This window comes from Calidris pugnax, unplaced genomic scaffold (genome assembly GCF_001431845.1).
Source record: "Calidris pugnax isolate Ruff unplaced genomic scaffold, ASM143184v1 scaffold24, whole genome shotgun sequence".
Taxonomy (NCBI): Eukaryota; Metazoa; Chordata; class Aves; order Charadriiformes; family Scolopacidae; genus Calidris; species Calidris pugnax.
Window position 1 is genome coordinate 32,849,550 of NW_015090922.1, and position 133,764 is coordinate 32,983,313.

General features: G+C 42.2%; 3 protein-coding genes across 6 annotated transcripts; 2 read left to right on the forward strand and 1 right to left on the reverse strand.

Annotated features, from left to right (window-relative positions):
- Positions 1 to 23,334: 23,334 nt before the first annotated feature.
- Positions 23,335 to 47,191, forward strand: LOC106893088 (plasminogen-like). 4 transcript variants are annotated; one of them, XM_014950702.1, is made up of 20 exons: positions 23,397 to 23,454; positions 24,076 to 24,121; positions 26,245 to 26,380; positions 27,004 to 27,110; positions 30,660 to 30,774; positions 31,837 to 32,000; positions 32,516 to 32,645; positions 32,769 to 32,887; positions 34,142 to 34,304; positions 35,005 to 35,147; positions 35,966 to 36,125; positions 37,734 to 37,924; positions 38,831 to 38,979; positions 39,695 to 39,788; positions 41,067 to 41,184; positions 42,213 to 42,287; positions 42,840 to 42,980; positions 43,755 to 43,861; positions 45,721 to 45,866; positions 46,873 to 47,191. In XM_014950702.1, the coding sequence occupies exons 2-20, from the start codon at positions 24,106 to 24,108 to the stop codon at positions 47,029 to 47,031; spliced, it is 2,433 nt and encodes an 810-aa protein (XP_014806188.1). In that variant the 5' UTR covers positions 23,397 to 23,454; positions 24,076 to 24,105; the 3' UTR covers positions 47,032 to 47,191. The 4 variants fall into 4 exon arrangements, with proteins under 4 accessions (XP_014806186.1, XP_014806189.1, XP_014806187.1 ...); XM_014950700.1 differs by lacking the exon at positions 24,076 to 24,121 and having other exon boundaries at positions 23,335 to 23,454; XM_014950703.1 differs by lacking the exon at positions 24,076 to 24,121 and having other exon boundaries at positions 23,335 to 23,454; positions 37,734 to 37,867.
- Positions 47,192 to 52,769: 5,578 nt separating this feature from the next.
- PLG (plasminogen) lies at positions 52,770 to 80,562 on the forward strand. The gene is made up of 19 exons (XM_014950704.1): positions 52,770 to 52,901; positions 55,520 to 55,655; positions 58,204 to 58,310; positions 62,694 to 62,808; positions 63,633 to 63,772; positions 64,669 to 64,789; positions 64,879 to 64,997; positions 65,887 to 66,049; positions 66,640 to 66,770; positions 67,985 to 68,150; positions 68,875 to 69,041; positions 69,938 to 70,086; positions 71,477 to 71,570; positions 73,102 to 73,222; positions 75,076 to 75,150; positions 75,524 to 75,664; positions 77,362 to 77,468; positions 78,342 to 78,487; positions 79,671 to 80,562. Exons 1-19 carry the CDS (start codon positions 52,853 to 52,855, stop codon positions 79,830 to 79,832), a joined length of 2,409 nt encoding a protein of 802 aa, XP_014806190.1. The 5' UTR covers positions 52,770 to 52,852; the 3' UTR covers positions 79,833 to 80,562.
- A 1,030-nt stretch (positions 80,563 to 81,592) lies between these two features.
- Positions 81,593 to 115,716, reverse strand: LOC106893090 (solute carrier family 22 member 3-like). Its single transcript, XM_014950705.1, has 11 exons — positions 115,027 to 115,716; positions 103,069 to 103,172; positions 100,916 to 101,070; positions 97,840 to 98,005; positions 96,693 to 96,810; positions 91,834 to 91,931; positions 91,483 to 91,697; positions 88,334 to 88,442; positions 87,951 to 88,063; positions 86,445 to 86,544; positions 81,593 to 85,681 (listed from the first exon to the last, which is right to left on the reverse strand). Exons 1-11 carry the CDS (start codon positions 115,441 to 115,443, stop codon positions 85,624 to 85,626), a joined length of 1,653 nt encoding a protein of 550 aa, XP_014806191.1. The 5' UTR covers positions 115,444 to 115,716; the 3' UTR covers positions 81,593 to 85,623.
- Between the last annotated feature and the right edge of the window lie 18,048 nt (positions 115,717 to 133,764).

Genomic DNA, 133,764 nt, shown 5'->3' on the forward strand with positions numbered 1-133,764 from the left:
GGAAAGAAATTTGACCCTTTTTTTGAAGTCAAATGCCAGGACTATAACGCATTTTACAGTGTTTTCAGTCCTTCTTTCTTGAAAACTGCAGTTGCATAACAACTGTACATTGTCAAGCCAACTGCTTTTTCTCCCTCTGCTCAGCTGTTTTTCCCCACCTCTGATGTGTCTGGCTTTCAGGTGGCACCTGCCTCCTTAGACTAAAGCATCTCTTCTCTGTCTCCAGAGCTAGGAACTTCCACAAGTTAAAATCAGCTTTAATAAGCCGCTGAGACTCCAGGCAGAGCCTTCCTCTAGGGAGACTGCATGTCTAGGCTTTGCCAAGTGCTTTCAAACAGTTTTCAGTGCAAACAAACTTCTGTTTGGAGATCCTATTAGAGAAATTTAAGTTAGAGAGAATTCACTCTAAATTCTGTGAAATTGTGTAGTCTTGTAAAGGATAGCTCATCTAACTCCTTCTCAATTTACATCAGTTCTTGCTTTCATTTTTTACATTATGTTTTACATTTACACTATATTTACATTTTACATGTATTTACTAGAGCTGTAGGAGTTAAGAACAGCCTTCCTGGTTGGAGTAGTATGTAGGAGATGATAAGCTTTAAACATACACAATTCTACAATGGACTTTGATAATTTTTTATGTGTAACGGCATGGTACAACTCTCCAATTGCAGGGAACTAGATTGAAGGTCCTTTTCAGTCCTCTATTCCTTATCTTGTAGATAACCCTTTCTTAGCACAGACTACTGGAGTAGAACAGGGTCCAGGATTCTGTTCAGAGACATCCTCCATGATTTTCAGCAACATTATCTACATCTTTTGTTAAACAAGATGAGGCACAGCAATTTCAGAATAACAGCATGTTTAGTAAGACAAGAGCAGCTTCACCTTTCCCAGCACCCAGTACAAACATTTAAATATTATTTTGTAACATCTTACATTCCAGGTCATGTTTGGAGATTAAAAAATAGAGATTGGAACTGAGGAAATTATTAACTTCATTTACCACATTTGTTTGCTGATGCGTAACTCCAGTGGGAATCAATAAAACTTTATGCACTCACATACGGAGCTTCCAGCCCCAGCCAGCTGTGCCAAAATGGAGATTAGCAAGGTTGTCTTTGTCTTGCATTTCTATGCTCCAATAAGATTTCTGTGCCTTACATTTGAGTTACTGAAGTTAAAACCAAAGATTTTCAAAATCAATTTTGTGAGGTCAGATGGTGATTTTCAGATTTGCTAAAGAACTGCCACAGTCACTGCAAGAACATCAGAGCCATAGTAGCTGAGGATTGCAAAAAATCAAGGACCTTTATTAAGGTGTCTGACTATCATCTGAAAATGGTGATATGCATATGTAAAACACAAATGTTAGTAACTTTGTTCCTCATTAAAGACCCGTATTGTATCAACAGCATCTGTAGCTCTCATCTTGTCTTTGGGAAAGATCTTTTGTAGGAGCTGGCACAGGCATGAAAGCGGGCGCCATACTCCTAACAAGCTGCTGCAAGATTCTGTTTGATTTAGGGATGGGCTTGAGAAACAGAACTCAAGTACCACACAGTATCAGGCTTCAGAAATTAAGCTGCAACCAAGCCGATATGAAAATGACTGGCTGGGAGAGTGCTAGAGAGACTGCTATATTTGGACACCCTGTTATCCAGGGTTACTTCCCTGGTTACCCCTTTATAATTATTATCTGGGGAAAGGATACGGTCTAGACAAGGATGTCTTTCAGATGTTCTTACAATTAAACTTTTAAAAGCCTACAAAAAAAAGCCCTATTTCATTTCAGATAAAATATCTATTAAACTACATTGGAATGTGGATCAGGTCCTGTATCTGCTTTTTACCTGTTACTATGAAATCTTCCAAAATCCCAACTTTTAAAAAGCAGCATAAGCAAAAGCACAGAATAGTCACTCTTTTCTGAGACTACATTTTCATGAGGCTTTCTTATTGCATATAAAAATAGGAGCAAAAAATAGGCTTTTAGCAGATTAAAATATAATTTTCAGTTGCCTAGATGTCACAGGATTTGTTTTTCAAGGAAAGGTAAGAGGCTTTACAAAATGCTAAGCAATATGGTAAACTTTTAAAAAGATATATATTGCTTTTTAGCTGATCTGTAAAAGCTTTGGGCATTTGGAGTAAATATTGCAGTGAACACAGTACAATCAGCTTTCATGTAACACCAAAAAATGATAGCACACTTTCATTTAGACATTATATAAGCCTATTTTACTGCTGTAGTTGCATTTTTAAGATCCATTAACAGGCATGTCAATACATTTTGTACAATTACGTTGTAATTCAGAAGTGCCATATGACAAATATATATAGAAAAATGATGAAATATAGCAGGAATGTGCTGTGTGTACACCAGGTTATTAAGAAAGAGTTACTTTATCTGATCATCCTTGTTACTTCCAGGTAATGTGTTACAGTGCGTCAGTCAAGCTGCCTTTAAATATTTTGGATTAATCCAAGTTTATTTCTAAGAGAAGTGTCTGTAAGGCAAATAGATCAGTTTATTTTTATGGTTGTCCTGATCAATTTTTCTGTTCTATTCCTGTGCTCATAACAGAAAAGGCTTCAAACCACAATGATGCTTATTGCTTTTCTTTTGATATCAGTTTTTAGATTTTTGTTTTCAAGGCCTTGTCAGAGAGCTTAAGCCACATTTTCCTTTACTTGCTGCTGCTTAGAGATTCAGTTAAGTCTCACTCCTACTTGAGTGTGCATCCTACCCAAATTCTCTTCTGTTCAGCTTGAACCAGCTAGAATGCACATTTCTTTATGAGCAAAAATGAGTAGCTGAACTGGAATAATTTTGAAGAACACAAGGAATTTGAGATTAGAGATGGAAAGAATCACAGATGGCTTTGTAATTCTGTAAGGGGGTGGTATCTGTGACACTGTCTATGTACTTCTAAGGTCCTCCTTGCTGTCACATTTGATTAATTCATAACTTTGGATATATTTATCCTTATGACTCCTCTGTAAACAAGGCCTTTAAAAGATAAGGAGATAACATGCAAGGAAACTACAAGTGAGATCTAAAATGGAAAAGTGCCTAGTCTCCGGGCATTGATTGGGAAACCTATCTGCCATGCACTAAAGTAATATTTGCCTTCAGAAGCAATAAATTGTACTGCTGAAGGCTCTGTCTCTGCCCTGCCTTCCTCTGTGTTCCTCACTACCTATTCCAGCAACAATGCCCTGTACCACTCCCAGGAGAATGAGCTTTATTCAGTTTGCCACCATTAACACAAATGAAAGAAATAAGATTTCAATGCAAATGCTACATGAGAAGCTGGAGATAAAATCACACACTGACAGAAACTGTAGCAGGAGAACAGCTTGAGGAAAATGCACTATTGCTCTTCATGTGCTGTCCCCTCTCAGTTTCAACAAGGCATTCCTGACGAGAACAGGACACCTTTAATGAGTTTTGTTGTACAAGTACTCTGTTAATACTTCTAATTTTCTTTTATTGATAATAGTGGAATAACACGCATGTTTTTGTAGGACTGAGGTTTGAAATTTGCTAAATATGTTATAACAAGTGCAGAACGTCAGTTAGGGTAAGACATATGTAAAGTGATATTGATTTATCAGCAGTGGATTTTGTTTCAGTTTATCTTCTAAAGTGCAAGAAAAGAAATGGGGACGATTACAGAGGAATAAAAGACAGAACGCAGAAGGGGGTGCTATGCCAGAAGTGGGAGGGTGGCACACTCCACATATTAAAGTTTGGTCTCATATTTGTCTAAATATTATGAATGATCCTTTCAGATCTATCCATTTATAGTATGCTTTAAGCAATTCTACACCATAGATTATGGAAGACAGTTACTTATTGCTGAGGTTAATTTATACTGAAAAGATTCCTCCACATATCTCTCACTGTGACTTTTATATTTTACCACAAAAACAAGCAAAACAGATATGCTTTTAAGACACTGTGTAATTTGTCCCATTTTGGTTAAAATAGCATCATAAGCTTCCAGTTTTTGTGGTCCTTGTTCAAGCAAAACACTCACTTGGAAAAAAATAACACTCACTTGGTAAAAAAAACCCAAAAACAACACAATGAAAATTTCATCCTTAACAGAAACAGGTCCAGGATTTTTTTGTTTAGGTAAGGGATAATGGGTGAAAATGAAACTGCAATAGTATAATTACATTGATGAGCCTTTTTGCTGCCCATATGTTATTGTTACTATGTGAGAAGCGTGCAAGAAGGTCTAGCTGCTCTTCAAGTAGATTCACACAAGTATGGCATTCCTGTCACTGGAAACCCTCTGTTGTTTAGTCAGTGGTCTCTCTCTGTATCTTCCAAAGAAAATGTCATAGTTCTTTATGTGAACTATTACTCTTTTAAACCTCGTAGCTTAGAAACAATAGATATGACAATAAGAGTCAACTAGATCAGCTGCATGAAAATAGAGGAGCACAGCTGCCCTTTGAGACTGTTGCGTTTCTGTAAACTATGGACTGGAGGGTGTTGGTTCTTTGGGCCATTCCAGTAGCGATGGAGAGATTTTTTCTGACAGTTTGTCTTATGGAAAATTGTTCAGGCAGAGGCATCAGTTCCTCAAGAGGAGTATCCATTTTCTTGGCTTTCAGGTTGCATGAACTGAGCCACAAACATTTGGAAAAATAATTTCACTTCAGTAATGGTGTTCTTCTTTCTATTACAACTTTACACCTGAAATTTTCATTCATGTGGGGTTTGAAGAAAACTGCTGCAGGAATCCTGATGGGAATGAAAATAGACCATGGTGTCTCACAACTAATCCTGCCACCAGATTAGATTACTGTGGCATCCCAGAATGTAAAGGCCAGAGTATGTAAATTTCTTCCTTCCATTCTCCTGTACATGTTCTCTACCATTTTTATTTTCTTCTGTAGGATATATTTAACTATGAAAGAATATTCACATTCTTCTGTGCTTGTTTTATTTTGAATCAGGTATTTGCTTTATGTGTGAATTTAGAGCATTTTTATTGATAAGGCTGAATTTGTTCATATAGACATGTTGCATAACCCAGACATGACTATGTTGTAGTTTGATGAAGTCCAGTTACTGTGCATAGCAGAATGGACTTTGGTTTGGCTTCTCCATAGGTAGGGTTCTTCCCCTTCTCTGTACCCTCCATTGCTTCTTCTCATACCTTATTCTTGTCTCTGACCCTCACTTTTTTCCTGCTCTCCAACTTTACTCTTCCAGCTGACTATCCACATTTTTCTTTCCAGTACTGCTGCTCATTCAACCTGTCAATGCAACACTCCTGAGCCTGCTGGAGTGGGATCATCTTCAGTTTGGTCATATTTCTGCCTGATTGCTATTAAAAGGAAGTGTTAGAAAGAAGTGCAGAACCCATTTTGGAAGTCCAATTATGTTTGAAAATGTATTATCAAGGTAAAATACTCCCAGCAAAAGTCAGAATTTGTCTCCCCGTACTTGATCCAGTGCAAAAGGCACATGATACTGGTCAGCATTTTGAATATGAGCCAGTCTTAGAGGTCAGCTACCAGTGCACATACCATACAGTAGGCATATTTTACTGAAAGCTTAAACAAGACAACTTGAAGCACGGTTTTTTGATCACTTCCAAAATAGTAGTTCATTGAAATAATGTGTCTCTGGCGTGAAGGAACAACAGCATGGAATGATGTTTTATCTGTGATGATGATTCTCCAGTAAATAAAACTAATATTAAACAGGTCAGGAAAACATTTTATACCTTCATGCAACAGATTCTGGTGACAGATTTCCAGAAAGCTGTTACTTTCACTCTGTATTTCTCTTTCAGGAGTTTAGATATAAATTATTGTAGGAACCCAGCTGATAAGAAGAGGACCTGGTGCTCCAACAACACAACGTGATGGGGGTATTATGGCATTTCGCAGTGTCCAGAGACAGCATAAAAAAATCCCTGGGAAGATGGAGGAGATACAGCTGTGCTACAGAAGCATAAAATAGAGTGGAAGGTGATCATTTGTGTGGTAAACATCTCTGCTAAAACTCTACCATTGACTGTTTATTGATCTTGTGTGCATGCTGCAAAGCATCCTCAGTCATGGGTAGAAAGTAGGGTTTTTTGATCGCAGGGGAACTGACACCAAGGGTTTTAAGTCTGCTGATTGACAAATTAGAGAGTTCTAGTTTTCCTTTTATATGCAAGTAAATATAAGAACATATCAGAAATAAACAAAAATAAATATATATGGTAAAAATAAAACACTGGGCACCACATCTCTTATTGCATTTGTTAGTGTGTTGGGGGGGAAGTGAAAATGAGGATAAAAGAAAAAAATATATAAAAGGATAGTGAACAATTTTTTTTAAATCCTGAGCATTGATGTCCTAAATCTAACTCATGAAAAATTACATTTGCAGACAATTTAGAACTGTATGTGAAGGTTTTGCTTCCCTAATACAAACAAATGCAGCACACAGAAATGTTGAAATTGAAAGAGAAATGCAAGTGCTCCTACCAAGTACCATCTGTTGCATGAAATCATTCCAAACACCCTTACGAATGCCTTCTGGTCTTTATTCTCAAACATTCCTGTGACTGCTTACTGATCCGTCTTATTTTTCTAACTCACTTTTACCTATTTCCTGAAGGCTAAGGACATAAATGAAATTAAGAGACTGATTTCTGCTGTTCATTAAGATGCTGATATGTCAATGCAGTCTTCAAGTCCAGAGGAGTGCTATTGAGACACAGTCTTGGATTACCATGGAACAGTTTCTTTTACTGTGGTAGGAAAGAAATGCCAAGCCTGGAGCTTGGTGATGCCACATTGTCACAACAGAACAGCAAGGAATTTCTCAAATGTATATGTTTGTTTTGCAGGTTTTGTGTTATGTTAGCCAGTTGCTCTTGCTTTCTGCACAGTTGCCTTACAGTACTTAAAAGTAGAAAGGAATGTGCTTGATAAAAAAAATCATGTGTCCAAACATTAAAAATGGCTCTCTAGTCATTTTTTCACAAAACTTAAATTGTGGACTAAATGTAAATGAAGAGGTTCCCTTTAAATTGACCTTAAAAAAATTAAGAGTTGTCATTACTCCCCAAGAACATGTTGAAGACCAGCCATTGAGACATATGGCAAAATAGCTGTCTGCTTTCCAAAACTGTCTCTTTATAAATATTTGAGAGAGCTGCAAGAGCCTTTAAAGTACATTAGAGAGTAATAGATGGAAGAACTGAACAGCTTGACATTTACCAGTGGCCTGGCCTCTGTTTTACATGGCAAAGCAATCACAATGGCTAGCAATCCTACTCATGGTTGTAAACTGGAATGGAAACAAAACTAATAAAATGAATTTAACTGACTCCTGTCCTTTTCAGCTTTCTCATCTGTCATTTTCCCCAAAATCCTTCCAGTGTATCATTACTTTTCCCCACATAAATCTCTGTTCAAACCTGCCAACAGCTCATCTCTTGTTTTCTGTTCCATCCCAAATCACACTTTCTTCATCAACAAATTTTTGTGTGTGTGAAAGGTTTCTGTTTGTGAAACTGTTGGAGATTTTGCCACTGTTCTGATTCAAGACAGAGAAATTAACTGAGCTCTTTAAAATTCTTGGGAAGAGGAAGACCATTCCATTCACTGTCCCATCACTTAAGTGGGGAAATGCTCACTGAATTCAGTAGAACTATTGCTAGATAGGAATCCCTATTCAAATTCACATGTTCATGCATTCATGGGTCCTTGGACCTAAAAATTATGAGGGACTCTCTGTTGTTTTCTCAATTTCTGACAATGAAAATCTTCTTAATTTTATGGTAAGCTCCCACTTAGGAAATATATGGTTCAGTTCAAATGTGAATTAAAAAAACAGTATATATTCTGCAGTTTCATATATGTTCTAACGCGTATCAGTAGAGAGGAATACTATGTCATTGGGCATTACTCAGCCACTCATAACATTTGTGCAGCCTGAGGTTAAGACTCTACAAACATTGTTAAGTTTTATCAAGACTGAAATGGACAGTTACACTGCTTGCTGGGAAAGTCCCTAGGCTCTGTCAGCCCCCAAACTATGTCTTGGCACTATGTGAGACCATGCTAGCCAGCATGGGCCAGAGCCATGCCAGGGAATGTGCTAACTATTGAACAGCTTGTACCATCACGGGACAGTGTGCAAGCCCAGGCTCTGGCCATGTTTAGTTTACTAGTATAGACGTAGTCCCTGTCCCCTCTTAAACAGACAAAGGACGTCCTGAAACTGAAATCATTACCTGGAAGGACTAGGATCACCGCAAGAACATTCCAGAGTTGGGATGAGCTGGGGACAAGGAGAAGACCATATGTATTTACCCAGGGAGTTAGTAGTAGATGCAGCTCTGGGCACGGACACAGATCACCCTCTGAGATGGGCTGTAGGTGTAGTTGCTGAGGTAAAGACAGTCTTTTGTGTGTACTTCTGAGTCAACAAGAGAAAGTATGATCCTGGCACCATGGCAGGTTGCACTAAAGGTGTGGCAAGAGTAGCAGATGATTTAGGATTGGGGAGTGCACCAGGGCAAGGGAGATGTCACAAGTCACAGCCACAGCTTAATAAAATGAAAGCAAATCCAGAGACAAACAGAAACCCTTGCCTTTCCTCAAGTTCACAGGAGCAAAACTCTCAATGAAGGGGAAGAGGAAGGTAAAATTATCTGGAAAAGGACAATGCACCTAACAAAACATTCCCTTTCAGTACTGCAATAGAAAGAAGTTCTCAAACTTAGCCTTTGTTATGCACAAGTATTTATGTCCACCCAGACAGTATATTGCACTGCTGAAAAGTGGGAGAGAACACAGACTGGGTTATGGTCATTGTTGCCCTTTGGAGGATGCACCCCACCTGCCTATCAAACACACTTATCTTCAGAACTTGTCTCAGACTCTGAGAACTTGTAGAAAGTGGATTTTACTGTAATGTGGGTAGATGGTGAGATAGCAAATGCACTAAAAATAATTTAGGAAAGATCTAGGTCCAATTTCCAGATAATAGAGTGAATTAGATTAAATCCAAAGTTTCATACCTATTTCTAACCTACTACTGCCTTCCTGATATAAACAGCCAGTATGGTTCCCTCACAATGAACCCCTCCGTCCTTCACCTCTGTTGTATGAAGTTCTTAATCCTAACCCACTGACTATGTTTATCTTTTTCTATCCTTTTTGCAATCTTGTAGAAAGTATATTGCTCTTAGAAGTTTACTTTTCTGGTTCTTTGGTCCTGTCAATATATTCACTGATTTTCTGTATTATCATTTATGACTGTATTTCAAGTTTCTGCTTGATTCTCGAAGCAAATCAAAATTCTCTGTTAGTCTTTGTAGTTCAGCTCTTAGATTATTACTCAGGTGATATATGCTCTATCCTCCCTCTAAAATACAAGAGCTGAAAGGTACGCACTGTGCCTTGCCTTTCCTTTTCTAGCACTTGAACTACATGACTGCACACCACATTATGGCATTTGTTTTTTTGCTAACTGATCAGGAAGACAGGCTGTAGAAAAGGTTCACCTTATTACAGCTCTTGACTCCTAAATGATCTAAAAGATCTGTCCAAAAACTAATTAGCTATTGTTAATCAAAAATAACCCCAGAGACATGATGAAGACTCAGAAACCAGCATCCCCTGTGCCTCACCAGTGATCCTGGGCAGACCACTTGCATGCATAGAGGTCAAGAGGTGCTTGAGTGCATGTGGGTGTAGGAGTTTGAGCAAATAAAGTTTATAAAAAGAATGAGTATGAATGGGTAAAATCAACTCCTTTAGACATTTTGTAAAATAAATCACCTTCTCCTTCCATGAGATTTGTTACATCGATCTCCTGCAGCGCAGATTGCAATGCAGGGAAACAAGAGCTGCAGATAAACTCGTGTCAGCACCTGAGCTGCTGCAGAGGACTCACTAACTCACACTAGTGCTGCTACACCACCTCGGGAGAGGAGCCAGTATCTTCTGTGGATTTCTGTAACCATGAAATATAATACATGAACATACTATCTCATGCAAGCTTGGGAGTGTCTGTGCCAGATGCTGTTAAGGCTAATTACTTTAGCTGCTGTATCTTGTTGATGTGGCTATCCTGCTTCTTACTCCAGAGCAGAGTTCAAAGCTCTCTGGGATGAATCACATACTTGGCAGAGACAGGTAAAGAGAGGACAGGGACGATTGGAAGTGAAGAAAAGCAGCCTGACTCATTATATGCTGTTTGCAGAAATAACCCCTCACATTCCTCCCTAAAAATATGAAATAAAAATATGAAATGAAATGAAGAATGAAATGAAGAATGAAATGAAGAATGAAATGAAGAATGAAATGACATGAAATAAAAGGCCAGTCTTAGCTCCTGGCTGCCTCTAGAGCTTTTATGCCTTTATAGCATACAGGTTTACGATAATGTTGTAATAGACAGGGAGAAGTCTTCCCTAGCCAAAGTTCAAGTTATGCTATTTATTTGCCCTTGTACAGTTGTGGTGACACTCTACTTCTGTGCCTCCTTTTTTGTACACTATTCATTAGAGATGTACTATCACTAGTATATTTACATTCTTTCTTCTTCAGCAGACAGTGGAGAACCTTTAGGTTGTCTTGTCTAAGACAGTTTTGTCTAATATGAACGCACCTCTTGGGGGCTTGGTTGTGTCCCACCAAAGAAACTTTCTGTCTTTGTCAGAGTTTCTAGCTACACTTGGGTTAAGAACGCGATGGGAGCCAACTGATCCTGGGAGTGTACTGCCCTCTCCTGGAAAGCAGGATGCACACACTCATATTTGAAAGGACATTCCAAGTGCTACATAAAGTTATATCACATTTTAAGAATAACAAGATAAATATCATCCATTGTAAATTACTGTGAACTTACACTCTGAGAAGTATCCAAACTGATAGCTTGTTCTCCTCTTTCAGTATGCTCTGTATTTCAGTGCATTCTACAATAAAAACAGGTGAAGCACCCATTCAAAACAACCCATTCTCTCTGTAGCTGAATCGTATACCTATTTCTAGCTCTCATAGAGGTTATAGTGTTCTAGGTGTTTTGTGTCCTCGACATTTTCACTGACCTCCTGCATTATAAATGGCCATACTTCCCATTTTCTCTCGGGGCCTCCCATAGGTCAGGAAGACATCAAACTGAATTGTGGGAGACAGAGATTCTCCGTAGGTGGGCTTTGGATTGTGAGTGCCTTTAAGACAGGGTTATGTGGCTCTGGTAGTCTCCATGCTTTGGAACTTACCTGGCAGCCATCATGGCCAAGTGTGAGAATTATTTTCTCCTCCAGGTGCTGTGCAGGCAGAAGAAAAGAGTCAGCAAAGAACCCTTCTGTTTTAGAGGTTTCTCATACTTGACGATAGGCATTTTGCAGGATTTTTGCAGGGTCTGGTTTGGTGGAAGTGGAAGAGACTTTTTCTTCATTTCTGTGTATGGCAAATTCAGAACTGTTACTGAGTCTCAGCACTGGAGTAGACATGGTGCAGTAACATATCAAACGGCCAGCTCAAAACCTTCCATTGGACAGGTTGGTACAAGTCTTCAGAACTCTTCAGCACTGTTGTTGACAATGGATTACGATGCAAAGTAAAAATGACATCAGATCCTCAGTACCCGCCTTGTCTCAGTGTGTAAACACCAGAGGTAGGATTTAACTGCCCCAAAATACATGGCTAGAGTCATTTAGAAATTTTCAGGTTTTTGAGACATGTGGATGGGGTTGGCAGAAATGTTACAGGGTATGAAGGAGATCAAGTCCTTTCTGAAGTGGCAGCTGTAGTCCCTACAGGATTCCCTAGGGAGTCTAAAATTGTATTAGATGCTTTGCTTAAACAAGTCCCAGCCTAGCTGTAATTCTTCTGCCCTATTTGGAAAGAACTTATATCACAGTGAGGCTACTGAAGGTTTTTCCCATTAGCTATTAAGATACATAAATAAGTTTTACTGCTCCATGATAATTTAAGACATGTAATGAAGGCAAAGAAAACAAAGAAGCTGTAATGCATTTCAGCCCTTGCCATGCCTTCTAATACTAAACTAAAGAACCATCAGATCTCAGTATAGCTATTTTAATGTTGGTTTTGCACTGGCGGACCCATTCTTCAGCAGCCCATTCCATCATGATCACCCCTGCATCCAAACAATACCATTTTTCCCAGAATAAGTCATAAATAGCATTGCTTTTCTTTCTGACAATATAACGAAGTTCCATCTTTAAGAAAAAGACTGATAAGCTGTCTAGAAATGTCAATACACCCAAAAAATAATCTGCATTCATAGCCCCAGGAATAATTTTCACCCTGTGCTTAAATAACAAGCACCCTGGACTAGATTCAAATATCCATTGCACAAGACTTTCATCATCCTGCTCTTCTACTTGGAGATCAGAGAAGAGATAGAAATAATTTTTCAGGACTTCAAACTCTCTGAACTGTGAATTTTGCTGCCTGTGGTTTGGTTACATTAATTTACTTTTTAAAAACATGCCCACTTTTTCATTTCCTTGCAGAGTCAACACAAATATCAAAGGTCAGCCTGAATCTTATTTTTCCTCTTTAGCATCTGTTTTGTAAATTCCAATGGTAAAGTCTTTACTGCTTAGAACAACATGTATGGCAGGAAGAGCACTGTTTCATCCCAATGCTAAAGCCAGTTTGGCTGTATAATATTATCAGTTAAAATGTTGCTGTCTTTTACCCTGCTCTCACTTGCTACTTTTGCTGTTTCAGTAGAGCTGAGAAAGCTTTTGAGCAATACCCCAGTTATTTCTGACGTTGAATATTCTTTAGAGATGAAAAAGAGCAATTGAATAACTATTCCCTAAAAATACGTGTAGAAGTTATTAGATTTATTATAATGAATGCACACTTGTACAGTAGAAAGAGAATAAAGGCATAGGACAAGTATTAATATCGAGTAAGTTTTCTAACAAAATAAAACCCTAACAGTTGCCATGCCCATTATATTGGCAAGAGCTAAGCAGATGATATACATCAGAAAAAAAATTATTGCAACAGATCATTTTAGTGTATCTACTTTATACATATATTTATATGCAATATGCATTAGTAGATATACACAGTAGATTCTGGTTATCTTATTTGACTGGATAATACTGTACTTTCATCACTCATATTATTAGAAGCGTAACAGTAGTCCAACATGAATTTTGCACATATTTTGACTTCATTGTCTCATAAAGACACAAGGCTGAAACTTCTCTATTACTTTACTTACAAAGCTTTCAAACCCAATGCATTAAAACATTGAAAAATTAACTGTCCATATCTCTCCCCTAAAAATATCACCCCTCTTTCATCTTAATCACTATGCTCTTATTGTCACATGCTTGCCTGTGAACTAAGTTTTCTGGTTTGTCATGGTTCTTAATATGAAATATGCAAATATTTTGATAAAGATTTTTTAAAGTTGTTGGTGGGTTTTAAAATGGTAAAACTTAAAAAAAATAATTACTGTACTGATTTCTTTAGAGCAGCTATTGTACATGTCATAAAATTCTTGAAAATACTGTGTTGCTCTTAAAGAGAAATTTTCTAGCATTAGCCTCTTTCAAGTAGATGTTCTTGTTTAGAAAAGTTTGAATTAAATCCAGTTGGCAGTTTGGTGTTCTGTGTGTGAGATGACTTCCATTAAGGAGAAAGTAATAATCTGATTCAAATTTCATTTTTCTTTGAAAATGAATGAAAAAATAATTAATTTAGACCAACACTGAAATATTTCTAGATGATGTGTAATTCCAGGATCATATCAGCAGTGCTCATCTCTGTATATGTATTATAAAATATTTATGTATTTGTATTTTATAATAAATATAAAATATTTATTATAAAATGGAATTGGTTAGCTAGATCAAATTTTAGTATTCGGAGTAAACTTATACAAAAAGACTTGCTTCAAAGCAAATAATATGCTCTTATAGTCTGTGAACCGACCCATTCTTGATTCTCTTTCTACCAACTTTATCAGCCTAACTGGCATGGCTGGAAAAAATAGGTGAGCTTTTAGGCACAAAGAAGCACTTCTGTGCACAAAAACTTGTCTAGTTTTTCCAACTATATTTGTTGACCTAACAGAAAATATTAACTCCACCTATAACTCTTTTCTTGCCCATGCTCTTAGACTGCCATCACAGCAAGAACAAGCAAACAAAAAGCCTTTTCCACCTTTATTTGCATGGAGTGGAAATCCGTTCCAAAGGATTCGCAGTCCACAAAATTATTTCCATCTCTTGAGAAGATAACTGAACTGATACACTTTTCCACTTCAATTTTTCCTATGCAGTTAAATGGACAAAAATACCCCGAAGTAGATGTAGTTATGGAAGAGTTCATACTAACGCAGATTCTGGCTGTGCCCTGCCCCGCATAAGACACACTTCTGTGTACATTTTATACTCATATATCCATATATTCATGAGGATTTTTACTGATGTGGCTTTGCTAGCTAAGCTTTCTAAAGATCTAGCCATAGATCACCTGCGACTTTTTGCTTAAGATGCACGTAGACAGATTGCTATTCTGACCACTTAAAGTGGGTCCCCTAAAAGTGGATGAAAAACCCCAGTCTCTGCTCAGTGGGAAGAACAATTTGTTGAACAAGCCACACAGCTGAGTTGCTGAATTTTAAATAGTTTTCCAATCCAGCTGCATGCTCTATTTGCCAAGCGTATTATCATAGCAATGCCAAATATCCTTGACTATGAACAAAAGTCTGGATGCTGCTTTAGTAGTAACCCTCTTTCCTCACTTCTTTTTAGCAGTAGGTAAGGTCATTGAAAGAAGAGATTTTTCAAACATAAACAATAATTTATCTCCCTGTGTAAAGGGTGATTAAAGCTAGTATACTTTCTGGAAGGATTCCTGAGATGGACTGCTAAATCCATTTCCAGCTCACTAGATCAAGTGTATTTGTTTTACTTTGATAATGTGAAGTTCAGGTGTGGAATCGGAATTGCATTTGAACAATGTCTCTGAACATCAAGGCTTCTTTCCCAGGGTACCTAAGTATGCATTTAATTTAGAAATGTGGAGGTAAACCTCAAAAAGGCTTTTGCAAGTCCCCAAATCTGCAAATTTTGCAGGTGATTAAGGGGCCACACTGTAGAGCTCTTGCTTTCTTCATCATTGCCTGAGTGCTTTGTCCCTGGGTTTGTTCCCACACATGGAGGCATGCTTGCGAGTGAAGAAGCAAGTGACATTTTCTGCAACTATCCTAAGGTACATTTTCTGCAACTGTGCTACCTTTAGGTAGACAGGTGCCTCCTCCTTCTTACCCCAGGCAGCCAATTTATATCCTTTTTTACACAAATACCTCCTCCTAGTGTCTCTAGCCAAGAAGCAGCAGAACTAAATACTGTATTGTTTCAGTCTCCTCTAGGAAAAAAGCATAATGTCTCAAGAAGGAAATCTGCATAACCGGACAGCCTGAAACTGCAGAAGCAGGGGAGAGGCCAGAGGAGAACCTGTGTGACTGCTGCACACGGGACAGAGGACTGTGGTGCTGAGAAGCTGTTCCCTAACTCACCAGGGAAGAACGTGGCATGACCTCACAACAGAAAAGGGAGGAGAATAAAAATAGTTCATTACAGCACGGGTTGGCCAGCATGTCCTAATAGCCAGTAGCTTCTGCCTGTACGAATGTAATGTCAAATTGTTTCCAAGGAAAATAAAACTGTTATTAAAAGGGACTTTATCCAAAAGCACATATTATAAAGTGGTTTTAGAAGTTGAGCAGTTTCAGCTCTTGTGATTTCCTAAAAACACATCCTTTATAGGAAAGAAAGTAATAAGCTTTTCTTTTTTCGTTATAAAGCCCAGTTGCCAACAACATGAGCTAAGTTTCAGATTTGCTGGAGAACGAGAGCTGAGGATGAGATCATCTTAGTTTTAATGTTACAACTAGACAAACGATATATTGCCTTCATTTCACTGGACAAAGTTAGCTTCTACCTGTGTTCAGAGCTGACTGCTGACAGTTCATTTAAATTAAATGTATGCAGTCATCACAATTGTTTGGCATTTATTTTATGCTAGTGAATAAGCTAGTCACTGAAAAGAGACCCATGACAGGACCTGCAGCTGATCACTGTCACGTCTATCAGAGGGAAATGAGAGGTTTGAGTGTGAAATACTCCCCTCAGATGAGAAGGAACGCGATTTCTTCTTTAAAAGGAGGCCCAACTTAGGAAAGAAAAATAAATTTCAACATAATACTGGTAGGAAGGTATGGGGCAAACAAAGTGAATGTAGGGCTAAATAGTCCATAAATTGTACGTGTAAGATGTTGTCCAGCATTGTAGCTTGCTGTGTTCTTGTGTACAATATTGACATTTACTTTAAACCCAATAAAAGATGTACTAATATATGCCATAGCAGATTATTATCTTTTTGCTCAGTGAAATGTCTCCGTGAAATGAGTAAGTTCTTCCCCAGGGCTGTAAGAGGCGATTGCGCCATTGCTCCCTGTGCCAGTCCAGCTCCCAGCCCTGCACCATGCAGGAAAAGTCACACTGGACGTAAGCATGGAAAAAAAAATCAGAAAATGAGGTCCTTGTTAGTGCTACGTTTGTGCATCTGTGGGTGCAAAGATAACAGGCAGTCATGTGTTCTGAATTTGCAGTTTTTCCACTGAAAGAAACTGCTTTTGCAAATTTTTCTCTACAGAAATGCCTCTGACCATGGACTCCTCCCCAGGGGGCTGGATGCCAGCTTGGTGTGGGGAGAGCAGGCAGGGATTTAAGACGTGAAACTAAATGAGCTTCTTCTGGACAGATGGCTTTTATAACAAAAGAAACTGCCTTGTGCAGAAGAGAAGGACTTCTTAATCACAGCATGGGTGCAAGATACAGAAATAATCTCTTGTTACCTCCATTCCCTGCCCTATAGTTGTCAGGACCTTGATGGCACCACCAGACCAAAATGTCCCTGCCCGACCGCCCGGGGGTCCCCACAGCCCGGGACCCCATGTCATCCCCTGGGGCCATCAGCCCCTGACCCAGAGACACCACAGCAGGGCTCGTCTCGAACTGCCCATAGCCCTGTCCAACCATGGGCCTCACTGAGCTGGGCCCACTTGCAGGCCCATGGTCAGCCCCGGCCTCGGCCTGTCCCCACCCCTGGGGAGGTGCTTGATGCTGGGGCTGGGCCTGCCCTGGTGTCTCAGCTGCCTGCTCTGGGATGGGGGTGGGATGGGCCCTGGCTGCCAGGCCCTGCCCCGATGGACCCTCATGGGGGAACCCCCAGTCCCCCCAGCCCCTGTTCCTTTGGTAGCAGAATGGTTTTCTCCGTGGTCCTTGCCCACAGGAATGGGTTTGCACCTTTCTGTTTGATCCCCTGCTCACCTCTTGGTTGTCTCCGTGGAGTGATTTCCCCAGTGGGGAGGGTTGAGAGACAGAGCCCATAGAGGAGCTGATGCCCGAGAAGTGACTGTCTCGTTCAGGTGGCACGGATGGGGTGACCGGCTCAGCTCTCCAGAGGAGCGTCCTCCCAGACGGCCCAGCACAGCCACTTGGCAGACCTCAGGAGCAGTCACACTCCACACTCAACCCAGTAGTACTTCTGTCTCCAGCCCTGTCTGAGCATGTTTCACAGCATGAGTAGCTTAGACCCTCTCATGCGAAGTTGTCATAGAATCGTAGGAGTTGGAAGGGGCCTCTAGAGATCATCTAGTCCGACTCCCCTGCTAAAGCAGAATTGCCTATGGCACATCACTCAGGACTGCATCCAGGCGGGTCTTGAAAATCTCCAAAGAAAATCTCCACAATCTCCCTGGGCAGCCTGTTCCAGGGCTCTGTCACCCTCACCGGAAAGAAGTTTTTTTCTCATATTTGAATGGAACTTCCTATGTTCCAGCTTGTGCCTGTTGCCCCTCAACCTGTCACTGGGAACCACTGAGAAGAGTCCGGCTCCATCGTCTTTCAACCCACCTTTTAGATAGTTGTAAGCATTAATAAGGTCTCCCCTCAGCCTTCTCTTCTCCAGGCTAAAGAGTCTCAGCTCTCTCAACCCTTCCTCATAAGGGAGATGCTCCAATCCCTTAATCATCTTAGTTGCCCTACACTGGACTCCCCAGTAGTTCCCTGTCTCTTTTGAACTGGGGAGCCCAGAACTGGACTCAGTATTCCAGACGTGGCTTTTCCAATGCAGAGTAGAGAGGGAGAATGACCTCCCTCGACCTACTGGCCATACTTCTCCCTATGCAGCCCAGGATTCCATTGGCCCTCTTGGCAACAAGGGCACATTGCTGGCTTATGGATAATTTGCTACCTACCAGGAGCCCCAGATCTCCCAAGCTAAAGAGAAGCCCTTAGCCCCCAGTTTACCATCTGCCAAGAGGTGTCAGTATCAGCAGGTCTAGCTTTGCGGCTACAATTAAGGTGATCTAGAACCACTTGTAGGAGAAGGATAAACATGAACAACATGGGAAACAACAGGGATGTAGCCTGTCTTGTGTTGCCTGTGTGCAAGCTTTGCTGGGATAAGGAGCAGCCTGGCTGGTACAATCGGAGCAAACTGGATGTGTAGAGTCTGCAGCTACATGGCACAGGAGTGGACATAAAATTGTGGCTCAATAGAGGGCTTGAGACCTATGAGACACGGTGCTTGTCTCAATAATTCCAGCTCAGATATTTGTTCTCAAACAGCTTTTTGAGCCACTACTGCCATACACCTAGTTACTCTAGCAATTCTAAAATTTATCATTAAATATGATGAATATGTATTAGCAATGTGAATATGAATTAATATGTATTAGCTATATGTGTTCTACTTGAGGTGTTCTGCATGCAGTTCAAACTTGTCTGAATGCATTTCAAAAAAGCCTGCCATTATATTTGTTATGTAAACGTAATCCATCCACACAGAGGAACTACTAGGATCTATTAGGCTTGTAGTATCCTGGGTTATTTTTCACAACTCTGCTATTCTATTTGATGCCTTGCTAATTTCTCACATAGTGTAAGATGTGAAAGAACTATACAACAGCAAAAAGCTTTAGGTTAGACACCAGGAAAGCCTTAGGTCTAAGGATAATTGTTTAGTCGCTTTCCTGAGAAGGGTGTGGGTTTTCTATCCTAGGAGTTTTTTAGTCTGTGGTTTTTCAAGCAGCAGTCAGGAATAACATGATAGAGTTGATTCTGTTTGAGGGAAGAGGTATGGACTAGGTGGTTTCTGGGGACCCATTTCCAGCCCTTCAGTTGCTATAGTAAAGGGGACAAATTCACTCTTTGGTTGTATGCAGTACCTTTCAAATTAAAGATCCAGTTTTTTGTATCCACGTGCAGGAGAAGAAAGTTTGGCACCAAACAACTGCAGGAGGAAGTGAGCTCTGGACCTGAGCCTCAAGCCTTCCTCAAAGACAGCAAGCTATAGAGACCTTCAATTTTGGAAGGAGTTAGGCCTAGACAACCAGCTTTAACAAGGACATCATTCCTCTGAGTATGCTCCATCAGAATGCTCTGTCCTTTATCTTGATCATACACCAATATGTGCAGGGTCATACAGACTAAAATGAACACCAGTCTCTTATTTAGCAAGATCATTTAGGTCAAGATGTTTTTCTGAAGCATTTTGTTATCCAATAATTCATTGTCTGTCTATTCCAAGTAAAAAGGTTTCAGTAGTGCTGTGAGTGTGCTGGTAGCACCCCTGGTGCTGATGCTGAGAGGCTGGGTGGATAAGAGCCTGGGGCAGGAGAGCACTGCTGGGTGGGAGCCAGAGCCCCAGTATGGTGGGTGCCAGGAGGACACAAACTCTCCCTCACCAGCTGCAGGAGAGCTAGCAGAGGCCAGGAGATCAGGCCTAAACAAGTCTGACTTGCGTGTATTCCTCGTCATAGCTGGGGGGCACTCCAGCTAAAAACGACTGAACTGTCAAGGTGGGGCAATTCCAGGAGCTGCAATTACATTGTGAAAAGTAGGGGCAAACGAGCTGTGCTCACTGTGCCCCTGGGCAGGGGGAGCTGTCACTTGAATTAAATGATGTTGCTTGTAGGCTTATGCTGGACATGTTTTGAGAAAGGAGATTTCTGAGTGTTCCCAGAGTGGTTTGGAAAAGAAGAGATTTTTCTTCTTTCTCTGACGAGAATTATTCTGCTCAGTCAGCCTTCCTGGGGCAATGATTCAGTGTGCTGTACTCTTCCCAAAGGAAACCAAAATACTCTAACAGATGCCATACAGCACTGAGCAGGGCATGCAGACAGGTGGTTATCAGGGATGGTGGCTGCAGGAATTTGAGTATGTAAAGCTATGGAGCCCTGGAAATGCAAGGTTTCCTCTTTTCATGTCATGAGAGGAAATCAGTGGAGAAGGCAGGCAGAAGGTGCAAAAGGCATCCTGCAGAGAAACGAGGAGGACTACTGCTGATGGCTAGTGGAGAGTTGCAGTACAGCTGTTTTGAGGAGTTGTTTAGGTGTCACAAATCTAATTCACAGAATTAGAAGAAAAATATAACAAAAGAGATTATCTACTTCTACTATCATGGTTGTGGGGAACACATAGATTCAAGATGTCTGTCAGATATTTATTGAACCTGTTCCTGAAACTTCCAGGAGTGAAGATCCCACAACCTCCCCAGGCAAAATTCCAGTGCTTCAGTCTCCTTTGTGTGAAAGAGATGTTTTTTCTCATCTTGCTTTTAAATCTTTTTAAATCCATACTGCTTGCCTTATCCTCCAAATTTATGGTGAATAGTGCAAAGTACTTTGGAAACCAGTTCTTCAGAACATATCTGCATCTGATGAGGAAACTATAACTATTGGTGGAGAAGGAGCTTTTTCCATATTTCATGGAGCTTATCACTCATATTATTTGATTCAGGAAAGTATAGAGAAATGGGTTTCAGAGGAATTTTTCTGTTATTATGTACTCGCAGAAGGAACTGTCCTTGATAAGGGATATTTGATTTCTCAGTCACTTGTTTAGAAATGCATTCATTTTCTCTTCTATTCCTATATTTTTTTCCTCCCAAGAACATTTAACTTGATTTTAAGAATTAACAATTATACAAGGCCTGTCTAGAAGCTCTCTAAAGTCATCAGAAATATTTATATTCCACTAACAGAATTTACCGAATCAGTGGCTGGAAGTATCTCCTGGATTAACTGACAAGTCTCCCATTCATCACTTAAAGAAAATACACACTCCAAGCCAGCGCAGCAGAGCTGCATAATGTTCCCTAGCGAAGGTCTAGAATAAGCAGGCATGTATAAACCTCTCTCTTTCTCCAAGCTGAAAACCTAATGAAAACATTTTATAATTTGACACTTGACATTCAAATTCTTTTTTGTTATCATTACTGTGCAGCTCTATATCTATGTTTTTCCAAATTAAGTTAAGAACATTAGTTTGAGCTCATAACTCATTTATTCATTTTATCTATATTTATTTTCCTTTTCAAGGGAGTTGAAATCTGTACCATGCTCTCAAAGAATTTGTGGGGTTTTTTTGTTATATATAGATGCCTCTATTTTACACTATGTCATAACCTTTATTATGTATTTCAGTATCTTACAGTGATAATGTTACATTTGGCTTTTTCCCTTGCTCTTTCTCATTGTATTTTTTCTCTGTATTTCATGCTTGCATGCTGTCTTTCCTACATGGAATATTGCTTTGAGAAAATAAAGCTTTTGAACCTATTAATGTTATATAAGTTCAAACCAATCAACTTTAAGCCTCTTGTGGCAGGAAGGAAAAGAGGGAACTGGGAAAGAAAAGAAAAGTGTATTTGCACAAGACAAATTTCCTTATAAGCTGGTGCTGTGATATGGGCAACAAAACAGTAAATCCCTTGGGATTTTTTTCAAGCTATGGACAAACATCTCCTGACAGCATACCGTTGGTGCTTAATGACACCTTTGCTTATGCTGTGGATTTAATGTCACTCACTCTGTCAAAAAAGTGTCATCTGCTGCACCCTTCTGGATGTTACCAGGACCACACATTCTCCAGAAAATCCCAAACAAAATCGGGTAGGATTACAGTGTAGTTTTCATAAGCAAATTTTTGGCTTCCATCATTTGTAATAGAAAATGGGCATAAAATCTGTCTGTCTTTGATTGGTCTAATATTTAAGATCTAGCATAGCTTCAGACTTCTGCATCTATACTCTATGGCATTTGCTCTCTGAGGGCGGAGCTGCTGGTGTCAAGCAAGGCTTGGCTCTCCATGGTTTATATCCCTGCTTGTCACGTCCCCCACATCTCTTGTTGACACCAATTCTCTTCTGAATCAAAAAGGAAAATCTTTAGGCCCTTCATAGCCTCCTCACTCCCAAATGGTCCCCTAATCCTACTTCTTTCCATTCATGTCCCCTTAAATTACCAAGACCAACCATCTGTTTTCTTACCGGTGTCACTTCTTCCCATCCTGGTTGCAGGCTACACACCTCCTGAGAATCCTCTGCAGTGTCTCAGAGCTGAGGCAGAAAGGCCACTTCCCCACATCCTCCCCTCCAGCCCAGGGAGCATTTCCCACCTGTGCCCTGGAGACATATACCTTCTGACCACTGCTTTTACCCCAGGTGACTCATCTAGTCATCAGTGCTCACAGGCATGTGGCTGCCACCTGTGGTCCTTCCAGAACCATCATTCTCCCAGCACAGAGCTGAATATGTGGGACTTCCACCTTGCTCCTAACTGTCGTTCTCCTCTCCCCTCCAACACTGCCTCCCAAGACATTAAAAACAAAAAACAACCCAGAAATGGGAAACTGCTGAGGGAAGGAAGCTGTTTTACCCCAGGAAGGACACTGGTGATTGTTTAAAGAAATTCTGATACAGAGTTAACATTATCAGGAGCTGGTTTTGGGGACTGGCTTATGCAAAAGGATAATCAGAAGTAATTCCAACCTAAGCAGTGCAAGTCTGAGACTGAAAATCCCATTGGGACCTAAAGCTGAACGTAGTGCTTAAAGATACAGTTTAGTGACAGTTTTAGTCAATGTTAGGTCGACGGTTGGACTAGATGATCTGAAAGGTGCCTTCCAACCTAGGCAATCCTATGATTCTATACAGGACTGTGTGGAATTAGATTGTGCCTGGGATCCCATACTTTCCCCACCACCATGGTGCCTATCTTTACCTTAGCAAAGTGAGGCCAAGCAATCTGAGAACAAAAACATGCCCCACAAAAGAGGAGAGTGCCTTCACATTTCCCAGCATCCAGCACAAATGATTGAGTCTGATTTGGTAATCCATGCAATTCAAGGTTGCTTGAATGGCCACACCACAGCAAGGGGGGCCACAGCATGGGAGAATGATTAACTCCACCTGCCTGCCTTGTTTGTTTGATGCCGCCTCATTCCAGTGCGAGTCAATAAAACTTTGTGCACCGACACACACAACTTCCAGCACCCGCCAGCTGGGCCAAAATGGGGATTAGCAAAGCCGCCTTTCTCTTTCTTTTCTTGCTCAGCTCAGGTAAGAGTCCTTTGCCTTCTGCTTGCCTAGGTGAGATGGGGGACAAACGCTTGCAAGCTCCGTTTGGTAAAGGTAAATCCTCAGATCCTTTCGTCACCACTTAACCAGGATGACGATGGATTTGGGGCTTGGTGGGCAGTGAGAGTTGCTGTCAGACAAAGCGAGAGCTGTGGTTGCTCCAGTGTTGTGTTCGTTAGAGTCGCCAGAAGAGCAACAGCCTTGGTGTCTGCATGGGGAACAAATGGTTCCCTGCAAACATGCCCCATGGACAGAAATGGGGGGCATTATTGGAAAACAGTCCCAAAACCTGCTACAAAATCCACAGCAGTCAGTGAGATAGCTATCTCTGGTTTTATCTATGCTTGGTTTTTTTTATCTCTGCTAAAGCTGTTTTTACTGCCAAGCACTGCTAAGCACAGTGATCTTGAGTTTCATCACTTACAATAGGAGTTGTAAAGTTTTAAAATGAAATATTTAAAATAAAATTAAAAATGAAAGAGCTCCTTTATACTCCAGCAATTTCACATTTTTAGTTGTCAAGCACAAGAAAATATTCTCCTTTGTTTTCCTGGGACAGTAGGTAGAAATTTAATCTTCAGTAAACTATATCAACTTTTTCAGGAAAGTTCTTTTTCCCAACTCCAAAAGAAGATGTGTTCCACTAATGGTAATGTATGAATGTCAAGCTCATCTACAAATTCTATAAATAAATATTCCACATGTAGTATATACTTCAATCAGATTTCAATCAGATATCATATTCTTTAGTACTTTAACATTGGATATCATTGTATGGCCCTTAAATGACTTTTTAAAAGTGCTGTAAAAAACATGTCAGTACAGTTTCTATGATTTTCTAGGAGCTCATGCATTTAATATGACAGAATAACAGGGATGTATCATTGTATGTGCTGGGTTATAAAGGACAGTTTTTTTTATTTGCTTATTGTTATCAGCTCTAACTCACTTTCGCCAAAGTGATGGTCCACAAAACTGCCTTAAAACTATTTTTTATTTCTTCTGGATTACTACTGGTCAAATCTGGAAAGATATATATGTACAAGGAGAAATTGGTTTGCTCACATATATTTGAATATTCTGTTCATGTATTGTGTTATGTTTGGGTTTACAAAGACTTGCATTTTTACATTTATTGTATTCTTTTTTAAGTTTACATTTTGCAGTGTTTTTCAGGCAACTAACATCACACTTTATTTTCTGTTATTTAAGCTTCTGCCAACCTGTGCTGCCTTTCAGTTTATGCATGTCATCCAAAATCCTGCGTGTTCATTCTTAAACCAATTGAAATAAATCTTTTTTTATGGTCACTGAAAAGGAATAGTATCCAAAGTAGAGCTCTTTGGACAAACATATAGTTTTAAGATGAGCCAATAAAGTTTGGAAAGTAATATTTTCCTATTTTGGTCCCCTGCAATTCTGGAACTGTGGCCTCAGTTAGCTTAGCAAAAAGGCCAGGAAAGGAAACACTTGTTTGCTGAGTCCACGAGGAGAAATTGGTAGGCTCTTGGTGCTCCACATAGTCCTACTGTAAGAGGAGAATCAGAAATGGGAGGCCTCGATGTCAGGGATTTCTAAAGACAGGTGGATTTTATATCATTAAGCCAACTCTGCAAACAGTCAGAGGCAAAGATTGCCCCCAGGCAATTATTAATCTTTTTTTGGTGGCCCAAATACCTTTTATTTTATATGAATATGTGTCATGTGGAGGTAGGTGATGACCTATATGTCATGGGACTTAATTACACTGGAGTGATGTTGTGGTTAATTGAGCCTAATATGGGTGTTTGCATAAAAAAAAGATTCACAACATTGCCTGTGAAAATGTTGTACAAGATTATGAATTTCCTGTATATATCAATAATAATTTAGCTTGAAAAGTGAAAAACTTAAACCATATCACTTCTGTAACTTTGCAACCTGATGCTGGATACAGAAATGAACTTTTGTAGAAATTAGTAACAGAAACATAGAATCTTTATAGACATAAAAAGAAAAAAAAGCAATTAGATTGGAAACTCCATTGTGAGCAACAACACTTTGGAGCTGTTAAATGTATTAGCAGGTACATCACAGAGATTTTATGCACAGGTAGCTTTCAGATATTAATAATGCTAATTGATTAACTAATTTAAAATCTTGGTTTAATTTGTTGCAGCAGAGATACAGCCTGACAGATTCATTAATATGTCTGCTCAACCTATTACAACAAAAATAATGGTGGCCATTTTAAAAGACATCTTATGAGAAAGTTGTTTTTTGATTGAGGTTTCTTGCTCCAGGGCAAGACAGCTTAGCACAAACAACTATTCAGTGACCAGTGAAACTGAAGTGACTGCACCGTTCACGTGGGAAGTCATAATCTCACAGCCTCACATGCTTCTCCAAAACTTTAATACTGGTGTCACTTCTCTTCATCTTTCTCTGACTGGTGGGTTTTTTTGGTGCCATTTAATCCCTCTCTCTGGTCCTTCTCACTCTTGTTTCACAGTTCTTGTTCTCAGCTTCAAACCCATACATAACTCTGTTCAGAGCTGCTCCTCTACATCTCCCTTCTGCTGTTTTTTCCTATGGCATGATCTGGTCACACAGCTGTGATCATGTCAGGAGATAGACATTTCCTCAGAGTTTATCATGTTTTACCCAGAATTCCACAAAATAAATGGTGCCTTCACCTGTCAATGCTACAAGAAAAACAGGACTCAAAGTCATAGATTTTCTTAACTGCAGAATGCTCATTTTTAATGTCTCATCCCTTCCCTTCCCTTGTAGTGAAAGGAGATATACTCGACGACTATTTAAGAACAGATGGCATTTGGATACTTACTCGAAATAAACAGTTTTACAGTACAAATAATGAAAAAGAATGTGCAGAGAAATGTGAAGAAGAAAGAAAATTTAATTGCAGGTAATGTCTGTTGAATCTTAAAACTATGTCGTTGTGGGTTTCCATCAATGATATTTTCCTATTGTTGCTGAGAACCAAGATCCCCATGCTGCTGCAGCTCTCCCTACAGCAGTGTCGCCTGTGCCTTTAGCTTGTGGCTCATCTCCACCCATAAATTACCATAAGGTCAAGTAAAGGGTGGATTTACAGTGTATTACTCACCCTATCATAAATGCTCAAGTTCCATCTCTTACTCAAAATTACATGGAGAATTGCTTACACCCATTAGATGGATGCTGCCTTGTTTTGCAAAAGAAGGGTGAGAAGTTTCATTGTAGGGAAAGGTGCTAACCTGAGTAACTAGGAATGCTGTTAACATTTTGCCAATGAAGTAACTAGTTTCCCACACAGCAACTTACTCTTGTAGTCATACGTCCTGAAAAAGTCAGCCACTTTCAGTAGAAAGCAGTAGTCTCTTACTAAGTGTCTCAAATACTCATGCAGTATCTGAAAGATATAAATGCATACAAGACAGTGCTAGTAAATTAATAATTTATAGAAAAATAATCGCAAGTTGAATAATTTGAATTGAATTAATGAGATTGCTTCCTATGTCAACATTGATTCCTTCTCAATTTCAACAGGGCCTTCTTATTCACCAGGAAAAAGCTACAGTGTTTAACGCTGGCTGAAAATGCCAAAATGACAGTGGCATTCAACAGCACGGATGCAGTTCTTTATGAGAAGAAAAGTATGTATAAAGTAAGATGGTACATATTCACACGTTAAGCCTGTTTTAACTGCATCCTTGTATTCTTTGCTGCAATGCTGGAGCAGACGCAGTGGTGGCAGTTTCGGTGAGGACCTGTACCCAATATCAACTGGGCTGAAACTACCATAGAATTTCACATATAGCATCAAGGCTTCTTATATTTGAACTTATACTTCAGTGCTTTAATCTTGTATTATTGGGACCAGGCAGAATAAACATACTCCAAAGCAAAAGTCATCCATTTTTCTGCCCTTTAAGTATTTGCAGTTCTCTGCTTCATGGAGATAGTGAAGTCATACAAATTTTCAAGACCGTAAGATTACCTACTTCTACATACCCACTTATCTAATTTTCTTTGTAATAATTCAGTCAAGAATTATTTGACTGAAATATCGTATTGACTTATAATTGTGGGGTTTTTTTTAAATTATAATCAAAAGTTCATGTTCTGTAAGCTGTTTTGTTTATGCTTAGGTTCAGATAAGTGGCTTGGTTTTAAGATTTTTTTTTTTTTAATTAATTAATTTGTTCTTTTCTAAGTTTTGAACAGATGCTATATAGCTGGAAAAAGAAATATTTTTTTAAATTAGACTATCTTCGTAAGTTTTGTGGGAACATGGATAATACAGTGACAACACTAACTTCAATGAGTCTTCTGGGAAAAAGAAAGCTCCTATTCCTAACTGATATATAAAATTAATAGTGAACACTTCTTGTAAGAACACTTCAGTTTGTTTGAAAAGGCAATTATATTTACAATTCTGAAGCATTTGAAAGATATACATAAAACTGAAATGACATGAATAACCGTGGTGCAGATCCCTTTTGCCATATGAAAGTTTTAAAAAGAAAGCAGTTGGTGTCCAAATTCCCAGCATGTATAAACTGCTGCAATTCTGATGAGTTCATTAGGTTCCGCTGAAGGTCTGGCCCAAACATAACAAAAAAGCTATAATGTTACCATTTGAAATCTGTAATTTAATTCTTCTGCTACTGGAATGGATAATGGGTTGCCAGGTACACAGCACTGGATGCAACTCGGTTTGTAACAGCTGCCTTCAGTAAGCACAAGCTTAACCTCTAGCTGATTATCGGCCAGTGACATTTTGTTCTTATTGTGCAATATGTGTTCCTTGGTGTCTTCTTTCTATGTTAATGAAAAGTGGATTTTCTCATGAACTTTCCAACTCTAACCATTCTATGATTCAATGATTCTATGATACTATGATTATATAACTTGAAGTTTATGTTTAGCTCAGATTATTAGAGCTTTAAAAGCTAGAATGTGAAGTGTATTGCTTGATTCTTGAGCGTTATTATGGACAGATTCCTTCCTGTTTTAAGAGGCAAAACCACTGTTACAGCTGTTTTTATCAAAAGACTTCAGCTCTACAGTCATGTCTCCCCTGCCCCAGTAACAGCCCTCGCAAGACTAAAGCCTATTTTATTTTTCACGTGTTGCTTGTAGACCACTGATGTGTGAGTCACCAGTACAGAAGAATATTGGAGCAGATCCAGCCAAATAACTACCAGCACAAGTGAAATATCTGTAGAAATAATGGCTGTAGCCAATGTCTCGGCATTTTATATATGATTATTTTTTTTTACTGGTCAAAATTGATTGGGGTTTTCCTTTGGGGCTAGAACAGCCTAAAGGAAGAGTATGTGTGCTGTAAATTCCTCTGCATATGTTGAAGGCAAATAAACACATGCACAATTTATTACTTATTAAATTGAAATCGGCCCTTCTAAGTGAATAAATAATTCTCATTGACCCTAATTATATGCTGTCATAGAGGGTCAGACAATAACTCAGGAAGCGCTTTCAGCCCTAGCAGTCAAAGAATCAGTTCTTTTGTTTTTTTCAGGGGACACTCTTACATTGCCTGCTTTTTCAAAGAGAGGATGTAGAATCATCTTCCTTTTATTTTTCACTAGCAGAAATATGGGACTGTCTCATTCCTTCTGAAACTCACAGCTACCACTGCCAACATCTTTGTGAAGTCTCTGGATAACCCAAATGGCAGTATTTTGTATCTGTAATGGCCCCAATTCACCTCAAATCAGAGATATTTCTCAAGAAGCTGTTAAAGTGTATTGTAAAAGTCAGACTCACCTTCCTAGAAGCAATCTAATTATCACAGCCAATGTCACACAGCCTGAACTTGAATTTGCAAATAAAGACATTTAGTTTCTGTAAGCCTCGGAAAAGTTTTCTGTCCCCACTATGACACCTCAACATCATGAAATAGCTGCTGTAAAACTCTTTTCTGCTGAGATATGATGAAATTTGTTCTTCTTGGAAAAAGCAATCTCCAGAATATTTAATGACTCTGTCACTCCCTTAGGTTCATGTTGACTGTATGATTTCACCTATGCCTGACTCACACCTTGGAGTTCATAGCAGTTACTCTGGCATCAGTCTTTGTCAGAGCTTATTTTCCTTGGGATTGGATTAAAAATATCTGTACAAAACATCTACTTTAAAACCAAAAGTTTCATCCCTCTGTGAGTGTAAGAGTTTGTCTGGTTGTGCTGTGCCACCCGATGTTATGTACTCACATTTTACTGCCACATAGACACTTTAGGATCTGAATGCAGACCATAGTCTGGATTGTCCATAGTTACAAAGGCAACTCCATGAACTGGCAGTTACAGTTTTATTTCCCTTATATTAATGTGAAAACCCTGTATGAGGAATCATCTTTTGCTTCCAACCTCCTTGTTAATAGTAGGAATAATCCACAAGGCCCAGATACACAGCTTTTTTGGGCTACGCTCACTACATTATGTTGAGTTAAATTTCTTCCCACTCACACCTCCAAAAGCTTCTTTTCCTTTGGTTCTCAGTGGCCTCCCAGAACCATGGCTCGGTGACCATCTGGGATGCATACCATCTTGTAGGCGTAATCAAAGTTTTGGTACTTAGTCACTGAAACATTTCTTAAGAACTAAGTTAAAGACGACTTCTTTACAGAGAAGCTTCCCCAGTCAAACTTTAATTTTGTCTTGACATAGTTTGGCTTTTGATCCCATCCTTCTTATGACAAACACAGACTATCAGTGGTTATAGGCCAGCGCAGCAAACTCATGTATAGGACAGAAAAGTAAAAGAGACTGTGGGGGTAAACCAGAAAGAAGCCATGCTAATAAAATGCTGTTTAAGAAGGATCAAATGCCAAGGCCTAAATTCATGGTGGTCTTCATGTGCAATTTGAACTGGGAAGTTACTTGGTTGTCTTCATTCCTGACCCAGCTATACAGAGCCTCCCACTGCCTCTCCCCAGGTGTCAGATGTGTCTGGCTTTTTTATTTAAACAGGCTAAAATAATTTATGAGGAGCCTGGCAACATCTGAAAGTCCATAGGCAAGGCTATTGACTAGGCATGGTCATGCTGGGACCTGCTACTGGAGTATCAGTGCCGAAGCAGCAGTGCCGATATTTTTGTGCACTCTGTTAGTGATCCTCAGTTTTAAGAGATGCAATGTTGTAACATCACTGAATTAACAAAGCCAATTCCATTTCAGTTTACCTTCTACAATGTAAAAGAGGGATTGGAAAGGACTACAGAGGAATGGAAGCCAAGACTCGGAGGGGTGTTCCATGCCAGAAGTGGGCAGAAAATGCACCCCACAACCCAAAGTACGGCCTTATCTATATTTATCTTCATGTTTCTCTGAATCTCTTCGAAGTTTCCGCAACTTCATGTGTATAAACAACTTTATAGTGCATGTTATCAAAGCCAGGTTATTTATTAAGACAACCTTATCTTCATTTGCCTTGTTACTTTTGACTCTACTGGCAGAGAACTGCAATGGTCCAGGTAAGGAAAAGGTGCATTATCAGCTAGAGAAGTTGTGTCTAAATGCCAGGCCTCTTAAGAAGATGAAATGATCTATCAACACATAGTGAAAATTTTGCTATTGGTGACAGTGGGACCATAATTTTTCTCTTCTGTATGATGTATGGAAAAAAAAAGCAATGATATCTGGCTCTATGACTCCCTACCTGCCATCCAGACAGTCAAGAAGAAACATCCGGCAAAGTATCTAAGTCCCCAGGGAACCTGCCCAGGCAGAGTTTTCTCAGGGCTGTTTGCCACTGGGCTCACTAAAATGAGTGTGGGAGCAGAGGGCCTATTTTCGCTGATCTGTGTGGGAGTTTAATCTGTTAATTATTTTTTGCTGCTATTCTATGGAAACTTGGATGTGCTTGTTTAGATTTTTTGTTTAAAAGCCATTTAGTCTTCTCTGGGACGATTGTTATAGGAAGAAGCCTAGAGTCTCTTGCTTCAAAATCTCTGCACATTAAGATCCAGTTTTGCTTAGTGAATAGTCTCTAGAAATATTTCACTTTTAAAGTAGCTGCATTAAGAAAAATACATGATAGAGCCACAGGTCCGAGTCAGTTGACTAGATCAGCTGGATGCAAGTTATAAAAACAGTAATTGCTCTTTGAGACCGTCATAGTCCTTATAGGCTGTAACTCACTTACCGTTGGCAACTGGGACCTAGGGAGAAAAATACAAATAATGGTGGTTACAGAATGGTTTTTCAAATTTCATTTATGGGCTACAATGGGGAATCCGTTTCTCTCATTTTTACTGTGAATGAATAGAGCCCACAGCTGCCTGAGCAAGTTGGACATTTCCCTTCTGCTCCACTACATTACTGGAATTAAAATAGAATTTTAATACTATTACAGTTATACACCTGAAAAACACCCCAATGCAGGGTTGGATGAAAACTACTGCAGAAATCCTGATGAGGATGAAAATGGACCCTGGTGTTACACAACAGATCCTGCTACCAGATTTGATTACTGCAACATCCCAGAGTGTGAGGACCATGTCACGCACACTGCAGAAGGTATATTTACTTTTCAGAGAAGGAGTGTTCGGGTAGGTAATATTATTCCTGGTATTTGTTCTTGCTTTATTATTGCAGATTGGTTTCAAATATTAATTTAGATAAAGCTGGAACTTCAGAAGTTCTCAACACAAAGATTGTTTTCATAATTGGCTCCAGTTTTCAAAGTAATGTTGTAAATATGGAGGAACTGAAATTTTTTAGCCATTTGCCGATATTGTCCTACTCTTACCCCTAGAAAGTTATTTAACGAGTAAAGATTGACCCAAGTGCTGTGTCACATACAGAACTCCCATTGCTACCAGTATGTACAGATACATGACAAAGTCCTCCTTCCAAATTACACATATCCCTAAATCTTTATTTGTCCAGGCTGTAATGCATGGTCTTCTGGATTCCTTCTATCATTAACTGGAGCAAACCCCTCTTTTGCTTTGTCTGTAGCCTTCCATGAATAGATCAGGATCAGAATTTGTGGGCTGGTGCAAACCTTGCTTTGTTTTCATCCTGCCTAGGCCCTACAGGGGAGTGCATGCGGTGTAATGGTGAAGACTACCATGGAGAAGTTTCCAGAACAGAGTCTGGGCTTGAGTGCCAGCGCTGGGATGCCCAAGAGCCTCATATGCATGCATTTACACTGAAACAGTGAGTCACACTCAGTGCTAAATTCATTCCTGCAGTGTCTAGGAAATGCTGCCTACAGACAGCGTAATTGCGACAGCCAGCCATACCTGACTCACAAGCTTCTCTTTCATTTTCAATGTGCAGCTTTCCAGAGAAGGATCTGAAGATGAATTATTGCCGTAATCCTGATGGTGAACTTCGACCCTGGTGTTTCACTACCAACCCTACCAAACGCTGGGAATATTGCAACATTCCTCATTGCAGTGAGTCTGATTTCCTGAGAAAATTTTCTGATTTCACTCCATAGGGTAGCTTTTCTCATTAAAATGATGCAGGGAGGGGAAAGATAAGAAATTGCGATTCTGAGTACCCTGAGGCAACCCTTATGAACCAGGAAAGTGCAGATTAATGAGAAGAATCACTCATTAAATTTCTGTTACATAAAATCATGTAAGGTCAGTGAGGATGCAGGTGTCACAAAATACAATAATGCCAGAGATGTTATGGAAACCCTCATCTGGCTTCAATCATGTTAGTTTTCAATTTACCAGAGAGGCAGGGCCTTCAGGTTAAAACAGGTGGTAGTTTTCAGTTTTTCTGCTAACTCATGGAAAACACCTAAACTGCTGTGTGGCCATACTGTCATATTGTACCTGGGTCTGGCCAGCACCAAGAAAGACTCTTGTGTTTTTATCTCTAGAGCTTGCTTATTTATTCATCCGCACTTGCCAGTGCTCTAAGCAGCAGCGCGTGTTTGCTAGATGTAGTTCGGCTCAGCATGCTCAATTACAGGTGGAGGAATCACTATTTATAGACTTCTGTATGATAAAGTAAATTGTGAAAGTTACCATAGCATCTCCATTTTGTGCTTAAAATTTAAAGAAAGTTTAAAGAACAGACCAACCTTTTGGAGTTACACTTGTCTCCTCAGGAAATTCCATATACCACGTATATATAATAGGTATGCACTGTAGATTCATTTTATCTCTGCCCTCTGGAGTTTATGTGCCTCTGATTGTTACTCTTACTTTCTTTGCTGTTCCCCACATGCCAGACCAATCCACTTTCTTTCACTCCTCTTTCTGCCCCACATTCCCAGTTCACTGACTCCAGCTCTGCAGGCTGTTTGCTTTCTCTCACAATTTCTTCTTAGCCCTTATCCTTTCTGCCCTTCCACCCTACCCATGTGTGTTCTACTGATGCGCTTCCTTCATCCCACTTGTTTTTACAAGGCTGTACAGGACTACTCACTGCTCTCAGGGGACTGCAGGCAGAAAGTCTGGCTTGACCCAGCAACATTATTTACTGACTGCTGTAAAAGGACAGACACAGGACACTTGGAAGATCAACTGCTTGTAAAAATGCACACTTTGATTTTGCCACAGCTTTCAACAAATGTCGCCTCTGCTTGTTCGACATTACAGAAAACAGGGGGTTTTAATAAATTTGAAAGCACTGCCTAGCTGTGTTTTTTATTTTATTTTATTTTCCTTTTTCTTTTTTAAATCCTGTTGCAGCTACACAGCCACCAGTCTCCGCCCTGGGCTCCCAGTGTCTTTCAGGGAAAGGAGAAGACTACCGAGGCAGGATAGCCATCACCGAATCAGGAAATGCCTGCCAACACTGGAACACACAGTTTCCTCACAGACATGGCTGGATTCCTGACAGATATCCCTGCAAGTATGCTGAGGCTTGTCATTTTAACAAATGCCAAAGAACTTGGTTATTCCTTATACGTAGCATGGGTTTTCTCCAGCTATCTTGATAGGCTGTTTTCTCATTTTTTGTCAACTCCCATTCCTTCTATTGAGATCTTGCTCTTAATTTGCTTCAGCATTCCTTTTTTAACCAGCTACTTTGTCCTCAAGTACTTGTCTCACCTGTCACCTCCACATCCCACTCCAGAGTTATAAGCATTTACTACCTTTATGTTAAAAATCTTCTGGCTGTATTTTGGCACACTTTCAATGCGTTAGTCTTCTGAAGAGCAATGCTCCAAGGTCCAAATACTCCAATATATCCTTGTGGTCCAAGGTCCAAATACTCCAATACATCCTTGTGCTCCAAGGCCAGAGGAGCTGTGTTTGTGGAGAATTGTCAATGGGCAGGGGTGCTCATATGCACGCGCTTCCAGGATGCTTTTACTGGCTTCAAAAACAAGACCAGAAAGTGTAAGCATTGGAAAAGTTCTTCATATATCATCAACATTTAGACTATAAATTCAAAGGCTGCTCATTAGTCCCAAATCGGTGATGCACGAGGTAATTTGTCTCCAAAAAGAGTAAATTAGTTGAGTTCTGCATGCAGTAGTTGTTAACAGTCTTGCATGCAATTCTTCTTGATTTCTATGAGAAGTTTAAAGCCAGTGTTTCTCTTTTAGGGGCTTAGAGGAAAACTACTGTAGAAACCCTGATGGAGAGAAGAGGCCTTGGTGCTACACCATGAACAGCAGCATTCGGTGGGAATATTGTGCAATTCCCCACTGTGATGGGACAGAACAAGGGACTGCTGGTATGAGTAGTGGTCCGTACTTGAGATAAGGACTTTAAAACAGTGAGAGACTTATTGTTTCTCATTGTAAGTGTGTTAAATATTTTTTCAGTCAATTTGTCACTGTTGTTAGTGCAGTTTTTCTTCTTAGCAAGTTATAAAAGCTGCCAAATATTGGACTTCCAGTGGTTAAGAAAGTGCAGTGGAGGATGAAAATCACCCCCCAAAAGTGGGAAATGTCATTTTTAGCAAGTTAACAAAAAAAAAGAAAAATAGGTTTAAAAAGATTAAAAAGTGCGAGACAAATGGAAGTCCCATTTTTGGAAACTAGCCAAAAAAGACAGGACAGGGTCTTCCAAAGTAATAAAAATCTCATCGGAAACATCCATTCATTTTAGCACAAAAATTAGCAAGAAAATCTTAGTGCAGTCAAAAGGATAACAGATTAAAGTTTAACATGATGTCCATTTTAGATATGTATCAGGGGCAAAATCACTAGCATCTAATATTTGAGGGTTTTTCATATGAGCTTTCTGATCTTTATTTCAAACATGTTCACATATACCAAAATGAAACCGAGGGGTGAACCTTCCAATGAACTGCATCTGATACATGAGGGTATGTTAGGTCCCGGTTGGGTTCTCAGAAGGAAATCTGTGAAAGTTTTCTAAATGTCTTTGGAAATTCCCTTCCACTTTTCATGCTGGCTGTGATGCTCTCACTGGACGCTCTCTGTATGAATAAGTCACTTTTTTTTGTCACCCTGTGTGTTTGATGCTTTTTTGTGCTTTCTTACTCAGTAAGAACATAAAATGGTGGTGCTAAAGACCAGTTTCTGTTGTTTGCTGCAGATGTGCCTGTGGAGGTTCCTCTGTCAGAGGAGTGCTATCGAGGCAAAGGCCAGAGTTATCGTGGCACAACTTCCATCACTGTATCAGGAAAGAAATGCCAGGCTTGGAACTCCATGTTCCCACACAGGCATGAAAAAACCCCAGACAGGTTCCCAGAAGCGTATGTTTATCTCACCTTTTCTTGCTTTATCTGACAATGATTGTTGCTGATTGTATTATTTTTGCACATCTATGCTTTAAACACTGCCAAGGAATGTATCTATATAAGAGAATTTTTGTAAGATGTGGAAAAATTTTCTGTTAGTCTCATTTTTAAAAACTTTGTTTTCTTGTTATTTAAATTTTGAATGAAATACAGCTGTGTCCCTTTACTCTAAATTCTGAGCTTTTGTGATGAACACCGGGAGACTTGTATCCATCTGCTCAAATATGCCTTCTGTTTATGAATTTTATACCTTTGAGGAGGTCTTTCTACTTATTTCATCTGGGGAGAACACAGCAGAACACATGGTTGGATATATTATGGTTAGAACTACCATTTAAATCATGCTGCAGAACACACGGTCGGATATATTATGGTTAGAACTACCATTTAAATGTTCTTTGTGGTTAGAATTGGACACCCAGAATTGCATACACTGAATATTCCCCTTTGATTTGTCTTCTTTAGACTAACAAAACTGGATCAGTATGACTTAGACAGCTAATCATAATTACTAATGTGATAATTGTTAATAAAGGTAGGAAAGCAAGAAGATGACAATTGCTAGGAAATCCATCATTGCTTAGTGGATTACAAGTAAAAGCAGGAGCGTTGATACTTTTCAAATTTTTTGCCTTTTTATGATGTCACCCTAAATAATATTTTTTTTACATTTTCAATCATATTTTGGCATCAAAAATGCTCATGTATTGCAAGGGGAACATCCTCAGAGGGACTGATTTTCACAAATTATTTAAAAAACTTGAAATCAAGTTGTAAAAATGTGGAATTAATGTGTACTGACATATTCAGAAAAAGGCATTTCTTTTTTTTTTAATTCTGTGACTGTATTGTGTTGAAGAGAGAAATTCTACTTCCCTCTGCCTCAGCAAGCACAGGCAGGGGAGCACTCCCACTGAATTCAGTAGAAGTGTTGGGTTTTTTTGGGGGGGGGTGTTCATTTGCATACGTATTCATTTGGCATTCTTCTGAGTATGAGAAAGAACTCTGACATTTAAAAATAAAAATTTTGGAAAAGCATAAGTGCCCACCAATAGCATGGATCTTCCTGAATATTTATTGCTAATTCACACAATTGTGTATGCTTATATATATGTACTTAGAAATTAAACTATTGACATATCAGGCATTTATTTAGCTATTCAGAACATTGACATATTACAGTCAGAATTTACGCCAGTAGTTGAATTATGTTTCCTTATGCATTTCACACAATTATGTATGCTTATATATATGTACTTAGAAATTAAACTATTGACATATCAGGCATTTATTTAGCTATTCAGAACATTGACATATTACAGTCAGAATTTACGCCAGTAGTTGAATTATGTTTCCTTATGCATAAATATATTCATTACTCTGATACACATGAGAAATATAACTCTCCACTCAAATCACAGCCATAAATGTGTTTGCTGGTAGTAGTAAAAAATTAATAAATGTATTTATATCTACATATCACATATCCATTTCTTTTTGGCAAGATATTGCTATGATTACTTTCAGTCTTATGCAGCTTGACTACTGTACTTATTTTTGCAGGGATTTGAGGGACAACTATTGTAGAAACCCAGATGGTGATAACAGCCCATGGTGTTTCACCGCTGACCCCAGCGTGACTTGGGAGTACTGCAATCTCAAGAGGTGTGATGATCATACACAAGAACCTGCACCAAGTGAGCCCCCTGCAAGGGTGGCCCAAAATGTTGGCCTGACTACACCCACCACATCTGGTAACAGCTGGCTATAAGTGTCACCTCCTGTAGAGTCTGTGGGTAAAGGAAAGAGTAATCTATCAAAACGATTCTTGAGTAAGGCTGCAAGATGACAGTCACATCCCTCCTCCAGCTTTCAGATCTATAGTGTTGAATTTTGCAGCGAGTACTCTTTTGTCAGTCCATATCCCGTAGCCTGTATCATTTTACAGGGCATTCTGTAGGCTACCTTTTTCATTTAGGGGAAAAAGAGGAAAACAGACAAAATTTCCAGTAGCTGTTTCATGATCCCAGTGAATGTTGTTATAGGAATTTTGCTTGTACTGTGCTTTACATTTTCAGGAGGTTGACCTTAGCTTGTTGTGTTGTTGATGGGTAACTAAGTTCTGTAAAATGAAGAACAGGAGAAACAAGTTTTAGCTCTATCCTGTTTCATTGCTTCCTTGTTTAATAGTCCATGTTGGTCAAAGTGGTGTCACTTTTCTGAATGAAACTTAGAACTTTCTATGGATTATTTACTTTGCAAAGGAAAGTGACAGAACTGGGTAAAAGATGTGTTCCTAAATGGAGCTGTGTATTCCTACTCATGTGCAGCAGAAGAAAGTACCTGAAACAATGCCCTTGGAAGCAAAAATTGCTCTTTCAGCTTAATGGGCTGGAAACTCTGAAATATGCTTCTCTCATGGAAAGTGCTTACTGATACCAGTTTAGCAATAATCATGAAGCCTTTTCTGATAATTGCAATATGTTACAGAAAATGTTTAGCCTGAAGTTCCTTAAATTCTTTTCCAATTCAGTTACTCTGTGTGTCCAGGAAGACATCACATCACAGGGTGCATTTTTGTCTTTCTTTCTGCTACTAGAGAGTGTGCAAGTATACAGATTCAGCAGCTAACAATAGTTTCATTTCCTATTTTTTCACAGACTGCATTAATGGTAACGGTAAAGACTATCGTGGCACAGTAGCAAGAACTGCAAGGGGCAGGACTTGTCAAGAGTGGAGTTCTCAGAAACCTCATAGCCACAAATATTTCACTCCTGTGACTCACCCAAGAGCAGGCCTGGATAAAAATGTAAACAACTGCTAATGCCATTGGTGTCATTGAACATTGTCTCTGTTCTCCATAACCCCTGAGTACATACTTTATGTTCAGTCTTTATAGACCAGGTTAAGTGTATCTGGAAGTCATCACCTTGATAGCCCAGACCTATAATAGTGTTAAGGAGAGAAGGATGGATTTTACATTACCTGGGCTGCTGCTGCCTCAAGCATGGCCGTACACCATGGGGTTGATGCTGACAGGCAAGCAGCCCAAAAGAAATCACACAGGGCTTCCCTGACTTCTGCAAACTCCAAAGTGGTGCCTTTTGCTGTTTAATGCAAACTAAGTAGGCTTCTGGAAAATTCTTGGAGCTGACCTAACTTGCTCTCCCTGACTGTCGGGGAAGAAGCATTCAGCCAACAACATTTCAGTGAGAAGCACTTAGTCAGGATGTGTAAACCTTGGCTTCTCATGAGGCCTTAAAAATCACTAGAGCTAGGGTGAATCTTGGTGGATGAAGAAAATAGCAATTTTATTATATTTTTCTAATGTCACCTAGTGGTTTTGAGATACAGGAAAGAAATAATTTTATGGTCAGAGGAAACAGAAAGCCTTTAACATTCAGTGGAAAAGTATTTGGGGGAAATAATTCAAAGTTTTAGTTCAACACTTTTTAAAAAGCACGCACTTCTTCATTCTGTGGCTAACATTGGGACTCTTCATTCTGTTTTTGTAATTATCACAGTATTGCAGGAATCCTGATGGAGATGTAAATGGTGTTTGGTGCTTCACAACAGACCCAGAAAAAAAATGGGAGTACTGTGAAATCCCACGCTGCTGTAATTATCCTTAAAGACTCTTCTCTCCTCCCTTTCTACAACTTATTATGATAGTTACAAAATGTTTTTAATCCAACTATAAAAAAAACTGCGGTAGGCAGTAGCTTTAGATCTGAATGTTGGTCTGTATGGTAGATGACACAATCAGGCACCTGGAACAGTCAGCCAAAGTTTAAATAACCTGTAAGATTTCATTGATACCAATCTGTGTGCTCTTTAACATCAGTGAAGCTAAGCACTCAGAGATGCTAGCTGAATTCGAAATATCCAGTGAAGCTGTGAAGAAAGATATTCCTTCCCTGGGCTCCTCAAACACAGGAGAGGATTTCCTTGATGTGCACACTAGCCTTTCCATGCACTTTGTGGCAGGACTAATGTCTCAAACCTGCTCATACCCTTTTCCTGTTAGTTGGGAGCACCAGAAATGACATCCTTTGAAACCCTTTTCATCTTCTGCTGACCTAATTTTTATTCTGACCTGGATGTTAAAATAGCTTGTTCCTAGATATTCATTTCCTAGGGAGTGAATTTGGTTCTGGGTATTATATGCAGATCTTCTAAATTCTTTTTTCTATTTTGGAATAGTAATCAGTACACTGAGCAGGTGTAGGATTTGCTGAAAAATTTGGCAGTGAAAGAGATTTTACCTTCGGTGGTACCCCAGCAGCAGGCATCAATACGAGCTGTAATGTGCTGCTTGCATACCTGCCAGTCCTCTCATTTGCTTTGCTCTTCCCTTCCTTGCCTGCATTTTGACAGAATTTTTATTTTCTTTAATGCATATGTCAGGGATACGGAAAGTCTATTTCTTCTTCATCTCAGGTATTATTTTTACTGCAGTAACATCTAGAGGCCAGGTCCATGCTCTGCTGGACAATGTAGCAATACAAAATAGTGAAGAGTGGTCAGTCTCTCAGCGGTATGGGATATTCTTCATGCTGGCACATCTAATCTGTTCCTCTAAGCAGCAGTGCATTATGATTGTATGCCTTAATTTTGCCAACCAGACCTAAGAGCTGCACAGGCAAAAAGAATAAGAAATGGCATACAAACAACACACATGCCATAGCTGTAAAAACCCGCTCCCTGGAATTGATGTGGTGGAGTTTCACTTTGAGACCTGGTCTCTTTTCAAAACAGCCTTTGAATATGAGATTTTTAAATTAAAGTGTAGGGGAATCTTACAGTCTCTTGCCTTTGATTTTTTAATTAGTTGTCTCGTATTGAAACTAACAAATTTAACATCCATTCTTCATTGTAGCTTTTCTTATTCTGTAGCTTCTTCTGAGCCCAACTGTGGAAAAGTCCCAATGAGGAGTGAGCGAGCCTGTGATCAATATAACATGTGTGATGCCTCTCCAGGGTCTTGGCCTTGGCATGTCAGCCTCAGGACAAGGTACTCGTATTCCAGACTGTATCACCATCTGTGAGCACCAGAGTTTCACAAGGAACAGGCGTTAGAAAGAGATTGACAGGAAACAATGCATATGATTCTGGAGACTGATCTTGGCTTATGTATAAAATGCCTTAGCAAGAAACCTTTTTTTTAAACCATAATGTTCACAAATATCTACTCATTGGGTCATTAACCCCAAACTTCCCACTTTCTCCTAAATCTCTAGAGGGCAAACTTGAACTGCAGGCATTAAGTACACCTTCATTTACTGAAATGGGGAAGGAATAATTTCCACTGAGGATGTTGACAGTTAATTGCATTCTGCAGTGGGGGATTTAATATAGACACCAACTTGTAAAGTATATGAATGGATTTTGATCATCCCTTCTCACCCAGCATCCAATCTGGTTCAAATGTAAATTGTGACCAGTCTAATTGTGTGAGAAGCCACAGGAAGACCATCATCTCTCAGTATGAAAAAACAATTATGTGTAGCATTTCCACAGTCACAGTGAGAGTAGCTGAGCATGAGATGAAGAAATGCTTGCAGAAAGGCTGATGAAGATTCCTATAGTGTTATTGACAATTCTCATAATAAATATTATCCCTAGAAAAGTTAAAAGGTCATAGTAAGGTTTATTTAAAAAAACTCATCCAAAGCAACCCCGCAAATCAGAAGAATCTGTCCTTTTATTAATTGTTCGTCAGTACAAACCTGTTATTGCACAAGTGAAATTGTTAGGAAAAATAATTATTTTTATTAAATTCTGAAAGCTAGAGTGCCCTTTTGCAAAATTTTCACCTGGGTGTCAAATTTCTTTTCATGTCTTTGATGTTCTGGAGCAAATAAAGCTTGTCCTTTGAAAATCTGCATTTGATTTCCCTTGCCAATGACAACCTGTGAATGGTAAAATGTTTGAATAAGGGGCATATTGCTAGTTTGCTGCTATTTCCCATTGTGCACAGCACAGATGGTGGAGAATTAACTACACAGTCTTAAACTAATGTAATGGTCTTCTCTGTTCTAGTACCAACGTGCACCATTGTTCTGGCACTCTGATACATCCACAGTGGGTCCTTACCGCAGCTCAGTGCTTGCAAGAGTGAGTATCTTCTGGAACACGTGACAGGAATGTCCTAAATCTGCATGAGAAAATCAAGAGAGGAGCAAGATGCACCCAATAAGGCACTTCTTTACCCATTATTTCCTGTCTTTCTTGCCAGCAAGCTGATTTTCATCTCCTGCTCCTGTCTCAGTCAAACAGCAGCAGAGCACAACAGAGGTTACTTCTGTCTTCTGCCCTCTCCTCCACCCCAAAACATGCCAAAAAGGGTGCTAATGATGTGCTGGTGCTAATCGCACTTGGAAAAACTGTGGCTAGCAGATAACCCTTAGGGCTTTAGGAGTTACGAACACTGCAAGAAAGTGCCAAATTATTTACAGCCGATGGGATTTTTCACCACCAAAAAATCAAACTGTTAAAAAAGCTACATTTTCCTTCTCCCCAAGAATAAATGTGGGCATCTATTGTCTGAATCAGCAGCCTGACAGTCTTGTTAATTGTAATTCTCCAATGAAATAACTGAATTTTGTAAGAGTGACATTCCTGATTACAAATATGGATGTATAACCTTGCTGTTGTCATTTCTTCCAGGTCAACAGAGCCTTCTTCCTACAGGGTATTTCTTGGGATACAGAATCTCAATGCAGCAGAGCCATTCCTGCAAATCCAAAGTGTTCAGAAGGTATTAAAGGAACCAAGTGGAGCAGACATTGCTTTGCTGAAGTTGAACAGGTACCATTTCAGTTCAAGTTTTATACCCCTAACACCTTTACTCTGAAGTTGTGAGTTACCTTAGCCTGGAGTTAGCTCTCAGGGGTGGTTGTAGGATGGGATAAGAGAGTGTGAGAGTCTGAATGTTAGCATAGGCTGCAGCATAAGCTGCAGCTCCACTGAAGCAGGGAGGGTGGAGCCAAACCAAAGCAAAGTTGTGTCTGGAGGATCTGCTTGGAGGTTTTTCTTGCTCAGCCCTGAGGGTTGTGAGCTCCAACTGTGGTTTTGGACAGGAGGCACCACAGCTTCTGCATGGAGCAAGCAGAAGGGTCCAGTTTCCCTGGCAGTACTCCAGGACAGGCCACATCCTTGCTTCATGACCTGCAGGCTTGGCCAGCAACTCAGTTAAACCAGATCCTGTTTGTGATATAGTGAAAAATCCTGTGGATAACTGTAACTGTCTGAAGCCATCTTTTGTGTCTTGCTGGGCTTGGGCTTCTGCATGTTCCTGTACGCATCGCAGGGGTAACCAAAAATCAGCATTCTAGCACTATGCTGCAAACACATTTACACTGTGACTGGGCCCAAACATATCCCAAAGTTGCTGTAAGTAACCTCTTTTTTCTCTAAGTGATTAGGCACCATTTTACAACCATCTATAGAGTTTTAAGGCACCATTAGCTTCTCTGCCTTTCCCTACGCCATTTCCATGAAGAGCCTTCTGAGTATGAAGACTAAACAAACTGACGGTAATTTTTCTAAGCATCTTTTAATTATTCTTTGTTTATTTTTCAGTCCTGTAACAATTACTGATCATGTAAAACCAGTTTGTTTGCCTGAGACCAGTCTGATGGTAGAAAGAAACACAGTATGTTTTCTAACTGCCTGGGGAAAAACAAGAGGTAATGCATATTTGGTGTGATTGAAAACTTAGGCAGGTTTTCAAATCCTATCCCCAAATATGTGCACTCATGGAACCTGAAAAACATATTTTACTCAAGATGTACCTAAGTCATAGGTCACCAGGCAACATTATTCATTTTATTTATTTCTCTTAGAGCTTGGCTTTTCTCCCTCACATAAACTGAATTCATTGAACAAAAGAAAAGAGAGAAAAGAATTAGACTTAAGACTTTACCACCTTTTATCTCGGTCTCTTTTGGTCTTTCTTCAGCTTAGGTATACACTTTATTTGAACAAATAAGGACAATACTCAAATAACGCCCTTGCCTTTGATTTTGATCTTCAAATATAAATTTAACATCTAAATGAAGCTTGCACCTGCCTTCCTGTAGTCTAAACATGACTGTCTGCATAGACTTCTGCAAGGACCTACATTCACTCCAGACCAATCAGATATATGGGCAAGTACCAGCCTTAAGACCTTGTATCTGAGACAAGATGGCATCCCAGGAACCATGACGCCATTGAGCAAGAACTTGCTCAGATCCAGCCACCTTTGGGGCACAGACAAAATGAGTTCAAGCTTAATGTCAGTGAACCCCTTACCTGAATTTTGTTCACAATCTAGTGTTAAAAACTGACCTATGTGTTCTCCTGCTGCCCAACTCTCACTCCACCTATGCTGAGGGTTGAGAATGCCCAGCCCTCTCTGATCCCCTTTTGCTGCAGCAGGAGGCAATTCCTCATCCCCACGGCTTCCAGTAGTGATGCTGGCATCTGCCCTCGCTCAGTCCCAGCTCTCATGTACACACTTTTGGCCTTGCTGAGCTACAGACAAAGGATGCCCTTCCCACCCCATTTGCCACACATCATCTTATTAATGCTCTGCCTGTAAAATAAGGCTAAGGGATTCTTCTTTGTGTGCAGATCCACAGATTTAAAAAAAAAAATAATAGTAGTATGAACAGAACATGTCCCTGTCTCTGAGTTTCACCATAAAAACCTTCCACATAGACTGCAGTACCTTTTCCCCCTTCTTGTCAATTAGCTACAAAATTGATGCTATGAAAGTAACACTTAAGGATAATCACTCTACTATTAGTGTAACTCATCAGCATTATCAAGAAACACTTTTCTGCTGCATAGACAGTATTTACTGGCTTTCCTCTCACCTTTTTTCCCTTTCTTACCTTGCCTTTTTTTTCTTTTTAGTTGAGCTTGCCACATGGTGGCAGCTGCTTCCTATGTTCTACTGATCACAGCAACAATAGAAACGGTACAGGCAAGATTTCTTCCAGAAGTGCGTTAGGATGGAAAAATGAACAGAGCATTGATGCATTTAGGCAGTGGGAAAGAGGGTCCTGCGGTGTCATGCAACTAGTTCATGAAATTGGCTGTGGAGGGGGAGCAGAGGCAGACCCCCACAGCTAAATAAATGGTGTTTGCGGAAAATTCAACCTTGGCTTCAGGGAAATTCTCCTTATCTAGAAAATGCTATCTTTAGGCTTGAAAGGGTTCAAAAAATGTAAAGTATATGTAGGCTAACATTTTTCCCCCGTAAACAAGCCATTGCTACTGCACCATAATAAGAGCCTATAAAGTGATACAATGGCTCAAAATACTAAGCATCTGGGTTTTTTTTGTTTTGTAACAATTTGCAAAGAATAACCTGTGCTTGTTGAGGTTAGGTATGATGCAATTACGAAGAAGTTGAAAGATTTACTAAGGTCCTTCAAGGAGCTCAGAGACTACAGTAGAGCTGGGCGTAGACTCCAGTCCTTTCATTACTGAGGCTTCACTGGAGCACAATGCCCAGGCTACCACTATAACTGTTGTTATTTCTTGGTTGTTCATAAAGGTACCAATACAGACAACAGATTAAAAGATATTGAATTCCCCGTGCTTGAAAACAGAATATGTAATCGTCCTGAATTTCTGAATGGAAGTGTCAAAAATCATGAATTTTGTGGTGGATTTACTTTTGGAAACATAGGTAACTGTGAGGTAAGAATAATCTAGCTTTGAGTGTAAACAGGTCAAATGACAATTTGTACTTTCAAGGCTCAGAAATAGCTTCAGCAATTCAAGGCTTCTGCATGAAGTGTAAGAACTAAAGTATACATAGCTTTTTTTTCTTCACTCACACAGTCAACCAGAATAGCAAGGAAAATATGTAGGATAATTTCCCCTTCCTTTCAGAACTGCATGCCGGCACATCCTACTCACAGTAGCCTAGTGTTGTGAATACCCCATCCCACCTGAAACAAAGCCTGTGATATACTGCCTGGGTTTTACTTTGTTCCTAGTGACAGAGGGGAAACTAGTGACTGTTTCTGGTGCAGCCTGTAGTTGTACCACATCTTTATGTAACCTCTTGATTAAATAAAGCTTGAAGTGCTTCCAGTTTTCTAATTTTCCCAAGTATGTGAAAAGACTTTTTAAATGTGGTTTTCTTAATGAAGGGGATCGTGCTGGGAGCTTTTCAATACAAAACTGGTAGCTACTTGGTGACAGAGCCAGAAAACAAATATTGGTCCGTCTGAGTAGGTGTTCAAGACCACTGGTGCAAATGATGTCTTAGATAGTGTCGACAGTGCATTCATTGACAAATCACTGAACATGGGTATTCATCTCCTGCCATACCTGGATTTTTAGAAACAAAATTATAACACTTATATTCATTTTTTCCAGGATCAAATAGGTCAGAGGATGTGAAAAACTCAAAAAACTTCTTTTTTTGTGTGTGTAATTGGCTTCACAGTGATCTGTGGATGTTCCCACATCCATGGTTGGTGGTTGGGCCTCTCTTCTTCAGACCAGAGGAATGGTCTGGATGCTTGGAAATAAACCAGGTCTAATAAAACATTCTCTTTCTCTGCAGCCCTTCCTCAGTCATATTTTGAGGCCTTCAGAGTTACCACAATATTATTCCTGCCAGTATTTTGCTGTTTGCATGTCTAGTGTTCCCATCACTAAAGGACTCATCTTCTTTCTCTTTTCTCCTCCCTAGGCTGAAGTTGGAGGCCCTCTGGTCTGCCAAGATAAGGATAGATTTGTCCTATATGGAGTCACCTCTTGGGGACTGGATTGTACCCAGCCATCAAAGCCTGTTTTTGTCCAAATTCCTACTTTCGTTTCTTGGATCAAGAATGCAATGGTTGCCCACTGAATCTGGGTGCAGGCTAACTTTTCTGGACAGCAGTCCCTGTGTCAGAAACAGCATTTCAAATATGATTTTAAAATTGCAATAATTCATAAGAATCTTAAATAAATACCATTACCGGCTGAGCATAAGGAGTTATTGCAAAGCAATAGCCAAGTTGACCAATTATTACTGTCTGTCAGTGTGTCTGTGTTGTGCATGGGTAACCAGTCAACCATGTTGCATGTGGCAGCAACTGTAAGGTTCCTACTTCACCCCCTGCTTTTGAGACATACTCCAAGTCATGAAAGCTGCTTCCTCATTGTTCAGACACCTGCTTTCCTCCTCTGTAGATCCAAGCAGCTGGCCTATCTCTGTGTACAAGGTCTTCTTCAGACCAGAGGAATGGTCTGGATCTCCCTGTGCAAGAACCTTTGTGCCAAATCAGGCCTTCCCCTGTCCCCATCACTGGCATCTGCTCCCCTTTCTGTTGCTGCTCCATGAGTAAGAAAATAGCAACCAAATGCAGCTGCTGCCTGGGGTAAGAAAAGGCCAAGCTGGACTGTGCCTGTGCTGCCAGGAACTGGATGATGGCCTGGTGGGGTTGCTTCTTCTTGGGGCTAATTCCCCCCACTCTCACTGCCCAAGCAGAGCTTGGTGCTGCACTGTGCGATCATCTCACCTTCCTAGGTTAGATATTTGCATGGAAAAACCAACTATCCACTCTGGCAGGCGAAGCGATGAGTTGAATGGCATATGGTAGGGTTAACAGGTTTGTGACACACTTGCACAGAAATCCTGCTCCTACTTGTGACACTGACAGATCAACCCTGACATAGAGTTCTGGAATGAAAAAAAATCCTGTTCTTTCAGTTTGAATGTTCTTTAACCCAGTCTTTCCTGACAGCACGTTTTTCTTGGATTCCTTCCAGATCCTGAATATTGACCCCTTCTCCAAGCTCCTGCTCACCTTCCATTCAGGCTGCCCGTGCTTGTGTACCCTCACAGCAGCCACAGGAAAAGGCCACCTTTTTAAAGGATGTGGCCCTTAGCGTGAAGTTTCTCACACCATTACAGACCTCTGTGCTCTGACCCACAGGAGCTGGAGATGGTGGTGAGTCTCTTCCACGCTTTCCGGTGTGGTCAGCTGAAGAAGGTGTAACAGCCTGTTACAGGGGAGAATGTTTCAGGCTACAACCACTTCTGTTGCCTGTTGTTGCCATTCGCCTCACTTAATCAACTTGTGAGACAGGGTTGGATAAAAACCTGAAGTGTGCAACCAGAAACAGCTCCTTTTTCTCTATCATCAATATACACGCTCTCTAGTTGCACAAGTTTTCTGCTCAAGTACAGTCTTCGGTGTGTCTCTCCCTGATACAGCCCCAAAGGCTTTTTTTGAGTTGTACGCTCAATAAATTTGGATGCTTTCAGAACCTGTTGAGCGCAATATTTCCTGGAGCGCATGAAAGGCTTGCTGCCATCTGGCACTTGCTTTCTATTCCCCATGTACCGTTGTTTTTGTAAATTCTGCCAGTAGTGCTGTTCCATCAAAAAACATGGGCATAAATTCTCCATAACAACTGTCCAGACCCAGAAATTGTTGCTGTTTCTCTCAGTGCTTGTAAGCCATTCCTCAGTGCCTGTAGGCATTGCCTAATGGAAATCTCAGGTATTTGATACTGGGTTTTGCTAGTAAAGGCTGAACTGTGCCTGCTGGGTGTCTGCCAACCTAAGCGATACCGTTGCCTGCAGAGGTTTTGTACAGTCCTCCTGTAGTTCACAGATCACAGTAGCACAGATGTGTGCAGCTGCGTACTCCTCACCGAGCCCAACAAACCCACATATTTTTCACTGAAATGCTGCTGCTGTTTCATGTAAACCAAAAGCTATTGTTCTTGGTTTCAAGGTTTAAAAAAGGCCATTCCCCCCAGACGCTCCTATCAAAGTATCTCTCTGTACTATTTGGTTATATATGGGGTGACCATCAGTGTAGATCTCCCTGGACACTCTAATTAATATCACAGTTTTCATGTCACTGTGCATCACATTTGGAAATGGTGTTGCTTTCCCAGAAGTCCAGGTGATCATTAGTAGTCCATCCTGTTGCTGCGGGACGTTTTCAGGGGCTGAAGACTCTCTTTGGTCTTCGCTTTACAGTATTCTCTGAATCTTCTTTGACTTGATTCCACAGTTATTTGAACCTTTTCTGGATGTCATTTCGTGACTTGGGTGGGTTTTTTTAGCTTTTATGAGAATACAGTCTGGAAATCCTGCATTAGTTTCTTCAGGTGAGAAAAAGACTGTGGGTTTAGCTGTTCTCTTGCAGCATGAAAATTCTCGATTTACTATCAGTCATCTGTCCTGGTTTTGGCACATAGGGATACACTACTTAATTCTGCTGGTTTTTTTTTTATATTTGGCAGCAGCCAGAACAAATGAACATCTGAAAGACTAAAACTTTCACTACTGGAAAAACATCCTCAGTGTTGTCTCCTTACTGTCACAGTCTCTTTCCTGTCCTTGAATACATTAGCATCTGTAGCCAGAAATTGCAGAGATGAGCTTATCCACTAGGTCTTCTGCCCTCTGTGTTCCTTCATGTATCGAACAAGGACAGAATTTATTTTTATATTGGCTACCTTTTTCCTTCCTGGATCCTTTTCCACCTTACCTGCAGCAGTTCTTGCCATTAGAAGCCATCCACATTATCCCTCTGGGGTTGCTGCCCAAAGTTCCCCCTGGCTCTGTGAATCAGGCCTGTGTAAGTCTCACTTCTGTCACTTGTTCTGGTTGTCTTTGAAAATAAAGTAAAAATACTTTCCTTATTTCCCAGCTACCCATGGATCTATGCCATAGCATTACCCCCTGGAGCCCTTACGTGAGCTCCTTTAGTTCACACTCACCCCAGTCTTGCAGCTGTGCTCTTTTCTAGAGCTGCTTTTTGAGATTTTCCCCTCCAAGCAACTGAATCTTGCCTTTGGTCCTTTTTCCTCTTAGCAAACAACTGGTATCTAACTGTTTTCTGACTCTTTGATTCTGAAATTAGGGAAATTGTGTTTATGTGAATTTATTCAAGAAGGTGTGACCTGTGTTCTGACATTTGTTGAAATTTCTTTTTCAGGGGATTTTTCTGAGCTTACAGTAAACCCAATTTCAAGGGTCAACTTCTGTTTAAAAAGCCTCCTACTGTTGTTTATATTTTAACCACTGTGCTAACTATTGTACCCTGACTCTGAAATAAGATCTGATAAACTTCCACCTATGGTAGGCCTCACAGTGGTCAAATAAAAGAGAACAAACACCACAAGACCAGAATTGGGGAAAGATTTAGACACTGTGTGGATCTATGAGGGAAAAAGAAAAGGAAGAAAGGCACAAATGGAGCAGATAAATCAACAGTTCACATGACATCCTTTAAAATGAGCCTTGAGAGGTCACATCCTTGTCACAAGACAGCAGTGAGGAGTGCCAGTCTGGCAGATGAAAGGCACTGCTCCTGTTTTGACATTTTCATGTGGAGAACTTAGAGAAAGAGCACTTTTGTATCAGGATCAATTGCTGACAATGTCACAGAATCACAGAATTGTCAGAGTTGGAAGGGACCTCTAGAGATCATCTAGTCCAACCCCCCTCCCAAACAGGATTGCACAGAGCACATCACTCAGGACTGCATCCAGGCGGGTCTTGAAAATCTCCAGAGAAGGGGACTCCACAACCTCCCTGGGCAGCCTGTTCCAGGGCTGTGTCACCCTCACTGTAAAGAAGTTTTTTTCTCATATTTGAATGGAACTTCCTATGTTCCAGCTTGTGCCCGTTGCCCCTCAACCTGTCACTGGAAACCACTGAGAATAGTCTGGCTCCATCGTCCTTTAGCCCACCCTTTAGATACTTGTAAACGTAGATAAGGTCTCCCCTCAGCCTTCTCTTCTCCAGGCTAAAGAGCCCCAGCTCTTTGATCCTTTCCTGGTAAGGGAGGTGCTCCAATCCCTTAATCATTTTAGTTGCCCTACATTGGACTCTCTCCAGTGGTTCCCTGCCACAGCTGTGGCTGGGACAAGACAATGGCCAGGGAGTCAGGAGGTGTGGAGCAGGAGAGAGGGAACCCAGGATCTGGAATGAGAATTGAAAATGGGGCTAAGATTGTTAAAACCACGTGGGGCTAAACCAGACTTGAGTAGTTCTCAAAAGTCTGCTTTCTAGTGAAACCTACTTTGTATTCTGTTCCTTCATTTTATCCTTATTTCCCAATGAATAATTGTTCCTTAAACCCAATAAACACAATCCCACATAAAATTGCACAATACCCAACCCCTTCTCTCTGTCACCCTTCAAGTGTTTCCGTGAGCTGTCTTGCTCCCATCAGCTCCTCTCTTGGGCCCGTCTGCTTTGTTTCATAGAATCATAGAATCATTTGTATTGGAAAAGACCTTAAAGACCATTGAGTCCTGGAGAAGACCTTGAAAACCATAAACCTAACACTGCCAAGCCCACCACTAAACCAAGTCCCTAAATGCCACACCCACACAACTTTCTGGGCTAGCATTAGTTGTCTCCCAGGCCTCTACAGATATTCCACACTTTGCTGTTTTTCAAAAGTTGCATTAAAACAGCTTTAAGACAACCAGATAACATGGTATTGCAGCACCCTACAGGAGAAAAATAGCTCAGAAGCACAAGCAGGATCAGCTCTAGATTTCTCATATAATCTGTAAAATAGCAGCTAATCTGGTTCCTATACTAGAATGCCTCTCTTATGTATTTGCTCCTGCACCCCTAGCTTTATCCCAAGCCCTCAGTGCGACACATTCTACTTAAATTAAGGGGGGCAGCAAGGAGGCAGATAGCCTCAATAGTTCTTAGAATGAACCCATGCTTCTATGAACTTTCAATTGCAGAAGACTGAACTGCGTGACCCAGCAGCGCCCATTCAAGCCTGTTTACCTCACCCAGTATTCAGCCCCCTCCTGCCTCCAGTGAGTCACTGGCACATTGGATTCAACAAGTTGTTTTGAAGCGACACCAGTGAGCTAACATGCAAGGGAAGCCATGAAATGGTGCTGCGGGGCAACTTTTCCAAGGCAAAGGCCACTTGGGAAATGCAGAGTGAGCTGATGTTGAAATCAGGATAAGACATGGATGAGCAAAGTCTGACACCCTCGCTGGATGAGTTTATGCATGCAGTGTGAGGTTAATGGCTGGTAACAAAGAACACTAAATAGCTCTCTATGGGGCGTAAACCTAACGTTGTCCTATTGAACTAAAATGAACTGTAAATCTTACTCCCAAATAGAAGAAAAAAAGAAAAGTCTAGGTCAAGGAAACACAGAAGAGAAGGGATTCTTTAATAAGAAAGTAAAATTAAACTAATTTGCAGAGTTAATGTTATCTGGATCTGATAACTGTGCTTACCCTGAGATTAAACGGAAGTTGGTCCTTATAAATCAGTCCAGGTATGCCTGGCTGAAATTACCATTGGGACTCCAGTGTCAGGACCAATTCAAATTCTGCCCTGTTCACATGATTCCCCATGCTTTCCAGCAACATTATTCCTGTCTACTACCTAGCAAAAAAAGACCTAACCATCTGAGAACAAAAACATGCCCCACAAAAGAGGAGAGTGCCTTCACATTTCCCAGCATCCAGCACAAATGATTGAGTCTGATTTGGTAATCCATGCAATTCAAGGTTGCTTGAATGGCCACACCACAGCAAGGGGGGCCACAGCATGGGAGAATGATTAACTCCACCTGCCTGCCTTGTTTGTTTGATGCCGCCTCATTCCAGTGCGAGTCAATAAAACTTTGTGCACCGACACACACAACTTCCAGCACCCGCCAGCTGGGCCAAAATGGGGATTAGCAAAGCCGCCTTTCTCTTTCTTTTCTTGCTCAGCTCAGGTAAGAGTCCTTTGCCTTCTGCTTGCCTAGGTGAGATGGGGGACAAACGCTTGCAAGCTCCGTTTGGTAAAGGTAAATCCTCAGATCCTTTCGTCACCACTTAACCAGGATGACGATGGATTTGGGGCTTGGTGGGCAGTGAGAGTTGCTGTCAGACAAAGCGAGAGCTGGTGTCTGTGTGGGGAACAAATGGCTCCCTGCAAACATGCCCCATGGACAGAAATGGGGGGCACTATTGGAAAGCAGCCTATTAAAGGCTTGCTACAAAGACATGGCTGTCTCTGGATTCAGCAGCCTTTTATCCTAGGGTTGTTTCTTTTCTCTCTTATTGCCAAGTACTGTGATCCTCATTTTGACTACTTTAAAATTTGCAAATATATTGTGGGGAAAAAAATCACAAAGAAAAGGAAAAATTGTTCTAGAGTTTCAGTCTTTTTCATAGCAATAATTTTAAGAGGAAATTTTTCATTCCATGTGATAAGGAGACCAAAATCTGATCAGCATTAATTTCTGCAGTATTTTTGGTGCTGCAAGACTATTTTTGTGGAAAGTAGTACAAAATAATTTGTAACACACAAGAATTGAGAAGTGCTCTTTACATATATCTTTTGGGGTTAAGTAGATTGTAACTGTTTCAGAAATTTCAAATAAAAATTCTCTGTCCTGAAAATTTTAAACTTCAGTGAACTGTGGGATTCAGATGGCACATCTTTCAGACCTTCTGTATAATTACACAGACTGTTATCATTGTAGTTAAGAATATAGTTATGAGTGTGCCAACACATATAAAAAGCCCTAATAAAATACACAAGCATTTTACATGTGTAGATTTAAAATACAAAAAAGATAAAAGTTAGAAAAATGCATGGATAGATTTTAACTGGAAATGTTAGAGACATGCCTCAGCATAAAAAAATCATAGATATTATTTTATGTTACGTATGATCATCTTAATTTAAATTCTGGTTTCTAAGCTCTGTTTTTGCAGAAGAACAGCCTCATTCAAATAAAATACACTTCTCAAATAAATGAGAATTTTCTATGGGGAAGGAAAATATAGAAGTTGGGCTTTTGTCTGCAATACTCTGCTTTTGTTTGCAAATCCTTCATCAAACGAGAGAAGACATAATTTGGCTTTTGTACCTACTTTATCAGTTCTGTCTTGTAGGTACAAAATGATCTGAAATAAAATACACGTCTGCAGGCTGAGCTAGCGCTCAGGTGAAGGAATTAAGCTGCACCAGGAGGCTTATGAGGCTGCTTCACACTACAAAAGAGTGTTACTTGGGAAAAGGAGGAGAAGTTGCCTTCCTCAGCCTGAAGGACATTTCACTGAATGTCCCCATGGGGCCCCCAGTCACAGGCTGTGGGTCCGAGTGGGATGAGGCTTTCTGTTCCTCCTGCTTTCTGTTCCTCCTGCTGGCATTGGGCTATGGCCGAGAAAGAAAAAGGTCAGAAAAGATGAAGAAATAAGTAGTTCCCCTTTCAGCTTGGCTGTCACACATGAGGGGGAAGCCAGGATCTGGTTCATACCCTGTATGCCTTTTATTCAGCAATTGCTTCAAGCAAGGCCCAAAAAACAGGCACAGAGGAGGACTGAGCTGTGTTCCAAAGACCATGGACCGGCTGTCTGTTTGGGGCTGCAACCATGCAGAACGGGTAACTCCCACAGCCAAACTTTTGTCAATAGAGTCATATGCTCATCTGGTAAAGAAACTGTAAAAATCACAGGACTCATCGAACTCTGTGACCCTGCAGCTGGAAGTCATGAAAATCACAGTTTTGTGAGCTATAGCTAAGCACTCAGAGGTTGCATAGCTGTAACAGAAAAAGAAAATACCAAGTGGCAAAGTCCTTTACAAAAAAGGTTGTACTTAAACATTTTTGGAGTTTACCACTAAACATAGCTTTACTTTTTAGTACCCTACACACTTCACATGAAGTTGTAGCTCAGAGGTTGCCAGGTGAATTTATTTATCAGTTTAATGACTTGTGTTAATTCACCGCAATGAAGGGCATCATCTGCTACCTTGATTATTAAGGAAGTAAGTTCAGTACAGAGTTACTACAAAAGTGATAAACTGACCATGAGCACAGTGATAACCCCAGTGACTAAGGATAGCTTGTTTCTCACAAGAGTATTTGAAAAAAGGCAGCTATGGGATGGCTGATAAAACTGAAGTCGTTCCATGTGGGTAGTTATTGGCAATGGACAATCATTGTTTCACAGCCTTCTTGAGTCTCATTTCTCCACTTTCTCCAATGTATGGCTGACCAATATTTTCTTTCTGAAACACCTCTTTTTTTTTCACTCCTTGGGTCATCTTCTCTGTTTCCATCGCTTTATACCCTAGGTTTGTGTTACTTGTTATGAATTTCAGAATGATGCAAAACACTGTTGAAGACACTTCTCTGTCCTGCCTTGCGTGGGGTTTTCAGTTATACTACCCTTTACCATACTAGGAAGGCAAGATTTACCCATATTTTTTCACCATTAACCCAACGTTTCTATCAATTAAATGATGTTACTCAACTAGGAGACAAAGAATTTAACATGAATTTTTTTAATAAATCATATCAGCATTCACATTTTTATCTCTTTCTCTCTTTTTCCTTAGTGCAAGGAAGTGTACTAGATGGCTATGTGAGAACACAGGGTGCTTGGCTGCTCAACCCAAAGCAGCAACAATACAAGACAAATAGTCAAGAAGAATGTGCAGAGCGATGTGAAAGTGAAAATACGTTTACTTGCAGGTAATATTCACTGGTTCCCATATGCAACTTTCATTGCAGATTATGGAACAATCTGCCTTATTTATCAGCAATCTGAACTTTTGACGGATTTCTTAGGTGTATGTGTGTCTGAGGTTTGCTGGAAAAATGAAATATGTATAGAAACAGAATCCCTGGGACATATGGATGAAGACAGCAGAAATAGAAAAATTAAGAAAATTATGTTGAATTTTTATTGGAAAACATTGTGATATATTGATGCACAGCTGGCACAATGAAAACCAATGTGACATGGTTTTATCAGGACTCTGGCATTCCTTTTGCAATAAAAAGTCATAATTAATTGCTTGGAAATTTAGGACAGCAATAACTGCATTGTTTACGTTCATTGTGTTACCTATTATTTTGCAGATCACAGAATCACAGAATCACAGAATTGTAGTGGTTGGAAGGGACCTCAGAGATCATCGAGTCCAACCACAAAAAAAAAAAATTAAAAAAAAATACATCAATTATTCTGAATTTTACTAGAATTTGGACTTATGTAACTTCTATTTGAGAAAGAGACGGCTATCTAAACCTTAACAATCCTAAACCCTACGTCCAGCCAAGCCCTCTTTCTGCACTTACATTTAACCAAGCCTAAAGGGCTGGAAAGTATGAAAGATGTTGGCCTGTCTATACCATGGGCCTCTGCTCAGGCTCTGGCCTCAAGGGAGCCCGTTGCTTTGAGGCTTCTGAGCCCCCTGTGCCAAAGCCTCCAAGCCCACTGAGCTTCAGCAGTACAGCAGGCACCTGGAGTAATGACGAGAGGTATCCATTACTGTGGTGGGAGGCTGTCTTCCCATGTGAGGCAGGGAGGTTTTCTCCTCTGATCTTCACGAGATATAACTTCTTGAACCCAGCAGACTGACTGACTGCAGGGCTGTTTCCAGCATTTAGTTCTCCATCAGCTTTTATTCAAGGCAGGGATACCCTGGTGCTGACTTTTTATGTGTGTTTTATAGCTTTGTGTTTTAAATCAAAAGGGAAAATGAGACTTTTAAAGGAGATGAAACCCTGAAGGATGGCAGGGGTTTGCTGACTGAGTATGTGAAGTACCACCCGCTGCCGTTGATCCTACTCCCCTCTCTAAAAACCACACAAAGAGAGCAAGCTTCAGCAGTACTTGTCTCGGGAGTGTAGGGAGGAAGGCAGAGAGGGCAGGTCTGTATGTTCAGATTTTATATTTACAGTTTGCAGAGGATTATTATTCTTTTTTGAGTCATATTCAGATACAGTATCATTCCTTAGCCTCTGCCCCAGGTCTGAGCTTACCATCACCTGACACTGGAATAACATCAGAGTTGCTTTCTCCTTGCCTCCCCAGTCAATTCCGTGAGATCTATTACAGTCAGTACAGAACAGATGTTATCTGGCAGGGAAAGATCTAGGGGAAGAAGGGTAACAGTTAAGCAGAGCTCTAAAACAGGCCAGCACCTCAGCCCCATCACATCAGTGTTTCAGACCACTGAGTCCGGATCAGTACTTCAGACTTGTTGTCCTGCCTCAGCAGTGTGTTGGACCACGCTTGTTGATTACATCCCTACTTACAAGTTCAACGTTACTGAGAGCTGGGCTTGGATCGAGGGGAGCAGTGTCGCTTTGAACCAGGGCAACCAGCACTCCCCAGGCAACGTGCAGAGACTGTTCCCAAACACCCAGTGAGTCCAGATGAGGTCCCGCTTCTTTAGGGAGAAGCTGTGCCGATTTACAAGTACAGGCACAACGGGTTCATTCCAGTTGCTCAGGGCACGCCCTAGTGCCTGAGATTGTTGGTTTGTGTCTGTCTGTGGGTGGGTGTGGGTTTTTTTATATTTTTTTTTGTATGGTTGGACAAAATGATCTCAAAGGTCCCTTCCATTCTGTGATTCTACCCACTGAATGCCAAGTTGCTATTGCTCTTTTTTGGTTCAGACAAGCTAGGCATAGAAATTACTTAGGTTCTCTGGAGTTTTCCTTAGAGGCTAGCGTAAAGGTGACGCCGTCCACTCCGGTTTGGCAGACTTACAGACTAGGTATTTGCTGAAAAGAGAAATGGCTGTGTTTTACAAAGTGCTTACATTGCTTCACATGTGATGACTCAGAACAGTTATCACAAGGTAATTTTAGGTCCTGGCTTGTTGTGTTTTACCTGTTCTTGGTAACTGCTGAGTACTCTAGAATGTCTCACTTCTTGACTGACCACTAATTTTTTTGAAAGAAGGTCAAGGTCCCTTGTGCACGTATCCTCTCCAGCATGTTCTCTGGAGTCTCTGGCACATTGTAAACCTTGTTGTTTATCCCCTGTCATAATTTGTTCATGTAGCTCTCTTTCAACCTAGGTTTGGTATGAAGACTTAGTCAAAGCCACCACTGAAAATGGGAGCTGTGATCCTCAGTGATTTGTGAAATGTTACACAATCTTAAATATCAATGGGATGCAGTGCTTGCTAAAATTATAACTGAATACTAGAAAAGGTGTTTAGGAAAATAATGCACACATTCAGCTACTGTTGCTTACGTTGCTCTCTCCTCTTAATTTCAACAGGGCCTTCTTATTCACCAGTAAAGACCAACAGTGTTTAACATTGGCTGAAAATTCCAAAACAGCAGTGATCTTCAGAAGACCTAATGCAGTTCTTTATGAAAAAAGAAGTACGTCTATGTCTTTTTAATATTATTTCACTGAGATATGCCTTCTAGTGGGAGTCAAATAATCATATTGTAAACGGTGGCTAGGCCTTCACTGGGTCAGACAAAGTCGGTAAATCAACCTTTACCTAACACCTGTTTCCTCCACATTGCTTGTATAGCAGTGGTATATCAATTTTTTCCCTAAATTAATGCTCCAGCATCTCTCCTGCTCCCTAAATCCTTGGGTCCACAAGGCAGAAAAGAGCACTGTTGCTCAGGGTATGCAAAAGGATGGGAGGTGCTTAAGGGTCTCTCCCTCTCCCTCTCCCTCTCCTTTTAAACCAGCCAATAACCTACAGCTGCATCTTCTCTGCCTCTGCTGAGGGTACTAGGAAAAGCTACTTGTGCTGGTAATTGTTTCCGAGGCAGACCCTTGCCCACTGGAAAACTGGTGGAAACTACCAAATAATTTCATTTGAGTCACCGAAGGAGTGAGTTTGCTTAGGTGGGACTCAAGTAATCAACTTTATTTTAGTTGCGCACGTTGTCAGAAGTGTTAGTGTTAACTGTGCTTCAGACAAAAATGATCTAATTTTATAGTATTTGCATATCGCTATGTGATGTTTGTACTCTTCAAATAATGAATTTGGTGAAACTTTTATCCTAATCTATATACCTATAACATAATTAATCAACATGGTGAAATTTTGTATTCTCCTTTTGTAGATGTTTTGTTTCTGATCAGTTTTGTCATAGATGAGAATTATGTGACTTAAGTGTATTTGATCTCCTATTCTTTCTGAAAATAGGAAGCCTGTCTTAAAAAACAACTATCCAATCTTTTTATTTTCTCTAGAAAATCTATCACCTTATGCCAGATGTGGAAAAAAGATTAGGTTTTGGTACTGTTCTTGAATTACATAATCAGGCACTGAGCTCTTGCTATATACAGGGAAGAGGGAATGGGTTTAATTTTTAATGTAACATAAGTTCCATTTTGTTGTTCTCTCACTTAAGTAATACACAAAGGAGAAAAGATCTCCTTTCTGATCATTGAGACGTGTAAGATAATGTGATAAACTTTCAATAGAATTACTACTGTTCTGTGTTAAATGACTTTGTAAATGTTGCCTTTCACCATTTGCTGATTTTTAACTTCTTAAAAACATTAATGTCTTTGAAAATATTCCAAAATTGGAAACTATAGTATCTACCAAGAAGCTGATCTTCAGCAAAGAAAGGTGCATGAAAAGGAAAAAAGAACCAGGTTCTCAGCTGCTGCAAATCCTGCAGTGGTTTCAACAGGCCAGTTTCTAACCAAAAAGTCAAGAATCACAATAACTAAACTGTAAATACTAATAACCTCCAGCAAACTGCATCCCTTCTCCTCTGTTGACCTGCAAAGACTTGTAGCATAAGATAATGCTACGTGTATAGTGCCTGCAAGAATATTTTATGTAGTAGTTCAATAGCTTTATCTGGATTGCAGCTGAGCATCCATATGAGATTTTCTTCAGGCATTGTGGATATAATGAAAACAATTTTTCACAGGGAGGGTGAGTAAACACTGAAGCACATTACCCAGAGAGGCTGCAGAGCCTTCATCCTTGCAGATATTTACTGCACCAAGCTTTGAGCAGCCTCATCCAGCTCAGAAGCTGGCCATGATTTTTATGGGAGTTAGGACCAAAGATCACTGAAGGTCTTTTTCAGTTTGATATTTTCTGAAACATACAGCCAGCTGCTTTTTTTGTATATATAACTGATAGGTGATTTAATGTTTTGAACATGGGATATTTTTATTATATCCGGAAGCTAGTAAGAATTTCCCTGAGTCATGATTAAGTAATGCTAAGAAATCTTCTGCAGTTCCTATTGCAGAAGGAAAATTGAATGGATCAATTGTCAAGTAACAAATTTTAAAGAATGAACAAATAACTTACCGTAAATAATCTGTAATGATTTTGCTTCGGTGCTGTGATCAGGAGCTAGACTGTGATTCTCCTTTATTTTTGAGACATTCCTTGGATTCGCTGAGGTTACAACCTGAATGAGAGTCCTGCAATATTCAGTGAGGATTTCTTATGGTGTCCTCTTAAACCTTTTAACCCCATCAGTAAAGGTGTGAAAAACTGTAGTTTTACATAAGCAAAATGTCCAAAAATTGCACATCTACCTACCAAAAACAAAAGATGCACCTAGGTATGGTTAGCATGAAAAACGCAAGCTATTGTGTATGTGTCAGATGGTGTCTCTGTTGCTCATCTCTTTCTTTGCAGAGGGTCTCAAACAATTATGTGTCCATCCACGATAACACCAGTTTAATCTATTTTTACAGAACAGAAGGGAAAATGTAGCTTTTACCTTGGCAGATCACATCACTGCCTCCAGCAGCTGCTGCTGTCCTGATACTTCAAGGAAACTCCTTTCACATGCCCAGATGCTTTTGCAATACCATTGCTGAAACCAACATATTTTTTTCAGTTGAAGCAATTACTTGATGAAACCTAATTGCTCTTTGCATTCAAAGAAAAGGACAATTGGTATAAAATTTACAGGTTTAACATTTATTTTTTTATGGTATGTGATATAAAAGAGAAAGTTAGCCTTCTCTGGCTTATAGAAAAAGTAATAAGAATTAAAGCTAACATTTGGGAATTGTTATCCACATATCTGTTTGTAAATAGTTAACCCAGGGGACATGGGTTAAGTTTGGGGTTCAAAGTTAGTTATTTGTCATCAGACAGAAAAAAACCCTAAAGGTTATATAAACGGTCAAAAGTTTATGCAAACAAAAAGAGTCAGCACTCGACTGATTCAATGTTCAGTTATTGAGGTTTTTAATGTTAATTTATTGCAAAATTGTTTGAGGGATCCAAACGGCTTCCAGCTAAAGTTTCTAGAGTAATCTTTCCCATATATATACATTGAAATAAAGATATGCCTAAAGGTACATCTATAAATCCAGATCTAAACAACCTATCAGCCCACAGAGGAGCTGGACCTTATTTCAGATTCAAACATTAGTTCTTTTCACCGTTGACAAGACAGATCTGTGTAAAATAGCATTATTTCTCCAGATTTATCTTAATCTTCTCTTCTACGTCAGCTTTGGTATAACTGTGATGCTGAGAGAAGCTGACGCAAAACTGGGTGTCCCCAAATATCTGTTTTGGACACTACCTAAAGACATTGAGACAGTCCAGGTCACAGGCTAAAAGACAGACTGCTTCACTGCAGCTAGAAAGGAGGAACAGGCAGACGAAATATGCCCTGTGCATAGAGAAACGTCAAATGAATTTCCTGCTTAGTTTTCCAAGCCAGAGGACATGCTGCCTGACATGCTGACTGTCCCTAAACTGCAGATATAGAAGCTCTGAGGGAATGTGTCAATATCGGAGTTCCTTCAGCCGTGCCTCGGCAGAGCCTCTCCTTGCAAGCCTGTTATGCCCTCACAGTCACCAGATCTTTGCTGGGAAAGGGGATTGTTCAGTCCTCCCAGGAAAATCTGAAAGGTTACAACAGGGTTATGGTTGCTCCCTCCTCCTGGGAAAAAAAAAAATGACAACAGTGAGCTTTCAGTTCTCAATGGTTAATAATTTAAAAAAAATTAATATTTTTAAGGTTACCACTACAAACTCCAGGCTTATTCAGCATTTAAATTGTCCTTGACTTATATAAAGAGAGGATTTTGTTACTAATTCTTTTACTCCTCCTTTTTCCTTTTTCGTGAAGGTACTATTAAGTTCCAAAATCTAAGAATACAAAAGCATCTATCAACCAACTATCCATTTTATCTTGTACGGCAGAGAGTCATTGTTTTGGCATATCATGAATTAATTAAATCTCATTCATGACATGGTGAACTTTAAAGAAAAAATGTCATCAGCATTTTAGGAACTTAAAAAATTTTACTTATTTAAACTGGTAAAATGCTATGTGTATGCATCTGTGATTCTGTCCTACTATCTTCTTCAGGAGCATTCATGTGGCTCTCTTTTAAGGTTTGATTTTAGTGCATAACTACAATAACATCATAGGAGGCCATGAAAAGAAAATGTGTTTCTGTTTTGTTATAGTGCATATATAGTTATGTTAAAAAGCATATTTTATTATTTAAATATGCTATAGCATGTTCTCAAAAGAACTAGGTTGTATTACACTTATTTCTCTGGAATTCTGATTTGGAAATTTTTGGCTTTAACATAAATTTTTCAGTGCTAATTAATTGAACTTAGATAACTAGAAGGTTTTAACAACCTGAGCTATCTGTTTTTGACAACATAAGAAAGTCAAAATATGACTGAATGTATTTAAATGTATTAGCATGACAATAGATTTCGTGTATGCTAAAGTCTAATGGACACGTCATGATAGTAATTAATTAAGCGCATATCTTTTCAGTTTATCTTCTAGAATGCAAGAAGGGAAATGGGGTGGATTACAGAGGAACAGAAGCCAAAACTCGGAAAGGTGTGCCATGCCAGAAGTGGGTTGACAATGCCCCCCATAAACCAAAGTAAGGCCTTTTTTCATATTCTAATATGTTTTTCTGAAATTATGCTAAGCCATTTATATGTGCTAAGTAGTCTTATAAGCAATTTATTTGATGATCACAGAGTTCTTATAGAAAATTTTTTCTACACTTATCTAGAATAAGATAATTGTCTAATCTGTGTTGTAACTCAAGAGACCTGCACTTGGGGCTACCTGATCAACAGGGACATTGTCAGTCTTGGCAGTTGCATTTAAATGTTGTGGTCCTTAGAAAAATAAAGTACTAGACAGGAAAGAATTTGATTCTACTGAAATAAGAATTTTGCCAGTAGTCTCACAAGGGCAAGAACTTCTCTTGGCTAAAGGTGTAACATGACAGGTGAGACAGAGGTACATCATTTTATCAGTGAACCCAGACAATTAGCAGGACAGTATTTTTTGTATTTAATGAAAACCAGCCAACTGAGTTTGTTTAGTAACTTCCTGTTGAGAAGGCATAGCATTGAGGTTACAGAGAACTCTCGCATTTCAGCAAATATCTTCTCAGCCCTAGAGAAGACTTTTTTCTACATGACACTTTGGCTGAGCAAAGATTTCTGGAAACTGAATAGGTGGAGTTAATGCAAGTATTAAAGACATGATTGGCCTTAGAGGCACCGTATTTCCTGAAGTCTATAGCTATGGCACTTTTAACTCTTCAGCAATGGAACAGAGTATCAGTTAGGACACTTCTAATGAATGACTTCCGCAAAATGGTCCTCAGATAAAGATTCCATTTTTAGAGTCCTCATCTGAACAACTGGGTTGCTTTCCTTATTCTCTAATCCCATTTGCATTCTGTTCCAGGTACACACCTGAAGAATACCCCAATGCAGGGTTGGATGAAAACTACTGCAGAAATCCTGATAATGATGCAAAGGGACCCTGGTGTTACACAACAGATCCTGCTACCAGATTTGATTACTGTGACATCCCAGAGTGTGAAGGTCAGGATACATATACCAATTTTTTCCCTTTAAGGAAGGTGTGTTCAAGAGTGTGAAGTTATCCAGATACTTTTATTTTTAATTTAGTCTTTGTTCCAAACTTGAGTTTTGTTCAATCTGAACCTTTCCAAAGGCATTTTCAACACCAACAAGGAAGATATCAAGAGACCCCCAAACCAGCTATACCAAGTCGTCTTTTTTTTCTTTTCTAGATAAAAATGTTATATGAGTTTATTCACATATCATAATCCTAGAATTAAACCAAATGACAGTTGCTAGTGCAAAAGTCAATAAAATTTAACAGCAGCAAGGCACAGATTTTCAATCATAGCTTAGTAATTTTAATTTAGCTCTTTTAAAAACTATACTCTATAATGTTGGGGTTTTTATAAATGTAATCAACTAGCTGAAGTCACCTTGTCAAGAAAAATAAGCTTTTACTTTGCCAAAAAATAAAGACTGTTCTTCAGGCTTTTGATCTGATCAGGCTTCATCAGGCTTAGGAAACGTTTCTTTACTGAAAGGGTTGTCAGGCATTGGAATGGACTGCCCAGGGAGGTGGTGGAGTCACCGTCCCTGGAGGTATTTAAGAAACGTGTAGACATGGCTCTTCAGGGCATGCTCTAGTGCCCAAGATTATTGGTTTGTGGTGGGATGTTGTGTGGGTGGGTGATGGTTTTGGTTTGGTTGTTGTTGTTGTGTGTTTAGGGGGTGGGTGGTGGTTTGTGGTTTTTTTTGTTTGTTTTTTTTTTTTGTGGTTGGACTCGATGATCTCTGAGGTCCCTTCCAACCACTACGATTCTGTGATTCTGTGATTCATGTGAGATAAGTGTTTATGTGCCATCTCCTCAGGGACTTTCTGTCTCTCTTATCCTTATTCTCCCTTGCTCCTACAGTGGAGTGCATGCACTGCAGTGGAGAAAACTACCACGGAGTAGTTGCGACAACAGAGTCTGGGCTTGAGTGCCAGCGCTGGGACTCCCAGCAACCTCACTCCCATGGATACCTCCCAGAAAAGTGAGTCAGATTCTGTGATGGATTGTTTATCATTAATGGATACTTGTTACAGTGATTAGTGATTTTTTTAAATTATTTTTCCTGTTCAGTTTTCCAGAGAAGGATCTGAAGATGAATTATTGCCGTAATCCTGATGGTGAACCTCGGCCCTGGTGTTTCACTACCAGCCCTACCAAACGCTGGGAATATTGTGACATTCCTCGTTGCAGTGAGTCAGACTTCCAGACTTCTAGACAGAAAGACATCTAGACATCTTCCATTCAGGGTAGTGCAAGGAGGTAGAACAATTAGAAGAGGTTCCAAAGACAGAAGAGATAATAAGAGACTGCTGACTGATCTCAAAGAAAAAAAAAAAAACAACGTGAAATGAACCTCTGATAACTCTTTTGAGGCTAGACATTTCTGTCACAGGCATTTCTAATGATTCTTCCCGGAGCACATCTCCCCTCCTTGATGCGTTTTTCCATGACCAGGCATTTCAATGGTTCTGATGTTTCTTCTGATGTTCCTCTTTTGATGACAAACAGTTTAACTCTTCCTGAAAATCTTTTGGCTTTTGTTTTGCTCTTCGAATTTGGTTCTCCAGCTTTTCAACTTCCTTTTCTGCTAAAGGCCTGTCCTTGCCATGATACTTTTGCCTGGTGCTTTTCACCAGACCTCATCCTTGCTGTCTCTAACACTCACCAGTTAAAATGCATCTCTTTTATATCTGCACCTATATCTGTACCCATCACTGATGGGCCTGTCACTTGTATTCCGGTTTTCTTCACAGTATTACCATTCACTGTCTTTCCAGCTTTGTTCTAATGGGGCTGCTAGCACTTGGCTCTGTTGTATCCTGGCTACTGTAAAGGGGCAGATGCAAATGTTCTTCTGGAAGTCTGACTGCTTCTTGAAGGTGTTAAAATGGAAGAAAGCAAACTTAAGCTATTTTTAGATCTTTACCTTTGGACTTTCCGAACTTTCTGGTCTTTAAACCTTACCTGCCATGAAAGCTAAAATGCCCACTAAATTATAAAACACAAAGTGTTCTTGGTTTGTTTTTTTTTTATATGTCTAGAAGGCACTGATAAATTTCAGTCCTTTTTCTGCAATAGCAACACCCCCACCAGCTCCTGCACCAGGGCGTCAGTGTCTATCAGGAAGAGGAGAAGACTATCGAGGCACGGTATCTGTTACTGAATCGGGAAATACCTGTCAGCACTGGAGTTCTCAATCTCCTCACAGACACGCTCGCACGCCTGAAAACTATCCCTGCAAGTAAGTGAAACCTCTCCATCATTCAGTGTCCTCTTCTGACTTTCAGGCTCTGCTTGATTGACTTTTCCCTGGTTGTGAAGGCCCCATCCCTCAAAGTGTTCAGGGCCGGGTTGGACAGAGCTTTGAGCAACCTGGTCTAGTGGAAGGTGTCCCTGACCATGACAGGGAGGGCTGGAACTTGATGATCTTTAAAGTCCCTTCCAACTCTAATAATTCTATGGTTCAGTTCATCCTTTTACTGTATTGTTGCTCAGGTGAAGAAATGTGGAGTAAGAAATTTACAATTATGATATTTGCTTGGGGCTAGATTCTCTCACCCTGTGTTTCTGCTGTGCTGCTCTTGGCCTCAAAGTACTACATGAAATACAACCTCTTAGTTCATCCATCAATATAGCAGGTATCTGGTTTAGCACATCCAAAACACCAGTGCATTGCAATTATTCATCTAGTAAATGGCGTCAGTAAACAACAGCAGACTTACCCACCAGTAAATACAACAGTAAACTAGGCAGCAAAGTACATTCTCCTGTTGTAGATAACTTTTACTAGTTTCCACAGGAGGCTTTTCTTAGCCAAATTTTCTGTTTCAGGAGTCTAGAAGAAAACTACTGTAGAAATCCCGATGGTGAGAAGATGCCATGGTGTTACACCACCAACAGAACTGCCCGGTGGGAATATTGTGCTATCCCCCTCTGTGATGGCATACAACAAGAGGCCCCAGGTAAGAACAACAGGAAAAATCTTGAAATGAAGTGTCACAGAATCACAGAATCTTCTAGGTTGGAAGGGACCTTAAAGATCATCTTGTCCAACCGTCAACCTAACTTTGACAAAAATAAGCACCCGCACAACAAACAAGGAGCAACACCATCACTAAACCATACCTCCCAGCACTATATCAACCCGTCTTTTGAATACCTCCAGGGATGGTGCCTCAACCACCTCCCTGGGCAGCCCATTCCAATGTCTGATAACCCTTTCGGTGAAAAAATGTTTCCTAATATTCAGCTCAGGCACCTCCCCTGGCGCAACTTGAGGACGTTTCCTCTAGGCCTGTCGCCTGTGACCTGGGAGAAAAGACCAACCCCCACCTCTCTGCACCCTCCTTTCAGGTAGTTGTAGAGAGCAATAAGATCTCCCCTCAGCCTCCTCTTCTCCAGGCTGAATAACCCCAGCTCCCTCAGCCTCTACTCATAACACTTGTCATCATGGTTTATTTTGAAAAATCTTGGGTGACTTCGGCTCAGTTGTATTATTGCTGTCACGTTTAGTATTGCTATGTATCAATTGAACTCCTGAGCCTGGAATGGAGCCCAGGCTCATATGTTCAATCTGGTGGATAAGTGCAGCAGGTTTTAAGTCACCTACTGACCCAGCTCAGGAAAAATCACAGTAACAGAGATCTTTTCCTTTTTCCAAGTGGTGGTTCCCTCCACTTCTAAATTTTTAAATGCTCCATGGAAAAGTTAATTGTCTTTAGATGCCAGCTCCTGAAAAACTGAATCCAAAGGAAAACCTGAGATAATTTAAGAGCACTGAACCAAGATTCCATAAAAAGAAATCAAAAGAAAATTCTCCTTACAGAAAGCAGGCTTGTTCCAGACATGTATCTGTGGCAAAGCCACAGATGTTCCCCTACCCTGGAGAAATTTGGATCCATATGTAAATTATTTGGATCGTTAGCTAAAATAAATCCCCATGCATGACAGTAAAATTGATGTACAAGTCCTTTTAATCTAGCATATTATTAAATTTTTACAAACATTTTTGGAAATCTTCCTTTCGATCTACAGTCTGAGAAGGATTCTGTTACAGAGAGAGTGCTGTGGCGGTCGGTGAAACACTCTGGCTTGTTATTTTCTGTTGGCTTTCTGTGTTCATTATAAATATCAAAGAATTAAGATGCAAGGGACTGGTTTCTGTTATTCACTACAGCTGTTGATGTGCCTGAGCAGGCTCAAATTACGGAGGAGTGCTATCAAGACAATGGTGTGACTTACCGTGGCACAGCTTCTTTCACTATCACGGGAAAGAAATGTCAAGCCTGGAGCTCAATGTCACCACACCGACACAGTAAAACGGCAGACAAGTTCCCAAATGCGTATGTGTATTTCCCATTTCCATGTTTCGTTGGACAATGACCATTCACCAACTCGTCTCGATTTGCATCACCTTTACACCACAACGATTTTAAAACTGGGAAGGGAGTGTACTTGTTAAAAATAACCCCATTCCTTTCTATTAGCCTCATCTTGAAACAAACCATAGTTGTCGCTATTATGCTTTAGCCTAGTTAATTACATGTTTCTACATTGCTTCTATAGGAATTTAGAGTTATCATAAATTTTCCCTTAGACTGAAATGAACTGTTTCTATACATGGGCTTATTCATTAGTTTAAGTCTTTGCTTCATAGTTTGCAGTTCATCAGAGCTTTGAGAGAGGGATGGGTTATTTTCTTATTCCTAATATTTACTATTTATTTGTTCTGAAATGCAAAAAAAAAATATTTCTGCTTAAAAGCTATTAATGACTTTTAAAAAGTAAAAATAATTCTATCTATAATATACATATGTGCATTAACTTCTCTGGATTCATAAACGGTATTCTACTACACATGTTAATCAGTGCATAAGTATTTGTCATATTTAAATATTCTGCATATATTTCTTGATTTCTTTATGCTGAAAAAAGGATTTCTGTCACACGTTGCACATGATAAATAATTTATGCTAACTCTGTAGTGGATTTGCTTTCTAGAATGTTCTTTCAAGTTCTCCACAGAGCAGTGGCATGGATGGGAATATAATATGCTTACATTTGTAGGGACCTGAGGCAGAATTATTGCAGAAATCCAGATGCTGATAGCCGCCCATGGTGCTTCACCACCGACCCCAGTGTGAGATGGGAGTATTGCAACCTGAAGAGATGCGAGGGCCATGCACAAGTTACTTTACCAAAACCTCCTCAGACAACACAGGAATCAAATACTGGTGAGAATACTTGTCACTTCCCCAGAAATGCTTGTAAGCAGCAAGCTGTTTTTAATGGAAACATCATCAAGAATCTAATGAGAATGAAATACAGAAAACTCTTGATAATTGCAGAATTAAATATAATCTTGTATCTGCTCTCTTAATTTTCTGAACTTTCTGGTAGAATTTTGTAGCGGGGTTTCTGTATTTGGCTTTAGATTAATATTGCAACTTTTATCTACTACATCTGGCAATACTGGAAATATGAGGAAACAGATGGCTAGTAGTCTTCACACTACTGTGGGAGAGCTACTAGCAATGACATCAAATATGGAGGTGATGGCATTTTGCTGGCAACTGTTCCAAAAAAGTCTTTTCCTGTGCCGTGCGTTCACATTTCCAGGGCTCCATTTCCCACCAGAGGACAGCTGGTTTTTAAAATTCAGTTCAGATGCAACTTTGTTGTGCAGTAGATGGTTTGAGTGCTGCAGCCTTCATTTTTTTGCTATGACATGTTCTTCTGGTTAGAAGGATAATAATTTTGGCTGAACATGTATTACTGTTTTTTATCTACAGTAAAATGTGGCATTGGATAGATATCAGTGTCAGTAATGACTTTGAGTGCATGGTCTTTGTGCTCCTGGCTTCTGGAGTCATGAGGGATCAACTGAATCTAAGCTTCTTTGATTTATGACTTTCATGATCATGAAGAAAACGTTTAAAATGCAAGGAAATTAAAATGCGATTGTTAGCCATAATTGACACTATAGTGTCCTTCTTACCTTGTATACATATTATTGTAGGGCATTTAAGTCCTAGTAGTATTTCCTCAAATTTATTTCTGCTTCACCACCATCAAGTATGGATGCAGCGCAATAGCTCACAGCTAACAGTCATTTTCTTTTTCTTCACAGATTGCATTCATGGTAACGGTAAAGATTATCGTGGCACAGTAGCAAAAACTGCAAGGGGCAGGACTTGTCAAGAGTGGAGTTCTCAGAGACCTCATAGCCACGAGTATTTCACTCCCCTGACTCATCCAAAAGCAGGCCTGGATAGAAATGTAAGCAACTGTTCATTTAATACTTGCTGTCATTGAGCTTCGCTAGTCTTCTTCATGTTCCTCAGCAAGCATTTCATGCCAGATCTTTCTATATCAATTTATTCTCTTCTGCTCAATCCAAGAACCTGATCATGCTAATTCTTGTTGGTATGAGCAGTCTGTATTTCTATGGCACACACAGATGCCCAGAAGCTCCGTTAAATGCTTCTGCAGCACAGCCAAGGGGCTTCAGATGGGCATTTGCTTCTCGACACTGTTGAAGTTGGTCTGTGGGCAGCATCTCTGCCAGGAAGAGCACCTGGGGTCATAGGTTTCAGTAGTAACAGTGATGGGTGAGATGGCGAGGGATCCAATGTTCCTTGAGATATATAGCTGATAGACTGCAGACCCCATCCTCTACTAATTCCTCCTCCAGCCTTCCGAATTCTGCCGCAGCCCATCATACAAGGACATACATGCATCTGACCCATCCTGTAAGTGATTCTCAATCTCTGACCTTCATCTCCCTATTACTAACACATGTACTCAACACTACTTCGCTAGACTTGTATAAAGAACTTGTTTGATGTTGCCAGCTTGAACTATTGTTTCTCCAGGTATGTGATTTTCGAGCTTGCTTTAGCCAATCCTCTGATGGCTCCTCATACCCTGTATTGAATTCCAGCTCAGATTGGGGAAATGTCCCCAGAAAATCTGCTTGACATAATTTTTTGGTTCTTGCATTTGGCAGGGACTCTTGGGGAAGAGAAGCAAATATTTTCTCCTTTTTCCTAAGACGGGGGTGTATTTCAGAGTAGAGAAAGGAACAGAAAAATATCTGATAGCATGCAGTTGTGTAGAGGTGTCTACCTTGAGCAGAGATCAGTCACTATGACCATTAAGGCCTAGAGAGTGATTCAGCTAACCAGCACCCCCACATCAAGGTTGAATACTCACCCCTGCCCCTGGGACTCGGAGGCATCACCAAGTTGTGCAAGAGCAGCTTACACAATACCCATTTGCCCTAGAGTCATGCAACCAGAGTGGGTGTGAAAAGACCTCAAGACTCACTCTACTGTTCCTACTAACTGCAGTAGAAAGAGGAGTAAACAGTTTAGTGCTTTAAAAAACCATATCCCAGGTCAAGATCTACTTTTTGAGTGCTCAGGGGTCCAAGCTTGCACTGGTGAAGCTTACTGGCTGAAGGCAATTGAAGAGGTTTCCTTTTATCTTTTTCTAAACTCACAGAGCAAACAGAAAAATGAAACAAATATTGACAGAAGGAATTGGAAATCACCAGTAAGGAAGTAAAAAATATTTCCCAAATTTTATTTGATTTTCTTTTGAAACACGCATTGGTAGGCTTTTTTGTCTGCTGGTTAATAGCTGTTGTCTTTATTGTTTGTTACAGTACTGCAGGAACCCTGATGGAGATGTGAATGGACCTTGGTGCTACACAACAGACCCAAGAAAAGCCTGGGAATATTGTGACATTCCCAAGTGCCGTAATTATTCCTTTAAAGACTAGTGTTTCCCTTTCCCGTAACCTTTTATGACAACTGGAGGACATTCAGTGATTAATCTGAAAGACTGATCTAAAACAGTGCAATGGCTTTAGATTGGAAACTAAGGTTGTGGGGAAGTGATGCTCAAAATCTGTGTAAGAAGTCTTAAGAATGGTGTTTATTCCTTGGAAGCCCCAAACCCAGAACAAGATGTACCTCAAGCCCATTGAAGCTCAAGGAGGTTTTGCCATGTGTTTCAAAATAGGGCTTTTCCTGCAGAAATTTCCCCTGCTCCTGCCTGGTCACCTGGCATAACTTTGTGTGTGGCCAGACTGAATATGGAATGCTCTTATCCCAGCAAAAAATTCTGCACTCCCTGCTAACATGATTCTGTTCTAGATGTAAACGAGATTTTTCCCTCCTCTATATCTGATATTGTACCATATCAGATGTCTGGAAAGTGCATCTGGCTCTAAATATGTAACTAAATGCCTTTGTTACTAGTAATCAAACCATTCAGTACTCTCAATGAGGTGGTGCAACAACGTGTACAATGATAAAGTTTCAAAACTTTATTGGTTTCCATCCTTTCATGTCCATCAACAGCAAAAGCTATGCCAGGAAGAGAGGTAGTTCCCATTCAAAAGAAGGGTGACTTTTTTCCTGCTCTATCCTCTCACCTCTGAGCAGCAGAAAATGTGCCCTGATTAAAATCCCAAAATGGGGCACACAAGAGAAAGAAAGATGATCTATAACACGCATGTGCTGTAACTGAAAAAAATACTACTGTATTGAAAGTGTTGTGCTGGGGAACACTGTGTGGGGAAATGGCATTTTCACATGCTTATTGTATTAATTTTGAAGATCCAATTTATTTTTAATTTTCTTTTTTTGTTCAGTTGTTCAGCTAAAGAACAGAGAAAATGTGGATTTTGCCTTTAACGTTATTAGTCAGTTCCTTTTGCTGATGACAAATTCCAAATTATGTGTTGATAAGAGTCAGCTTCCCGTGGCTAAATAAGAGCTACCCTTTTTTAACAACTCTGAAACATGTGAAGTACCAAAAGATCCTGAGATAAGAGTGGACAAGGTTTTGTTCCACAAAGACAGTGGCTGAATTTCACATGTTGTACCACCGAGATTAGTTTGAAAACAGCTGCCAGTTCAGCTTTTGCATTGCTGGCATCTGTAAGAGTACATTTGAAGATGTTGGGAGAATTTATTTTTCCTTTCCCTCTCTTTCCTTCTCCTTCCTATTCTGTTTTTTTCTATCTCACTAGAGATCTATTCATGTGTAATTTGCTGACCACTGAGAAGTGTATGTGAAAAAAATTTGCCGGGCATTTTAAAGTGTTCCAGATGAAGGTAACTTAACAAAATATAGATGGTGCATGGTATATAATTGCCTGCAGAGAATCAAAAGCTGAAGTGATAAATGTAACAGGTTCACCTTCTAGTTTTCTGAGCAGATAGTGAATATATAGCAAATACGCCTAGGTTCCTTATTGTGACTTTTTTTTATATTTTGTAGCTCCTGCTCAGTACGAGTGTGGAAAAGCCAAGTTCAGACCAAAGTTGTGTGCTCAAAGGATTGTTGCTGGGTGTATTTCGAATCCACACTCCTGGCCCTGGCAAATCAGTCTCCAGACAAAGTACGTCCATTCCCCATTACATTAGACTTTACATTCAATGAATCTTTGCCTCTCACAGGGTGCTACAGTATGTGGCTGCAGCATTCTAAACTTGATTTTAATTTAGGAATAGCTCAAGGCTATACATTTCATGTGCTAGTCTTAAAGAAGGTCGTTTAGACAACCAAGAATACTCTGTTTTGTGATAAATACCTATAGAATCAGCAACCACTAATTTCAACAACATAGACAGAGGGATTGAGAGCACCATTAGCAAGTTTGCAGATGACACCAAGCTGTGTGGTGTTGTTGATGCACTAGAGGAACAGGATGTCATCCTGAGGGACATGGACAAGCTGGAGAGGTGGCCCCAGGTGAACTTGGGGGTGCTGATGGATGAGAAGCTGGACATGAGCAGGCAGTGTGCACTTGCAGCCCAGAAGGCCAATCGCATCCTGGGGTGCATCAAAAGAAATGTTGCTGGAAGATGCAGAGAGGTGGTTGTACCACTTTACTCTGCTCTGGTGAGACCCCACCAGGAGTATTGTGTGCAGGTCTGGAGCCCTCAATATAGGGAAGGACATGGACCTGATGGAGCAGGTCCAGAGGAGGGCCACAAGGATGATCGGGGGGTTGGAGCACCTCTGCTACGAGGACAGGCTGAGGGAGCTGGGGTTGTTCAGCCTGGAGAAGAGGAGGCTCCGGGGACACCTAATAGCGGCCTTCCAGTGCCTGGCGGGGGGCTACAGGAAGGCTGGGGAGAGCCTGTTTACAAAGGCCTGCAGTGACAGGATGAGGGGCAATGGCTTTAACTTGGGAAAGGGCAGATTTAGATTGGAGATTAGGAGAAAGTTCTTTACTGTGAGGGTGGTGGAGCACTGGAACAGGTTGCCCAGGGAGGTGATTGAGGCCCCTTCCCTGGAGATATCCAAGATGAGGCCCAATGAGGGCCTGGGCAACCTGGTCTAGTTGGGGGTGTCCCTGCTGACAGCGGGGAGGTTGGACTAGATGACCTTTGGAGATCCCTTCCGGCCTGGACCATTCTATGATTCTATGATTCAGAAACACTTTCACTAAAAGGCAGAATGTTTCCAAATGTGTCACTATATCCTACAGTAGAATCAGTATCATAGAATCATATGGGGTTGGAAGGCACCTCTGGAGATCATCTAGTCCAACCACCCCACCAGAGTGGATTTATCTGTAGCAGGTTGCACAGGAACTTGTCCAGGTGGGTTTTGAATGTTTCCAAAGAAGGAGACTCCACCACCTCTCTGGGCAGCTTGTTCCAGTGCTCTACCACTCTCACAATAAAGTTCCTCCTCACGTTTAGGTGGAACTTCTTGTACTCAAGTTTGTGCACATTTCTTCTTGTCCTGTCACTGGGCACCACTGAGAAAAGACCAGCCCCTGTGAGTAGGAGCAACAGTTTGAAGTATGATCAGCCCTTGATCAGCCCTTCTATATAAGCATTTGATCCTACTGGCAAAGTTATTAGCAAAACTAGGAATCAAGGCCAGTTACAGCGTTTTCTTACTGTGGTCAGGGCTAGATAAAAGCCAGAATCTCTAAAATGGTATATATGACTGCACATAAGCTTTTCCAGTAACAGAAATGTTAGTTAAGAGCAAAAACCTAGGTGTTTTCTTACACATAAATACATACATACATATAAAAATATCCACACAACACTACTATCATTATGAGAACTATTGTTCAAGGACAATAAAATGCTGATTCTTAATGAAAATGTGGAGTAATATCTTTAGTTTGTAAAGGTGTACATGTTAGAAAGATTACCTGATAAAATGCAGTAGAAATCACTTTCCCACCTTAAACCAATGCCTTTTTCAAGCCTTTCTGCTCTATTACAGTTATGGCGCACATTTCTGTGGGGGAACTCTGATAGACCCTCAGTGGGTTCTTACTGCTACTCACTGCTTACAAAGGTAAGTATCTATTAATGTCTGCACCGGCAGGCTAATTTTCTTACACTAGACGATAGGAAATCAAGGGAGAAACAAAATGGACCCAATAATAAATGTGAGCTGTCTCTTGACTCAGCTTGCAAACAATTGAGAATTGACCTGAGTCTGTTCATCATTCATTAAAGCAGATTGACTGAAGAAACAAAGAGTGAGAGTGATATTTTTTTGCCTAATTGATTTCATGTGCCATAACAAGGGATTAAGAAATTAAGTTTACATCAAAGCTGGCTATATTTTTCTAGCTTTGACAGAGCAAGGTCCCCAATAAGCTCATAAGTGGTCTATGTCCTGGGTGTGTGTTCATTAGCTCACCATGTGCAATCATTTCCAATAGGTCCTTACGGCCATCTGCGTATAAAGTATACCTTGGAGTACACAACTTAACAGCAATAGAGCGATCATTTCAAATGCGGGATGTTGAAAGATTTTTCAAGGAGCCACACGGGGCGGACATTGCTCTGCTAAAACTGAGCAGGTACCCTTTCACCTGAAGCATTCCTTGGTTCTGACAGGACAACCTTGGTTTGTCTGTATTTTAACTAAATAGTGGTTGCTGGTGTTGCAGAAATGTGTGTTTCTGTATTTACTCTGTTCAGTCAGCAATTTAAGACCCTCTCTTCCCTTTCTGCAGAAGCTCTAGTGGAAATCAAGGAGATTCAGCTGCAGGGCTTCAGAAGAGGAAAGGGTTGCCTTTTGGGTGGGTGGGAGGCTAGGGACAGTGACCCAGGCTGGCAGCATGCTGGGTGACAGTTGCTGGAAGGTGAGGCACTGGCAACAGAATAGGAGAAGGTAATGCCTGGAGGAACTTTCATTCTGTGTCTTTCCCTGTACACTTCTACCTTGATAAGGTAATGAGGATTGAAAGCTGCAGTATCAGCATGATGTCATCCCATAACATTTCCATGCTGTGGTGGGGAGATTTCTTCTTCCAGCAGGTCTATCTAGTGTGCAGGCAAACAGTAAGCAGGTTTAATGCACTACACAGTATGGCCCTTCTTGCATCTGTTTCCACTCATCTGAAACTCTCACCGAGGCACTGCACAATCAAAAGGAATACATCCATACAGCTGCAAGCAGATGTGGACACATGGTGCTTGTGCTTTGATTTCTGTGGCTGCAATGCAGGTCCAAAACAGACACAGGGTGTCCCGGTTTCAGTTGAGATAGAGTTAATCTTCTTCCTAGTAGCTGCTGTATTTTGGATTTAGTATCAAAATGATTTTGATAACACATATTGATTTAGGTGTTGCTAAGTAGTGCTTATAGTAAGTCAAGGACTTCTTCAGCTTCCCACAGAAGCTGAGAGGGAGCACAGACAGAACAAGCTGGCCAAAGGAATATTCCATACCATAGACATCGTGCTCAGTGTATAAATGAGGGGTGGCTGGGGGCCAGGGATCCATGATTGCTGATTGGGATGGGATGGGCAACTGATCATTGGGTGGTGAGAGTAATCGTATTGCATCACTTTACTTTGTACATTCTTTTTACCATTATTATTACTATTACTATTATTATTCTCTTCCGTTACTGTTCTATTAAACTGTCTTTATCTCAACCCATGAGGGGTTTTTTTCCCCTCCTTTTTCTCTCTCTTCTCTCTACCTTACTGGGGGTGGAGGGGAGGAGTGAGTGAATGGTCATAGTTGCCAGCTGGGGTCAAACCATGACACAGGGTCAGCACAATTAACATGGCTTCTTAATTGAACCTAGCCTTAGCTGCACCCAAAGGCAAGTCAGACTGACTTGGATTCCACTACATGCTAAGAGTCCAGTTTGAAAGTGGTGTATAGATAGTCAGACTGGATGCAGACAGCAAGATAACACCTATATGTTAAATGCCACTAATTCATACCCCTACGTAGCTTTGTAATTAGGTTTTGTTGGCTATGCATTAGCCTAAGTCAAAGAATTCTATTAGATTTATATTAGCAATTTTAGAAACAAAAGCCTCTGACTGTTCTCCATTTCAGATCTTATCCCATTGTGTATCACACTCTGAGGGATTAGAGCCTAAAATAAAAGTGGTTTTGCACATCAGAAAAACTCCTTACTTGGAGATCAGGATTTCAAAGACAAAAGGTTGACTATATATAAAATCTTTCTAGAAACCTGAAGGGATAATTGTGCTAATAATTGTTCCTGTTTGAGTCTCTTGTTTGTTTCTTTCAGACCAGCGATTATTAATAATTATGTAATCCCGGTTTGTTTGCCAAAAGAAAATTCTGTGTTAGGAGGAAGAGAGGAGTGCTATGTGACAGGCTGGGGGGAAACAGAAGGTGAGAGAGATTTAACACATCTGAAAGCTTTGTGTTTGGAGATTGATATATACTTGTATCCAATGTGTGTTTTCTTTGTGCCAAAAACATCCCACACAAGCTTGCATGTATACTTATTTCATCAAAATTCATCAGGTACTGCCCTTCTTTGCACTGTCTCACTGTGATTTAGATTCTCCTAAATCACCCAGAGCCACATAAACTGAAACCCCCAAAACCAATACTAAGAGAGGAGAATCAGACTTAAGGAGTTGCCAGCTCTTATCTCTCAGTCCACTCTGCTTTTCCTCAAAGTGGGCTTTTACGCAGTCAGAAGGAAAGTTTTTCTAGGTTTAGGCTATTTCTTAATCTCATGAAGGTGAGCTCACTCATTCTCTTGAATGATTTTTTTTCCCAACCAGCCTGGTTCAGATCTCACACAACTATAAACATAACTCTCATTTTCATAAGCTCCCACTTTGTCCCAGTTGAGAAGTGCATCAGTACCTTCTCTGCATCCTTGCTTCTCCCCATCTTGCCATTTTCAACTGTTTATTTCCTACTTCCTTTCTTCTACAGAGAGGAAAACTCAGATACAGAGAAATAAAATGGCTTGGGAATGACTCCCGCAAATGTCAGTGGGTACTGGATCCATATGGATATACTGTGGGAGCACAAGGGTCAATCAGTGCAGTGTCGATTTTGATGGGTGGTAGAGGGTGATAAGTACCATGATAATGCTTACTAGGTTTGGTATCACTTTGTATTATGCATAGAAAGTATATGCAAAAAGCAAATATTTTACTGCTTATCCATATCTAGATGTTTGTTTTATGAAGATGTTCATTTACCTTTGTCATTTATTGTGGTTTGGTTTTGTTTTCATTTGTAAAGGAACTGGTGGTATAGGAGTCTTAAAGGAAACTGGTTTCCCTGTAATCGAGAATAAAATATGCAACCGCCCTGAATTTTTGGGTGGGAGAGTCAGAAAACATGAGCTCTGTGCTGGGAATATTCATGGTGGCACAGACACCTGCCAGGTAAGAGAGTCTGTGAGCATCAGAGTTGGTTGTAAGCCCATCCAAATCAAATAGTGCTTTGCTTTCTGGACTTTAGAGGCCCAGGATTAGCCCTGGGATCCTGCCACACCACATGGCATACAAGCTGAAAAACATGACTTGGATTCTGCTCTTCCCTTTCTCCCTTGTCTGCTGCTGGGAAGTGAGGCAGGTAATTGTTCAGATAAGCCTGAACTACAGAGCACATGGTAATACACAGCTGCCTGAGCCAGGTGTACTGAAGCCAACTTAGAATAACTAAAGGTCTGGTTTTTCTTCCCAAGACCACTTTGCTTGCCTCTGCTAGACCCACTCCAATGGCCAAGCTATCTCGGTTAACAACCTGAGACATCTCAGTTAGCAGTTAAGGAAAAATGCATGAGGCCTGCCATGCAGCCATACCAAGGCCCAAAAGAACTACTAATTTCTAAGTGTCAGTGCCAGTGCCTCAAAATAACACTGAGGGAACATGCATGCTGGACTTCCCTTTTGCTGAAAAGAAAGGATATGTTTGGCAACAGATCACCTCACAAGCGTGGGGTGAAGGCTTTCTCCAGAAGTCTAGGTTTTGAAATTGAGTTCTTTAGTTTCTTTAAATAGATGAAAGGGCTTAGAAAAGCTTAATGTACTGAATCAAGATGGAAATTTCCCCCCTGAAAAGCTAGAGATGACTCAGTAAAGAAGTGTGAGAACAGCAAGGCTGCCTGCCCCAGCCGGCAGGTCAACGCCATTGCCAACACAGCACAGCTACCCTGTGCACAAGCACTGCGACGGGCGAGCAGCCAAGGGGTGTGCACTCATGTCTCAAGACACGTGGCTTGAATGCATGCATTCACTTGGTCTTGGATCACCAAGTAACGACAGGAAGCCTGAGCAGAAGAGGCTGAGGGAAGATGCACAGTTTAAGTTACTGAGGGCAGTCAGATTCCTTCTCACCAAACCCCCTTACTTTAAAAATAAATGTAATACCTGGGTGATGGGAAGAGACGACTACTGAAGTGTTCAACAACCTCCGCAGAGAACTCTTCTCTGGCTAGAGCTCCACATATAACTTGTGTGGCCCTCACACGCAAGAGATAGTTCTGTTTCTGTGCCTCTTGTGAGAACAACAGTCTTGCACACGGATCTGTCTGTGAAGGAATCATCCCGTTCTCTCTCTGTTTAGGGGGACAGTGGAGGACCTCTCGTCTGTCTGGACCAAGACAAATTTGTCCAACATGGAATCACCTCTTGGGGCCTTGGCTGTGCCAAACCCATGAAACCTGGTGTTTACGTTCGAGTTTCCAATTATATTCCTTGGATTAAGAGTATAATGGAAAACTACTGATCGTGGGTATGGACTGTCCTCTCCTGGAAAGCATTATACACGTTAGAAATACAAGATTCCAAGTGCAATATTAAAGCTACAATCATTCATAAGAAAGTAAAATAAATACGATCCTCCATTTTAAATTGCTATAAATTAACAGTTATTGCCATGAAACTCAACCAACAGTGCGTTACCCTCTTTGTATGTTCTATGGCTTGCTATGTTTGACAATAGACTTACCCACCTCTGAAATATGTGTCAAAAATTCCAACCTCAACTGTAACTGGAAATCTGCATTTCAATGTTATATTAGGTTCTACAATTACTTTTTCTTCTAAGGTTGACTTTCCCAAGATGTTGTGCTTCCAACAAATGAAGAAAGGAGAATGCTTCTAATTTTCTCCGAGTCGTCTGAACCTTTAAACAATTTAATGATACAAATCAAGGAAGAATCTCACTGTACATGTCTTATATGCATGTGTTTTATTAGATATATCCAATAGCATTAAATATATAAGACGGGGGGGGAAAAGAAGCAAAGACATTTAGTTTGTATTTTCATATTTTTTATTGACATGGAAATCTGTGTGTCAGCAAAACTACAAAAGTTGCATCAAAGATATAAAACAGTGAATAAAAAATAGCCTCACCCTAAAGTTAGTCCATAGTGAAGGCAGAGAAATAACTGTCATTACAGCAAGTAATGACAATGCATTTAATGTATTATAAAATTTTCTTGTCCATAGTACCCACTTGTTTCACTATATGGCTTTATCTCTGTATATAACTGTTACGTGTACATTTTTCTTCTCCAGAAGAAAATTATGTACACATGCCTGTGATTATAGGATTCCTTCTCACCAAACCCCCTTACTTTAAAAATAAATGTAATACCTGGGTGATGGGAAGAGACGACTACTGAAGTGTTCAACAACCTCCGCAGAGAACTCTTCTCTGGCTAGAGCTCCACATATAACTTGTGTGGCCCTCACACGCAAGAGATAGTTCTGTTTCTGTGCCTCTTGTGAGAACAACAGTCTTGCACACGGATCTGTCTGTGAAGGAATCATCCCGTTCTCTCTCTGTTTAGGGGGACAGTGGAGGACCTCTCGTCTGTCTGGACCAAGACAAATTTGTCCAACATGGAATCACCTCTTGGGGCCTTGGCTGTGCCAAACCCATGAAACCTGGTGTTTACGTTCGAGTTTCCAATTATATTCCTTGGATTAAGAGTATAATGGAAAACTACTGATCGTGGGTATGGACTGTCCTCTCCTGGAAAGCATTATACACGTTAGAAATACAAGATTCCAAGTGCAATATTAAAGCTACAATCATTCATAAGAAAGTAAAATAAATACGATCCTCCATTTTAAATTGCTATAAATTAACAGTTATTGCCATGAAACTCAACCAACAGTGCGTTACCCTCTTTGTATGTTCTATGGCTTGCTATGTTTGACAATAGACTTACCCACCTCTGAAATATGTGTCAAAAATTCCAACCTCAACTGTAACTGGAAATCTGCATTTCAATGTTATATTAGGTTCTACAATTACTTTTTCTTCTAAGGTTGACTTTCCCAAGATGTTGTGCTTCCAACAAATGAAGAAAGGAGAATGCTTCTAATTTTCTCCGAGTCGTCTGAACCTTTAAACAATTTAATGATACAAATCAAGGAAGAATCTCACTGTACATGTCTTATATGCATGTGTTTTATTAGATATATCCAATAGCATTAAATATATAAGACGGGGGGGGAAAAGAAGCAAAGACATTTAGTTTGTATTTTCATATTTTTTATTGACATGGAAATCTGTGTGTCAGCAAAACTACAAAAGTTGCATCAAAGATATAAAACAGTGAATAAAAAATAGCCTCACCCTAAAGTTAGTCCATAGTGAAGGCAGAGAAATAACTGTCATTACAGCAAGTAATGACAATGCATTTAATGTATTATAAAATTTTCTTGTCCATAGTACCCACTTGTTTCACTATATGGCTTTATCTCTGTATATAACTGTTACGTGTACATTTTTCTTCTCCAGAAGAAAATTATGTACACATGCCTGTGATTATAGGAAGTGAAAGCTTAGACCTTTAGAAATGCTGTCTTGGGAAAGCTTGACTCACACTTGCCAAAGTTAAACACTTGCTAACTCTGAACCCCTGCTTCCATACTGCACCCCTTGCATATCAGCCAGGAGCACCCCACAGGCACCTGGGAACCCCTAGCTCTGGATGGTGTCCCTCCTGCTCCCTCAGGGTGAGCCAAGTGTACTCCAAGTAACACAGTTGCTTACTGGGCTGGGAGTTGTCTAGCCCACTTTCTGTGGTGCAGAGGTCCACTCCCTTGCATGCCAAGCTGCGTGTCATTCAATTTAGATTGTCTTTTTATTTTTTGTCTGTATGTACATACAAAAAGGATGGGTTGCATCCTAGGAGTTCCTTTTTTTTTCTCTTATAGACTTAAATGGAGATGGAGCTATAAAACTGTTAGGTGGCAGGGTGATGTTCATGGCTTCTACACCTGGAGTCTGACTCTGGGAGAAGCAATGACCTCAGGGCATTACCTTCCTGAGCAGGAACAGCTCTGATAACCTCTGCTCCATTCCTCACCCATGCCTCTGGTTGGGGGGATTCACCAGGCACATATACCCTTCTAGATATTTTCTGTATCTATTAATTTGGATCATTAAGTCAGCCAAAAAATCCATGCAATTCTTCCTAACAACAGAAATTCTTTGTTGCAGCTTGGTCTTTGATCTGTAAAGCTCTTCAAATATGGACTGTTTCAGGCACAGTTAGTACCTGGTTTGTAGGCTTGACAAACGCACCTCTGCTGTCTTTGCCAAACCCACCAGAAATGCCTAGACACTCCTGAGCAGCTACAGAAGTCCCACTTCACAAAGCATGCAAATTGTGATCTTTTCCTTCTGTGAGAGCGTCAATGGCAGTAAAAATTGCCACTTGTCACTAACCACTCACAAAGACTACATGGAGTAACAAGGCAAATTTGGTGGCAGCACACATTTGGACCAAATAGCACATTCATTCCTCTGTCGGTCTGAGTAATCTCTTTCCAGGCCGTAAGAACACAGCTCCTGGGTTTCTGTGGTCATGTTGAACTTGTGTCTTTGGCAGTGGTAAGGTGCTATGCACACCACATCTCTCACTGAGCTTCTGAAGTACAGCACAAGCAAGACAAGTAAAGCTGGCAGTGTTTGGTCACTACTGAAGAGGTGCCTTTCACTGAGGTGGATCGCAACAGCCCTCTGATTGTCAACCCAAGCCCTGTAGGAGAGATCTGTTCTGCCCCCTGAGAAAATTCTGCACAACTCCAGCTGGTTTTCCCCAGGGTTCTCCTTTGCTGAAGCTCTCCCTCTGCTTCCACCACCTCATCTGTCCTCTCTCACCAACAACAATGTAACCCCAGGGCCACCAAACAGCTGGTCGTACAACAGGTTACTGCCCGGTTCACAACCTTCATGAGGCAACCCAACGTCTCACAGAGACAGGAGGATTTCCCATCTTACCAAATCTGCCTGTTAGTGGTAAGAGTTAGTACAGGAGCTATTACCAAATAAAAACTCTACCTGAAGTTGTTAAGTACTATCATATTGGAAGTCAGAAGCTGTACACAGGCTGCTGTCCCTTACATAACTGTTTTTTAGAAAATAAATACATCCAAATTTTTGACACTGCATCGCGTCTGATGGCCTCACCCTGGCTCTCCGAGGGCAGTGGCCGTGGTGAGGGCTGGCTGGGTGCAAGGAAGGCAGGGCTGAGCTCTGTGGCTGGGCACCAGCGCTCCCACCCTGCGCTGAGACACAGCCCCCGGCCAGTGCAAGCCCACAGCTTCCAGTTCAGGGCTGGTCCCTGCCAGCCAGCCCCAAGGAGTCTACAGCTATCTGCAGTAGACCTGTGCTGGTGTAGGAGCAGTTTCCTTCCTGCAGCAGCAGCTCCGGTTTTGGGTTGTCTTCTAGTTATCGCCAATTAGCCAGATGATATATTATGAGACACTCGTTTAGTTTCATATATTTTAATCACTGCTGACTTGTGCTATGCATCCCATTGACCTTTAACTATGCTCAGGGGAAGTTAGAGGCAGCCTTAAAGGACAGCCCTTTATCGCTAACTGCTCAAAGTATGCAAACGTTAGACTGAGATTACTATGAAAGGTCCTGTTTTCCTCCAGCATGGTTGGTGGCATGGGCAGGGCAGTTGCTAGGAAAGGCAGGGAGAGACGGGAACTGTTGAAACACACAATATACTCCTCACCACAGGAAATCCCCCTGTGCAAGCACCTGCCTGTATGTGTTTTTAAGATGGTGAGACTGGAGCAGTAGTCATTCGTCTGCAATGACTGTAATGTTAGCACTACTCATTAAGATATGAACCTTCAAAATTCAGTCATATATTTGCTTATGCCAAATATGTTACTTTCTGAGCTTATAAGGCCATTACAAGAGCTCATTGGCTTTCTTTTTTTTTTTATTTAATTCTCTGTTGGTAACAGGATACCATTTGAACACCACATCCTTCACATCAAGTCCTTCACTGTAAGGAGTGTATTGTTTACCTGTCAGTGTCCAGGACCCAATGCTTGATGAAGGTCATGCAGCTGAAAGGGGAGGCAGGGTGTCCCTGCTATCTGCTTGCAGAGCCACAGATTCAAGCTACTCTGCTACACGGCAGCTTGAAACAACCAGGACCAGTTAACACTTCCCTCCATAACCAAAGCTCTCGTCTCATCCCTGCTCATCTTCCCAAGACAGCTTAACGTTCCTGGCAACAACCCAGATAATTTATGGCCAAGAATGAAAGATGACAAATAATAATAATGGATAGAAGACAGAAACTGGAGGTCATCTTGGCAGTGGTCAAGGAGAGGGAATTTGGTTTGTAGCCATGGACAGAGAGTATGTTTTAGAAAGGAAAAGATCAGCTCTTGAAAGAGATGGTTGAAAAAGCACCCGACAGGGGAGAGCAGACAAAAGCCTTTCCCTCAGGAGACACAGGGCTCCCTGGCCAGGGGACCAGACAATGGGATGGCACATGAACCCCAGCTGGGTCTGGAGGGAGGTACCAGTGGGCAGCAGAATCACTCACATACAGACCTAATGCCCTGTTTAGGATGTGACACCTATATAAAGCCCTGGGAAGGAGAGGAGGAGGACTGCTGCCACATTTCAGAAAGCCCTTGAACAGGGAGGGAAGCTGGGGGGTTGTGCCAGAGGCTCTCTGGGGGAGAGGAACAGACCAGGGTGAGAGTGTCCTGATGCATGCCTCCCATCCCTCTTGATCAGAGAAAGGACTGTCCTGATCAGCATCCTCATTTCTGAGCCACCAGATCTTCTGTTTGTCCAGATTCTCCAGGGGCAAAGGAGAACGGGTTGAAATACTCATCCCTTCTTCCCCAAGGTCGTCCAAATATTAAACAAGCAGTACCGTTTCCAAGCCTCCACACCCAAAGGTATAGGCTAACAATAGAAATAAACAAATGGCTCAAATGTATAAAGAAATAAATAAGAGCTCACTGAGCTGGATAATACATCTTTTTAAACTGTTCTGTTCTCTATCAAGAACCAGAGAGTGCTCCCTTCCTGCAAAGAGCATACTAAGAAAAAAAATGAATTTATTCCATCTTTATAGAAAAATACACTGCTTGTTTTAAAAGTCCTTATGCCTAGAAGAGGAACATGGAGTTAAATCCATACTCTGCAGCAAATTTTGAAGTAGTGGCAGGTGGAGAACAAATTCCCAGTATGGGAACATGGTTCTTTGCTCAGTGCCGTCTTTTGAAGGTCAAATGTAAGAGTTGGTGTCCCGGTGTTTCCGTTTCTTGCCACATTTACCAAAATGACTGAAGAAACAGATGGGGAGAGAGTCATAAGTGCGAAAGAAACAGGAAAATACATCCTCCCTGTTGTAGTCCAAACTGTGGTACTGAAACATTTATTTTCTGCATAGAAAATCATCTCTTTCTTTAGTTTGTACATTGAAGCCAGCAAAAGTTGTTGATGTAATATCCAAAGCCTCCGCTTGAAACACTAAGGTATAGCACTAGCTCCTCAAGAAATTTACTGCCAAGTAAGGTGTAAATGTTTCCTGCCTGCTTGCAGTGCAGTGAAGAGTCTGGCTTGCCCTGTGCCAGGAGAGGGAAAGCTGTGCCTGTAACTCTTCAGCTACAAACTCATAAAAATGTGAAGTCATTTTCAATAACTTCACAAATTGTGGAAATGCTCCCATGATCAAGAGCCCTTCCTCACAGAGTACTTTGAGTGAGGTAATGGCTGGATTTCTTGAGCAGAGAGTTGCAGGTTATGCTTTGCAGCATCTCTCTTGCACATCATTCCTTTCTGCTTCTAGAGGTGCACAAGACAACTTTGTGTCTCTATGAGAAAAATACAGGTTCTATCCCCATGCTTTTTTTAACAACCCGCCTTAGTGGCACTGAAAAGTTCACATTTCTATTGAGGAAGATACCAGCTGCTCATAACATCAACCTCACTAGGGAATTTACTTTGATACTTGGAAAACATCAATAATTTATGACAGCTGTCAGGGTTGCAGGGGAATGCCCTCAGGAAACCTTATCCAAGTAAATGTAAGAAAACGTATCATACCTTGAAAGCTGTTCCACATCTTCCACTGTCTCTGGTAAAGAGATTCCCTTTGTCTCCGGTAAAAGCAATACTAGGACCCCGCAGACAACTGCAAGAAAACCTACAATGGACATTGAAGAAATACAAAAGCAAAAGAAAATTATTACTTTTTTTTATTTTCAGGGCTTATCCACAGAGGAAAGTTTATTCACATTAAGGTTAAAGTGAGATTTTTAAAGTGCAACTGCTATTTATGATTACCCTACTCTTATCAAACACCTTTATGCTACATTAATTTAACCTATTGGAAACAAACCAAACCAAAACAAAACAAAACTTGAGGGCTAGGTGTTCATTTGCAGTCTGAATTGCCTCAAAAGGGAGATCTTAGAAGTCAAAAAATTGAGATAAGTGCACATGGGCAAGTGCATACAGACTGCCCTGGAACCAGGATGGTATTCTATGATTCTATGATTTCTCACATAAGACAAATCTGCCTTTGTTTGAGGGGCTTTATCATGTAGGTGCATCTGCGTTTCTTGAGACCATTGAGATTTTCCTGAAATACTCTCCTTGTGTATCCATGGCCAAAGTAGATTATGTGATTCAGAATAAAAATTAATCATTGGGAAAAAGCATTCAGATAGAGAGCCAATCTGAAATAGTTCATCAAGGATGGTTATTTTGGAATAATTTTCTGCACAGATGTAATTTAAATAATGTAATAAGTCAAAAGTAGAAGGGCTGGAGTGAAAGCTAAAATCCCTGACTGTTGCACAGTTATCTCTGTTTCTTTCTCATTCTGTAGCTCTTTACTCAATTCAGCAGCAGCAGAATTTCCGAATTAGACAATGTGAACAGTACTTCTATATAAATCTATTCTTGGAATAATGGTAATTTTAAAAAATGTCTCTTGTCTTTCCATTATTTATTTTCAAGCTAAAACTTTAATTAGCACCAGTTTCCCTTCTTATTCTATCCTACCCCTTTTGCTTTTTTCCTGGTCACACGTATCTCCCGGTTTGGCCAAAGACTTCTGTTTCTTTGTTAGAAATAGCTACGTTTTTCCCCACAGAACTAATCCACAGGGCTCATTTTTCCCAAAAAGCAACTGAGGAAAAGAGTTTGACAGGAATAAGTAGTTATGGGTAATACAACATCCATAGTCATAACTGTATATACCAAAAAACTCAAACCAAATACATTTTAAAGGACATTAACTTCTGCTGTTGGGAGATTAAGCTTATTTCTCTGCAATTACAGAGTTTAGCTGTAAAGTTTCTCAGCCTTAAAGCACCTCACATAGTTTCTTTTATGCTCCTTTAGCCAAGTCACCCAAGCAGACCTGAACTCTTCCATAGCACGGTGTGAAATCACCCACTTTTCACCCTTTTGCTATTCAGCCTCTTGCTCTAGGCTCTATGTTTGAGGGAAAGATGAGTCCACACGCTACACTTTTGTCCCAAAGGAAAGCTCTGTTAGGAGGAGGGGTTTTAAACTAAAAGTGCATTTTAAATCAAATCTTACTGAAAATTATTAGAGGTAGCTCCAACCAAATGGCTGCTAATCGGAAAAGCAGGAATGGGGCTATGATCCCACCAAGGTCACACAGACTCGAGCACAGGGAAACGCCGAAGTTTCTGCAAAAGAAAAATAGTGCCAGATATTTGAAAGGTGCTACCAAACAGAGGAACCAGCAGTTTAAGGAGCAGAATGTAGACTTAGCTCCAAAGTTACCTTGTCAGAACATGCCATCCAGATTCAGCAGTGGTTATTTAGTTAGAAAACTCTGGAGAAAAAGCATGTTTTCCCAAAAAGTGGTGAAACAGTGAAACAGTTTTTTCCCCTCCCAAAAGCAGGGGAAAAAGCAGAGGGAAAAGTTAAAAGATTCCTGGGACCTTTTGACGTACCTCAGCGTCGTAGGGTACAGTTCAGTGTTCACAAGATAGACAATTTCAAAAGCCATCGTGATTCCCAGTCTTCCCAGCGTGGCAACTGTTGTTTTGAGCCATGGAATATCTGTTCATTCAAAAAGAAACCCAGGTGAAGTGTGCTTTGCTGTGCCAGCAGTGCATTTCTGAGAGCCCCAAGCCCTGTCAGCAAAAACATCACAGGACCAGTGCACATCAGACTGAAAGGCCACTGCTGTTGATATCAATCTATACTGGCATTTGTTGCTTTCCAGCACCACGTGAGGCTGGTTTCAAGAATCAGAAATCATTTACAGTTGATTAATTGAAGATTGTGATGGGGCATAACAGCATGAGTATGAGAATGAATGTCAAAAGCTTCCATGACCACATCCAAATTGTGCTCTGGAAAGGAACATTTATTGATACAGGGACGTTATGCTCTAAGAAACACCATTGAGTCATCTCCCAAATCCTTCTGACCACAAAGAAGCTGCCTCTGGAGATGCATCTACAGCAACAGTAAAATAATTCTCTGTAGAAGAGGCCAACTACACTTCATAATTTGTCTAGCCATTGCACATTAGACACACTCCTACTCCTGACCATCCTCCAATTTCCTTTCTCTGGTGCTTGTCTTTGTCTGGCCCAATTGGCCATGGGGCCTTAGGTTGCCCCAGTAGCTCTGCCCAGCTCTACTGGCTCCACTCCAGCTCTGGTGCCCAGACACTGCCCTGTATACATCAGTGGGGAGCCCTTATACATTGCAGGGGGTGCAATGGTCACATCTGCACCACAGGGCAGATCCATCCCGTCTCACCCTGTGCAACCCCTCAGCATCTAACTGCCCTCTCTGGAGAGCAGGCGGCCTCTGGAGGAGCATCACAAGGAACTCAATAAGCCTTTCTGCAATTGACGGTTGCCTGTATAGTCTAACCATGACCAGGCAGATGGGGAGGCGAGTGAAACAACAAGCCTGAACCTGGCACAAAGGGGAGCTCTGTCACTGGAGAGGGCTCTGGCAGTGATTGTGTTTTCTCAAAACTTCAATAGGAAGAACAAGAAAACATTTCGTCTTGCTCTGAACCAAAAAATGAGATGCTTGGGGCTATTTCCCTTCCAAAACAACCAAACAAACCCTCATCGAATTTCATCCCATGTTGCGAGACACCACCTTTGCCCTGAAAAGTTCTGTTTTCAAACACTTGCAAGAAAAGCAAAAACTGGAAAGAACAAAACAAATCGACGTTGTCTCCCTGGCACCCCTTCAGTCCATCTGACCCTTGAGGTTGGGGTGATGTCTGTGTGCCTCCTCCCTCTGCCAGGGGGACTCCAAGTCTCTGAGCACCCCGGTGTGACTGAGGGCTCACAAGCTGCCGCTGTAGCTTTTCCCATCTGTACAAACAGACCCTTCTTGAAAGCAGGACTGGGACCTCAGGTGTCTCATCTATGAGTATATAATCCCTCGTCTGTCCTCTTCTCACCTCAGCACTTCACCACTACCAAGAGCAGGCTGGTGGCAGCACACTGCTGGCCACTGCTTTCTCCCCTTGCTCCAGCCATAGCAGCCCCACATGATGCTCCTGCTCTAACTCCAGACCTGTGTGCTGTGCTCAGCATATGCTCTGGCCCAAAATACATGGAGGTGCTAGAGGCAGGTGTCCTGCAGGAGTAATTCCCCAGTGCCACTCATTGTTTCCTCTTCCTGCAACAGCTCCAGCTCCAGGCAATCAACTGTCCCCAGTCCCTGTCCCAGTGGGTCCTTCGTAATTTTTTAACAGATGGAGAATGCTGCTGGCAAAGTCAGCAGATGACATGGTGACCAGGCCCTCTGTGCCTGAATCACCATGCCCTGCATCAGGGTAGCTGCCACAGGACTACAAGGTGGCCAGAATCTGCTCGACATGTGGCGGCTCTTTCAAGAGGGACACAACAGTGGGGACCTGGGGAAAATCTGCCATGACAGCACAGTTAGTCCTCACGGGCTTCAGCAGTCAAACCCATGAATTCAAATGAGTGGCAAGGTGACATCCCAGGGCATGGTCACACAGCCACCAGTGCCAGCATCAGGAACAGATTGTTGATCTTCCCTCTCCATTTCCCTCTCCTGTTTCTGCTTCTATTAAAGGAGCGAATCTCTTCAAGCATACAGTATTAATTTAAGTACTTTGGAGGAATCCCATTAAAGGGAGCTTAACTGAGACAGAGGTGAACCAACACACCTCTTTGAAGGATTTCATTTTACACTTACCACAAACCTGCCTGTTTTCATAGGCACATCATACTCTTGATGTGCCTGGTCATGGCTCTTCTCTAGGAAAACGATTGCCCCATGGTATAAACTTTAGGAACTAAAACCTCTAAGGCTGGCAAGGACTGCCCCTTACTTTGACAGGAACATCCCTGTGGCGGACAAAGCCTCCCTAATGCCCATTCAGCTGCTGGTCCCCACCTACTCTAAGGCAAAGCATACTGATGCGGTAATGTTCACTTCAGAGCACCTCCAAATGCTTTCCTTGGGATAAAAAAAAAAATACACAGGAGGAAAAACAATTTAAGGAGAAGATAGGAGTGCTGGGAAGCCTGTGTGCCATATCAGACCTTTTAGTTGTCCTTGAAACTAGATAAGAATGACTTAATCAAAAGTCGTACCTTTCCTCCAATCCCTTAACATTGTCCAAACCCCTAGGAGGGTGAGGGCAGGGCAACAATTTCCATGTTGTCTTCCACAGCCCCTACATGGTGTTGTGGTTTTCATTCTTTTATTTGCAAATGAGAAGATCACCAAGCTGCCTCAGCTAAATCACTGATTTATTACATCATTAAGTGTCTGGGAATGTAACTTGCCTTTATGTTTGTATGCTCTTCTCTTGCATTTGCCTTCAAAAGCAGTACAGGGCCTTTATACACATTTTTTTCTAAGACTGCGCCCATCCGTTGCTCACCACCCATCAAAGATACAACTATTAAATGTCCCAGAGCAATCTGTAAGCAAATAAGGTATGTTGTTCCATGACTGTGGTGCTGTTTGCATCACCAGACATTTCTTACTTTTATCTACAGTTTTGTGTGGTCTGCTGTCCTTGCTTAAGGAGTGTCAGGGAGAGAAGTCATTGATCTAAAGAGCCTGGCATTGGGAAGGGAATTACCTTCTGGCAAGAAGGCAGTAATGAGGCATGCAATTCCTGCCACGATGTTGCTTATTCCAAAGGGAAGGCGCCGGCCAATGCGATCAATTGTCAGTAATATTAGGAGAGCAGCAGGCAGCTCCACAGCTCCTGAGATGAAGAAGTCTAGGTAGAGGTTTCCTCCAACAATTCCAAGGCGCATGACAAGCCCTTGGTAGATCAGGGCACTTGTGAACCTACAGAGGAAAGGGAGAAAAAGCTGAGAGTCAAACAAATGACTACAAGCAGCCGAAAAGACTTTAAAAGTCACAAGGGATTTTTTCTTCAAAACTCCCCGCCCTGGTAACAAGCTGGACTGACATGAGCACTCACCAGGCGTACATCAGGATAAGCGTGTTCTTCCTCATCCGGGGAGTCCTCACCAGGTCCAGAAAAGAGGGGTTGCTGACCTCCTCATTGTTAACAGTGATCTGAGGAGAAAAGTAAGTAGTAGAGTCAGCTGTCAGGGGTCAGGCAGGTGCTGGGGCAGTTTCTGTGTAAACATGGTGCACTGCAATATTCCAGTCCAGCGAGCAAAGGTGCTGATGAGCCAGTTTACTGCTTTTAGCACTCCAGAGCAATGTGCAGATATGAGAAATAGCTGGACACGGCTACAGGCTGTCCTTTACGATGATCATACAAAAATCAGGAAAAAAAGATAATCCCCAATCTTGACTTGAGAGTGGAAAAATTATTTCCTCATTGTAAACTGAGAGAGGCTGACGTGGAATTTCTTGGAAGGCAATAAGCAGTTGTTGTCATGTCAGGCTCACTAGGAGCAGAGTTCCCAGTGCCTTCTGCCAGAGGTGAAAGAGAGCAGGAGACCGTGGCAAGAAGGGCAAAGCGGTGGTCGCAGGAAGCCGGGAGAGAGGGCTGAGCAGGAAGCAATGGGTTGGGTGCAAGGCTGGTGGTACAGCTGGGCAGCAGGACGAAAAGAGGAGTAAGAGAAAGAGCAGATCTGTGAAGGTGCTTGGGTGCTACAAAACATTCAACTGGTGAAATTCAGAGGGTCTTAAAATACATAAGCACTGTGCTGTACATTGCTTTTAACCTGGAAAAAAAAAATCCCACAAAGTATGTATTAATCATACTGCCTATAAAGTATAGTAAATCTGTTCACAGCTTCCTCCAATACAGTCACAACGAGGCACCTCATTAAATCATTAGTTAAAAGGTTTAGGAATTACTGTAAAGGGCAGGATTTCACACAGCCCATTGGAGTTCATTGCTATAGGACATTGTGAAGCCAGAATGTTAGCAGGACTAAAAAGAGATTAGGCACATTGATGGAGGCTGTTTTTAACTGTGGCCAGCAGTTTTTAATGATGTCCAAATCAGGTGACAACCCTTTTGTTTGTATGTACATTTGACAGGTGAGGGAAATGAGGAAGAGGAGGCAGAGGTGGCTTTAGGCAGAGACAAACCATGAGAGCTCCCAAGAACTGGCAGCTGTTGGGAGAGCAGATGGGATTGCCATCAGCTCTCAGTGCTGCTGTGGGAAACATGGGGTTAAACCTGCTGCACCCTTTTCAGGAGGATTTCAGGCAGCCTGGCCACTCTGGCTTTCAGTTATTGCCTCCTCCTGAGAGGAAGGCTAAGAGAGGAGTAAATCCCTCTCTTGACCACAGCACCCACTGCCCACAGGAGTGCAGGAGGCCGAGGAAACGATCCCGGCCAGTAGGGAGACGTGGGTAAAAAGATGGAGAAGCAGGTGGCAACATCAAGATCCATGAAGAGAACACAGGTAAAGCCACAGGCATTGCCCGAGGGTCTCATCAGCTCAGCTGGGGCTATGCCCAAAGCTTTTGCTCTGTATTTGTTTTTCATATCATGGGAGAGCACAGAAGTCTTTCAGTGAAATTTGGCTGGGTATATTTGTGTGTGAGTTTTTCATAAAAGAGTGACACAAAACTTTTTAAGTGGACAGAGAAACTCCACATTTGTTTGAACTTCCTTTCTACTCCCTCTTTCTTTTCTTCTGTAGACAGAGCCAGAAGTTTTCTTCAAAGTGCTGCCACTTCTGCTGTGTGCCAGAGCCCTTTGTGGGGCAGGCGGAGGTTGCTGGGTTTCTGCACTGCTCTTGGATTCTCTCATATTATGGTTATAAAGCTGCCATGACTGTGTTTATAAGAGCAGGCTGCCAGCCATCAGTTGTGACTTTGTGCAAATAAGGTTTTAGTTTTCCAAAAGACTAAAGATAAATTCAGGCATGGCTGCCACCATATATTTTTATGTCTTAATAAAGTCATAATAACTCCAAGCATGACTGAGCATTTTTTAATGGATTAAAAAAAAAAAAAAAAAAGATTGCTGTGGAAAGTCATCTCTTTGTAGGGAAAAAACCTCTCTTTGTTCTTTGAAGTCAAGGAGAGCTTTGCTATTCACATCAGTGCAGTCAGGAATTCAATGACGGGGCCCATGTTTCCAAAGATACACTATCTGAAAACTCTGGAAGAAGTTTTATAACCAACTCCCCTGGCATTTTTATGTCCCACCGAATTATATATCAGTTCATCTGCAATAATTTTTAAAGATTTCTCATAACATAGACCTATAATTATGCACATGCTTAATTCTGCACAGGACAGTGCATCCATGCATGTCTGTAATACATATGTATGTAAGTTAATACATAATAGATATATAAATATGTATATGCAATATATATGTCTATATAGCAGAAATATATATAAAGGAAGCAGGGTTTTTGATCCATAGCCCTCTCAAGAAGCAGCTCTTATTCAGCTGTTTGCAGCCCATTCTGCTTTTGGACAGAGACCAAGAATGAAAAAATTAGCATAAAATAACCAAAAAACAAACATACTAGCATAATTGCAAGCAACTGGAAAAAAAAAGTTTATAATTTGCAATTAATTTAATGAGTTCTGGACAGAGCTGAACTGTACCAGTGTCGTAACTCACAGAGCAAAAGCAGCAAATGTTTATCTGTTTTCATACAAAGGTCATCTGTGGTTTCTGCATGCCAATAAAAATGCGAGGCTGCTACATCTAGAGCCATGTAAGGGACTGGGGCAAATGAAATTGTTACAGACATATTGGAAAAATCTTAGCCAAAATGCATTGATGGATAATGCCACTCTCTTCTCCCTGTCCCTCCACACCTGCAGCACTTTGCCAGAAATTCTGGAGTTGCTTTGTCAAAGAGAATTCTGACGTGAGTAAATGCGAGAAATACACTTGATCCATGACTAACACACTTCCTGGAGATGCTCTCTCTCTCTCCTCTGGGCACAGCACCAAGGATGACAGACATTGTGTATTAAAAAGGTCCCAGGAACAGATCCAGCACAAATCTGTATGTGTGGAGGTTAATCTGCTGCAGCTGTGAGTGGCTTAGGGTCATGAGCAGGGACACTTCTGAAAAAAAATTAACTATAACTTCAAACAAAAAGCAAGGAAAGACACACGTCTCCATTCTGTTGTGACACTCTGAAAATGCTGAAGTTTAGAGAGGGGAAGTGGGTGTAGGAACACAGGGTGAATGTGGAGGGGGAGCTGCAGCAGCCCAACCTTCCTGCTACGTGCTTTGGGCCACACTAGGCACTCGGTAATGCCGACCAAGAGCGGGGAATCTCACTGGTGTACACGCCCCAGCCAAGGACAATAAATGGATTTATCCTTTTCTCTTTCCTTACTCAGTCTTTTCAGTTTGTTTCTCTCCCACCAGTTTCAGTTTGCAGTCCTCTAGTTGCACAAGATGCTACTCTAACGTGACTGGAAAAGCTCATTCTGTGTTGTGGGACATCTGAGGGTGATTTCCTAACCTTGGCTGGTATCACAGAGATGCTTGGCTTCTAGCAGAAAAATGGTTCACTAATTGCTGGCCTAGCTTGTTACTGCTCATCAAAACTCCATCTGTCATGTTGCTTCACTAATGTACAACAGTCTCATCCAGTATATCCCATTTCTTGGCCAAGGAAGTAACATATAGCTTTTTCCCCTGATAAACCCCTCTCCCCATCATTAACCTTTGCGTGCTCCCCTGAGCAACATAACATTCATAGAAACGCCATTAAAACAACTTTATGGCACTTGAACAAGTTGCTTATGAATAAAGCAGCTAGCTGAGGAAAGGTATATTTCAGCATACTCATCTCTGCTGATAAGTCTAGTTTTGACTTTACAAAATCATTATCTTTGATCTCAGTGAAAATTTAGCTAAAAGTCACATATGATCATTTTGTATATGTATAAAAATAAATGTATATGCATGTATGCAGGCATAAAGGATACTACTGAGTACTGATAGAATGGGCATTTTATGTAGATAATTTCTTTTCAATAAGAAAATCATGATTTCTTTCTGAAATACTTTTAGTGTACTCAGTATGCCACCTCTGGTCTGCTTTGTGATAACAATTTGCAGGTGTTTTCCTTAGTTCAAACAAAGATTTCTAACACTATGATAGCTAGCATTTAGGCTCCAGATCTGATTTGTTACAGAACAAGAACCTAGTCCACCTCCGTTGCCGTCACAGAACCGTAAGGCCAGTGCCACGGTAAACATGGTCTGAGAGCCAGGCAATGCTACCCAGCACAGAACAAGGCTAATGCTGCAATGACACGACAATTTCATTTGAAATGCATCAGTCCTTTCAGTTCCATCAAGACCACTGGCCAAAGGATGGTAATTCTGACAAACATTAACCTATTTTGTAAATAGTGACCTCAGACAGTGCTTCCCCTATTTTGAACTTTGGGGCATATTTTCCCCCTATTGGGATGGAAGCAAATTTATACTTAATTTCCAATTTTCTATATCATCTTATCTTTGAGTGGTACAAGGAAGTTCTAGCAAAGGAGCCAGGGAAGTGGATCCTGCTGTCTCCGCTCACTCCGTTAGCTAAAACTGCAGCTGCTGTGAAATACCATTGGTGCTCAGGCGTGTTTCTGATATTTCCCACAAGCTTTTAAAGTAGGAGTGTTGCAAATGAAAGACCTGATTCATTGTTTTTTTGCAAACTTTTTTTTTCAGCCCATGTCTTTCCAGCGAGTTCACTTTTGCCCTCTTGCAACTAACAAAGTAGGTATGGGAATGGCAATCTTGTTCTGGTGTGACACTTCAAGTGCATTGCCCATCACATAAAGAGAATGCATTTTAACACAACTGAACCTTCAAAAGATTGAAAAAGTTTAGAAAAAAAATCTCTAGCTTAAACAGATGACAATACCTCTGAGTAATGTGGTGAGAGATATTTTCCATTGTGCTTTGCAATGTTGTGCATGATTTTTAACGCTTTCTCTCCCTTTTTACGTGTCAGGAGCCAGCGTGGAGATTCAGGAACCACCCTGTAAGAACACAGAAGTCATAAATAAGGTTTTTGCACTTTAACATCACAAGCAAACCAAAGTGCTTTGCCTTTTTCCTATATTAATACATGACACACTGATTTTTCAGTCTTTGGGGTACAGAAACTCTTTCATGGATTGCTTTTCCAGTTTGTGTCCTGTAGAATATCTGATCTTTGTGGGCAAGAACAAAGAAAATAGACTATATCAATATTCCGCAAAGCTGAAAAATAAGAAATCTAGCTATTGTATTTGCACAATCGATGTCAAATGTCTGGTAACCAAACAGCAAACAAGGGGCCTGTAGACAGCAAGGAACAATGAAAATTGACACTAAACACGTGTAGTACCAAGTCCAGGCAGATTAGGAAACTTCTAGCTGTGTCATTATAAGATAACACACACACACACACTCAGATGTATACATACTTTACAAACTGAACACAAAGCAATACTACTGATTGGTGTTTCAGTTTCTGTTAGCCTAGTGTTAAGATGATTCACCATTTAGAAGTTCACAACAGAAAATTTTTAAGGAAACAATGTGCAGGAACATATGGATCAGTTTTTTGGATCCAGCCCACAGAATGTCTGCACTCCACAGATGTTCACCACAGCATAGTGCTCTGCTTTCTCATTAGCTGTACCGCCCAGCTCATGAGACCTGTAGGGCAAATTCAGGCTTGAACTGAGTATATAATTAGAGGTAAAGGCGGGGTCCCATGACTGATGGGAAAAGCAGACTTTGGACAAGTTAATCAGATAAACAGCTGGCCCTGGGCTAAGGAGAAGCAGAGCAGGGTTCTGTGAAGGGCCAGCTGTGGTTGACGAGAGAGGCAAACCCTGGGCAAATAAAGGAAAGTAATGAATGCCTGTGATTCACTAAAAAGAATTAAAAATGCCAAAATCAACAATAGGCAAATATGTTCTTCCTGTTCTATAACATCTTGCACACTGGAGACTTGGGTCCACAGCAGGAGTCTCAAGGTGCTCGAACAGCAATAACAAGAGCAATGACTGTAACCTTACCAGTAGTACAGCAGGAAGAGGAAGTTGGGCAGTGAAATGGCCAGCTGGATCCCCTGCCAGGTGGGAACCAAGTATGCAATTCCAGGGAGGATCATAATTCCCAGGGTGAAGAATATCTGAATCACAATCCCAACGATCCGCTGGTCAGAACCAACAATCTCTGTCACTGAGCGGAGAGAAAGCCAAAATAAACAATACAGAAACAACCCTAACTTGAAAGAAATATATTAGTGGTGGAAGGATTGTACTGTATCAGGTCATAAGTCTGTCTATCCCAATGTCTTGCCTTCAGCAATGTATGTATGTCACCGAGGCTGTTCAGGGCAAGCACAGGTGACACCTCCTTCATCTAGAGGGGTTTCTTGTTGCATGTTTACTAATTCATTAAATAGGGCCAGAATAGGGGTTTGAGACTGCATCATGGTCATGCTTAGTGGTAAATTGTTAGCACTCTTCCTGGTGCATTTTTGGCCTGTGCCCCAGACCAGAGAATCCTCCAGGCAGGGGCTGCTCTCAGCAGGTAATATGGACAAGGCGTCTATGGGAAAAAGGGTTTAGCCATACCATGCTGGTTGCTCTGAGGGCTAAGATATGGTCCACAGTTTGCTTTATTTGCCAGAACAAACATAGCCTTTGTTGGGGCTTTCTTAATCCTTTGGTGGATTTTTTATTTTGTGAATTTGACTAATCACTTCTGCAACCTATGTAAACCCATATTTCAGGCAATATCCCACGGCCATGAGATCCATAGTTGACATGAGCAGTGCACGAAGAAATGTCTCTTGTTTGTTTCAGAACTGTCACCACTACCTAGCCTTCAGAGTGAAAGCAGAGCATTTTACCTTGGTTTATGATACACAGAGAACATTTCTTTTCTTATTATTGTTTTACTAAAGGAGACACAATTTTGCAAGTAACTGATTCATTTCAGCTGGCATGCAGAGGGGTATGACACCATTACTATTTTTATTGACTATTCATCATGTCTACATGGCTCTGGGCCAATTCTATTGCCTAAATGTAGCTCCTCAGCACTGGCCTGGGAAGAGCTGAGTTGTATGTAAACGCAAAGAGATGTTCTTGGGGCAGTTTGTTGTGGTTCTGAAGCACAGGTCAGTAGCTTGGGAGATGTACTGATGTCAACCATCCTACTGGTTCTAACCAAACAAATGATCTGTATATGCCTCTTAAAAGATGTTAGGTTAGTAAACACACTGGGTGATTCTGGGACATAAGCTTAGATTTCTCAAGGGAATTAAATGGAATCACTCTCTCCAAGAATTAAGCACGTTGCTTAGGGCTGTGGTAATACACCGTCCCTCAGGATGTCATATCTCTGAACCTTTTCCTAAAGTCGGGCAGTCTGATCCGAGCGTCGCAAAACAAAAGTTTCTGTTAAAACTTTACTATTTTAAGGAAGCCATGGTTCTGTCATAAAACACTTTGCTGGTGTTAGAGCATTTGCCAAAGTTTTAGGATAAGATCTCAGTTTAAAATTAGGCTGTGTGCTTGGACATGAGGGGAAAAGCAGCTTCTGCTCCTTTCACTGGCTCTTGGACCTGAGATACTCAGCAGTGTAACTTAGTTGCTTCTGAGCTTTAGATGCTGCAAGGACTAGACAGGTATGTTTGTGCATACATCACCACGCTGTTCCTGCGTTGTCACTGTAACTGTTTGCATCTGGTTGCAATTCTGCTCCCACTTGTCTAAATTCCACCAGCAATTTAAAAAAACTGTCACGGGCCTCACAGACTACAGAGATGGTACAAATTTTTGCACTATATAAAGATGTTATCACTGTGTTTTGGATTATCACAGTGGATTACTGAATGGTTGATTTTCTTTTTAAGTGAGGTGCTTTCCTCAATGTCGTGCTACTTCATGTTCCAGAGAGGAGTTTCTCTTTCTGAACCTGGCAGTCATTCAAGATGCCACAACAATATGCTTTTCTCATGAAAAGTAAGCTTGCTATGTGAGGAGCTTCTTCGCTGGGCCATGACTATAACCTATCAAAGAGTCTGGATCCCTGCTGTTTTGATGCTATTTATAAAAAAGCTTCCTGTCCTTTTCCCTTTTCAGGAAATAATAACCCTAATATGGACCCTGGTGTCCAGCCTGTCACTAAGCAAAGTCTCCCAGCTAAAGAATGAAAAGCAGCCATCCAAGTGTCTGTCCTTTTTCAGTGAGGAAAAGCAGTTAACTCATCTGAGCATCTGAGTAAGATGTTCAGACTCTGCCAGAATTAACCATGTCACTCTTTGTGTGACCACTCTATCTGGTTTATTCGGGGCTTGCTCTGTAGATTTTTATTATCTTGGTGATCTTCTGTGTTATAAGAAAACCTTTATATATACACATTCCACTCCTCCACCTCTTAACTATGTTAATCCTTCCCCATTGGAGTCCATAAATTAGACAGCCATATAAGTCCTCAGGTAACATCAGCAGAAAGTATTGCCTTGCTACTGAATTCCTATGGCCAGCTGCTCACAGGCATATTCGAGTACCCCAGTAATGGGGACGAAAGGAGAGCCTGGACGGATCTGAAATACACATCACTCTTGTTAGTCTCCCCTCACGCCTTACTTCTTCCTCACTCTTCTCCACGGGATCCTATGAGGTCAGGTAGGCATGTACACTGATGCTCCTTTCCATCCTATATCAGTACCAAGTATCAGAAAGAGTATGGACTTGCTGCCATTCTCAGAGGCCACCTCTGTACCAGCAAATAAGCAGACATTGCCAGGTAAGGAAACACTATACTGTTTAGCCACTAGAGAAGTCCCTAGCATGGCCTGGACAAAGGCCAGTGACTGCGTCCCTAAACATTCAGTTCAGGCCTGAGCCCAGACTATGGATGATGCCAAGCTACAATTTGCATGTAGGCACCTTGTCTTGCAGGAAAAAACCAGTAACTAGGATGGACTTGGGTTATTTATTGTCTGCTGACCTCAGGGCCAGCTCTTTTTTTCCCCCCAAAAAAAATATTATCAAGAGCAGATACAGCCAGACTCCTTGTCCTCCAAAAATCCTTCACTTTTGCTAACCAGAAAAGAAAGAAGGTAACAGTTCTCACCAATCACATAGCACGTCATCCAGGTTCCCTTGCCAAATACACCTTGGAGAAAACGGAAGATCAAAAATACAGTAAAGTTGGGTGCGAATGCCACTATGATACCACATATCCCAACCCCGAGACAGGACAGCAGGTAGATGAGGATTCTGCCATATCTGTTAAAAAAGGAAAAGAAAGTGAAAAATCATGAAAAGACACAAAGATTTTTTTTCCCCTGGCATCTCATTTTAATGCTAGATGTGAAAGTGCCTTTTTGAGACCAGCTTCGTTCTGAAGGGAGGCTGCCTGAAACTTTGTAACAAAGTTGGCCCTTCAGATATGAGGTACACCTTCATGTCACTAATTTTAAAACTGGTGATGTCCTCACCAAGCCCCTTTTTATTTTAGAAAACAGGTTGATTTTTTGTATCTAAACTATGGCCCATATGTTATAGTTCAGATTTTGGTCCGTTGAAATAAGGACAACTTCCATTGGGGATTTCTGTTTTCACAAATTAGTCTCTTAATAGTAAGTACAACCAGTTCTGTGAAAGCAAGTATTTTCTTCTTTAATTATTTTATGGGATTTCCCAGTGTTTTGTTTAGGTTTAGACTGCTTGTTTTCAAAGTCTGTCTAACATATTCATGAGTCTCATTTTCCAGCAGAAAACATCATTATTAATAGGTGTGCCCAAGGTAAACTGCAATTCAAATTAAAATAAAAACAATCAACCAACAACAAACCCTCCCTGTAGTTTCATGGCAACTGTGTCCTTGGAACACAAATAGAATTTCCATTTTGATCTCTTCTCCATTGTTATTGTTGCTGTTTTAAGAAGAAGAAACTGTGAAAGCTGCTGCAGCTGTTTATCTTGCCAAAAAGTATTTGAGAGAATATTTGTTTGTTTTGTTCAAAAGATTTCATGAGTAGAATTTATATGGGACAAAAATCAGGGTATTTTCAACCAGGTCTGTTCATTTTGGGGCTGTCAAGAAGACAAAAGTCCACTGGTGTGGCTGTAGCACATTCCCCCACTGCTATCCACGTACAGCACTCATAGCTCTATGGTTGCTACATTATGCTTAATACACAGTACTCCTAAACACATTATTTTATTTTAATAATTAGCTGTAATATCTCTACTCTTACACAGTCTTAAAGTGCTAGTCTCACAGCTGCCCAGCTAAACAATGAGCAGAGATATCCTAAGTTAGCTAGTGCAGTGGCATCTTTCCTCCTTACTTTTCCCCTTATTACTATATCCCTTGGAAAGATGAGGTTTTCCTTGAAAGTACTTTTATTTGCTAGTTCAAAATTTGTTATCTGAGATGATGTTTCACGTGATTCTGTAAGTATTCCTGCCAACAAAGAAATTGTACTTTAAATTATTGTTACTATTATTACAGATACCAAAGAAAAATGAAAAAGGCAGAAAGTATTTTACGAACTGAAGAAATATGATCTGCCATTGGAATAATCCGTGGTGCTCTCAGCCAACACATAGGTTGACTACTGTTAATTATCAGCATAAAGCACAAACCACGTTCCTTTACTCTAAGAGCAAGGTAGAGCTTACGGGAGCTCCCTGCTCTGGGGCAGGTCAGCTGCTCGAGCCTGAATATCACCCACACCTTTTCCTTGGTATTCATCCAGCTCTAACACAGCTGTGGACTTGCTGGGGGAAGCTGTGACCTCAGTGGTAAGTGTATGAGTCCAGCCTGTGAATTGAGAGTGTTTCCTTATTGAGTTCCTTTCCTTCTTTCCTCGAGTAGCTGCTTTCTTCATCAATGATGTCTATTAAACATCCTCCAGTAAACAGCAGACCATAACACTCCTCTGAATGCTTCTTTTTCATTTCTGTGTCCTTCTGCCCTTCCTGGGTCCAGATGTGCACAGAAAACATCGGAAACCGCAAGAAAACCTCTTTTCATGACATTTTAACATCCAAACAGGATCAGTAAGTAAAATCACATTAGTTTCCAGCCCAAAAGGAAGCAAAGACTACCTTGCTTTTTTAACCCAGGCTAGCAATGTTTATCCAAAGTGAATTAAACCTTCCAAGTGTTGAAGCATGTTTATTGCAGGTGACAATCTGATCGTCACCTTATTGCAGGTGACACCTCTGATTTCACCTCTGAAAAAAATGTGAAGGACAGCAGCACTTATACAGTACCTGTCTGCAGCGTAGCCCAGGGTGAACGCGCCGGCCAGGAACCCCAGATTGAGGATAGCCTGTGAGAGATCCAGCATCCAGGCATTGCCGCACACAAGGTTATACTGCGGGGACAAGGCAGAGGCATAAATACCTGAGGTGGGTCATCAATCACCCTCAGGGCAAAACATTATACAAACTGCACAAGGCCAGGCAAGAAAGAGGAATGGGAATGGGAAGGAGAATTGGAAGTTCAAATGTGCTTGCTCAACAGCGAGCACCACTGGGTCAGGGAAGCGCAGCCATAGCAAGCAGTCTTCAAGCTATCATGAAGATAGAGGGAGAGCTCCTTCTTGCCCAAAGGATGCTGTGCTTCATACATCAGTTGTCCAGATATGGAAAACAAATTCTCTTTTGCAAACCAAACACAACGCTGTTAAGTATGTTGCCAAGGCAAAGCCATGACTTTGTTTAGTGCAGAATAAGGATGTGCAGCTATAGCCAATGAAAACATCTGCTTGCAGGAAGAATTTAATTGTTTTTCTTAGTGCCTTCTAGATAAAAGCAAAACCATGTGGTCTCTGAGAAAACTTAAAACAGATCTCAGATCAATTTCAGACACATTGAATATGTATTTTCTTGGTGTAGCTTTCCCAGACTTTTCTATTGCTTATACTGCAGTAGCCATAACTCCCTATCATGATGTTACATTGATGGATATCTGAAGAATTCATTAACAGGGATGGGCATGGGGACAGGTGGGGGTGAAGGGAAGAGGGAATTGGGTGAGAGGAAGGAAAACAAAGAGACTAGGAATTAAAACTAAAATGGAATTTAAAATAAATTAGTTATCCAGACAGTATGTCATTGGAAATTACTTTAAAGCTTCTTTAAGAATAAAGAAATACCAACCACTGCCTGCCACATTCTGCAGACCTTATTGGAGTCGGGAGGTTTCAGTCTATACTTGGGGTAACCTTAGGAACAACACAGCTTCAGGATCAAGGGAAGCCACAGACAAGAGCAGCTGCTACGATTTACCCTAGAGACACCCTTTTGATTTCAGGCATGAGCTCTAAGAAATCTTTTTACCACTGCCAAGGCAGCTGAAGCTCACACACTTGTGCTCACCAGCACACGTACCACAATATCCGCTCGGACACTGTGCTTGGATGGGGTGGCCAAAGGGTGGGTTAGAGAGAAGATTCTCTTCTACCACTCACAATTCTTCAGACTCTGAAATTTAGTGCTGTGAGCCCTAGCTCTGTCTTAGCTCATTTGCCTGCTCTAACGCCCAGTGGGTATTGCCTGGGTCTGGGATTTCAGAGGTGCCTGCGCAGGAGACACAGAGAGTACCCAGGCTTGGATATCACTGAGCCTGAATCTGGACCCCAAAATCTAAAGTAATACTCTTAAATGTTTATTTATGCACCTAAATAAGAAACCATTTCTTTCAATATTCTGAACTCCACACAGGTGCTATGCACACTCATTTCTATGGACTATTCTTCACTTTTTGAAATTAAACTCCTCAGTTTTGGTTCCAGATGCACTATTAGCAGTGTCACTGACAGTAACTACAGCAGAATCATTGTTGTTAGTGATGATGATTTTACTGGAAGTCCAGGATTTGGAGGGGGTTGTGGCTTTTTATTTCTCTTGAAGCCACATGTCCGGGAATTTTGTGACTGAGAACTGCAGTTTCCAGCTCTCACAACTGTGGAGAAAAATTTGGCTAGTAACCTTATAGTTCCCCAATTCAATAGATATTCCAACCCCATTGACTTGAAACAAAGTCATGGTTTTGATGTCAACCCTGTTACTCCAGGGAGGCTGACTGGCCACCTTTCATCCAAGCCAGCCCATCAGCATCTGGCTTCCACTTCTGTAAATCTGGAGCAGGAGCTGCAGAAGCCTCAGCTTCCTCTGAGAGGAACAAAACTTGTTCTCAGTTGTCATAGTCAGGGGCTATTGCAATGCTTTCCTAAAATAGCCTGAACAAGGAATGGCACTTTCAAACTTCAAACACTGCTTAACCTCTTGCTTCTTGAAACTATGACAACCCTGGCAAACGATATCAAAAGATGTAACTTTGGAAAGCAAAGTTTTTTCATGAGAATGACCATTCAAAGAAGAATTTAGAAGGCAGTGCAATTGACTGTGCTGATGGCAGAGGTTGGGGCTCTCAGGGGAGCATCGAAGCCACTTGTACAGGGCAATACAGCTTACCAAAAGGCTAAAAACCAGCTACAAGAAAATAATAGTTTCAAAATTACACTGCTGAAGTATAAGAGAAAAAGGAAATAATTACATGAAGATATAGGCAGAGATAGCAAGCAGGAAGAACGGTTTCACATGAGCTCAAGGAAATTTCTCTGATTTAGCCAGAGCTGCACTGAGCTAGAAATCTCACAGGCCACATGTCTGGTCACGGTCCCCCAGCCAGGGGGGGACCGGAAATAATGGAAATGCTGGCACTGCCATTTATGTACCAGGGGACCATATGGACAGCTTCTGGACTTGTATATGCTTGGACAGATATATATATATATATATCGCCTGGTTGGTGGGTCACTGGCATGGGTCCCCTGGCCAGTTTGGCCTGCATTCCAGGTGCAGGTGATACATTCAGGTGCTGAGTGTCACTGCTCAGCTGAGCTTTCGCACCACACAACAGGTCTCCTGGGACCTCAAAGCACAGCACTGGTCTTTCACTCTTGCCTGTCTCACCACACAGCTGCACTCTTCCCTGTGGGTTCTGGTCAGAGCAGTGCCAGCAGGAGAGACCTCATGCTCTGCCATGTGGCTGACAGTCAAATATTTTAAATATTCTGGGAAATAGGAAAATAAAGAAAACTTCTTAGAAACTACGAGCTCTTTCTGATGAGATTAGTGACAATACACTAACTGTACTCTCCCAAGTTAGTCCTGTGCTTTGTTATTTTCTAAGTATTTAAATAACTTCTGGTACAGACCTTTTCTTTTTGATTGACATAGCACCTAGCATTTAAGTCATCAACCTGCTAATGTCCTGCTTTTCGTTTGCAAACATAACCTTTAGAGGGGAATGTAACCTTTAAAAGAGAATTGAACACCCTGCAGAGATCTTTTTTTTGATCCAAGAGGGCTGGCAGAGCCACATCACAACTTCAGCCATGACCTGGTTTGGTTGTGCCTGGTAGTTATCCCCATCTGCATCAGTTGGAGGAAAAGCTTCTGCATCTGTTTACACAGGATTTCAGCCCGTCTCCAATTAGCCAGTAGTCCTCCTATATAATACTCCCTCAAAACATCTCCCATGGCCCTTGCTAGCAGGCTCTATAAAAGGGAGCAGAGTGGTGCCTCCTCTCTTGTTTCTGAATGGCCTGTCCATGCGTGGGCTGATGTTTACCCTCCTACCCCACAGGCTGCTTCTATGCCCAGGCAGATGCAGTCCATGCTGTGAGGAGCTCACCGTCTAGGAGCACTTCCATGCAAATATCTGGTGGCATCAAGAAGTAGAAGAGCTATCCCTGTCAGCAACCATCTCCCACTGTGAGTAATAGGAGATCCCATTCCCTGGAAGTACATATTCTTCTTTCTTTGTTTTCCTCCTGAATGCTCCAGTTTGGCACCCCCGAGGAAGAAGAGCTATAGCTCACACCAATTGAAAATAAGCTGCAGAAGAGATGTGAGACCAATGTCTCGTTGCTGAGCATCACATAAGCCCTGCCAAGCTGGGACACAGCTGAGGTTTCCCTTCAGAAGTGTCACCTCTACAGCTGCAGCAGCACGCCCCTGCTGCTGCAGAATTTGAAACATATTACAGAGAAACATTTGGTAGATTTTAGAGTGTGGTCAGCTTATTCTCCTGTCCTCCCTAGGCATTTGTAGGTGTCTCTCACAGAATCGTCCAGGCCAGAAGGGACCTCCAAAGGTCATCTAGTCCGACGCCCCCGCAGTCAGCAGGGACACCCCCAACTAGACCAGGTTGCCCAGGGCCTCATTGGGCCTCACCTTGAGTATCTCCAGGGAAGGGGCCTCAATCACCTCCCTGGGCAACCTGTTCCAGTGCTCCACCACCCTCACAGTAAAGAACTTTCTCCTAATCTCCAATCTAAATCTGCCCTTTCCCCACTTAAAGCCATTGCCCCTCATCCTGTCGCTGCAGGCCTTTGTAAACAGACTCTCCCCAGCCTTCCTGTAGCCCCCCGCCAGGCACTGGAAGGCCGCTATTAGGTGTCCCCGGACCCTTCTCTTCTCCAGGCTGAACAACCCCAGCTCCCTCAGCCTGTCCTCGTAGCAGAGGTGCTCCAGCCCCCCAATCATTTTAGTGGCCCTCCTCTGGACCTGCTCCATCAGGTCCATGTCCTTCCCTATATTGAGGGCTCCAGACCTGCACACAATACTCCAGGCGGGATCTTACCAGAGCAGAGCGAAGCAGAAGAATCACCTCTCTGGATCTTCCAGCAACACTTCTTTTGATGCACCCCAGGATGCGATTGGCCTTCTGGGCTGCAAGTGCACACTGCCTGCTCACATCCAGCTTCTCGTCCACCAGCACCCCCAAGTCCCTTTCCTCAAGGCTGCTTTATAATACCTCATCCCCCAGTCTGTATTGATACTGAGGATTGTTCCGGCCCAGGTGCAGAACCTTGAATTTGCTCTTGTTGAACCTCATGAGGTTCACCTGGGCCCACCTCTCCAGCCTGTCCAGGTCCCTCTGAATGACATCCTGTCCCTCTGGTGTGTTGACAACACCACACAGCTTGGTGTCATCAGCAAACTTGCTGATGGTGCTCTCAATCCCTCTGTCTATGTCACTGACAAAAATGTTAAACAGTACCAGTCCCAGCACGGACCCCTGAGGGACATCAAACAGCGTCGTCTCAGTGCATGTCAATGCCATGAAGTAAACATTTCTGCTTTCACTTGAACAAGCTCACCCAGGACAACAAAGCAGAAAGGGAATGTCACCATGTTCAGTTCCCTTTCTGCCACAGACCTGAAATTTAATTGCTAAAACATTTACTGTAGCGTGGGGGGAAGGATATAGAAAAGGAATGGAAAGCCTTAGGGATTTTTGCCCCTGATTCTAAGCCTGTTTGTTGACCTGTAAGCAATGGCTACACCTAGACCCTGTTAAAACCTAGCTTGCCAGCTCCTCGTTGCCACCATCAAGTGGGTGAGGTAGCTCAGCTGGCCAGCTCCAGTTAAGGACACGTGTCCTCTTCCTCAGCGTTGCCACGCTCCATGCTAAGTTCCTTGCTGCACAAATGCACGCACCCAGCACAACCCTACAACTTGTCTCCACATTTGGTCCTGTGCTCACCTGCACAATTTCCATCCGCTGTATGACAAAAAGCATTGTGTGCCGGAGCACGGCCTCCTTCCATCTAGGGAGCTGACTGAAAAACGCTGCGCTGCCCGAATTGATAAACAATCCACATCTGCACTCCTTTCCTCTTAGCCTGCGCAATGAGCTGTCAGCCTGAGCAGAAGTGAGGTGCCTCCAACAGAGACAGGCAGCAGGAACCAGCCCCTTCAGGACATCCCCTCTATACTGAAGTTTACAGACTGGGGAAAATCAGTCTCTTTCACCCCAATAGCCTTGCAGCATGGGCATCCATACACTCCTGCTTGGAAATGCATCCCTGTGATGAATGTTTTCCCACCCAGTAGAGGCTGGAACATCAACGTGAAATCCCAGTGCAGATTTACAGTAGCAGTGGTGTGGCTGGAAGGAACTGCGCTGGTGTGCTTTGCTGATCTCTAAAGCAGCACAAACCACCTGAGCGAGATCTACCTGGGATAGGGAAGAGGCATTGGGGCCCTGTAGTTCATTATTGGAGTAATCCCTATAGAAAGGGGTGGGAACTGGCTGAGAGGGGAACAGGCAAAATGCTCGTACATGACTAATGTATGGCTGTGGCAACTTCTCATTTCTTCATAGCTTTGGCAGAAGGCAAACATCTTCCATTGTAGTCTGACATGCAGACTAACCCCAGGCTTGTAATTCCTGGTACTTGAGAGGCCTTTATGGACCAAGCAAGTTTCAAAACACTTCAGCACACCCATCTCTGCAGAAATGCATTGCTGTAGATGACAACATGTCATTAAAAGCTCCTAAAAATGTAGCAACTTTAAGTAGGAGTTTGGAAGCACTTTACTGCCTGTTACAAGTACATTTCAAAGTGATGGATGAAACTCTTTGGTCAATAAAAAGATTCCTCAGCCCATTTACAACAGCAGATTGAGAACCCCCACATGTGTTTTAAGTGGCATTTATACAAATGGCCAAACAGAGGCTGATTCACCCTTTTACTCCCAGTGACAAAAAGGTTAGGGCAATATTCATTATTTAAGGAAACCTGGGGAGACGGAGGCTGTTGCTGCATGTTCCTTATTCGTCTCTGGATAGCTCTTCTCCATCTCCCCTGTCCTCTGGGCTGTCAAACTGCTGTCTTTCACACATGCTTACTGCAACAAAACACCCTGCAAGCACATGCAGTAGAAAGGGAGAAATTAGCAAGGGCACTGTCCTTTTCCATGTCTTGTTTCAAGCTAAGAACTTAACAGGACAAATGGAGTCAGCCTTTACCCTGCTCCTAGGGCACTGTAGCTCAAGGCCTGAGGAACAGTTTAGCTTTGAAAGCTTTGGAGGTTTCTCTCCTGTGAACGGCCCAAGACCCAACCAGTACCTTTGCATCCCTGGCACTCAGATCACCTGGTCTCGTTGAGCCTCCTAGGACAGACCTTTTCTGTCCTTTTTTCTTATGCCTATCCATGGCCAAAACAAGAGGGAAGCAGAGAAGCTTACCATCTCCTAAAGAGGCGAAAACAGCAGCTGTCCTAAAAACAATAAGAAAAACCAAGGCCTGAACCCTCAGTCAGTACCAGCTGGCTCTATGGCAGTGACAGAAACGTAGTCCCACTCGCATAATCCATGCACGGAACTGCTCCAGCCCCTCTCATACTGGGAAAGCTTAGTTAGAGCTTCATAAGAAATTCAACAATTGCTGCTCCTCTGTCTGCCCTTTTTCCCTTTCCCTCCACTGCTTAATATTAATCCCACCATGACAGTGGAAACAAGACAGGGTACTGGCATGCCAATGACAATAATCACACTAGATCAACACTTTGAGGGTGAAACGCGTTGTTTATTGCCTTGGAGGAAGACAGCAAAAGGACCAGCTGTGCTTTCTCCACCCTGAACTTGACCACCATGTTATCTCCTGCTCTGAGGGACTGCAAAACCTATGAGACAAGCATTATTGCCTTGCTTACAGGTCTCTCTGCAAATGCTGTCTGACTATTATTTTCTGAGACAGCTGGCAAGCAGAGGAGTAAGAAGATTTATTCCCAGCAGGTGCAATCGGACACGTTCAGATGATCATTTGTCCACCACAGACCTCACACTTTGGCAATAAACAGTTGCCAGGTCTCAAAATGACATCATACACGGTGTGAAGACTTGCTGCAGACAGGGCATATTGGAATCGGTCCCTTCTGCTGAGCTCCTGCCAAGAAAGGCTGCTAATAAGTCTAAAATATGCCAGCTATGTTGTAACTGCTGATGACCATGTAGACTTCCCTCTTCCTGTCATCTGCCATCACAGGCCATTCAACCTGCAGATGCAGTTGTAATTCATGCACATGCCTCTAGGAGTCATCACCGCCAAAAATGACTAAAAAAAAAAAAAAAAAAAGAAACTTGAGACAACCAACAAGTCAATCTGAGTAATTTAATTTAGTCATTCTGAAAAATTAATTTACTGCAGAATTTGCTGTCTTTTATAACACAGAAATAGGTAGTAGGGTCGATACTGGAACATCCAGTATTCAAAATTGTGCTAGGATACTAGATCTTTACAAAAAAAAAAAAAAAAAAAAAAAAAAAAAAAGGCTATTTTGCAAACTGTCACCAGCCGCCCTGTCACAGAATGCTAGACTTTTTCCACTGTGCCAAAAGTACATAGTGCCAAAGCCCAGCAGCATTAAAAATCCGTGACTCAGTCTTCAGCACATATTCCTCGGGAAATTAGGTTTAGTGATTTCTGTATGTGCTGGGTACATGTGTGTCCCTCACAAGGCTCACCTGGCAGTAGATGGTAGGCAACATGCTTCCTACTTCAAGTCTTATGGAGCACAGGGGGTGACCTGGGCTTCCTTCCAGAGCCCCAGGCCAGAGCATGAGGCTGTGCCGCCCCTGTTGGTCCACTGCAGCCCCCCGGCAACCCTGCTCTTCTGCCTGCTCCATCCACTGCACAGAAAGGCCATCTTTCCCTGCTCTTCTCCCCCTGTAAGAGGTGCTGCTGTCATCAGCCTTCCCTCCCAAGCACCAGCCACCTGCTACAACCAGCATCATTTCAGATGGCATCAGCTGGCACCAGCCAGGAATGGATTTAGCTCGATAATTACCCACTCAGCCTCCCTCTCCAAGGAAAACCTGAGAAGCCACTGGGCTCCATCCCACCACTGACGCACACAGCCGTGTCTTCCAGTTTCACAGGGAGCTGTGCAAGACCCGCTCAGTTAAACAGGAGCAGACTGCACTGGGCCAAGGTCGTCTGCGCAGATCAACCACTTGCGACAGCATTGCGTCGGAGGGGTCGCTGCCAAGTTTTACACATAGCAAGGGATTTTGCTGACATCTCGAAACCTTTACATCATCCCTAGTTTGCCCGACTCCAATTCAGGCGTCACAGTGCTGGGCTGTGTGTGCAGCACCAGTGGACAACTCCTCCTCTCATCCAGATTGCCCTCATGGAAAAGCCTGACCTAAAGCAATGGAGCAGAGACACCCTTAGGCATGTCACTGCAGAGTAGGAGCCTCTCTCAGAACCTGTTAGACATCAAAAGAAGATTTTAAAAGGATATCTTTTGCACTGCTCTTACGCTTTTCACCAGACCAAGCTAATTGGCTTTGCCACGTGTTTCTACTGTGAAAACCTTAATAGGTTTTACTCTTCTCCTCAAATCCTGAAGGAGGAAAGCCCTGGTATGTTCTCTCAGTACCCCAGCACTGACACTCAGGAGTCCCACAGCAGCAGGTAATGCAGTAGGCACCTCAGGTACTGTTTACAAAGCAGTGGGTGCTTTTTATCAGTCCACCTTTCCCCTTTTTCCCCTGATGCCTTCTCTGATGCCACTGTGAATGCCTTTATGGAAGACAGCTATTTAAAACAAGAGAAGGGCCAGCAAGCAGCATGCTCCAGTCAGGCACAGACCAGAGCACTGAAGCCAGGTACTGCAACACTGCAACTCCTCATCAATCAGTCCCTCCAGCCATATCATTTACTTTCTTCAGGGTACTCATAATTGATTGCAATGGCCTGTGGTTTGCCTGCCAGGCCTGCTCTCTGACATGACATCTTTCCCCAGCAAAGGCTTTACTTGCCTGCATTTGCCCTCTGCCTCCCCTGTCACACTGCAAATCCACACCAGATCTGCGCTTGCCATAGCCCTGGAAGAACTTCTTCAGTATCCTGACTTTTCCTTCACCCCCTCTCTCTCTCCCTCCCTGAACATATGTCTTTCAGATTGTCATGTAACTCATCCTTTTGACGTTGGTCAAAAGTGGTCACTTCCACTGTTGATTCAACCAGACATAAAGTGCCAGAAATCTTAAGATAGTTGAAAGAAACAGAGACATTTCTGCATACATGGACAAATGAAGCATTTAAAAGCAGACACACAAGAAAATACATGTTTGATGATTGATTAAACAGAGCATAGATCTGCTTAACTTGAGTCATGACTTGTTAGAGCCTCAGCTGAGTAAAAGGAGACTTAATTTAGTCTGGGATTTAAATTGTCTCTGCTGGATGTGTAACACATTAATAGATATCAAGCTCCTTTTAATAGCTCATCTCAAAACAACTGAGCCAGGACGTCTGTGCCACGATCTTCCTTTTTAGATGAAGAAACTGAGCCTCGTGGGATGTGATTTATCCAGCAAATGTTGCAAAACTGGGAACAGGATGCATGTGCCACAGGTCACAGCCGAGCACCCTCCGGCCAAGGTGCCCCTGGCCAGCAAGAGTGCCTCTAGGAGCAGCAGTGACACTGACGATGGGACCTGCTACCCTGTCACAGGGGATAGATCATCCCAGCCTGTTGCTACTTGCAGACATTTACTCCTTGGATTTCCCGATCTGTGCCTTTGGGAGCACAAGTGGGGAGCATTTCCACAAGCATCCCTTCATCCTGACCCTGGAGGGTGTCCCCAGGAGAAGGGGGGAAGAAGGCGCAAACGGACAAGGTGTTCACCAGAGAACATTGAACCTTTCACTCCCCTTTATTGCTGCAAGACAAACACTGGTTTCATTTTCTCTTAGCTGTATCCAGTGGCCCAGCACTACTGGAAAATCACAGTGGCTTTGCTAGATATACAAACTGCTGCCATAAACGGACTCTGAGCACAATCCTACGGACACAACTCACATGCTTTCACTTATAGCAAGGCTGAAGGGGAAAAAAAAGGAACAAAAAAAGAAAACGGTGGGGTTTTTTAAGCTCTGAGAGGAATGGTTAGCAGAGACTGCCCAGGTAAATGGAACAAGCCCTATCCCCTCGCAGTCCCCTATCAGAGGTACCTCAGATGCAGCAGCATAACCTTCCCACCACAGCTGCCTCCTGTGGTTTACTCTGGAGCCAGGCTACGGCTCCCCAACAGCATTCATCCTCCTGCCACTGTCAGCACGGGCAGACAGACGTCATTCTCAGGGACTGAAGTTTGACACCGGCTCCCTGTGTGTCACTTGGGGCCCTCCAAGGAGCCTTGATTTCAGCAATCACACACAAAAGCCAATCCTGAAACTTTGCTCTAGGGCCAGCCAGGTGCTCTGATTTATCTTCTGATCATAGATCCTGGCTAAAGCTGTACAGGTCGGATGCGGTGCTCAGGCCACAAAGCTGCTGCTCTGAAGAGCCTAAAGCCTGTGAGCAGATCCAGCAGTCCCAGGGAAGGATGGTGGACTGAAAGGTCAGGATAGGCACCACTTTTCAGTTCAGTGTTTGCTCAGGGTTTTGCCCGCTCTGTCCTGCCCCCTGTTTCAGAGGGCACAGCTTGCAAGCAAGCACTTAGTTAAAAACTACAGCAAAAAGGCTCAGGAGACAGGCAGGAGGCAAAGCCTACGGCTGTATTGACACATTTTGTGGTGCACCTTGATGATTTCCCAGCGAGCCCCTTTAAGCACACTTCGTATTGGTGACAGTTACTGTCAGGATGACCTTAAAATACACACTTCTAGTGTGCAGCCTGTGTGCTGGAGCCAGACCACAGCACATCCGCAGCATGATTACAGATTACACAGAGGATCTCCTAGGAAAGCATTTTAAATGGGCTTTCACAGCTTCATTAAAAAGCCACTACATTTGCCAGCACTTGACACTAGTGGTAACAGTCTGCGGTTCTCCAACTCTGACATTTCAGGAAAAGCTGAATAGCTTTGGGCGAAAATGTGTATTTGGGTTTTTTCCTTTAATAAGCATAATCATTTCTGCTGACTCCTGTCAGATCTGAGAAGGGCAGTCTGCCACTAGTGTTTTTTTATTACCTTCAGACTTCAGTACTGGAAATACAGAGAATAAATAATACACAGTGATCCAGATCGTCAAGTGGTATCAGCTACACTTGGGGTTTACACCACCAAAGTTGCTGGCCCAAAATTGAGCACCAGAAGCCTCAGCTGCAAGGACTTAACCCTTATTTTAATCTGACATTCCCTCTGCGACAGAGAGGTATTTGTGTGGGGCGTTTGGCTTTGCGTGGCTTTGGAAAGCCACCCTTCAGATCAGCTCACCTTCCCCTAAAAGTTTGTCGCTGACACTTGATCGTACTCATCGTCCCAATTTGCTTGTGACTCGGAACGAAACCAATCCGGGAAGGAAAACCAGCCACCAAAGCAACCACCCTTGTGGCGGCAATTTCATTTTACTGCTGCAATCACATACTGGGACAGAAGCCACTGGCCGGAGGACGGGAATGTTCCTTACCTCGCTGACGATGGAGGAGTGGGGCTGTTTATAGACCCAGTTATCGTGGCAGGCGGTGAGTGGCAGGTTGCCCACGCTGCCGTTGCCGTAGCGGGCGAGTGGGCTGGCGCAGCTGATGGAGGCGTCCCACACCACGTCCAGCCTCTCGCACCCTCCGCCGGAGGACCCGTTCCCCAAGGAGCGCAAGGGCAGGAGCGTGAAGTTCTGCTCCTCTTCCAGACTCCAGCCGCATCGTTCGCTTAATTCGGCTGCCCCGGGGATCCTGCACCAGTAGTTGCCGGGTGCCTGCCCAAGGAAAACCACGCTCGCGAACAGGAAAGAAAAAGTTACCCCCGTCTGGCAGAGGAGGAAAAAGACCCTCTTTTGAAACCTTCCGAATTCCCCGGCTTCCTTCAAAACCTCATCGAAGGATGGCATTATGCAAGGGCGCTCAGTCCGGTCGGAGCCGTCCCACCGATGGCAAGAGCTCGTCTTCACACTTCCCGGCGACGGCTGGCGCTCCCCATCAACGTGACCGTCTCGCCTCCCCTCGCTCCTCTCCTCTCATGTGCGCCCACACACACGCACACCAGACACGTGGGCGTGCAAGGCCGGTGTCATGAGGAGGGCCGGGATGAGCGGCAGGGGTGCCAGTGGGCGCCGGGGCGGAGGGAGGGAGGCTCAGGGCATGTCGAGCGGCGCAGGGCTCACACACACGCAGCCCCGGGAGCAGCGCGATTTAAAGCGCACAAACATATTGTAGGAGAGGAGGGGCGTGCGTTTCCTATTCATCCCGAATGTTAAACAGATTATGTAATAAACCCAGTTAACTCCTTGGGGGCGGGCGAGCCGCAGATGCCCGCTCCCGCACGTCGGTAGGTGCAGGGGCAAAGCAGAGAGTTAAACGGGAAAGGGCGCCGAAGCCGCTGGCAGAAGGAAAGTTGTCTCTAAGAGAGCTATAAAGTCTTTCCTTTGGCAAAGAGAAATGAATACTGTGGCAAAGTTTCATTACTTCTCCAAAGCGCTGCTTCGACATCTGCACAGATTTCATTTGCGAGAGTCTTTCCTTCCTGCAGTGTAAATAAAGGGAGGGTCACAAACTGCACCAGTCTAAAATCCAGGACTTTTTCTTTTTTTTTTTTAATGTTGGATCTACCTGTTCAAGAAGACTTTTATATGACCTTGTTAATTTTAATTTCACAAAGTCTTAGAAACATTTAAAAGAGAAATGACCAGTTTTTCTTCCTCAGAAATGAATAGAAAACAAGTTATTTCACTTTTCTGTTCAGCTGTTTGTTTGAGTTGCAGGAGAAGTGAAGGGAAAGCCAGCACTGGAGTGCATCTTGTGTGCATATCTTGTACAGAACTCCCTGAATCAGATCTGACATACAACAGCAGGTGTTTTGCTCTTTATTCAGGCTCACAAGGTCTGTGGCCACTCTCCTCTTGCAAGGAGCACAGGGACCACACCTATCTAAGATGTCTCCTGCAATCCCTTGTCTCTAGTTACTTTCAGCTTTGACCACGAGTGTCTAATGGTTTTGAAGCAAAGTACAGTTACTAAAACACTTAGATCCAGAACAATGAAGGCTTTTATTACTACGCAGACTATCTGACATGGACTTTGTAACAGACATGAAGACTGGTGCTGTGGTGAAAGCTCAGCAAAGATGTGCATCGTTAAGTACATGTGCTGCTGTGCTTACATCAGAAGACACTTTTGAGGGAATTTTGACTCCTGGTTATGCTGTTTTGCAGTAATCAAGCTTAGAGGACATGAAGACATCACCTTTGTGTCCAGGTCTGTGCCCGAGAAGATGGGACACTGTCCGATGGCTGGTTTAAACCAAGGGAAACTCTTTTAGAGCTAACTGGGAGGGTCAATCATGCTGAGATGTCAAAGGTGAGATGGTTTATCCTGACAGTTTCCAGTGACTGGGGAGGAGATTCTCTCTGTAGGGACCACCACAAAGACAAATGAATGGGGGCAGAGCCTGATATTCAGCCTGCACGTTGCTCTCACAGCTCTGCTAGAGGCTGTATTGAACCTCTACAGCTCCTCAAGCCTTACCCAATAAAAATGTTATTTTTATCCCTGTTGGATACTAGCTCAATTCTGAATCATAAGGGTTAGTCCCCTGTAAGTGGTGTACCAATGTAACTGTGCTCAGCATTTTACTGTTTCAGAAACCCATTGGTGCAACTACCACAGCCACCTCTCAGCTAATTAGCGGAGCTAGACCAGATTAGGAGTGGGACCAGATTAGAGTGGGAATTCAGTCCCAAAACAAAGCATGGTCTAGTAGCTGGTTGTCAAAATTTCACACATCTCATCCACTGTGCTCTTGTCATGCACAGCATGTGCATCGCTGTCTGCCAGACCTGAGGCCGGAAAACCGAGCAGCCGAGAGAGATCAGCACTGATGTCTGGGAGTCTTCCTAACATTCCTCGCAGTTACGCTGCTGGTCATACAGGCCAGTAAAATCATTCAGTAAAATCAGTTAAAGTGTCTGGCATAGAGGATGCCAATGTGACCTTGACTCCTCAGCGTTCACCCACGTTTCTCTGTCCAAAAAACAGCTTATCAATATTTACCACCATATCAATGTGCTGCAAGAGTCCAGTTTGTCAAAGAAATCTAAAATATCCCAGAGACAAATGCATGAGAGCACGCATTAGTGCTTCCATTCTACAGTAAGCAATTCCCAGCTTCCCTGAGGTTTTCCTGGAATTTCAGCTCTACGTGCTGTGAGAGCTGAACACATCTAAGGATGGGAAGACGATCAGTTTGTATACAAAGCCCGCAACTGTAAGCTCTTTAAAGAATGCCTTTAAATCTTTGAGGACAGATCTCAGGGTCAAACAAACATTTTAAACATTTTGTCCTATATGTACAGTAAAAAATTACGCTCTTTGATATTGGGAAAGAAGCAAGGGAAGAAAGACCCAGGGAAGATGTTGACTGATGAAGATGACAGAAGCAGTAAAAATAGATTCAGAGAACAGAAAGAGCAGGGGGGAAGAGTGAGAAGGCAGCAAGCCAGGGAAAGAGCAGAGGCAGACGTGGTGATGAAAGGGGAGCAGAGAGAAAGAGATAGAAGTACAACTAAATTACAATCCTGAGCATCTTCAGCTGGAGCTCTGTTTAGAAGCCCAAATGTCACAGCTATTTCAGAAACAGAATGAAAACTATGTAGTCTAGAGGGAATACACATATACTCCCTGTACAATCATGGCACTAGACTACCATTTTATCCATCTGGGTGACAGGATGAGACATTTGGATCAATAGGTACTCTGGTTGAACCCAGCAAGTTACAACTTTACTGTAACAACCTGGATAACCTTTGCCAGTGCTTCAGACAAACACTTGCACACCTCCAAGTCCTTCTTTGGGACACTATAAGCAGTGGAGCAGTGACATCAGCCAGTTTGCAGGCACTTGAGGGCACCACCCTGTGTAACAGAACCCTTTCCTTGATAAAATTATGCAGAAAACCATGACCTAGGTTTCGATCTCCTAAGACACATGCCTCTTGTTGAATAAAAGAGGGCCTGGGAACAAGCTTGGGCAGCAATCATCTACTCTCCTGTTATCTCACTGCTTGATACAGCTTCATATTGCACCAAATATTCATCCCCTAGATAAATCTGCCATAGACTAGACAGCCCTAAGCAGAAGGGGTGCAGATCAGTCAGCATCATATCATCCTAGGGCCAGGAGACTACCTACACCGGTCTTTTCTTCAGATCCCCGTGCCAGAAGGAGGAGTAGGGACCTCCACAGACCTGCATTTAGGGATTATCTGTACCCCTGCTAACCGGTGACCCCACAGCAGAGACTGACACAAAGAACTTGACAGAAGTAGCTCAAAGTATGTTGCACAGATCTTAATGCCAAAGCTTGGTTCAGAGCAGAAGATGGCAGGGCTCTAAGCCGTTCTTCACCACTCAGTTCACCTTTCATGCACCTTCAACCCTGCATCCCACAGGTTTGGCTCTCCCATGCAAAAATCATTGGCTTTCCACACTGGAGTGACTCGAGCCCCAGAAACACCACATGTTCACAGGGCTCACAGTGTTACAACATACCTCATTAAGAAGTCAGGCTGGAAACGATGTATGGAGAGCTCGGTTTTGGAGATTAAATAAGTAATGGATGTTTTGAGATCAGAGCAAGACCTCTTCATGGGGCAGTTGGAGATGTTTATACTCCCCTCTCCCACATATGGTAGCATCACATTCCAAGTCAGGACACTAAATTTCATGCAGCTTTTTCTCTGACAGTTCTTGTGTTTTGGTTTTTGTTCCCATTGGTATTTTCCCTTCACTTTATTAATCTTTCTTCTTCCTCTCACCGCCCACTTTCATCTTCTTTTATCTCCCTGTTCTTTTCTTCCAGATTTCCTTTTTTTCCCTTCCAAAAGGTGGCAACTCTACTTAATGGAGTATGTCCTTTCCCAGGCCTCCAGATCAACTCAGTGAGCTGTAGGCTAACTTTGAGACATGGGAAAAGTCAATTCCAATCAGCAGGGTTTCCACCTTTTGGCTATCCATGAAAGCAATGCACAATGCATTATACTCCCCTCCCTCACCATTTCCATGGCCTTTAGGCTATTTTTACCATCTTGATTCCAAGAACAAACATAAACAAATGTAGTTCTAGGAACTGTAGAGTACAACAAGCAGGGGGATCTGTACTCATTGCTAGGACAGCAGCTGAAACAGCAGAGGAAAATGGGGACACGGGGAGAGACAGGAAAATCCAAATGAGGAAAAAAAAATGTTGAGAGTGAAAGGAAAAGCAAAATCAAAGCGGCTCCTGTCTCTCCCCTCACAGGAGAGGAAAAAGAAAAAACCACACCAGACCAGCAGTGACCACACCAGAGACAGCCCATATCTCAGTCATTTTGAGCACATGTAGGTGAAAAACTTACGGAAGGGGAGGAAGCCATTCTCCTCCCACAGGCTGTGCTCATTCTCACACCTTCAGCATTTCCTCCTGCTGCATTGGGGCAGGGGGTGGGAGGCACATGGGGTTTAGGCACTGTGCAGACCCTGGGGCTCCCACAGGCTCATCCCCACCACAGCCAGCAGCAAGGGCTCCCTCCTTGCTGCACTTGCACATTGCTCCTCTTTACCTGTTGAAGAAGATCAGGTACCACACATTTGGGAGCCCACAGATAGCCTGTTCCCCACTGACTACTCAGGGAAAACATCAGAAACCTGTGGGTCTCCAAGCAGATCTGGGAACACCTGCTCATCTGGATTTCAGTTCAGTAATCTGAAGCACATGGAGGAACCAAAAGGGCTTATCAGCTGAAGCCTTCTCCAAGGGCAGCTGAAGGAAGGACAGGCAGAGGAAAAAGGGTTCCTACACACACATTTTTATAGTTCTCATGTGGCTTCCCTCATCCTTTTCCTCTTCACCCGGTGACTCTGGAGGCATCAGAGAGTCTGCACCGGACTCTGCCTTCCTGTTCAGATAGATATGCCATAATCCCACAGCAAGTTTGTCAGGACCCTTGCTAATGACTTTGAATAACCAAGTAATTCAGCCATGAGATAAGACAAGCTGAGTTCACCCAAGGCTATTTTACACAATGGAACAAACAGGAATATTTCCAGAGGTGGGTGTAAAGGCCTGATGAAGCAAAAATGTCCCCCCATGTTATCAGACAGCTGTGAATCACAAGCTCGCTTTCTCTCCCAGACGCACCTGCCTCAAATCCTGCCTGGAAAGATTAGGGAAATCACATTTGGTTTGTTTGTGATTTTTCATGATTGCACATCCCTCCCCAGTGACCCTGTTTCCACCGAGTTTGGAAGCAAACATTTCTAAATACTAAGAAAAGAGCTTTGCATGAAAGTTTCCAGCCGGGTTTTGTAAGAGCAAGTGTGAAACTTTTAAAACATATTGAGGAGCGTGTCAGTGCAACGAAAACTTCTGGGAGTGCCAGTCACTAGCTGCCTGCTTCCCTCACTGTTTCCGAAGTGGGACTTTCATTAAAAAAAAAAATATATATAGAAAAACTGCAAAAACCCTTGCAGAATTTTTAATGCTAGCATTCATACACATGAGAAGAAGGTAATAGAGCAAGTCTTCTAGATCATCACTGTCCATCTTGTGGACATCTTTGGATAGAAGCAACATGACTCCATATAGAAAATAATCCAGGTTCAAAACACCCCATGAGCCTGAATAATTAGCTGATCGCATTCCACATGGGAGAATTAATATACATCTCACAATTATGTGAAAAATTATTTAGTCTCAGCAAATTCCTGTTTCTGGATTTCCAAAATGATAATTTATGTATTTATTTTTTTACCACCACTGAAATGTACCAACATAGGGCTCTGCAGAAAATAAAAAAGGGTGCAGGAGTGGGGTAAACTCAGAGCCACAGCAGAGACCCAGAGCACTTCAAATGCACCAGTAGAAGTTCAAGTCATCCTGGAAGGATGATGAGAACTAGCAATTCTTCAGTGCCTTGCTCTAATCTCTTTGTAGTTGTTTTTGGAAGCCCTTAGTGGCAACAATCTATTTATAGTTGACTCTGGTTTTGTAGTTTATCTGTGTCTGCTATAACATTGTGTCCTTTGTCCTAACTGCACAATACCGACCCAAAGGAATTCTTTACAGCTGGGTTCTCACCTCTTGCTTGATTAGCATGCTTTATTAATAGGAAGACCAGCCCACTTTCATCATGCCGCTTAGCTGGATGTAAACCTTGTTGCTCATGATCCAGCACCTAGCACATCACTTAAAATGGGCATTTCTGGATATGTGGACCTACCACAGGGTACTTCAATTGCTCTGTACTTTCAGTTGTTTTAATATTTATTTGCTTTTAAATGACAGTGTACTTATTCAACAGGATTTGTTATATTTTCCCTTCCTTGGTAAATGTTCCTGAGTATATTTAAGAAAAGAACACAAAGATGTAAATATCTGATGTGGAGATGCAAAGCAAGAATGATTCAACAAACACTTGAAAATCAAAGAATTGTTTATATTCGTCTGAGGTCCTAAAATCCTGAGCAACCAGAGGACCTGAAGCAAAGGCCAGTTCAAGATGAGTGTGACTGAAAAGGTTGCATCATTTGTATACATTTTCCTGTGAAACAATCCTGCAGTGGCTAGATGGAAAGTCTAACACCTGCCTCTCAAGAAGCTGGCTCAGGTAAAAGAGTGCAGATGGCAGAAGGAGTCTCTGAGATGGTTGCTGTGTTTCCAGGGTGAGCTTTCTGTTGTCAGGGTCTACAGACCAAACCCATACCTTAACAGAGGACCTTATTTAAGGGGAGTGCAGTGATCAGGAAGATCACACAGGTGGACCCTGGCAGTGTCACCATGACGCAAAGTGTGGCAGCAGGTAGAAAACCCTGGGCATCAGGAACTGGAAGTCATTATCTGCAAATACCTGTTCTTCCTGCCGTGTGGTTGCTTCCCTTGGCAGCAGAAGGTGGGCAACCATTGACTCAGCAGTGCAGTAGCCAAGAGCTGGGGCTAATGAATGATGATGGGATTTCACCAACTACAAACAGGGTGTGGGACCACAGCTCCCTCCACCCCACACCTCTCCATCTCCATGCTGGACAGCTGCAGTGGAATAGGAAATTGGGGAGGTCTTGGAAAGTCCGGGACAGTGACATCCACTGCCATGGTGGGTGGCCTTCCCTCAGGGCAGACCCACCATCAGTCCTCTGGAGCAGCCAGTACTTCTAGTCCCATCTATCTGCTCCTCTGCACTGAGATGAGGAGACGGGGAATGGACCACTTTCAGTGAACAAGCACACACTGGACTAACTGCCAGCTCCTTGAAACTTAGATTTAGGAGACCAATCCAAAGATGAGCTTTAAGAAAAGGTTATTTGGAGGATTAGTTCATATGATATTTTTAGCAAAATGATAGCTGAAGAAAAGCAAAAGGGATTTATTTTGGGTTTGTTTAATAAAAGAAAACAGCAGCGTTACCATATCATTTCCATATAAGCATCAGCACAGCTGCTGGCACTGTCCTGGCCCCTCAGATGACTACCCCTCTCCAGCACTGTGTACAACAAACCATGCCTGGGCCAGCAGAGCCAAGGGGACATTTATGCTCCTGCACAGCGAGCAGCGAGGTACAGTGTGTGTGCAGAGGCCTGATGCAAGATAGGTCTGAGGTAAAGGTCCCTGGCTAGAAAAACTCCATCCTAAGGAGCATTTGCGGAAGCAGCAGGAATACAAGACACTGAGCTTGAATGGGGACAAAACACATGGGCAGTGTGACTCCAGGATCAAGGAGAAAAACAAAGATACGCAGGGACAGCCAGAAAGCCCTGAGCGGGGTCCTGTGCGCAGGGGCGTCAACCCGGCTGGCACCAAGTTATGTCTTTCTAGCACCAAAATCTTCACTGCATCACACACTGAACTCACAGGGAGTTGCGAGGGCAAGACCAGGGGTTTGCCTCTCCGGGTGTCACTGCAGTGCCATGGGTACCCCCTGGGTGCAGGCTCCTGCTGGCTGCCATGCTGTGAGGGCAGGGAGGTCTCGTCCCCAGGAGGGGAGCAAAAGTGGCCACAGAAGTGAGGGGAAGCACAGCTGCAGGTCCTGTCACTCTCAGATTACAGATTAGCAACGCAGCAATGCTGAAAAACAGCATTGTTGACTGTTAATGAAGAACTAATACTGCCACCACCTCCACAGAGCACCCCTGGGGACATGGCATTCCTGTGCCCTCACACTCCGCCTGGGTCACCAATCACTCCCAGCACCTGCTCAGAAAAACTTGGCTCATTTCTTTGGACCTTCTAAAATTTTTCAGATGCTTTTCAGCTTCTCACTTGCTATGTGGCATTTGCATTCAGCACATCTAGAGGGTATTTTTTTAAGATTATTTTTTCATAGAGTTCACTGTGTCTGGAAACCCCAAGATAACCACAGCGCAGACAGAAGTTTAAACAAAGTTCTTGCATGCTATCATCTGACTTACTTAAAAGCTTTTCTCTTAACAGTTGCCACCTGTAATTATCTAAGAGCACACATGAGTGTTACAGGATGTTCTTGATAAGATCAGAGTTTGGGATTCTGCAGTGTACTTTTTCCCTGCTTGGTAACTCTCAGACTTGTTTCACATTGGGTATGGCTTTGCAGTCTTGGCAGCACAGATCAGCCCAACAGAGCACCTCTGTGTGAACCTCTGCTCCAGAACCAGCCTGGAAAGGAGTCTCTGCTGGGGTGTACATACCCAGTCAGACCTACCCTGCCCAAATTTTTTGAAGGAAATGCTCTTTCCAGCTGGGTATGGTCCTCAACAGCTCTATTTCCATCTGCTGTTCCCTTTGTGCCTGTGGAGTTCAAGAAAACAATGTTTCTCAAGTAGTGAAGCCACACATATCCCAGGCACCAGGCGTGCTCGATGCACAGGAGCGTCCATGGACTACCAGGACACTCTGGTCAGTGTGGCTGTGGGGCTTCTAGTGATGGGCAAAAATGATGCAAAACACTGGGCTGGCATAAATGTGCTCAGCTGATGATGATTTGTCCGGAAAGTATTGAAGAGACCTCCTAGCAGTATCTGTGTTGTCTGAGGTTCTTCACTGTCTGCTAGCTTGGATATCACCTGTCATCCTGGGGCTGGCCTTGAAACTGATGTAAAAGCATAAAGTTGGCATAGCCCCTATGTCATGTGCACTAATTCAACAGAAATATGTGTTTGCCTCCGGGCGATTCAGGTCAGCTTTGTGTGCTGTGTGACCTGGGAGCCAGCACTGGTGGTACTGATGTGGGACAATCCTGCTGCAGGTCGCAGGAGAGACGTACCCTGAAATCAGGTGGAAAAGCTGAGGTAACCACATCTTTTGCTGTAACATGCAGTTAAATATTAACATTGCTGTGATGTAGCTAAGGCATGGCCCAAAAACGTGTGTAATAGCACATACTTTATTGCATGACTAAGTATGACTAAGAATAGTCACTCACCTGGGTGCTGTCCACATGTATGACTACCCACCCAATTCCAGTTTTAGGGACTCATAGAGATATATTTAATGATGATTTAGGCTGACAACTTCCTGGTACACTCACAGTCTACTTACTCTTGTGGACTTTATGGGAGCAGCCCAATAATTCGGAAGTTATCGGGAACCTCTTGTACTGAATGGACCGCTTGCTGCATAGGAGAGTGAGGACGTACATTTGACAAGGTCACTCAGTCCAAAATACCTCCCTGGAGAACAGCCTGTGTGCTGTAAAACTGCCCATGCTGCTGGCTCTGCCGCCTGGGTCTCAGAAAACCAGAGTGGGACCAGTGCTGTTTGCATGGCTGGCCATGAAGGTTGCGAGGCGGCTGTTTGTCCATCACCTGCTGAGTAACACAAGACCCTTCCTGCACCCACACCACCCCCGGCTACACACATACAGAGGGACATGCTGCTGTTCCCCTACTTGAATTTGTGGCCCCTTCTGTGAATGCTTCCTGCTCTTTGTCCTTGTTTTTATCTTTATTTGACTTAGAGGCTGAGCTTCCGCAGTTGCTTAATTAACATGCTTGACTCAATGCCTTAGTTTCAATCCACTGAGAATGGCTCTTCTGCAGGGCGGTCCCCTGCCTTCACTAAGCCAACTCCTCCCAACTTGAGATCGGACCCGCTCCAGCCCAACAGTACCCTTGGACTGGATTTATGGTTCAGCCATACAAAGCATCAAGTCCAAAAATCTCATTCCACCCACTCCCTTAGCTGCAAAGAGGCTAGGCTTTCCTACAGCTAATTCACTTCAAAAGCTACTTGTTCAAGAGGTGACCAACCCTACAGTTGCTGAAAGGTAACAGCATGATCTCGCTGAAGCTTGTGGGTGACTTCTACTCACCTACCACTGCCCCAAACACAATATATAATGGTGACCACCACTGTCTCTTTGCTTCTTCCACCACCAACATCTACACACCACGTCATTTCTTACACTGGAGGCAGTTATTGAGGCACCTACTGTGGTGGGGAGGGGAGCACTGAAGCCTGCTGGGCAGCACAGCAGGACAGTTAGCCACTGTGGAGGAAGACTCAACCAGAAAACATCAGTCTCTATTTCCTAAGTCCTATTCCACATGGTATATGTTTGGCTTCAACCTTGCTTCCTGGCTGGCTTCCTTGCCTTTGAACCTGACTCCCCTTACTTCTCCGACCAGCCTTTTTTTAGACTAGTTAGTCCCACTGAAATTTCAGCAGTCCTGAGAATAAAGCGAGGCAGGGCTGTCTGCATTCATGATGAGTCTGTAGCATTCAGCCCCAATTCTCTACCAGAGGCCATCTGCTCATCCATGAATGTTGGGTCTGTTTGTTCCCTTATGTTCCTGACTGTAACTACTGATGCCTTCTTGCTAGTGCTCCTTGGCAGCTTTCTTTATCCTTGCGGGCCCTGAGAGATTGTGTTTGCATTATCTCATTTATAGCTGCAACTGGATTTGTGCCATCAGTATGTATCAGTGTCTCCCAGACGTGTAGATAGATGTCCAAGTGTTCATAAAACCCAATTACAGGTATCAAAACTCAAAAATTTGCACCACAAGCTAAGATATGGAAATAAAACTTAAGAAGCTCTCAGATTTTCCTGAAAGGAAGACTTAAGAGCACCTACCATGACAAGTAGTGTTGGATATCTCCTTTACTGGATCAGCACCTCACTTGCACCTGTATGGTGTCAGAGGCAGCAGACCTGGACACAGAAGCTCACGGAGAAATGTGCCGTTTCTCCGCTACAAAAGAGCTGGTTTTACAAGCAATTTGAACAGAAGCAATAGTTTCATCCTCTGCTGAGCAGAAAGCCCTTTTAGAGGCATAAATATCAGGGCTGACAGCAATTGTGTAAACAAACACTGACAAACTGCATCACAGCTGTGTGCATATGATACTTAACTCTCCAAAGATTTAAACTTGCAGAATATATTTGAACTCCTTTTGCATTCAGAACAAATACACTCAAACTCGGAGGCAAAAAACCTTAAACTATTGCACTGATTGATCCCCAATTACCATTTTTCTAAGTCAGTTTTAACCGCATCACTGCTCATTTTAATAAGTGCTGTGTGTCTGATTCCAGGCCTTCTGTCATGTGAAAAGCAATTTATAACCACGCTAGGAGAAATGAGTGTGTTTACTCATTTCACAGAGGTGCTAAAATGGTGCTTTAACTGACGACCATACAGAAAATCCAAGAATAATCTGCATAATGACACTGAAGTCTTCTGGTGGGTGGGGGATTCCATAATTGCATGTCTCTCAGACCACAGTCACACCAGCAATCCTAAGAGCTGCATGGTGATACACAAGGAGCAGGGCTGCCAGAAATTCAGAAAATCAAGTCTCATAATGTTATACCAGTTTTTATTTCATTACGGCTGGCTTGAGACAACCCAGTGCTCCAGTTAGTGGTATTTTGCTGCCTGAAGGATTGAAAGGGATTTCATCAGGGTCAGACCAAGGATAGGGGCTGCAGGAGGAGTTAGGGGGATCTGCCCCAGGTTGAGGCAGAGCAGAGAGGTGAGTTTGGGGTCTTCAAAGAGGACTGATTGGTCTTGAAGGACAAGAGCAGTCTCTCCCCATGTCCTCCTGTTCCTCTCCATCTTCCCGGGGTCAGGAAACTTTGCCACAGTACAGTCTTGTTTGACAAGACAGAGGGTCACCCTGTCCTCCAAGCAGCCACCCATTCCTCAGAGAAGCACTCTCTTCTCCCCGTTCCAGTGGGACCTCACTGGGCAGGTACTGTCCCCCACTGTGTAGGGGTGGAGAAAGGCACAGACCAGGGCAGAACTTGAGAAAGCAGGGGTCTGGAGCCCCCTGATGCTAGGAATAATGGTGGGATGTGCTGCTCCTTTGTCACCTTTACTCTCCCTCCAAAGCAGAACATGGGGAGCAGAGCCCTGCAGAGCTGGGAAGGGGGCATCCCCTGCTCAGATCCCCACAGACAGGGTAGCCTCATCCCCTGCCACCACTTTTGCCCCTGCTCTGAGCTGGGGTGAGGTGCCGGTGGTGGCCCTATGCTTCACATCATGCCATGCAGCTGGCATACCCTGTCTGAGCACAGCAGTAAGTACGTGGTTAGTATGTGCTATCAGCAACCACATCCCCGAGACCTTACTGCAAAATTAAATGCCTGCAACTAACTATGTACTAAAGTTTGTAGTGGCTGAAATGGGCCAGTTCTCAGCCTTTGCAGAAACATCTTGTGTCCTGACAGTAAACCTGCTTGCTACTTGCCAGTTTGCTTTTTCCTATGTTTTTTCTTCTTACCTTGCAAAATCACAGGCTTCCTTTAACTGTGCTCTACCTAGAGCCTACTTAACTCACCTCTTCCTTCTTACTGAAGACAAGGAGCTGCTCCTACTCTTGCAAGGCTGCCAGTTCAAAAGGAACATCTATACATGGGAGAGGAGGAGTCAATGTGTTTAAACCACCCCAGAAGCAACTATGCCCAGGCTGAGAACCGTGAAATAGATTACAGCAGGCTGGTTTGAGACACAAGGATAACTGTGGACGGTCTGCACTGTACCACTCCAGAGCTGGGAAGGCTGGTCTGGCCAGGTCCAGTCTCGGCTCTGCTGCTGCTGTATATAGTAACCCCCTCCAGGCAGCTCTGGGAGGAGTTTTGTGAACTGGATGGGTGGGTGGGCTCAGGAAAAATCTCTGATCAGCATTTAACAAAACCCACGTGTTTTTTCCTGAAGAGCCTAGCACAAGCTCCAGGCTCTGTGCCAGTAGTTCCAGGGCTGTCCAGACTCCGTTGCTCCCCTTGGTAGCCTTTTACTGCTGCCACCTTTGATAAGAGTGGCTGTGCAAACCCCAGGCTCATTGTGGGGTGACCTTGCCATCTCCTTGGGAAGTCAGAGCAAAGCAGCAGGACCCTGGAGACCATCGCACAGGTTCTCAACAAGCCAAGATGCCCCAGGGAAAATTCCCTTTCCCCAGGCAGCTCGAGCATCCCTCTCCCCAGCCCAAGCAGCTCCTCACACAGCTCTCAGGTGGCTCATGGACCCAAATACTAGTGGAACAGAGGCTCAGCAGCACTCACATCCTTGGCAAAAGCCATGCCACTTCGCAACTGAAGAAATTAAATGATCAAACTTCAGCAACACGTCATGCTCTATGCCACAGCAAAAGCTGAGGAGTGAGGACTGTGCACCGAACCGTTGTTGTCATCGAGGGAGATATTCTTAGGTTGCACAATATTAAGTGGCAATTAGTGTTCAATGAGGAAATGAGATCAAGCTGTGACTTCTGGATCTAGACGCAAATAATTAAAAGCTAGAGGCTTTTTGCCAAACATAGTGTAATTATCATCTAAGAAAAATGTGTTGGTAGTATGTGAGCCAACCATAAAGTACACTTTGTGTCTCTCTGTTATAAAATATATTCTCATGGTGCAAATAAATACCAAGCGCAAACACATGTTATTTGAAATAATAACTTGAGCAGCCTAAAAGCAAGGTGTGTAGGCTCCCTCTATAGTCAGCTCTTAGATCTCCAGCTCTCAGAGCTATCCCATGACAGAAAGCACTAGTGTATCACATGCTCTTTGACAGTCCATATTTGCTTAAACACTTTTTGACAGGCACCTTTCTTTGAGCAGGATTCATGTGAGGTCAGACCACCCACAGTCAACCCCATCGTGTGCTCAGCACTTTCTGCCCTGATTAATTTGTCAAAAATGTCCCCATGTGTCAACACCTCATCCGGATTAGCTGTGCACTGTGTGGTGCTCCAACTGCTATTAACAGCTCTGGGTGCACAAATCTGCTATTAACCACCACTGTAGGCTCCTGCCATACATCTGGATATTTATCTGGAGATACCTGTCCTTCTCTACTGACTAGATGGGCCTGGACAACAGGTGTGGACAACTAGCTCAATCTAGATGCTCAGCTTTTACACGGCTGACATTAGTTCAGGTGAAGCCCTACCAAAAGCTGCAAGACAGATGGTCTCCTTATCACTACAAGGAGGGCATCCAGCTTCTTCCCTCTCCTTTCCAGCTTCCATCTCCCAGCAGCTCCCAGACATGTGGTCCTGTCCCTCCCCTTGTGCTAGTTCTTCCTCATCCCTTCACTAAGCTCCTACGACTGACTACTGCAGGATAAACCTACCCAGGTAAGTGCTATGAGCAGCCTCTGCCTACTAGTTAGTTGCCTTAATTCATGGAACAGAAGACCAACAAGAGCCAGAATAGGCCATAGGAAAGGGGATGGGGAGTGGGACCTTTACACCAAGAAATCAGACTGTCTCACCCTGTGTCTTGTACCTGCACCCTAATGCACAGGCAGTGAGCCCCAGGGGGAGCATGACTCACTGTTTGTTTGCATGTCTCCAGTGATTCTCCACTGCATTCCTCTGAATGGAGTATGTCCTGTTCAGGTCCATGATAACACGTGGTTATGGCAGACAGCACTGTGCCCAAAGCTCCTTGTTAAACATCTGTGCCCTTGTTGTACTCACAGGAGACAGAGCTGTGATAAGGTCCATACGCATAGGTACACCTAACCAAGACCATTACTAAATGGTGCAGAGGAAAAAATGTCTCACTAGAAGCAATTCAATGCAGAAATATTTACTCATGCAGGAAGGCTTGGAGGAGAACACCTCAGGAAGCACCTGAATAGAAATGTCTGTCTGAGGCACCTCCAGTAAATCATTTTAGCCTCAAAGACCTGAAAACTAGTATCCCTGAAGAGCTAGCCTGTTAGCTCTCTCTGCCTCAGTTTCTCGGACTTCAGAAGTTACTTCATCAGAAGACACTTTCAGATCTTCGAATGAGGGCTATTGTTTGACAGCAAAGATTTATATATGTTATCATTATCAGTATGCATGTATTTTTATGGATGGATTAGACCTGTCTTGTACCTGTAACTTTTTGTCAGAAGTGTTTTAGGCTTCTCTTTCTTCACAATTCACCTGAACCTCTGAGCATACATCTAAAGCTCAGGAGGGTCAGAGTACAGGAATGCCTACCCCAGCTTTTGGAAAGCTGACACTTTTTAAAGCAGGCATGGTAATGCTTCACTACTGTAAACTGAAGGGATTATTGATTATATGCAGTAAACTCGTTGCAGCTGACACTGTTCCACGAACTTGCCACCGCAGGGCAATATGGGTCTTCTGTCAGAGGCACAGATGCTCTCTGCCAACAGAGGCATTTCAGCTTTATTTATGTTGCTCCTCTGGCTGCCTTACACGTTATGCACTGATTGATATTGTGCTGAATCTGCTGTAATAAATAAAATGGGCAGGCCAATTTTTTATTGCTGGAGACATGGGGCATGGCATGGCTTACATCTGCACACACCGTCCCCAGTCAGGGTGATCTTTTTCCCTTCCACCTTCCAGAGACAACCTGTCTGGCGTCACCACCCCAAACCTGCCTGGGCGTTGTGAGGACTGTGCTGATGGGAATCAGGCAAAACAGTAACTAGGGAGGGTAGTAAAGATGAAGTAGGCTGGATATGGACAGTGCTTGAGCCCGTACACAGTCCTGTTTAGTTTCTCAGTACAGATGTCACCCTGGCAAGCTGTCACACTGCCTCCATTCGCCTGTGCTAAGCTCCACCAGCAGCACTGCACACGTGCTTACCCCCTGCTCTGTCCCCAGCAAAATGGAAAAAACCCTGCTGCAAAATGTCTTAAAGAGATCACACAAACACACTCAGGTGTGTCGTGACAAGAGTCACACACCCTTATGTTGGTGGGATGGACTGCTCAGTTTCCTTAAGGCTGGTGTCACTGTACACAGGAGGGAGTCTTGTCAGGATAATTGAGGGGAGCCCAGACGTCAGTAACAAAAACCTCTGGACATCATGCAATATCTGAAGCTACTCAGTGATCACTCCCATTACAGGACAATACTTTGGTTACTGGCAATACAAGAGAATACTCAAATGACAGTGGAGGTTTTCCAAGAGAAAGAACATCAAATCTGCCTCAAAAGCAGAGACACAACCTTCTGCCAGCATAATGATACTTGCATCAGTCTTCCTTCTCACTCTCCCTAGCGTGAAACTACACCAGGCAGAATCAGGAAAGGGAATAAAGCAGATTTCCAATAATGCACTTCTTGTTGCATGTAATTTGGGTTTGGCTGACCCAGGCTTTAGCTATTAACAAATGCATGAAGTATGGGCACTGCTGGGCATCCTGTGTGCAGGTGGGTGATACGCATAGGTACACCTAACCAAGACCATTACTAAATGGTGCAGAGGAAAAAATGTCTCACTAGAAGCAATTCAATGCAGAAATATTTACTCATGCAGGAAGGCTTGGAGGAGAACACCTCAGGAAGCACCTGAATAGAAATGTCTGTCTGAGGCACCTCCAGTAAATCATTTTAGCCTCAAAGACCTGAAAACTAGTATCCCTGAAGAGCTAGCCTGTTAGCTCTCTCTGCCTCAGTTTCTCGGACTTCAGAAGTTACTTCATCAGAAGACACTTTCAGATCTTCGAATGAGGGCTATTGTTTGACAGCAAAGATTTATATATGTTATCATTATCAGTATGCATGTATTTTTATGGATGGATTAGACCTGTCTTGTACCTGTAACTTTTTGTCAGAAGTGTTTTAGGCTTCTCTTTCTTCACAATTCACCTGAACCTCTGAGCATACATCTAAAGCTCAGGAGGGTCAGAGTACAGGAATGCCTACCCCAGCTTTTGGAAAGCTGACACTTTTTAAAGCAGGCATGGTAATGCTTCACTACTGTAAACTGAAGGGATTATTGATTATATGCAGTAAACTCGTTGCAGCTGACACTGTTCCACGAACTTGCCACCGCAGGGCAATATGGGTCTTCTGTCAGAGGCACAGATGCTCTCTGCCAACAGAGGCATTTCAGCTTTATTTATGTTGCTCCTCTGGCTGCCTTACACGTTATGCACTGATTGATATTGTGCTGAATCTGCTGTAATAAATAAAATGGGCAGGCCAATTTTTTATTGCTGGAGACATGGGGCATGGCATGGCTTACATCTGCACACACCGTCCCCAGTCAGGGTGATCTTTTTCCCTTCCACCTTCCAGAGACAACCTGTCTGGCGTCACCACCCCAAACCTGCCTGGGCGTTGTGAGGACTGTGCTGATGGGAATCAGGCAAAACAGTAACTAGGGAGGGTAGTAAAGATGAAGTAGGCTGGATATGGACAGTGCTTGAGCCCGTACACAGTCCTGTTTAGTTTCTCAGTACAGATGTCACCCTGGCAAGCTGTCACACTGCCTCCATTCGCCTGTGCTAAGCTCCACCAGCAGCACTGCACACGTGCTTACCCCCTGCTCTGTCCCCAGCAAAATGGAAAAAACCCTGCTGCAAAATGTCTTAAAGAGATCACACAAACACACTCAGGTGTGTCGTGACAAGAGTCACACACCCTTATGTTGGTGGGATGGACTGCTCAGTTTCCTTAAGGCTGGTGTCACTGTACACAGGAGGGAGTCTTGTCAGGATAATTGAGGGGAGCCCAGACGTCAGTAACAAAAACCTCTGGACATCATGCAATATCTGAAGCTACTCAGTGATCACTCCCATTACAGGACAATACTTTGCTTACTGGCAATACAAGAGAATACTCAAATGACAGTGGAGGTTTTCCAAGAGAAAGAACATCAAATCTGCCTCAAAAGCAGAGACACAACCTTCTGCCAGCATAATGATACTTGCATCAGTCTTCCTTCTCACTCTCCCTAGCGTGAAACTACACCAGGCAGAATCAGGAAAGGGAATAAAGCAGATTTCC

What these genes read in the sequence shown, in the direction of transcription:
- LOC106893088 (XM_014950700.1), top strand. Translation starts at nt 23,406, where the DNA reads ATGGGGATTAGCAAAGCCGCCTTTCTCTTTCTTTTCTTGCTCAGCTCA. An exon ending in GAGCAGGCCTGGATAAAAAT is followed by an intron (nt 38,980 to 39,694) that starts GTAAACAACTGC and finishes TAATTATCACAG; the next exon opens with TATTGCAGGAATCCTGATGG. An exon ending in GCTTTGCTGAAGTTGAACAG is followed by an intron (nt 42,981 to 43,754) that starts GTACCATTTCAG and finishes TTTATTTTTCAG; the next exon opens with TCCTGTAACAATTACTGATC.
- PLG (XM_014950704.1), top strand. Translation starts at nt 52,853, where the DNA reads ATGGGGATTAGCAAAGCCGCCTTTCTCTTTCTTTTCTTGCTCAGCTCA. An exon ending in CAAATCAGTCTCCAGACAAA is followed by an intron (nt 73,223 to 75,075) that starts GTACGTCCATTC and finishes GCTCTATTACAG; the next exon opens with TTATGGCGCACATTTCTGTG. An exon ending in GCTACTCACTGCTTACAAAG is followed by an intron (nt 75,151 to 75,523) that starts GTAAGTATCTAT and finishes CATTTCCAATAG; the next exon opens with GTCCTTACGGCCATCTGCGT.
- LOC106893090 (XM_014950705.1), bottom strand. Translation starts at nt 115,443, where the DNA reads ATGCCATCCTTCGATGAGGTTTTGAAGGAAGCCGGGGAATTCGGAAGG. An exon ending in ACTCCTCCATCGTCAGCGAG is followed by an intron (nt 103,173 to 115,026) that starts GTAAGGAACATT and finishes TTGTCCCCGCAG; the next exon opens with TATAACCTTGTGTGCGGCAA. An exon ending in CTGGGCTACGCTGCAGACAG is followed by an intron (nt 101,071 to 103,068) that starts GTACTGTATAAG and finishes CTTTTTTAACAG; the next exon opens with ATATGGCAGAATCCTCATCT.